General features: G+C 46.7%; 3 protein-coding genes and 1 pseudogene across 8 annotated transcripts in view; 3 read left to right on the forward strand and 1 right to left on the reverse strand.

The window, feature by feature from the left end:
• Positions 1-16934: 16934 nt before the first annotated feature.
• On the forward strand, positions 16935-109354 carry CAMSAP2 (calmodulin regulated spectrin associated protein family member 2). 4 transcript variants are annotated; one of them, XM_060091488.1, is made up of 18 exons: positions 16935-17174; positions 36697-36956; positions 60561-60722; positions 69721-69804; positions 78975-79116; positions 79414-79553; positions 84249-84342; positions 86386-86470; positions 89540-89622; positions 89895-89964; positions 90411-92565; positions 97945-98081; positions 98499-98719; positions 100687-100759; positions 101511-101626; positions 103182-103300; positions 103367-103441; positions 103934-104022. In XM_060091488.1, the coding sequence occupies exons 1-17, from the start codon at positions 17036-17038 to the stop codon at positions 103397-103399; spliced, it is 4113 nt and encodes a 1370-aa protein (XP_059947471.1). In that variant the 5' UTR covers positions 16935-17035; the 3' UTR covers positions 103400-103441; positions 103934-104022. The 4 variants fall into 4 exon arrangements, with proteins under 4 accessions (XP_059947471.1, XP_059947470.1, XP_059947472.1 ...); XM_060091489.1 differs by lacking the exon at positions 103367-103441 and adding an exon at positions 76152-76184 and having other exon boundaries at positions 16936-17174; positions 103934-105012; XM_060091487.1 differs by lacking the exons at positions 103367-103441; positions 103934-104022 and adding an exon at positions 108071-109354.
• LOC132484041 (glycerol-3-phosphate acyltransferase 3-like) lies at positions 56431-57175 on the reverse strand (annotated as a pseudogene).
• Positions 109355-116335: 6981 nt separating the features above from the next.
• Positions 116336-117457, forward strand: GPR25 (G protein-coupled receptor 25). The gene has a single exon (XM_060088683.1). The coding sequence runs from the start codon at positions 116336-116338 to the stop codon at positions 117455-117457; it is 1122 nt and encodes a 373-aa protein (XP_059944666.1).
• A 15568-nt stretch (positions 117458-133025) lies between these two features.
• Positions 133026-142703, forward strand: part of INAVA (innate immunity activator) — a 20921-nt gene continuing 11243 nt past the window's right edge. The window contains exons 1-5 of one of the 3 annotated variants that reach the window (XM_060088686.1): positions 133026-133219; positions 140441-140589; positions 141412-141536; positions 141927-142043; positions 142617-142703. The exon at positions 142617-142703 is cut by the window's right edge and continues 130 nt beyond it. In XM_060088686.1, coding sequence (XP_059944669.1) covers positions 133059-133219; positions 140441-140589; positions 141412-141536; positions 141927-142043; positions 142617-142703 — 639 coding nt within the window. In that variant the 5' untranslated portion in view covers positions 133026-133058. Of the gene's footprint in view, positions 133220-138431; positions 138502-139641; positions 139686-140440; positions 140590-141411; positions 141537-141926; positions 142044-142616 lie in introns of those variants that run through there. The other 2 variants (XM_060088684.1, XM_060088685.1) reach the window with 2 other exon arrangements.

The raw sequence follows: 142703 nt of genomic DNA on the forward strand, positions 1-142703 counted from the left end.
CGGCCCTCAGGGCACCTGGATGCAGTGATTCTTCCTCTTCACAGCACCACCTCATGCACCTGGGTCTCCACCTGCCACGAAGTGGTGCTGGGTGAGGGTGGGGTGCGAGGGCAGTTCAAGGGACACACCCAGGCTGAGAAAAACCCAAAAATGGCAGCAGAGGGACATAGTGAGTTAAACTTTTACACCTGTGTAGTCTTCTTGTATTTTTAAGCCTTCTTTAAAAAGGTTAATTGGGCATGCTTCTTCTGTTTTAGGTATTTAAATTGACAAATGATATAGGGAATTATAAATGGGCAGCTGAGAATAAAAAATGTTGAGAACTGTTACATTAATCCATTCTTACACTATTTTTATGTCTGCTTTTCTGAGAGAACATTCTCTGTAACTCATTCCTTGAAATCCAGTAAAGTATCAAAAAGGAATCTTCTCTAATTAGGCCCTAAAATAAGAGTACAACCTGCAGAGGAGAAGCTGGCCTCTGCACACCTCCAAGATGATTGCAATGATTGCCTTTTTTTAAAAAAGTGACATATCAAATGTAAACAGTAAACTGTGGTTTTTGATGATGGTTTGACGTTGATGGTTAGGAAGTGGTTATGTGCTTTAAGACAGAATGTGAAGTAAAAGGAAAAAAGCAAACAAAAACCAAATTGGGAGCATGATACACTGAGCTTGAAGTGTCTTAGTTTTGCTGAATGGTAAAAGCTCATTATTAGCTAATGAAATAATACATGTGCCAAAGTAATATTTGGTCTATCAGAAGCGCAGTGCGTGGGCAGATGCCAGGCACACTTCAATGTGTTTCTTTCCATGCCTTTGAGTTTTCCAGGCAAACCCCACTAACAGCTCCAGCAGCCTCATGTTTAGCTAGTGACAGACTGGAGCGTGCAGTGGCCTGGAGACTCCTGAATGCTTCTTTGTTCCAGGGGCTCTGCTGACCTGAGGGCTCCATCCTGCCCAGCACTTGCCATTCAGACCTCCCCGTGCGGAGATGTATAACTTGGCTGGAACACTGTATTCATCATACAACTTTGCTTCAAGGGATTGTTGTGGTGGTAGGTTTTTTCTTTTGTTTTGTTTTGGTTTTTTACAAATTCTGAAAACACACACACCAGGTAAAGCAAACCGAACATGTTATGTAGAGCCTGACTTTCTCCCTTCATTAATTATGTTCTCACTTTTTATTGTAAGAAGTTTGGGGAAAGGATGCAATTAGGAAAGTGTGTGTTTCAATAAGACCTTTGATCAAAACCCAATCATGCTCTTGGCAAACATCTTTTACATAATGTAGTTTTAGTTCCATTTGGGATTTAGAAAGAACTAAGATATTTGCCTGGAAAAAGTGGTAATTTGTTTTCTTTTAGAGAATTTCCTCTGCAAAAAAGTACCTGGGGTCCTACTGAATCACTTTAAAAAAACACCTTGTAGTAAAGACCATGTAATGTTGTTCTAAACTACAATAATTAATAGATTTTTTTAAAAAGCGTATGACAAAACCATTTTTATTAACTTTCATGAAACTGTGAGAAGCCACTGAAGTGTCACAGAGCTCAAGGGTTGAACAAGCCCTCTGAGGCCACTCTGTCTTTCCACGAGGCTAGACTGTCCCCTTCATGGTTTTATTCAGCATTGTTCTCTAGTCCCCTTGGAATGTCTATAAAGCAACACAACACGGTCCTTGGAATTACAATTGTTCTTCCAGCATTTCATCCACTGAAGCAGTGCTGAGTGGTTTTCCTAAATTGAATGCGGCTTCTAATCTCCGTTAAGAGATTTAAAATTAAGGCAATGACCCTCTTTTCTTATGTTGGAATTCTGTTTGGGCCTGGATGTTAGGGTGGTATGCAACCTATAGATTAGCACAGTTCAAACATTTACTGTATTTGGTCATTATGTTTCAGAAGAGGTAGTTCTGTGTGGAGTCATACTATAATGTGGTCCTGCTACAACACATCTTTATTTTGAGGTTTTATTGCTTTCCTACATACAGTTATACTGTAAAATGACATACTATCGTTTTGGATGTTTAGTTGGAAGTGTGTGGTGGAAAACAGTTGATTGAAGGAAAGAAGTTACCTCAAGACACAAAACATATGGTAGCTGATGGGCCCCAAAGAATATTTGTCAAGGGACCTATTAAAAAAAGGAAGAGGCAATTAAGGTGCTTCATTTATGTGAGTGACAGGAGTAAACAAATTGAAAATCTGATTATTACGTTAACTACAGAGGCATCTTTTTATAAGCATTGTGGTCTTGGGTCACTTGCTCCAGGCGACTCCTGCTGCCATGTTGTGAGGACACTGAAGCAGCCAACGGAAGAACTGAGGCCAAGAGAGCTCTGCGGGGAATGGACAATTCTGTAAACAATATCACCACACCAAATGCAAATCTTTCGAAAAGCGGTACACATAGGCTTGACTTTTGAGTTTTCAGCTGTTCATCCCATGTCTGTCAGCAAATTTTCTTCTTGGCAAAAGACATATTAGGACTATGGTTCTATTCTCTTCGTTCTGTTCATCAATAAAAACCAAGTATCTAATTTGACTATTTAAGGGCCTTGTGTTTATATCACAGTTAATTATGAACATCCCCTGAGCTATAAAGTATCTATTTCCCCAACAGTTCCTTTGACATCCTGCGCTGCCCAGCCACCGTGGACACAAAGTGATGAACGTCTTAGGAGGACGAAAGGGCGTGTGGAGTACCTCTCCATCCCATGGGAATCTGTACTGTGGAAGTGAATGTTTTGAATGGGGCTACTACATGATCATCAAAGCTGTTTTCTTCCTACCACAAATCCAGAAGGGTTTACACAACCCTTCCCATTGCTGTGTGATTGGGAAGAGACAGGAGGGGGAGAGAGTGAGCAGGGAGGGGAAGACAGGTAAGGACAGGGAGGGAGGGAGGTGAGGCTGAAAGGAGAGGTGGGTTGGAGGGTGGAGCAGCAGTACAGAGACGGGCATCACCAGCTGCAGCGTCCCTGATGGAGAGCAAATCACTGCCCAGGTGCCGCCTCCAGGAAGCCTTTTCTGACCCCTCCTCTCAACTCAGTGTCATCTCCCCTTCACGATGGCTGAGAACAAATTAACCCCAAACTATCTTACATAGTTTCAGAGGGTCAGGGATCCAGGAGCAGTTTGGCTGAGTCCCTGTGGCTCGGCCTCCCAGGAGGCTGCTGGCCTCTTCTGATGGCTTGCTGGGGACCGGGGACCAGAGGATCCACTTCCAAGGTGGTGCCCACACAGGGCTGTTGACCCGTGGCCTCAGTTCTCCACCCAGGGGGCCTCTCCAGAAACCACGTGAGTGTCCTTATGACACAGCAGCAGGATTTCCAGGAGCAAGTGATCGGAGAGCAGGCCGACAGCTGCCACGCCTTTCGGGACCTCGTCTCCAGGGACTGGGTTGATGGATGCTGCCCCCTGTGCTTCTTCCCTGTTCCTTAGAACTGAGTCCCTTTGTTCAGGCCACACTCGAGGGATGGGAATCAGGCTCCAACTTTTGAAGGGCACGTCACCTGAAGAAGAATTTGTGGACATATTTTATTTTATTTTATTTTTATTTTTTTATTTTTTTGCGGTACGTGGGCCTCTCACTGTTGTGGCCTCTCCCGTTGTGGAGCACAGGCTCCGGACGCGCAGTCTCAATGGCCATGGCTCACGGGCCCAGCCGCTCCACGGCATGTGGGATCTTCCCGGACCGGGGCACGAACCCGTGTCCCCTGCATCGGCAGGCAGACTCTCAACCACTGTGCCACCAGGGAAGCCCGTATTTTAAATATTTTATATATATTTTAAATATATACATATTTTAAATCACCGCATCACTTACTGTCCCTGGGCTGGCAAAGGGGTCCCACTTTGTTCTCTCGTGTGCTATAGTGAAACATGGCGTTTACAAACGTTGCCACCCATCAGTCTACTGCCCAACTCATAATGAAAATCACTGAAAGAAATAATCCACACAAAATGAAAAAGACAACAGCCCAGATTACAGACAGTAATAGCAGTAATAAATAAACAGCTGCTTGGAGAATCCCATTTTGTAAACAAACTTAGAGGTATAAAAATGTGACTCAGGAAAGCTGAACTTGTTAAATAAAATTGTAGGCCACAAAAGAAAACTTATAATCGCAGGTTGCTGTTAGAATTTGATATGGCCAAAAAGGTCTTACAAAAAAATAAATAAATCTTGTAAATTTACATGGAAAAGAACTAATCCCAGTAAAAATATAACTTGGGTAAAACAGCGAAAGAAAATGAAAAAAGATGAGAGTGGTTTATCTTCACAGTACAGAAAATTGGTCAAAGATTTAGATTAGCCTAATGGCACTCACTGTGAAAATACTATCTTCATAATCAACATTGTCGGTATACTTCTGACTAAAATGCTTGTGTTACTACATAGAGTAAAAATGTTCTCGAGATCAAAACAGTGCATTCTCAATACCTCTGCAGACAAAATACCTGTGACAATTCATTCATTTGTGTATTTTATTAATTTATATGTGCATTTATATAACCTTTTGGGTGGGGTGGCAGTGGAGGAACAGCTTTTTAAGTTTAACGTCTGAGGTAGAAACTGGAAAAGCAAAGATTGACAGAGTTGACTACAGAAAAACAAATACATCATAAAAATGCCGTAAGTGGTGGGCTTCCCTGGTGGCGCAGTGGTTAAGAATCCGCCTGCCAATGCAGGGGACATGGGTTCGATCCTTGGTCCAAGAAGATCCCACATGCTGTGGAGCACCTAAGCCCGTGCGCCACAACTACTGAGCCTGCGCTCTAGAGCCCATGAGACAAAACTACTGAGCTCCCGTGCCACAGCTACTGAAGCCCGCGCTCCACAACAAGAGAAGCCACCGCAATGAGAAGCCCTCACACCGCAACGAAGACCCAACGCAGCAAAAATAAATTAATTAGTAAATTTTAAAAAATACATTTCTAAAAAAAAAAAAAGCTATAAGTAGGAATTCCCTGGCGGTCCAGTGGTTAGGACTTGGTGCTTTCACTGCCAAGGGCCGGGGTTCAATCTCTGGCCGGGGAACTAAGATCCCAGAAACTGCGTGGTGTGACCAAAAAAACCCAAAAAAAACAAAAAGCTATAAGTAACATTAAAAGATAAGTTATACTACCATGTATAAAATAGACAATGGGAACCTGCTGTATAGCACAGGGAGCTCAGCTCAGTGCTCTGTGAAGACCTAGATGGGTGGGGTGGGGGGGATGGGAGGTCCACGGGGGAGGGGATATAGGTATGCATATAGCTGATTCACTTCGTTGTACAGCAGAAACTAACACAACACTGTAAAGCAATTATTCTCCAATAAAAAGTAAAATAAAACAAATGGTGCACCCATTTGGAATAATTTTTTTAAAAAAGTGATAAATTTGGAAAAATGACTATTTGAGAGACACAGCTAATATATTTAATATATAGTATGCCTCTCACAAATCAATACAAGAAGATGAATACTGTAATAGATAAATGGAAAACTAGTCTTGTAAGAGAAAAAAGGCAAATAAAATTATGAAGAAATGTTTAACATCATTAGTTAGCAATTAAAGAAATATAAATTTTAAAAAACAATGTGTAAGGGCTTCCCTGGTGGCGCAGTGGTTGAGAGTCTGCCTGCTGATGCAGGGGACACGGGTTCGTGCCCCGGTCCAGGAAGATCCCACGTGCCGCGGAGAAAAAAGGCAAATAAAATTATGAAGAAATGTTTAACATCATTAGTTAGCAATTAAAGAAATATAAATTTAAAAAAACAATGTGTACACTTACCTATTGCTGGTATGCATGAAAATTTGTACAACTCTGAAGAACAGTACAGCATATATATCAAAAGACAACAAAAATGAATGGACAATTCACATTTAAGAACTTATCCATATCTAAGAATAATCAGTGAAGTAAGCAGAGATGTATGTTCAAGGGTATTCCTTACAGCTTTATCATAAAAACAAAAATTATCGAAATAACAAAAATATCCTGTAACAGGGGTTTGGTTACAAACAAAAGTAATGCATCCAAACAATGGAATTCTACTATGCATTAAATTGATGTTTTAGATGAATAATTATTAATATCAAGGTATATTAATAATACTATTATGTGAAAGAAGCAAGGTACAAACGGGATATACAATATGATCTCACTTTGGTACAAAATATATGGAAGTATATGCAAAGCATATCTCTGGGTGGTGAAATTACAGGTGTTTCTGTTTTCCATTTGCTTTTCTGTATTTTCTAAATCAAAGAAATAAATGTGGATTGCTTTCACCATGAGAAAAAATTGTGAGTTTTAAGTATAAAAAATACACTCAATTGCAATTAGAAGAACGTATTCTAAATTGTTTTTAGTATTAATGTAGGGTTCCTTAAGTTATCTGTACTGTTTTCCCTTTTCCTAATGAAAAAATACATACTTTAAAAAGTGCTGGCCAAGATTTGGGAACAGGCTGTGGTTCTGACCATTTTTTTCCGATCCTACCCACCACGTCTCTGCTCTCATCTCTCGCTTCCATCCTCACTCCCAAAAGTTAACCAGACTAACTAAGTGGCCTGTGGAAGGTAAACAACAAAACTCACTTCAAATGAAATCAAAAGTTAAATGATGTACAAGTATCCAACCTGCTTGAACCAGCCCTGCTCTGTGAATATTCATGTGGACAAACAAGATCAGTGGTGAGAAAATGGTTTGCTTTTCGCACATGGTGGTTCCGAGCATTTCCGATCCTATTTACCTTCAAATAAAAACCTCCTGATACTCTTTACAAATGGTTGTTGTTATTCTGAGTTGTGTCCACTAATGTAACAAAAAATGTTTTAAAATGCAATAAGAAACAGGTTTAAGCAGATTTAAAATGGATTAGCTAGAGCTCCAGAGTCTTTCTTCTGTTTTCAAGGACACCTCTTTAGTTTGGGAATCCTGGAGGACGATCTCTGCACATTTTTAACCCACTGGGCCATTTGTTGCTTTTCCTGACTTTTCACCTCCAGCTTTGATTTTGAAGACCCTAAGTGTTTCTCAAGTGGCAAAAATAATGTTGAGTTACCCAAGTGCCATAAGCAATATCACTGTGGATGCCACAAGCTTTTGCCTTTTCAAATGCTCAAGCTCAAGCTGTAATTTTCCTCTTCCAGTTTTATCCAGAACCTTTAAATCAACAACAGAAGAAACTAAACAGGAAGCTGCATTTCTCTGATGTAGAAAATGAGGAGGAAGATGGGGACAGATGAGAAAACTAAATCCAGAGAAGGAAGCCACCATATTTTGTTTCTGTTCATCAAAATCATATATTCAGCATCCTCCCAGTAGCCTGGCCCAAAAGATCAAACATCAGAGAGAGGGGGCAGTACATTCTTCTAGCTGTCTATAGGGCATCATGAAAGGAACGACCGTATCCTGTCTTCAGCAACAGTTCGAAATCCATTTAGAAAGAGGTCCACAAAAGTTGAAGCATAACTCCTAACAAGAGGTTTAAAGGAAGAATTGACTTATATTTTTAGTGACTAAAAAAGAAGGAAAATTTAGCCCATATGCCATCACTTGTTCAAATAGGAACATATTTGAAACGACAGTGATAACTGTTTCCATAGCAAATATGATAACACAAAAATAACTCAGTTGTGCTTTGTTTTCCTGAATGCTGTTTGGAGCCAGTTTTGTTTAAGAAGCTAGGCAGGACTAATTCACTTAGTTTGGTCAATTAGAGCAGTGACCTCCAGACTGGGATTTCACAGAGCAGCGATAGTTCCCAAATGAATGAATAAGTAAATAAACTGGAGAGGAGAAAATACAGGGTTGTCCACTTTTCATTTCTCTAGATGAGGATACAGAAAGCTCAACCATCGTCAATGATCATGGTTATTGCCTGAGAGAAAGGACATTTTAACAGAAAAAAATCAGGAAGGGAACAATCTCATAATAAAAAATAGTCCTTCAGAGGAAGAAAATTAGTTTATGGAAAAAATCACTACATTTTCTCACTATAAATTCTAATAAAACATAATAGACTAGTATTTAGGAACCAATGGAAATGACTTAGTATAGTATTAAGGAGATTAACTTTCCACTTTTAATTCCCATATAAGCTAGTTAAGTTATATTGGTCTGTTTCACGGTCTTAGAATGTGTGTTAATGTGTATTTTTTGTTACCTGTTAATTCACTGATTCTTTCTTCTATTCAACAAATACTTGCTGTGGTCTATTATTTATTAGGCACTGATGGAGGTTATGAAGCAGAATAAGATTGTCTCTTCTCTTTTTTTTTAAATTTTATTTTATTTATTTTTTATACAGCAGGTTCTTATTAGTTATCCATTTTATACATATTAGTGTATACATGTCAATCCCAATTTCTCAATTCATCAAACCACTGCCCCACGCCCCCGCCACTTTCCCCCCTTGGTGTCCATACATTTGTTCTCTACATCTGTGTCTCTATTTCTGCCTTGCAAACCGGTTCATCTGTACCAGTTTTCTAGATTCCACATATATGCGTTAATATACGATGTTTGTTTTTCTCTTTCTGACTGACTTCACTCTGTATGACAGTCTCTAGATCCATCCACATCTCTACAAATGACCCAATTTCATTCCTTTTTATGGCTGAGTAATATTCCATTATATGTATGTACCACATCTTCTGTATCCATTCATCTGTCGATGGGCATTTAGGTTGCTTCCATGAGCTGGCTATTGTGAATTGTGCTGCAGTGAACAATGGGGTGCATGTGTCTTTCTGAATTATGGTTTGCTCTGGGTATATGCCCAGTAGTGGGATTGCTGGATCATATGGTAATTCTATTTTTAGTTTTTTGAGGAACCTCCATACTGTTCTCCATAGTGGCTGTATCAGTTTACATTCCCACCAACAGTGCAAGAGGGCTCTCTTCTCTCTACACCCTCTCCAACATTTGTTGTTTGTCGATTTTCTGATGATGCCCATTCTAACCGGTGTGAGGTGACACCTCATTGCAGTTTTGATTTGCATTTCTCTAATAATTACTGATGTTGAGCATCTTTACATGTGTTAGTTGACCATCTGTATGTCTTCTTTGGAGAAATGTCTCTTTAGGTCTTCTGCCCATTTTTGGATTGGGTTGTTTGTTTTTTCAATATTGAGCTGCATGAGAAGATTGTCTCTTCTCTTACGGTGCACAGAAAGAATTATAATTCAAGACAAAACTTACCATAAAAGGGCACAAATCGATCCGGGAAGCCAAGGGTGGGGCAGTAAAGGCTTCACGGAGAAGGTGGCATTTGAGGCACATATTGAAAGATGACAGGATTTCGATAGCTCATGTTGGTCTGGTGGAGGGTGTTATGGAAAGAGGTTAAAAAAAAATCATCCAAACCAATAAGCCTGGGAAAGGATTCAGTATGTTTAAGGTCTTGAGAGCAATTTGGCTCCATATGTACCGGAGAGTCCTGGGGAAATACAAGCACAGAGAAGGCCATTTTGTAGGGATCCTCAGAATCAAGGCAAATGTTTAGACCGCGTCTAGGAAGCCAGGCAGAGCAAGCAAGCAGGTGTGTGCGGGTGGAGAGATTCCTGACCTTGAAATCAGGAGCCGTGACTTTGAGTTGTCCGCTCTGTTCTCCCCATGAAACCTTGAGGAATTCTCTTACTCTCTCTGGGCCTCCATTTTCCAGCTGTAAAATGCGATTAATACCTCGATTACATGCTATCTTATTATTCAATCCAATCAGCTGCAGTATGTGAAAGGCCTAGGACAGTATCTGACACATAGTCTGAAACCATGAAAGTTTGCTGGTTGTGGATATTTGTTGAATCACCAAAATTCAGGTTTAGGAAGATTCTCACATTCACCTGTGGGCTCAGAAAGTGAGAAACAGTGGGAGTGGATGAGAGGGAACGGAAGTGAGAGATATTCGGATTGGTTGGGCGCAGGGCTCAAGGACAATGACACATGTTAGCAGCACGTGCGAGTCAGAAGCTGAGACACGGATTAGGGAACCACCTGGTCCAGTGATGAGAGTTGAAGCCATGAAGACATCCCTGTGATGCCAAGAGCAGGAGTGTAGAGGAAGGAGACCAAGGGCTGAGTTTTGACCATCTCCTCTGCTGGGCTTAGAAGGACAGCAGAGAGAACACGGGTCTCCTGGAGCCCACAGAACCTGAGAGAGAAGATGGCCTCAGGAGCAAAGGGGCAGTTGTAAGCGCCACACGTCACAGGGGCCAAAGAAACAGGAGCACAGGAGTCACAACAGGAGCTCCTGAAGGACTTCTGTGAGCACAGTGTCAGTGGTTCGGTGGGAGCCAAAGCCACATCGCAGGAAAGAGTAAAGAGGTGAGTTTAAAATAGATTAAGTTAATATTTGGAATAAGTAAAGATGCCTATGAATCAAAAGGTACCAAAGAGAAACCTAGGTCTCTCACCTACTCCTCCAATTTCTTGTTCAAACATTCAGGAATATCCATGGAGAGTCAATGAATATGTATTTTTGTTTTTGATTTTTGGTTTTCAGGTTTCTTTAGTACCGAGAATTTTTTTATTGTTATTTTATGATAGCTTCACAGATTGTTGTTTTTTTTTTTTTTGCGGTACGCGGGCCTCTCACTGTTGTGGCCTCTCCCGTTGCGGAGCACAGGCTCCGGACGCGCAGGCTCAGCGGCCGTGGCTCACGGGCCCAGCCGCTCCGTGACATGTGGGATCTTCCCGGACCGGGGCACGAACCCGTGTCCCCTGCATCAGCAGGCGGACTCTGAACCACTGCGCCACCAGGGAAGCCCCTCACACATTTTAATATATACCTGATTCTTCATAATCTGAATTTATAGTAACATATCAGGCACGTTTTCGAAATACCAACTAAAACCTACTACTCTGCACCCCTCTTTCTACTTGACCATATGATGTCTATGAGGTCTCTCTATATGATCCCGATGTACAGCGTAATTTATCTGATCAGTCTTGACACAATGCTCTACTGGTGGATATGTGGGATGTTTCCATCAAGAACTTGATAAAAAGAACAAAATCTTCATGAGTGACTAGGTGACGTTCTAAAACTCTAGACCTTGATGACTCAAGTAGCAGAACTACTGGATTTACCCACAAACAGCTGCATCCATTCCCTCTTGCTAGACTCCTTCCAGGTTTTTTTTTTGGCCAAGTCATGCAGCACGTGGGATCTTCCCCCACCGGGTATTGAACCCGTGCCCCCTTCCCTGCTGCGTTGGGAATGTGGAGTCTTAACCACTGGACCGCCAGGGAAGCCCCCTTCCTGTTGTTATTTGGTCCTTGCCTTCACTGGAGGACCCTGTTTCTTGTCCCGTAACCTCCCCTAGCGTTTTTACATTATCCTATCATAATGCTTTCCGGAAATAAAAAAAAGTAACTTCCGCTCTAGAGATTTAAATCTTGAACGCTAGCCAGCTGACTGATTAAACCTTCAGTTATGATCTGGTAAAGTACAGAGATGTCACCCTCCCATTGTGGACTGTTGGCATTGCGAGTACCTTAGAATTTGCCTAACTGTACCTCCTTTGTTTTACAGAAGTGGAAATCAGAGAGCAGAGAAGTGACATGTGTTCCCTCAAATCACGTGGCCAAACAGTAGTGGACCCCAGGGTCCTCACTCCCTTTTTTTTAAAAATAAATTCATTTATATATTTATTTATGGCTGCATTGGGTCTTTGTTGCTGCGTGCGGGCTTTCTCTAGTTGTGGCAAGCGGGGGCTACTCTTCGTTGCAGTGCGTGGGCTTCTCACTGTGGGCTTCTCACTGCGGTGGCTTCTCTTGTTGCGGAGCACGGGCTCTAGGCGCGTGAGCTTCAGTAGCTGTGGCACAGGCTTAGTTGCTCCGCGGCATGTGGGATCTTCCCCGACCAGCGCTCGAACCCGTGTTTCCTGCATTGGCCGGTGGATTCTTAACCACTGTGCCACCAGGGAAGCCCTCACTCCCTTTTTTGTTTTGTTTGTTTTTTTGTTTTTTGGCCACGCCATGCAGCCTGTGGGATCTTAGTTCCCTGACCAGGGATTGAACCCGGGCCCGGCAGTGAGAGTGCAGGGCCTGAACCACTGGATCACCAGGGAGTTCCCCCTGACTGGTGTTCTTTCTGTTTCCTCCAACATCCTTACCCGTCTTTTTTTTTTTTTTTTTTTTTTTGGTACGCGGGCCTCTCACTGTTGTGGCCTCTCCCGTTGCGGAGCACAGGCTCCGGACGCGCAGGCTCAGCAGCCATGGCTCACGGGCCCAGCTGCTCTGCGGCATGTGGGATCTTCCCGGAGCGGGGCCCGAACCCGTGTCCCCTGCATCGGCAGGCGGACTCTCAACCACTGCGCCACCAGGGAAGCCCCCTTACCCGTCTTCAATGATTCTGAAAGTGGTAGAAGCATTGCCCATTACTGGAGGCTCAGGTGTGAGCAGGGAATAAATAAAGGACCAATGGCGTAGGGATCTGGGAAACGGGAGGGCGGCCCCTGGGAAGCTGAGGGCCAGGCTTCACGGTTGGGTTTAAGTACTGACTCACAGGGCCCTGCTGGGAGGTTTCGGGGATCCCAGTGTTGCAGCTGCTCCAGCTCCACACTTGGCCTCAGACCACACAGGCCTTGCTGGAGTCGTTGTGAAGGTTGATGAGGTAATCCTTGTGAAACTCTGTTAGCTCTGCGGACAAAAACCACAAGCGTGTCTAGAAATGATGGAGTGCCTGCCATTCGGCCCCCACTCTTCTATGCAGCTTGGTTTATCAGATGCGGCTATACTTCAGCCACTTTAACATCTTATTGTCATCGGTTAGCTTAGCATTCTTGTTGTTTTTTTTTTTTTTTTTTTTTTTTTTGTGGTATGCGGGCCACTCACTGTTGTGGCCTCTCCCGTTGCGGAGCACAGGCTCCGGACACGCAGGCTCAGCGGCCATGGCTCACGGGCCTAGCCGCTCCGCAGCATGTGGGATCTTCCTGGACCGGGGCACGAACACGTGTCCCCTGCATCAGCAGGCGGACTCTCAACCACTGCGCCACCAGGGAAGCCCTCTTGTTGTTTTTAAACCTACCCCACCCCTGCCAGTCATTCTTAACCTGGATGATTCAAAGGTGACTTATGCTAGTTCCTTGAGTTCCAAAATAACATAAGGTCTCCACCACTTCCTTAAGTCCTCTGAACCTTGGTTACTCCATTTGCCAAATGAGGAAAATAGGGCTGTGGTGAAGGTTAAATAAGTCAATGCATGTGGAACAGGGCCTGATACACAGAAAGTGCTCAATAAGCATTAGCTCCTGTCAGTGTAACTAATTGAAAATGGATGACAGTATGTGAATACATGCATTCAGTTAAAGGAATAACGGGCATTCTTACTGTAGTGCTTAGTGTAGTGTAGTGTTTAGTGTTTCTCTGTTTCCGAGGGGACGCAATGAAGATTTCTGTGGGTGAAGTAACAAGGCTTTGAGCCTGCAAAGATCTAATCATGACAATGGGAGGAGAGCTGGGCTGCCCAGGCCTGGAGATCTCTGTTTTCCCATTCAAAATTTGCTTTCTCGGCTGTCTTGTTCGACACTGCAGCCCCAGCACCGGGTACTCAATCAATATTGGCTTATGAATGAATGAATAAATTTATGAGTCTATTCAAAGACAGAGAAATGGAGGATGGCCCCAAAGAAGGAAGTCTGGCTGACACTGGATTTTCCAGGAGAAAGGAGATCAGCTTTTAAAACAGAGAGGGGGAGGAATAGACATGTAGGAATAGTGTAACTGTTGCCTGATGGATAGATTCCAAGCCTGGAGATAAAAAATAGAGGGATGGCTGTGCAGTTGGACAAGTTGGCCCAAAGAATCATTGGGTTTTGTTTCTGTTTTTTAATGAAGTCAGATACCTCAAGAAGGCAGCGGAGAACGTTTCTTTTTGACAGCGGTACTCTGCAGAGATTTCCAGTTGTTAAAGGGATCATTCGGAAGGTATCACAAAGAGCACCCTATTAGAGTGTCTGTCTCCCTGAAAGTAAATCCTTCTTCTTTGTACTCAGGGTGTTTCTCTGTTAATAATAGCCTCCTACTATGACCCCAAGTTTCACAGCCTCCCTGAAAGTAAAAGCTGCTCTTTGTGTAGGCATTTTTTTTTCCGTTCCTACACACACTCCTCCCCAGTTGGGGTCATAGTTATGCCATCGCTACGAAATGCATCACCACTAAATCAAAGGACAAGCAGAGCAACTGTCTGTGCCTTCTTCTCTTCCTCATCATGTTTATTTAGGTTGCAATTGTTTTCCGTAAGATTCAACAAGCATTCACCCAGCACCCTCTGTGAGCGAAGCGCTGTGCTAGGTCGCAAACACAGCGTAGAGTTGGTTGGGCGTGGTTTCTGGCCTCGAGAATCTTGCATTGGTTTGCAGATGGTCACGGTGACTGGTGAAATGCTTTGGCGTCTCTCTTCAACCTTTCCAGTATATAGGTTTCTCTTAATTTGACATGTCACTTTAGGATTTCGTTGAAGGTGAACTTGAGTGCATTCGGTTTAACAGAGTCTCTACGAAACCCCCCTGATCCCTCTATCCGGATGTTCCCGCTGCACTTTATGTGCACTTACCTCTTTTACGTCATTGTATTATATTTATTTATGTACATGTCAGCCTCCATAATCCAGGGAGGGAAAAGGCAAAGGGAAAGGAGCCCGGGGAGCGGAGCCAGAAGACCTGTGCTTGTTTTTGAAGCCAGCCCCAGGTATGAATCAACCATGAAACTTGCCCACGCAACTTAAACCCTCAGATCCTCAGTCCTGTATCTAGAATTGGAAGATAGTAATAACATCTATTTCACAGCATGGATGTGAGAATTAAGGCAGTTATCATATGAATGTGCTGTGTCAACTATTATTCATATGCTAGTTTTATTATCCCCTGAATGATCTAGCAAAAGGCCTTGCCCATGAGAAATACTTCATTAATATTCATTCACTTATTGAAAAATGACATCAACCACCCTGTGGTGTATTATTCTTGTCACTCACGTTCTTCTTGTAGCCCATATTGTTAGTAGGTTTATCTGTAATGCCCTACTAGGTTCCCCCGGCGTATCTGTAGGGATCAAAGGGGCCTGCTTGCCAGTGGAGCTGCCCTTTTGGATAGTAGGGTCCAAAGCCCCCTCCCCAACCCCCCGTATTTCGTATGTCCTGCCTCTATCTTAAGGGCAGGGAGTACCAGAGAAGCCCTAGTAGTTAAAGCATGGGCTTTGGAGTAAGACAGTCCTGGGTTCAAATCTTGGGTCAACCAGTTTACTAGTTGTGTGATATGGGGTAATTTTCAAATTTTTCTGAGCTTTCCTTTTTTGTATGTGTGTGAAATGAAGATAACACAGGGTTGGACAATGATTAAAATTCGATAATGTATTGAAAGGAGATAATGTGAGGAATTCTGAGTTAAATAAGCTCAACAAGAGTGAACTACAATGATATCCATCCCGAGTCCTTGTACATTAATTGAGCAAGTACTATGGGTTGGGCCCTACATGGGTGTGGGAGATAGACGCTGTCATCAGTGGGAAGACAGACAAGTCCTAGATGATTGCATGTACAGTATGTGCAAGAGCTGGGACGGAACAAGAACACGGTGCTCTGGGAACAGGAGAGCACCTGCCTGGCAGCCCTGACGGGGAGGATCAAGAGCTGTCAGGGAAGGCTTCCAGGAGGAGGTGATTCCTGTGAGAGCCTTGCGGGCGGAGTAGGAGTGAGCCAAGGGGACAGAGGGAGCACGGTCGAGCCAGGACACTGACATCTGAGAAGATGCCCCTTCGGGAAAACGGAGCGGCTCTGACAAAATGCAGCCACAAGGGTTTGTGGATGCCAGGTCATGCGGTTGGCTTCGTGCAGGAACTGATGCTTTGTTTGGAGGCGCTGATGGATGTGCCCCCTCCCGAGAGAGGACATTTAAGTGGAGAGCATGGAGTAAAGTATCCTGAAGTCATGAAATCAACACCGGTGCGGAGCTTCCCAGATCCTCGATCCTGGTCAAGCCCCACGTGTGACTTAATTACCCTAGTAACCTCTGTACCTTTGTGGTCAACCAGCGATCACACCCACCCCCCTCGGGTTACTTCGAGGACTAGATGAAATTGTTTAGGCACAAGTTGGCAGCAAAGTGTGTGTCACCGAATAAGCATTTTAATAAACATCAGTTCTCTGTGCCTCAGCACTGCGTCGCGAAAACACGAAAGCCACGGCGAGGCCTGTCTCCCCCTCCCTCCCCGCCTCTCCAGCAGGGTCAGCGGCCGCCTCACGCCGGGCCAGGACGCCAGGATGTGCACTCGGCTGACCAGCAGAGCCGCCGCCACCGCGCATGCTCCGCCGGCCGCCTGGACCCCCGCGGGGCGGCGGGCGGGGCGGGCCGCGCGAGGACGCATGCGCAGACCCGCGCCGCCGCTCGGTCCAGTGCGGCAGCTGGAAAACCGCAGCTGCGGCGGCGGAGGCGGCTACCGCGCGGGCGGCCGCAGGGGAAGCGCGGGGCAGGGCTGGCCGGGCGGGGCCCGAGCGCCGGGCTGACGGCGTCCGCAAGGCGGAGGGCGCGGGGCGGCAGCGCGGCGGCGGCGGGGAGCGGGCGCTAGGAGGGACGGCTGCCGGCGCCCGCGCCGCAGGGACTTTGACGTTCTCCGCGGCGGCTCTGGCTGCGCCGGGTGAGGGCCGCCCGAGTACCTCCGCCGCGTCTCCTGCGGGTCCCAGCGGCCCCGCGCTCCGGCCGGCGGGCGCCCCGAGGGCAGGGCCGCGAGCGGAGGGCGGCGCTGCGGGCGGCGCGATGGCGGGACGGCCCCCGCGACGTGACCGCTGAGGACGCCCCCGCCGCGCCCGGGCCCGGCCGCGCCGAGACAAAGGGGAGGCGCCCGCACGCGCGCTCGCGGGAGGCTCGCGGGACGGCCGGACGCGGCGCCGCCTCATCCCGGGCCGGGCGCGCGGGGCCGATGCTCTGAGCGGCCCGGACCCCGGCCCGGCCCCAGACCCCGACCCCCACCCCCCAGCGCCTACCCCGCGGCCGGCAGCACCATGTGAAGGGCGGCCCGGCGCCCCGAGCGCGTGAAGATGGGGGATGCTGTGGACCCCCGGGACGGGAGGAGGACGTTCATTGTTCCAGCCATCAAGCCCTTCGACCACTACGACTTCTCCAGGGCCAAAATCGCCTGCAATCTGGCCTGGCTGGTGGCCAAGGCCTTCGGGACAGGTACGTGGTGCCCGCCCCCCATCCCTCCATCCCTCCGTCCCCTCAGGCTACGCGCGTCCCCGTTTTGTTTCCCATCCTCTGGTCCCCTTCGCGCGTGTCTCCGCGCACAGGCTCGGGGACGCGATGGGAGAAGAAAGGAGGGGGGGGATAACGCAGGTTTGCTCTTCAATCAGGAGCCCTTGATTTGGGCAGGTGGGATGCGGCCAGATTTCTTTTATTGGATAGCAAAAGTGGGTGTTTTTTTTTTCCCCTCCCAGTGACCAATTTTGTCCTGTTTTTACATGGGGTGGTTTTAATTTGTGGTATTTTCCTCATTGTGCTGCATTCATTTCCCCCACAGTCATAGTTGTGATTACACCACCGAGAAATCTGAGTTGGTTTCGTTATTATTGGAAGGAGGTGGATTGGCACACAGGCTACATTGATTTTGACATTTGTAACCATGGCTGCGATTCAGGATCCGTGGGCTGTACCGTGGCCTCTGTCGGAGCGCAGTGTTAATTTTTGTCGTCATTCTTGAAGCCCGTGTCCTCCCGTACACGTTTCAGGCTCTATTAAACCAGTTATTTAAACCCGATATTTAGCTTGCTGAGTGTCACGTCCTGTTTTTACTTCGTGTTCAGACACATTCCTTTTCCCAAACATTTTGGCTTCATAAATTAAGAAAAACAACAACTCCCTACTGTGGGATTTTTTTTTTAATAGAAGAGTTTTTTGAGGGCATGTGCTGTTGACACAAATTGTATAGGACAGTAGGCGTCAGACACTCCCGCCTTTACCCAGTCTTTGCAAAATGACAGGAAAAGGGCCTCCTGTTGTAATTCCTTAGCTGTTGCTTTAGGAGCCCATGTTGTGGAGCTCTGAAAACATTACCTTCTCATGTGGAGATGCTCCTGGAAGGTAATTTAATCTGATAACTTTGAGTGATTTTGTAAGATTTCTGTGGCCTAGTTAATAAATATTGGATGTGTAAAATATTTATTGAGAAGTTTCTTAGTATTTACAGACTTTTCTCTAGATGTTAAATACAGGGTTTTTTTTTTGTTTTGGTTTGGTTTTTTTTGAGGGGAAGAGGATGGCTTATTTCCAATTTTAGGACCGTGAAAATTTGTGCGTAAATGTTTTAATTCATTCTTACTGTTTAAACATACACAGCTGGATACATACACAGGTGACTATCAGGACTGCATATTTAGTTAACTAGCAAATGAATCTCAGTGTTTAGAAAACTATTTGAATTAGTTTTGAGGGAAACTTCACGTTACCGTGATTTTGTGCTTATGACAGCTTTTTTTAAAATTTGAATTATCGTGCTTTGATATTGAAGTAGAAAGATGTTAAAGGTTTTATTTATTTATTTATTTTTGGCTGCGTTGGGTCTTCATTGCTGCGTGCGGGGTTTTCTCTAGTTGTGGCGAGCAGGGGCTGCTCTTCGTTGCGGTGCGTGGGCTTCTCATTGCGGTGGCTTCTCTTTGTTGCATGGAGCATGGGCTCTAGGTGCACGGGCTTCAGTAGTTGTGGCTCGCGGGCTCAGTAGTTGTGGCGCATGGGCTTAGTTGCTCCGCAGCATGTGGGATCTTCCTGGACCAGGGCTCAAACCCGTGTCCCCTGCATTGGCAGGCGGATTCTTAACCACTGTGCCACCAGGGAAGTCCCGATGTTAAAGGTTTTAAAATTAGCATCAGGAGTATATAATAAAAAATTTAATTTGAAATAATTTAGATTTTGAAGATTTCTTTGGAACTAAATGTGTAGAGTAACACCTCGGAGGAAACACAAAGTGTTAGTATATTTTTGTTTTCTGGCACCACTGATATCGGTGGTGAAAATAATTGATGTATTTTGGTTTTAACTTAAGCAGCATACTGAAGCTAATATCCATTTAGAGGAGAAATGAAAGCTATTTAAGGTTTTTTTTTAAGATTTTTTTTTGATGTGGACCATTTTTTAAAGTCTTTATTGAATTTGTTACAATACTGCTTCTGTTTTATGTTTTTGGTTTTTTGGCTGGGCGGCATGTGGGATCTCAGCTCCCTGACCAGGGATTGAACCCGCACCCCCTGCATTGGAAGGTGAAGTCTTAACCAATGGACTGCCAGGGAAGTCCCTATTTAAGTATTTAGAAAAGATGGAAAGACTTAAATTGATATAGTGACCTCTGTGGAAAAGCAGTGTGTACAAGATGGAAGGCAGAGGGAATAGCAAAAATATTTTCTTTCCTTCTGAAACTGAGGGGAAACTTGTAGTACAGATGTCACAGCGTTGCCCTGGATTCACAAGGGTTCCTAACCAGAAAACGGCCTATTCTCTGGACACCTGTCAGGCAAGCTTACTAGATCCTGGACCACTTGAGAAACAAGTGTCGAACACACTTGGCGAAGAAGAGAAGAGGAAGGCACAGACTATCAGTGGAACGTGTGTTGCGCCTGGGCACTGCACTAGATGCTTTGCATTATGTTATATTCGGGACTTACAGCAGCTCTGTGATGTAGGTAGCGTACTCCCCATTTAAAAAAGAGAGGACGCCAGTGCAGAGAGGGGTTAAACAACTTCCCCACGGTCACAGTTTTAGTACGGGCAGACATGAGCTTTGATTTGATTGTCTGACTAAAGGGTGTGGCGTTGGTGAGGGCAGGCATGCCCCTTGTATGCCCAATACCTCAAACACATTGCTTCGTTTATTCCCACAGCATCCCTTTAGAAATATATTGTCCTCGTTTTGCAGGTGAGGGAAGAAGCTCAGATGAATTTGCTCAAGGTTAAACATCTGGCGAGCGGTGGATCCTGCGGGCCAGTGCGGGTCTTTCTGACTCTTAAGTCTGTGTTGCTTACGCTGCTCTGCGGAGTAAGCCTCTTATCTGCCAGTGTGCAGAATGGGCATACAGCACGCGTTAGAAGTCTTATTGATTTATTTTCTTGAAAGGATGGGCAGATCTTAACACACTCTCAGATGGCTTAGATGAACGTTGTTGGTACTTACAGTTGTCTTGGCAACAGTTAGAGTGGATGAAAGTCATATTCAAAATGGAATGAAAATCAAGCTTAGAAGACCTTAAGAGTCACTTAGTAAAAAGAAATTATATTATTAAGAATGTTATCTAGGGCTTCCCTGATGGCGCAGTGGTTGGGAGTCCGCCTGCCGATGCAGGGGACACGGGTTCGTGCCCCGGTCTGGGAAGATCCCACATGCTGCGGAGCGGCTAGGCCCGTGAGCCATGGCCGCTGAGCCTGCGTGTCCGGAGCCTGTGCTCCACAACGGGAGAGGCCACAACAGTGAGAGGCCCCTGTACCGCAAAAATAAAAAAATAAAAAATAAAATAAAATAAAATAAAAGAATGTTATCTGTGTACATTTTGTTTATTCTTTAATCAACAGTCTTTCAACGTATAAATTTAGATGGAGTGAGTTGAAAAAATGTAATGTTTCATTTCTTTTGATGTAAATTTTCTGCATTTGCTGCAGACACTGTTATATAGCAGATGTTAGTAGACAGCATATTTCAGAGGTGTTGCTAGTGGTATTCAGTTAATCATTCAAAACATTAGCCCAAATTTAAGTTATGATTTACTAAAATCACTTCTTTAATGATGACATGTCCGGTCTTCAGGCACCAATTTAGTCTTTTTCCGTGAGAAAGTTTCTAACGTTTGACATATTAAAAAGAAGTCAATTTTAAACTGTATGTTGGAAAATTCATTTAAAATGATAGCTAGAAGTCAATTTTGGGCACAGAATGAAGTTACTGAACTATAAAAAGTAAATAAAGCACTAGCATTTTAATACCTAGAAAGCAGATAGAATATTTACTTAATTTGAAGTCTTCTATCAGAGCTTGGAATCATATTCTTTTTCTTTACACTAAAAATATTCCAAATAACTCAAATCTTCATAGTTTATTGTGTGGAAGAAGGTAGGTGCAGTTTTGATCAAATGAAGAATAAGTTTGTTTGGGTGAATTTTAATCTGTAAACCAAATTGCGGAAGAGGGGGAAGTTGAACTGTGCTGTGTCTACTGTATTTGAGCAGCTTAACCCGTTTAGCAGTGATATTACTGCGTTTGCTTTAAGTGCTTTGGGGAAAATGGTGGGTGCAAACCCTTTTATGACCTTCTTCCTTACTAAATTCTTGCATTTGGAGGCAGCTCTGTGAGGCTTGCAGGATCTCGGTTCCCCAGTCAGGGATTGAACCCAGGCCATGGCAGTGCGAGCGCTGAGTCCTAACCCCTGGACTGCCAGAGAACTCCCAGCATTTGGAGTTCGTAACGTGGAACTTAAGGCCCAATTCCTAGTGTCACTTTATCATTTCAACTTTATCAACTATCATTCTCCCTTTCATACCGTGTAGTTTGATACAAACTACAAAACATATAGCAGAATATAAAATCATCTGCTATTTTAAATACCCCTTATTTCATTTCTTTATATATCCCAACACGTTTTCTCAAAATCCTGTCTCACACCTGACTCTCATGCACGTGTGAAGGATGTGCTGTCAGCGGAGAGAGACTGATTGCAGAGAGGCCTGTCTGGGAAGTTCTTGTAGGAGTCTGGGCAAGAGATGCTGAGAGCTTGAAGCAGCCGTGCAGAGATGCTGCTAATATTTATTGAGTACTTACTGTGTGTCGGTCACTTTCCATGTATCATCTCATTTTAATCCTCATGACGGCCTTGAGAGGTGGAAACTGTCCATCACTCCAGTGTTACTGATGAGGAAATGAGGCCCAGAGGGTTAGGGACCCATCCAAAGCCACCCAGCTTATGGTGCTGTGTTCTGAACCTGATTTCAGGCTGCCCACTTTACCATGTGCTGTCTGGGGAGAAGTCAAATTAATGGAAAAGAGGCAAAAGATAGAAAAAACATTGCAAAGGTATAATCCCTAGTGTTTCTTTTTTTTTTTTTTTAATAAATTTGTTTATTTATTTAGTTTTAGCTGCGTTGGGTCTTCGTTGCTGCACGCAGGCTTTCTCTAGTTGCTGTGAGCTGGGGCTACTCTTCGTTGCAGTGCGCAGGCTTCTCATTGCAGTGGCTTCTCTTTGCTGCGGAGTACGGGCTCTAGGCGCGCGGGCTTCAGTAGTTGTGGCGTGTGGGCTCAGTAATTGTGGCTCGCAGGCTCTAGAGTGCAGGCTCAGTAGTTGTGGCACACGGGCTTAGTTGCTCTGTGCATGTGGGATCTTCCTGGACCAGGGCTCAAACCCGTGTCCTCTGCATTGGCAGGCAGATTCTTAACCACTGCTCCACCAGGGAAGTCCCCGTAGTGTTTCTAAATGACTGAATTCAGGGTGCATGGGGGGAGGATGAGGCCCCCTGAGGTTGCAAGGAGAATGAGGTTACTTGAGCTTTTGAGATCTGGTGACTGGGAGGGTGAGTCCAGTGCCATTGGCAGAGACGGAGAGCAGCAAGTTAAACGGCAAGTCAGCTTTGTTCTGGGGAACCTTGAGCTTGATGTGTTGGCCAGATACCTTATCTGAGAAATCTAGTACCACAGGTAGCTGTAAAGGTGGGTAGGGGGTATGATTGACCAGGTGAAGCTACAAAATAGCAATTTGGGAATCTTCTGCGTATAAAGTGATTGAAATCAGAAGTAGATGACACCATAGAGCGACAGAAAAGATTTGAGACAGAATCTACGGTGGTGAACACTCAGAATAGTTTTGGGAGGAGGCTGAGGAAAAGAAGGTGGAATTAGAGCAGGGAGTTAGGAAGAGAATTAAGGAAGTGTGAAGATACTGAGGCCCTGGAAGGAGAAAGTTTCCAGGAGGGTGGTCTTATTAACAGTGTCAAAGGCTACAGGTATTTAAACCACCCCTGAGTGGCACATACGGGTGGCGGGTGGAGCACGTGGTCTGTGTGCCGGCACAGAGCTGGGAACCCAGTACCGTTAGTGCAACAACATAGACCAGTAGGACTGGAGGAGGTTTATGTGATGAGTAGTGGGAGATGCAGCTTGAAAGGTAAATTGGGATTGTTTGATTTGGTATTTGTTTAGGGAATTTGGTATTTGTTTAGTAGATAAATAAATTATCCTAAGCACATTGGATTTTTGAAAAAGCTACTATGATTTATTGAGCACATACTTCGTGTTAAGTACAGTTTTGAACATTTTATATGCCTTATTTTAATTCTGAGAACGACCCTATTAAGTAGATATTATTTTATTTCTTCGTCTGCCACTCTAAGGTAGGGTTTCCCACTGCAGAACTACTGGCTGGCTTCTTCCTTGTTGAGGGGGCCGTCCTATGCATTGTAGGATTTTAGCAGCATCCTGGCCTCTACCCACTAGGTGACAGTGGTATTCCCCACTCCTACTTCTTCCCCAGTTGTAACACCCAGAAATGTCTCCAGACATTGCCAGTGTCTCCTGGGGCCAATACGACCCCAGCTGAAGAATCACTGCCATGAAGACTGTGAGATACACCTTCAATTTAAAAAGGTTTTTTGGACATTGAAGTACAAATTTGTTACAACATGTCCTGATTTCACAGATATTCAAATGGAAAATAAGATTTTAGGAAATATGATAGTTTACCCTTTTTATAAAAGAGGAAATGGATTTAGAGGGGTTAAATAACTTGCCCTTGATCATCCAGCTTGTAAATGGTGGAACAAAAATTAGAGTCAAAACCTTTGTGATACTAAAGTTTGTATTTTGACCTCTGTGTTATACTCTTCCTAGAGTTCATTACAGTTTTGTAGTATAATACTGGAAGTGAAGGCACAAAGAAAGCGTGAAAACCTTTCAAATGTAAGTCTTAAATTTTTTGTTTTTTTGTGGAATTTAAAAGTATATTAAAAAAAAAGTATATTTAATTTTTCTTCAACAAACCTGTTTGTATTTGATTAGTTAATACAGAACTAGGAAACATATTTAGCATCCGTCTGTCATTTCAGGGTCGTTTCCCCCCCCCACCCCCACAGTGGATCTAGTTTTTTAGGTACTAGTTTATGGGCCTTTTCTATTGGTAAATTACAAGTAATGATCTTTAAATTAATATTACACATTTGTTAGTAGTCACAGTGTGGTGCTTCTGCTGAGATAATAATTGTATTTACTGGTCACATTTAGCACTTTCCTTCCTATGCCTTGCATGGTTTCTCCTTTTCTTTTTCTTTTTATTTATTTATTTATTTATTTTTAATGTTGGGGATAGGAGTTTTTATTTATTTTTGCTGTGTTGGGTCTTCGTTTCTGTGCGAGGGCTTTCTCTAGTTGTGGCAAGCAGGTGCCACTCTTCATTGTGGTGCGCGGGCCTCTCACTGTCGCGGCCTCTCTTGTTGCGGAGCACAGGCTCCAGACGCGCAGGCTCAGTAGTTGTGGCTCACAGGCCTAGTTGCTCTGCGGCATGTGGGATCTTCCCGGACCGGGGCACGAACCCGTGTCCCCTGCATTGGCAGGCAGATTCTCAACCACTGCACCACCAGGGAAGTCCCTCCTTTTCTTTTTAAACACGCATTCTGCATCAACATAACGTTCTGGGTTAAAGGGCGACACCTCAACACTGTAGTGTCTTTCCAGCTCTCCTTCTACCACCTGCTCCCTTTCTGGGGGCCTTTTTCCTAAAGTCTTTGTCTCAGTTCCCCTGCTTGCCAAATAGTCATGATGATAAGCATTTTTTTTGCCTTTTTTAGAAGAAAAAGCATATACATTGAAACATGAATTGATCCATCTCACACTTAGGCTACCTTTGGATATTCTGTTTCCCATTGTGGAATGGGATTGTATTTCTTTAATAATTTCAAAGAATTCTTTTTATTCAAAATACTTTTTTCAGGAATGAAATTGGGTCATTTATAGAGACGTGGATATATCTAGAGACTGTCATACAGAGTGAAGTAAGTCAGAAAGAGAAAAACAAATATCGTATATTAATGCATATATGTGGAACCTAGAAAAATGGTACAGATGAACCGTTTTGTAGGGCAGAAATTGAGACACAGATGTAGAGAACAAACGTATGGACACCAAGGGGGGAAAGCTGCGGCGGGGGCGGGGGTGGTGGTAGTGGGATGAATTGGGTGATTGACATGTATACACTGATGTGTATAAAACCGATGACTAATAAGAACCTGCTGTATACAAAAAAAAAATTAAATTAAATTAAAAAATTAAAAAAAAATAAACTTTTTCAACTATGAACTGGGAAAAATAAAACAGAGGCTGGGAATCCAGCACTAGAGAGAAAACCGAAGTCCCTCTGTAACCCTCACAGTCGCACCCTGAGTGTTAGGCCTAGTCATGTTTATGAAGCACCTGAAAATGTTTTTTTTTTTTTTTTAATTTAATTTAACTTATTTATTTTTGGCTGCATTGGGTCTTTGTTGCTGCGAGCAGGAGCCACTCCCCGTAGCGGTGCGCGGGCCTCTCACTGCAGTGGCTTCTCTTGTTGCGGAGCACAGGCTCCAGGCACACGGGCTTCAGTAGTTGTGGCACGTGGGCTCAGTAGTTGTGGCTCGCAGGCTCTGGAGCACAGGCTCAGTAGCTGTGGCACACGCTCCGCAGCATGTGGGATCCTCCCCGACTGGGGCTCGAACCCGTGTCCCCTGCATTGGCAGGCGGGTTCTCAACCACTGTGCCACCAGGGAAGTCCCAGAAAATGTTTTTTTGAGGTAAAGAAATAGAATTTCAGTTCACTGAAAAAGTTTTCGTCTCCTTACTCCATATTTAACAAATACAGGTTCCTGGGAACGTGTGTGTATGATCTTGAAAAGTTATTTTGAATCTACCCCCGCTCCCACTCCCAGCCCTCTCCTTCAAACCATTTTCTGTCTCTAAATGGGAATTACAAGGAAATTTTAAGTACTTTAGGCTCTTAGAATAAAAAATATTTGAAATGTTTGAAATACTTTAAAAGACATTTGTCCTCAGCAAAGGAAAGTTTCAAAGTAGATGGTTTTCATTTTTTTCTGCTGGCATTTTACTGCTACTTTCAAGATTCTCTTTCAACTGTCTTCTTGTTTTCCTTTTGTTTTTGTGACATTCATATTACGAGGGTGCTGACTTGTAAATTTTTCTCTGATTTACGCGTTTTGTAGAATTTTGTAACAGATTTTGAAACAGCAGAAATAACCTTTTTTCTTTTTTAGCTACCTCCATTTTTTTAAACATAGATTTTAGAGGTCTTGATTATAAGTTCTTGAAATTTTACTTTTGACACTTAATAGTTTTTGAAGAGGTGAGACAGGCAGTGATTCAAAAGTCCAGAGGTATAAAAGGCTAGGTCTAGTGGAAAGTCTCCTTCCCTCCTGGACCCTAAGCCACTCAGTTTGTGTTTTAAACTTGGTAATGTTGTTGGAAGACTGTTTCTCAGAAGATCTCTGGGAGTGCACTTACAAATGGTTGAAATGGTGATTTTAATGTCACGTGTATTTGACCACAACAAGGAAAAAGATCTCTTGGATACAGAGCAGAAAATGCATCGGAGGGAGACGAAGGGTTGTGAAGGGGGAAACAGTTAGGAAGTTGTTATGGTCCAGGTGAGAGGTGGCAGCGGCTTGAAGGTGGATGGATACGGAAGGAAGTGGATGCGCGTCAAAGGTAAGACTTGGTAGTTGGTTGGGCACGGCGAGGGGAAGATGATATTGTGGGGCGTGTGAAGACTGCTTTTCCTTACTGAGGAACAGAACAGTGGGCGAGGGCCGGGTTGTGTGTGCGAAGGAAAGGGCGGGAGAGGGCAGCGCCGAGACGGTGGGCTGTGCGCTGGGCCCTTGGAGAGGCCCGCGTGGGGCTCAGAAGATCTCGGGGATGAGCGGCGAAGTGGTGATGGAGACACACAGGGTGGGTAAGTGCCAGTCACCCCGCGGGAGAGTGTGGGGAGGCCCCCAAGACAGGAGAGCCGCAGAGAGTGACCAGAGGGGAAGTGAGGAAGCGGGACAGGAGGTCCAGCTTGGGGGGTGAAGGCGTGGCCGGAGGCGCCTCGGGATTTCGCAGCTCGGCGGAAGGTGTGGAGGGGAAGCGGGGAGGGGAAGCGGGGAAGCGAAGCGGGCGGGGCGGCCGGGGTGTGTTCACTGCGGCAAGGAAAGCGCACCTGGGACCTGGGTCGGCGGATGGCAGCGGTCGGGGTGGGGTGAGGGGGGCAGGCTCGGGCCTGGCGGGGTGGGGGTGGGCGGAGCCCTCCTCCCGCGCCCCGCCCTCTCTCACGTCCTGTCCCACGGCACCCAGGGCTCCTCAGGGAAACTTCTCTGCCCTTGTCCCGCCTCCTCCTTCCTCTTGAAGCGGACAAATCCGTTTGACGATGGCAAATCCCAAACAGCTACGATGACAGCGAACTCCGTGTACCCCGCGTCTGACCTCCACGGCCAGCGGCTCACCCCCGACCCAGCCGCCGGTTATTTAAAGCAAGTCCCCGACATCGTGTCATTGCGTCTATAAACATACGAGTGTCTCCGGCAGCCAGGGGCTCCCTTTTTATTTTTTTAATTTATTTATTGTTTTTTTAAGATTTTTTTGATGTGGACCATTTTTAAGGTCTTTATTGAGTTTGTTACGGTGTTGCTTCAGTTTGACGTTTGGGTTTTTGTTTTGGCCCGGAGGCATGTGGGATCCTAGCTCCCCAGCCAGGAATCAAACCGCACCCCCTGCCTTGGAAGGTGAAGTCTTAACCACTGGACTGACGGGCAAGTCCCTAGGCGCTCCCTTTTAAAACTTTGCCGTGGTCCTGCCATCATCACACCGCTCCACATCACCAGTCATCTTTTTGTTTTCACTTTTCTGTCTTACAGTTCATTTGTTCCAGTCAGTATCTAAACAGGGGCCAGCCTTTGCAATTTGGTATGTCTCTCTAAGTTTTTTAAATATATAGGCTCCCCCTCCATCTAATTTTGTTTTCCTTACAGTTTACTTACTGGAGAAACCGTAGTATTTGTCCTGTCGTTTCCCACGGCCTGGATCGCCACGGGATTAACAGGTTTCTTTTTGTCCCCTGTATTTCTTATACATTGACAGTTAAATATAGAGAATTGTACAGATTCAAGTTTGATTTTTTTTTTTTTTTTGCTTACTCCATAGGCTTGTGTACTTCCACCAGGAGGCACTTGATGTCTCGTTATTTCTCTTTGTGTCGTGACTTCTTTGTTTGTTAGTGGGAATTCTCTTCCCTGTATTAAATGTCGGGTGCCCTGGGGGAGAAATTTCCACAACGAACTGCCAGGCAGCCACCCTGGAGGTCACGGAGCAGGAAGACTCACACACAAACTCAGAGTGCTTCAATCACATGGATTGTTAAATCAGTTCACAGTGCGAAGCGAGGGGAAAGAAAGGTGGGGTGAATGAACACACCCTCCCCGAATCCTGCAGCACACCACACCTCGTTCTTTGTCCATCTCTTTCTGCTCCATCAGCCTTGCCCACAGATGGTACGGTTGCAACAACCAGCGCTGAGGTTTGAACAAGGAGGCCCACAGCGACACAAGGCTGCACACTTGCTCCATCAGAGACGCAGAGGACATGCATGCCTGTCACAGCTGTGGCTTGTCGGGAAGCCTGATGAATAGCCTTGGGTCTTGTGCGCCTTGGGCAGGCCAGAATGTGTGTCACTGATGGGTGGCCCAGTTGAGCATTCATGAATTTTAAGTGTTCATGTATATTTAGTGTTCATTGCCTATTGTTTGTTTAGCCTCATGTATATTTACTATATCATGAATATGTATTGCCTGCTGTATCTTGTGTATCATGAATAGTTAGCACCTTGGGACCTCATGAATATTAGGTATCTTCTGGTTTTTCCATTCCTTACTATGTTTAACATACATATGCTGCTAACCACTTACCTTTATTTGGTACATTCTTTGAGTTCTGTCCATGATTAACAACTTTTTGCTTACTAGTACTTATCTATACTTCAAATATCTTAAAAGGTTTCACATATATTTTACAAACTTAGGCGTCTTTTATAACAGAATTGGATCGCCTCGGAAGTAAAAGTGCATTTTCTGGTACAGGAAAGGCAGGATAACTGTTCTGTTCTTTTCCTTTATTGGGGGGAAATTGGGCCCAACTGAATGGATCACTGGCCCCCAAGAATCTGGAAGGGAGTAAAGAATAGGGAGAAAGAGCATATAAACAGTGGTGACGAGAAGGTGCAAAGGCTTTGCAGGGGACGGGAGCGTGCATGGTTCCGGGAACTGAATGGGCCGGCAGGGGCAGGGTCCTGTCTTTCTTGTAGGTCAGAGGAAGGCTTTGAGTCCTTAAAGAAGCAGAAGTCATTGAAAACCCTGAGGTTTGGCAAGGTGTGTGACATGCTCAAGTTTGCCTATGGGAAATAAGCAGATTCTGGCTACAGTAGAGAATGGTTTGGAGTGGGGACAGGTGTGAACATTGCAAAGACAAGTTTAGGAGTAATGCAGTAGTGCAGATGCAAAGTTCCAAGAGCCGGGACCAGGAGGTGTGAGTTGAGATGGCGAGAAGGGGAGGGTTGGGCCGGATTTGGTGATGGTTCTGGTCTGGGGCTTGAGGGACGCCTAGATGCCGCTGAACTTCTGTGATGCAGGGAACACCGGGAGTGATGACGCTTGGGGAGAAGATGGATTTGGGGCATTTTGAGGTTTCATGACTCTCTTCAGCGTAATTTCAAATGTATAAGAACAGTACAAGGAATTCCTGCATACCCTCTCCCCAGGGTTACCAGTTGTTAACCTTTTGTCCCATTTTCTCCCTTTCCTTTCCCCCACACAAATCCGTGTGTGTCATACACAGACACACACGTAATGTTTTCTGAGCTGTCTGAGAAAGAATTAGAGACATTGTACCCTCTACCCCTAAATACTTCAGACTCTCTCCTGATGAGAGATGAATGATAAGTCTGAGATAATCTCAGTAAAATTATAAAAATAAGGAAATTTAACTTCGACACTGTATTATCTAATCCACATCCCCTATTCAGATTGGCCATTGTCTCAATGTCCTGTGTTGCTGCTTTTTTTTCCCATTCCAAGATGCAGTCCAGGATTGTGCATCACGTTTAGTAGACTTGTCTCTGTCGGCTCCTTAACCTGGAACGGTGTTTCCGTCTGTCTGTGTCTCCCATGATACTGACACTGTGAAGCCTCAGCACCCCAGCAGCATGCTGAGCTGGGTGGCAGGCCCCTGCCCTGGGCACTGTCTTTGCCCTGTGCCCCTGGCACAAGCAGGCAGTTCCCTGCAGGCTCCAGCTGGGCCACCTCCTGCCTCGGGGTCCTCTGCCCTCTCCGGAGCGCTGGGCCCTCATTCTGCCCCTGGGCTCCATGACTGGGACGACGATGAGATTCTGGCGTGGCTGCGGGCAGTGTCCCAACAAGAAAACCTAGACAGTCTGAAGGCACAGTACACAGACGCCTGCCCCAGACAAGAGGTGATGGAGACCCAGGAACCGGAGACGTTTCCCGACCCCCTCCTCCTCCTGTCCCCTGGTGCCACCCCATCTTCTGTGGCGTTCTTCCTTCTTGTCCTTTGACCACCTACTCTCTACTCTCCCTCCTTCCCTCCCTGCTCGCCTCCAGCTGACCCGCCCTCGCACCCCCTCTCATCCCTGCCACCTCCATCACCTGTCTCTCCAGCAGCAGGTGTGCTTTGTTGCCCACTGCCTGGCAGCATCCCTGTGTTCCTCAGGGGGCTTGGGCAGGGATGTCCAGGAGGCACCAGAGATGAACCACTGGGCAGCCAGGCAACCCCAGAGGAGAAATATCTAGACAGAGCTCAGTTTCCTTACCCTCTGTTCCTCCCAGGATCAGACAGCTTGACATCCTCCCTCATACACCGAGATGCCAGGGAGGTGGGGGCAGGAAGTAGGAAATCCCAGTTCTCAGCACCCCCAAAATGTCTGAGCCTGCAGTGTCGATTTGTTCCCCTTATTAAAATGTATTTTTATCTTATGAAAACTGTAAGCCAGTTATTTTATAGAATGTCCCTCATTTGGATCTGTCTAACGTGTCTTCTTGATGGATTCAAGTTATACAAACCTGGCGGGACGACCACAGAAGAGGTGCTGTGTTTTCAGTGTGGGTTGTGTCAGGGGCACACGATGTCCGTTCAGTTGTTGATGCAGACTTTGATCACTTGCTTCAGGCAGTATCTGCCACTTCTTTCCGCTATAAAGTTATTATTTTCCATCTTTAATTAAGAAGCAATTCATGAGGAGATAATTTGAAATACCCTGTTCATCAAACCCACCAATTTAGCATCCAAAATGATTCTTGCTTGAATCAGTTGTTATCCCATTTATTTTATCCCATTTTTAGTTGGTACTCTACTACAAGGAAGAGTTTTCCCTTCTTTTTCTTTCACATACTTATTCATTTATTTGTTTACATCAGGGTGGACATTCTTGTTTTATTCAGTGGGTTATAATCTTTTATTGTCATTATTTATTTTGATGTTCAGATTGTCTCAGATTTGGTCAATGGGATCTCCTTCCGGCTGAATCCTGTGACCTTTTGACATGGTCCCATCATTTGTTAGCTTTCGCACACACACGCACACACACACACACACACACGCACACACACACACACGTTCTGAGCTGATCTTGCAGTTTTCCTGCTCCAGCCCGGGAGGAAACAGCCATTTCTGGAGGAGTCTTGGTTTGTTTTAATGGGAGGCGTATGAGAAACTGAGATATAGGTGCGAGGCTTATTGCCGCTGGGATTTAGCAGACAGAGCTAGGAAACACGCATGTGCAGATGTGACATGCAGCTACAGCTGCTCCTCTCTCGGTCACAGATACATGCCAACCACAGTGTGTCCACACTGACACTTCCCATCTCAGTCCAGCCCCACAGAGCTCGCTCTGACCCCACCTTTCCATGTTTCTTACTGCCCTTGTCTCTGATAAACCAGGCTCTGGTTTGGGGTTTGGGGTTTCTTTGCGATGTGAAGAGTTGTGAGGACCTGGAGCTCAGGAGAGGTCCCTGTGGCTCTCTGGGCAGGGAGAGGAGTGGAGGAGGTGACTTCAGCAGGTCTTGGGTGTGGGGAGGGAGTGGGGGCACTACCTTAGCTGGTGTCTTCCTTGAAGGCCAGGCTCAGTTTATGTACTTCACCTTGTACATTCTTAAATATCTGAGTGCCTGCTGTGTTCCAGGCACTGTTCTAGGTGCTGTGACAGAGGACAGGAAAGTAGCCCGCCCTCCTCGAGGCTGCGTTGTAGTGGGAGGGGGTCGAAATAGGCTAAGCTAAATATTATGGGATAGTAGTCATTGAAACAGGACGACTGCGTAGGGTCAGGGAAGGTGTATATGGGAGACGACCGCTGACTGAGCTCCCGATGGGAAGGGCCGACCGCAGGAGGAGGGTGAGGGGCCGGGGAGTAGCTGGTGCCCAGGCCCCGAGGGACAGACGTGGCACCCTGGAGTGTCTGCGGTGTGGCGGGCCCAGAGGTGGAGGAACTTGAAGTCAAGGGCAGCCGTGGCGGCACACCTGTGCAGGCTGCGGAGCCTGAACTCGGCACAGACGGTTCCTGCGCGCACGGTCCCGGGTCAAGGAAGACACAGCTTTTAAATCCAAAGCCCCGGTTTTCCCCACTCTGTCGTGCTGCCTCCTGCTGGTAGTGAATGTCGGTGAACTGAAAAAGGGTTGGTTTTGAGAGGGATACTATTGCAGAAGAGTGGCCTAGGGGGGAAAACTGTCAGGTTGTTCAAAGCAGGTACAGGAGTAAATTAGGATTACTAGTACAGAATCTGGGAGTTGAGGGGAAGTTTGAAATCTGGTGGGAGTCCCTTTAGGACAAGACTAATGACTAAAATAAAAAAAAAATAATAATAACATTTTCATTCATCAAGTATTTATTTCGTGCTCGCCATGTATCAGGCATAAGATGCTACGGTTTGTATTATGGGGAGTAATTATGGTCCTTGCCCTCTGGTCATGTAGGAGGTACTCTTGTTTTTTTAGTTAATCTTTATTGGAGTATAGTTGCTTTACAACGTTGTGTTAGTTTCTGCTCTACAGCAAAGTGAATCAGCTCTACGTATACATATATCCCCTCTTTTTTGGATTTCTGTGAGGTACTCATTTTAGTACATCCTTGTCAACAGTGGGTTTAAAAATTATTTGCCATTTTGATAGGCAAAGTCTCATTGTAACTTTCTTTGATTACTGGTACTATGATTTTTTAAAAAAAATGTTAACTGACCACTTTTGTGTCTTTTGGTTAATTTAGAGTTCCGGGTGTAGGGCTTACTTTTACTTGGAGTTTTTGAAACTCACAAATTCTGTCTTAGTAATTGCCTTGGACATAATTTTTAGTTGTGGAAAATAAGGCAGTGTTCCCATGGTTGAGTGGTGATATCTCTGAATTGCGTTCCCCTTGTACCCCCTGACCGTTCACTGTTCTAAGGAAATCTGTGTCATTTGCTGGTGTATGGATGCAACTCATACTAACTCAGCTTTATAGAAAAGTGCCTTGAGCAAGACTGTTTCTGTGCCCTCTGCGTGTGCCCAAGCATTTCAGGTGATTGTTAATTTCAAAGCTTAGCTCTAGTCAGGATTTATAATAACACGAGTAAGGTAGGTTCTTGCTTACGTCCTGGTGCACAAGAAAAACTTGCCTCGTCCTTTGCAATTCTGGGAGTGGAGTTTCAGTTTCTTGAAGTATTAATTTCTTACCTTCTTGTACTCTGGAGATGAGGGGGAGGGTGAAACCTCTTATCTTTGATTTTGCCTGTTAATTTTCTAATATGTGGTTTCAGTTCATTTGTTTTAAAAATGTGACACAACTCCAAACTGTTTTCTAAAAAATGATAGTCTTGTACTGTTGGCAAAATGATAGACATTTTCGAAGTCTTCTTTTAAGCATATTTAGTTCTTGAAGACTTGTTCTTAAAAGTGACCTACTTTACAATACTCAGTATGCAGTTTTGCATTCTTTTGGGGTGGAATAATCTGTTTTTGTCATATTCTTGAAACATTCTTTGACTTGCTGTGGATCCCTTCCCTTTTCCTTGCATTGAGATCTTTTTGAAACATACATTTTCATCACTTAGATTTGTGGGTTCGTCATAATAAAATGAAAATAGCCCCTAAGCCATATGTTTTCCACCTTCCAGCTTGTTGATCCTGGCAAACCATTGTTATTTTTGAATCTGTTTAGCTACAAGGTTTAGAGCTAAGACTCTGCATTTATCAGCTATGTGTCCTTGGGCAAGGTAACCTTTCTTGAGTTCCTTATCTGTAAAATAGGGACAAGAGAGTTGTTAGTGTTGAACGACAGAATGCATGTTTGTGACAGTGCCCGCGCATAAAGGCCCTTACTAAGTATTATACATTCCTAATATTTTTCTGTGTATTGTCTGATTTGACAGTTCCACCAAGTTGTAATAAAGATCATGTGTGAGAATGGATGTAAAAGCCGTAAATAAATGTAAGCGGATGTACAGGTGTGGTGAAGTTTGTAATCCTGATCATGAGCAGTCACTTTTCTTTGCACAGCTGATGTTTAGGTACCAAGTCACCTGCATTAGTCACTTTTTATTGTTATAGGGGAAAAAATCTATTATGTATACATTTTATAATAATTATCTTAAAATCAAATAATTTCCCTTTTAAATTTGCTCTCCGAGTAGCTTCCATTTAGCCCTTGTGATACTAAAATTTAAGTGGGTGCCAGCACCGTGTCCTGTAGATTACAATGGAGCTCGTGGATCACGCTGAGGCAGCTACTGAGGTTAAGGCTGGCTCACTACTGGTTAATGCCGCTATGAAGGAAGGGAAGTGTTTTCAGTTATTAAATGAGGATGATATTTTTAGATGTCTCCAAAATCCCCAATTGGTACATCTACTCTTGACCTCTTTCCGGAGTCCTGTATTCCCAGCTGCTTTTTGGATATTTCCACTTGGATATTTTTGCTGTTGTTATCAAACTCAGCATATGTAAAACTAAGTTTATGATCTTGCTTCTGGAGTTGATGCTTCCTCTGATTTTCTTTTCTCTTTTATTTTTTTAATTTTAAATTTATTTATTTATTTTTGGCTGCGTTGGGTCTTTGTTGCTGCGTGCGGGCTTTCTCTCGTTGCGACGAGCAGGGGCTACTCTTCATTGCGGTGTGCGGGCTTCTCACTGCGGTGGCTTCTCTTGTTGCGGAGCATGGGCTCTAGGCGCGCGGGCTTCAGTAGTTGTGGCACAGAGGCTCAGTAGTTGTGGCTCGCGGGCTCTAGAGCGCAGGCTCAGTAGTTGTGGTGCACAGGCGTAATTGCTCCACGGCATGTGGGATCTTCGCAGACAGGGCTCGAACCCGTGTTCCCTGCATTGGCAGGCGGATTCTTAACCACTGCGCCACCAGGGAAGCCCCTTGATCATTTATTGCTTAGTGTTGTCTCCAGTTTCTGAATTGCTGTCTGTCTGGATTATTTGTAGACTACTGGCTCCTGGAGGGTAAGGATTATTTCTAAATCCTTGAATTCCCCAGAACCAAACTCATATATAAAGGGAACGTGCAATCATTATGATACTATTATTTGTTGAAAATATTTTTCTAAATGATAGGACCTGTCAAAAACTTGAAGGTAAAATTGCTACGTTGTATATTAATATCGCGAGAACACCTTTTGGGAGGCTGACGTTGCCGAGCGCTGTGGCATCGCCGGGCTCACGCTGAAGCTGCCTGTTCAGGAGGCTCCTCGAAGCCCTGTGGGCTGCGGGTGGCCCCGAACCCTCATTCTCCGGAACAGGCGGGCGGGGGCCTGGCTGGTGTCGGGCCAGAGCTGCCAGGTTCTGTGACTGTGGCTCTACGCCAGCTTCCTGCTCAGATGCCCGCCTTTCCTCGTGGGGGACGACGCCCGGCCTTGCCTGGCGTTCTTCCCCGGGGGGATGGCCTGGCCGCCAGAGAGAAACTCAGAGGCCGTCCCGTCGCCCAGCTGCCCTGTCTGTCTCCCTCGAAGGGAGCAGCTGGGTGCCCAGGAAGGCTTTTTGGGGTGGGGGGTGGGGTCGGCGGGAAGGCGGAGGAAACAGGGCTTCCCGGTGTGCGGGACTTGTAAGGGTGGTTCTCCGTGAACCGCAGCTGTAGCTGCCGCTCAGCAGCCTCCGCGGGCCCGCAGGAAGGGAGAGGCCAGCGGCGGGCGGAGGCGGAGGGACGGCTCGCAGTGGGCGGGTTCTAATTGGCAGCCGGCGAGCTGGGCAGCTTTGGGCAAGGGATTTTATACTCCCAGGCGTCGAGGCCTAGCGTTCCCCGGAAATAGCTGTTATCGTGCGTTTCCTGGTTGAGCGCCTGAATGAGCAGATTCACTGGAATGGGCTTTTCGGAGCCTTTTAGCTGGCTCTCTGTGTTGCAGCGTGCACGTGGGGATACTTTCCGCAGACTCCCCGGACTCAGAAGACGTCTCTCCTGGATCGCTTGGTAGTCGCTTTTGAGAACATACTCGGAACCGTATCCTCTGTAAAGGAAAATTCTCTCTTTCTCGTTGCAGATTACCTGCCAAGGTCGAATAAATGATCTTTTCCGTTACAGCGTTATTGTTATTTTTAGAAGGAATCTTAACTTTTAAGACATGAATAATTATTAGATAAACTGTGTTTCTTTTATAAAAATCTTGTAAGAAATCGTTTCCCCTTAATCTTTGTAGAAAATGTGCCAGAGGAGCTTCGCGAGCCGTTTTACACAGATCAGTACGACCAGGAGCACATCAAGCCGCCGGTTGTTAACTTGCTTCTCTCGGCTGAACTGTACTGTCGCGCCGGGAGCCTCATTCTCAAGAGCGACGCCGCCAAACCCCTTCTGGGCCACGATGCTGTCATGCAGGCTTTAGCACAGAAAGGTCTGTATGTCACCGACCAAGAAAAATTGGTAACAGAACGAGATCTCCACAAGAAACCCATACAGATGGTGAGTCTTTATACACCCAGGATTATTTTGTTTCAAGCGCGTACGTTTGTGAATTGTATCCTAATACGGAGGGACGTAGGTTTTACAATTGCATTGTCATCTCTGCCTAGAGTTTAAAAAATACCTTTGTTTCTTACAAGCCTCATTTTCAGATTAAGGAAGATTTTTAAAAATTGAAGTATAGTTGATTTACAGTGTTGTGTTTCAGGTGTATAGCAAAGTGAACAAATTAAGGAAGATTTTAATAAACTATTTTGGAACGTTTGGTGCTATGATAATACCTGGGAGAAACAATTACATAATTTCCAGCTAAAGTAAAGTGATTATTTTTTTTGATTTAAAAACTTTTTTGCATCATAGAGACTAGAAGAGATGTAAAGTGCATCCTTTTATTCTCACTAGGAAAGAGACGGGATTTGTAAGTGTTCATGTACAAGCTTGAATGACCTCTTGGTAAATGTCTGTACATCAGATACTTTAGTTTATTTAACAACTTGAATTCGTTCTTGTGGAAACCACACAACGAAGGGCTCTGCGCTGGCTTGGGACTAGCAGGCAGGCCTCTCTCATGGTAGTCTCTGGAGACACACAGATGCTGAGGTTCATCGTATGCTGCTTCAATCTGCGGTACCGCTTTAGCTCAGGTTTACAAAACCCTGGGCATCGTCGAGAATGGCATTAGAACAGCGGATTCGCACATTTAATTAAATCATGCTCTTGTATGGGACATTCCTTACTTCGGAGGAAGGAGAGAGATATACAAGAAGAATATATGAAATTTTGAAATTGAAGAATTTCAAAGAATGAACGAAAAGTAGTTTACCAAAAATAGTGCTGAAAGAGATGATTGACCCACTTCTGCTTTCTGCCTATTTTCCTTCTTAAAAAAAAAACACGGTTACTTTCAAGAAATGGAGAATAATGTCTCAAGAAAAATTTAATGAATTTAGTAATAGATTTATAATAGAATTATTAAGGAAAACTAAGAGTGTTTATTATCAGATGTGAGATTTTCACCTCTCACTGACGGCTTCAAGTCCACCTTGCGGGTTCCCCTGATCGTTGTGCACCTGTCCCTGTGCACGTCATACACGTGAATGGCGTGCCAGCACCAGGGCTGAGCAGGCTCTACTCAGGTGTCCCCACAGGTGCTCACCGCCACCTCTCTACAGTCGCTGCGCTAGTGGGATGCTCCTGCTCTGATTATTTTTACTTGCATTGTTCAGGCCAAATGGATGGTTACAAAGCACGTCCGCGACGTTGAGTCTGTGTCTGTGTTTGCTCAGTACCCATTCTTTCAAAGGTACCAGAGATACACGTCACGTGACCTGTCCTTCTAGCATCAGAGGAGGTTATCGATTTTAGATCCTCTTTAATAAGAGTGAAACAAACTTCCCACATTTTCTTCATTATTTTTCCTAGTGCAGCTTGTGTGTGTGAAGATACAGGTTTGGCAGACGACTGATCGCATTCCCGTCAGGTTTCTTTCACTCTGTATCGATCCTGCTATTAAATCTGACTCCAGTAGATGAGATTTAAGGAACGTGATGTAAATGATATGACCTCTGGTTCTCTGGGTCTGGCTTCTGTCTGTGGGCCTCAGACACTCATCACCTTCACCCTTGCAGTGTCACACCTACTGATCTGTGTTTTAATTGTATACTTTCAGTTTTTCTTACAGTCTGATTTAAAGTTTTCCAGTTGCTGTGAAATTTTGATTGATGATGCTGTACCATAACTATTTTTCTAAGACCTATGTGAGAAAATTTCTCAGAGTACTAGTAAAAACTTTGTTTCCTGAGAAACTGTTTGGTTTGGTTTTAGAGTAGTAAGAATCAGTTTCCTGCCTTGTCCTGCTTTTTGAGAAGTATAATGAAAACTGGTCTGTTTAACTGTACTGAATATATTGACCCCTACCACACTTCCCACCTCTAAATTATCTTGGTATGTCTGAGATCTTTTATTTCTGTACGCTGCGTCACAGCCTTTTGGGGGAAAGAAGTGTGTGCTGGTAGCAGAAATATCACTCTAAGGCAAGTTTGACTAACCAGATTTTATTAACTTGCGGTGGGTGGGGATTGAAAACAGTGCCTTTTTTTAAAAATGAGAACACCCGTTGGAGAGCATATGCTTTCTATCACAGTGCTTTTAAAGACAGATTTTGAGAGTATAGCCTTTTAAGCGTCTTCTTCTATATTTATATCCATGGGCAAGTATTTTCAGGCATTATGTTTCAAAGCCAGTGAATAGTTATGATGTATTAAAGTTTATTCAGCACCTAATCATTATCTGTCAGATTGCTAGAAGGGGTTGTAGAGTTGTGGTCTGCCTGATGGCTGTCACACATATGTGAGTAAAGGACAGATGTGAACCAGGCACAGTCGCAGGGCTGGAAGCACAGGCTCTGAGAGCTGACACTAACACGTGAGTCAGCGTTCAACGTACGGCGAGTTGTGTGCATTAAAACCACAGGGGAGCACCTTCAACCAGAAGTGTGTTCTGACCCAGATCAGGTTAGCTATCAGATTGTTTGTCAGCACAAGTACTGGTATGTAGGATGGCTTGAAAAGCGAGGGGCTTGTACAGCAAATGGAGCCAGATGTTAAGAATGATACCTTTTGACCCTTCCTGCACAGCAAAGTGAAGTTGCACGTGGATTGTGTTCGGTATCACCAGGTTGGGCTGGGGGATTTGATCCATGTCATAAAATCTTAAATTCATAGAACTTTAGAGCCAAGAAGAGCATTAGAGATCAGAAACCAGTGTGTAGTAGAAAACTTCCCAATCCGGAGGAGCCTGGGGAACACGAGTCCGTGGGAACTTTGAACACAGACCCCCCGGCCCCCAAGGCAGAGCTGCTAGCGTAGAGCCTTTAGAGGAGGGGTCAGGACATGTATTTCCAAACCAGTGTTCAAGGTGATTTGTATGATAAGAATGGGATCTGGGAAATATGATCTAATCCAGAGTCATTTCAAAGATGTAAAACTTAGAATTTAGAGAGGTTAAGTGATTTGCCTAGGGTAGCACTGTTATTTAGTAGCAAAAGTAGAATTATAATCTGAATGAGCTAAAACTGTGACTTTCTAATTTAGAGTGCTGTAATTGGAAGCAGATTTGAGCACTTAAAATATTTGGACTCATACTATCTAAACCGTAGACTGCTTATGAATCAAACTGTTGGTTGTAAATCAGCGTTCCAGCCATGTTTGTATATGTAGGAAATAAGAGTTGATATGTATAAAACGCCACTAAAGTAAGTGTATATCGTATGTGTGATATGAAACAAGGAGATCGATTTTCATATTTGATTTATAAAATAACGTTTATTATTTAATCAGATTTTGTTTTGGAACAATCATCATCATATAACAAAAATTTTATTTTGAAGTGCTTTCTTTTAACGAGTAATAAAAAGATTTAATACTCTGCTTAATTAATGGAAATTAAAGTGGGCTGATAAATCATTTGATAAGTAAGGTATAAAATGTTCTCTCAGTGAACTGTCAGGATTGGTATAAGGGATGTTTTTGGATATTCAGAAAACATAAGCTAAAAAGTTAGTATGTCTCCCTGCTACTGCTTTGTAGTAGTGGCAGGCCAGTGAAGTGTGTTTAGAACACAGAAAGATGATGGAAATATTTGTTTACCCTCAAGGACATTCCTGTAGGTAAAGAAGTGTTACTTTATTTTATTACGTTTTGTGGTGTGTGCATTCACCTGACCACTGACACCTCCACTTGAATGACGTGGAACTTAGAATCCAGTGAGGAAGAAGATTGGAAAAAATGCTAATTAGCATGAAACAAGTGCTCTAACTGTGAGTTTAAGCAATAGGCATTGGGAACGTACAGATGGGTGTGATGGTTTCTGCCGGGGAGGATGAGGAAAGGCTTCAGAGGGTGAATGATTAATGGGGTTTCAGTGCTTGGGAAAAGGGGTGCGTGACAGAAGTGACTGGCCTGAAGGAATTCTTGACCCAAGTTTGAACTGAAAGCATATATGTCACTAATTACAGTGTTGCCTGTGTGGAGGCATAAATGTGAGATGAGGCTAAAAGATGGGGTGGGCGTCCTAGATGGTGAGGAGGCTGTGAGCCGAAGTGGAGGGTCTGTAGCTTTTTTTGTGGTTACAGGATCATGGAATAAGTTTTCATACAGTGTTTCTGGGGTTTTTGTCAGTGGTGGTGGTGGTAGTGGTGGTTTGTTGACTTTTTTTTTCCAACCTGCGTCAAGCAAACAAAACATGGCAAAACACTGTGAAGCACTTTGTGTACTGATTTGCTTCTATCCATCTGTATACACGTTCACGTACCATCCCACCTGGAAGCCCTTTTGGTTTAGCTTACTCTGTGCCACGCAGTGTGCCTCCACGTTTCATCCCCCGTCTCACATAATTTAAATCTTACAACAATCCTTAGAGGAAAGTGTATGGTCCCCGCTGTACGGCTGAGGAAGCTGAGGCTTTGAGAACGCGGCCACCGGCCACGGAGCCAGCGCAGGGAGGGGCGGAGGCGGGATTCAGGCCCGCTCTGCTGCGGCTGGGCTGGCTCTAGTTTCCTCTTTGCCTGGGTCCGGGAAGTCCAGGGGGGTGGGCGGACGGGAGCGGGAGCGGGTGGGAGGAGAGAGGGGCTGTGGGCGGGAGGGAGCAGCGCCGTGTGCCCCTGGAAGCCTGCGCAGCCCTCGGCCCAGGCTTCTGCTCCTGCAGCCTCGCGTGAAGGGCTGCGGACGGAGGGCGGGTGCAGCAGAGCTGTGATCGGGTCTTCCTGGGGGGTGGTTTAAGACTGTGCGTGGTGACCCCCCCGGTTACCCCCGATTCTGCTGGGCACACGGGAAGCGCGGAGCGGACGAGCCGCGCGGGGGGAGCATCGTGCAGTCCTTCTTCCTCCTGTTTCCTTCCCTGCCTGCCTGCCAACTGCCAGCACACTGGTCCGGTCAGCAGCTGTTCTTGGGATTTCCTTGGCACCTCTGTCCCTGGAACTCGGGGTCCTGTACCCATGCAGAAGCTTTAAAAAATCTTCTCCCGTGTAAGAAGGTTAAAAATTGCACTTTAGAGGAAAAGGATTATATAAACGTAACATTATAGTAGTGGTTGAGAAGGTACTTATTTCTAGTCACCCTTGTGTAAAAATGCCTTACAAACTTATGAGCTGAGCTTGTCTGTGAAAAATTATTTTAAATTCTCAACCATTGTTGAGCAGGGTTTTTTCTTCACGCAGAGTGCCGCGTCTTTCTGTTTCCCATGGATCATGTACCTAGTTTGGGCTCCATTAGTATTTCGAGGTAACATATACGCCTCAGTTACAAAGTCACAGTATCTTTTGATATCTTAACAACCCGTGTTTATTGTGTTTGAGTTTATTTGTAACAGTTATTTAGGACTCCATATTACTTTCTCATAGAAATAACTTGACGACTGGTGCTTATTTTACCAGATGATCTCACAGTAACCTTTATATTTATAATAAAACTGAAGTCAGTCAGGCCGTTTATTAACTTATTCAGTTTAGTTACGGAGCTTCTGTTGTGTACTCTGTATTACCTGCTGTGATGAAACAGAGTCCCTGCCCTTCAGTGGCTCACTTTCTACTGGAGATTATGGAAACCTAAGCACACTGTAGTACGCACGTTTCAGTTCAGAGGCACCAAACTCAGTCCTAATCTTGGTCTGAGTCTTGACGGCTCTGAAGGGGTTGCCAGGTGGGCACAGAAGCGCCTGTTGTAGGTGGTGCGTGAGTGCCAAGGGTGTGAGCGCCGTGTGCACCATCACAGCTTTAGCCCAGGGTACGTGTCGGGGCCGATGAGAACCGAGGCCAGACCGTTGGATGGGGACAGGGCACGGATGAGGTTCTGTGTTCCCCAAGTGTCACTTCATCCGGGAAGTGATGGAGCTTTAAACCAGGGAGGAGGGCATCAGACTTGTGTTACAGTCACTCTGCCGTGGGAGAGACACCGCTGGAGGCCGTGGAATTTCAGGAGAAGCGTTTTTGTGGTGGAATTGAGATGATTTTTTAAAAAATCTGTCCCTACCCCCCACCCTTCCCCCCGGTAACCATAAGTTCCTTCTCTAAGTCTATGAGCCTGTTTCTGTTTTGTCAATAAGGTCATTTGTATCATTTTTTTTTTAGATTCCACATGTAAGTGATATCATATGGTATTTGTCTTTCTCTGTCTGACTGACTTCACTTAGTGTGATAATCTTCAGGTCCATCCCTGTTGCTGCAAGTGGCATTATTTCACTTTTTAATGGCTGAGTAATATTCCATTGTATATCTGTACCACATCTTCTTTATCCATTTCTCTGTTGATAGACACTTAGGTTGCTTCCATGTCTTGGCTATTGTAAACAGTGCTGCAGTGAACATTGGGGTGCATGTATCCTTTTGAACCAAGTTTTTCTCCAGATATATGCCCATGAGTGGGATTGCTGGGTCATATGGTAATTCTATTTTTAGTTTTTTAAGGAACCTCCATACTGTTCTCCATAGTGACTATATCAATTTACATTCCCACCAACAGTGCAGGAGGGTTCCCTTTTCTCCACATCCTCTCCAGCATTTATTGTTTGTAGATTTTTTTGATGATGGCCATTCTGACCTGTGTGAAGTGATACCTCACTGTAGTTTAAATATGCATTTCTCTAATAATTAGTAATGTTAAGCATCTTTTCATGTGCCTCTTGGCCATCTGTATGTCTTCTTTGGAGAAACGTCTCTTTAGGTCATCTGCCCATTTTTTGATTGGGTATTTGTTTTTTTTTTGGTATTGAGATGTATGAGTTGTTTGAAATTTTTGAAGACTAATCCCTTATAGGTTGCATTCTTTGCAAATATTTTCTCCCATTCTGTGGGTTGTCTTTTTGCTTTGTTTATGGTTTCCTTTGCTGTGCTAAAGCTTTTGAGTTTAATTGGGTCCCATTTGTTTATATTTACTTCCATTACTCTGGGAGATGGATCGAAAAATATATTGCTGCGATTTATGTCAGAGAGTGTTTGGCCTATGTTTTCCTCTAACAGTTTTATGGTATCAGGTCTTACGTTTAGGTATTTAATCCATTTTGAGTTTATTTTTGTGTGTGGTGTTAAAGAGCATTCTAATTTCATTTTTTGACATGTAGCTCTTCAGTTTTCCCAGCACTGTTTATTGAAGAGACTCTCTTTCCTCCATTTAATAGTCTTGCCTCGTTTGTTGTAGATTAATTGACCGTAAGTGTATGGGTTTACTTCTGTGCTTTCTGTCCTGTTCTTTCTGTCCATTGATCTATATGTTGATTTTTGTGCCAGTACCACACTGTTTTGATGACTGTAGCTTTGTAATATAGTCTGAAGTCAAGTCCTCAGTTGGGAAATGAAGAAGAGAACCTAGGATAAGGACTGGCCAAAAGATTTTAGCCCTTATATCAACTCCAAGTAATTAATTGTTGGCCAACTGCTAGAAGCTGGGAAAACCAGCTCTCTGGTTGCACTTCATTCTGGGAGCCTCAGGGTCTAGATTTTAGCTCCCCATCCTCTGTTGCTTCTGGTGGTTTTGAATACTGATACTTTTACCTAATAGGTTAAAAAAACAAAATAAGTAAAGGGACAGCCTTTTAGTTTAAAAATCTTGAGCTGATGGTCTTATGTCTTATTTTTGGTCAGAAAGATAAAGGTTACTCTAAGTCTCGTCTTAAGCTTCTCTTTTCTTCTTAGCACCTATTAAAAAACATGGGGATGTATGTTAGTGAAAGTGGGTCTTTGTTGTACTAAGGAATGGAGTAAGATTGATAAGCATTTTGTTAGAAATGTCTGGTGTTTTAGTTTGTTATGTTACACTTATGTTTTTAGCAAGAAGGTGGATGGGAATTCACTTCTTTAATGTCCTTACTGAGTTCCCACTATGTACTCTAGGCTAGGCGTTGGTGATGAAGTCTATGGTCTCTGCCCCAAAGAGACCTGGAGACCTGAGGTGAGGAGTCACATGGATTGAAGGATCTGTAATGTGAAAATGGGATAGGACCGAACGTGGAGAGTTGTGGGGATGAAGTCAGGTATGAGGAGAGTTGAACATACTTTACAGATGTTAATTATCCATGCAATATGTGATACAGGTGTTAGTATCACTGTTTTATAGATGAAGAAACTGATACTCCAGAAGGTGAGTTAACTTGCCCAAGGCCAGACAGGTAAGAAACGCTGATGCTCGGGCTTAGCTTGTATCTGCTGACTCCCAAGCCCATGCTCATCCCGTTTATACGTATGGCCTTCCAAAAACCCTAACACACACACACACAAAACCCTAGTGTTTCTGTAGTGCTTAACAGCTTATAAAGCATTTACACTTTTTTTTTTTTTTTGGTAACAACTAGGAAAAGTAAATAGGGCAGTGATTACCATCTCTTTTTATAACAAGTAAGGAAACTTTATGGATGGATGTTGTTAGTACTTGTTCAGTTCCTACTGGAACTGGCGTGCAAAGAGGCAGTGCACAGATGGTGATTGTGTAGCCAGTTGGTGACAGAACAGTGACAGGCTCGGGCCTCCCTGACTCCTGACCCAGTGCTTGTTCTGCACATACACTGTGCTGCCATCCTTGTTCCTGTCCTTGTGGATTTTATTCTGCATGGATTCTGGGGAGACCGGCAGAGAATGTCAGCATGAAGCAGGATGTGCCACAGTGAGAGGCTGTGCAGCAGACACACGGAGTGGTGAGAGGAGTGGGCGAGGAACCCCAAGAGCAGGGCAGGTCGGCGGGAAGGGGAGTTGTTCTGGTCGCCCAAGAGAGGGGCTGTCTTAGTCTCTTCAGGCTGCTGTAACAGAATCCCACAGACTCCGTGGTTTATGAACAAGCGAAATTTATCCCCCCCAGTTCTGGAGGCTGGGAAGGCCAAGGTCAAGGAGTCAGCAAGGTCGGGTTTTGGTGCAGGCCTTTTCTGGGTTGTAGGCTGCCAGTTTCCCGCTGTGACCTCACGTGGGGGAACAGGCAGGGAGCTCTCCGGAGCCTCTCTTACAAGGGCACAAATCCTGTTCACAAGGACCCCACCTCAAGACCTGACCACCTCCCAGAGGCCCCGCCTCCTCGTGCCATCACCTGGGGCTTTAGGGTTCAGCATAGGAGTTTTGGGGGAACACAGACATTGAGATCACAGCAGGTACTCTTCTTACATAGGGACGTCTCATTTATTGACAGCTGACGTATGAAGATACAGACTTTTAAAAATAGAGTGATTCACTTTGCAAAATAATTTTTAAATTCTAAAAATGCTTTACACCAGGATTTATTTTTACAACATTGCTTTGGAGAAATATGACTTTTAATAACCCAAGTTTCTAAGAATACGTGAAATGAAAAATATCGTCCTTATAATGTGCCATGTAATGTTCATTATTTTAAAAGACGGGCTCTTACATACAGTCTCCTTTATCTGTTGAAAACATATTTTATACTTTATCCTTTAGCACAGTCTCCTTTATCTGTTGAAAACATATTTTATATTTCTCATTTTTCCCCAGCTTTATTGATAAAACTTGCATATATTTAAGGTATACAATTTAATGTTTTAATGTACACATACACTATGTATACTGATCATATCGAACCAAATATTATGCCTAGTACATAGTGCTTAAAAATGAAATGTTAATTTCTGGCCATAAAAATCAGATGTTTTAGACAAGTTGGGATGGTGGAGAGTTTGTTTCCGCAGAGACCATGTCTGCACTCCCTCCCTGCTGTTGCTGGTTTATCCAGGGGTTAGGCTGCCTGATGTAGGAGGGCCGATTGCATTGTGCGGTGAGAAACTCACAGCACTGTGGTGGAAGGCGAGGCCGAGCTTGCAGGTGCCCTGCCGAGGCCCCGGAGCCCTTCGGTTTCTGTCCTTCCTGAGGCCACTGGTCCAGCGCTCCCAGAGTCTGTGCACTGCTTCAGTGTCCCCGTCAGTAAGTCCCAGTTGTTGTTTAAATTAGTGTAATTAATTCAACAGACTCCGTTGCCTGCCATTAAAAGAAACATAGCTAAACATTAAATAAAGAAGCCACTCATTTCCCTTTATTTCCAGGTGAGGACAGATTTAACCGTAAAAGTAAAGTTTTAGAGCGAAAAGAGACCATCACAACCATCTGGCCTGGAGTTTTGAAATTCTCTTGACTAAGACTCACAGTTAGAAATACATTCTGCCTCAGGACCCACGCCTGGTCTAGCTAGATAAACGCATGTGACAGTTATCCTTGTAACTTGATATTTTTCCTGTTCTATTTGGGAAAAATGTGGACTGCAATTGACTGAACCTACTTCACGCGTGACCATGAGGGGCATAAACCCACGTTTAAAATTGCTTGTTTAATTAAGTTTTTTTTAATAGGGAAGAATGGTGAAATGAGAGTGTTGGTACTGAAAACTAAATAACCATACTCCTGTTTTTCTTAAAAATGTATTCTAATATACAAGTTACCAACGTGTATCTTTTAATGAAAAGAACTGTGGGAATAGAGTTTGTATGTGGACTTGCCTCCATAAGATTTATGTTACCTAGGGACTTCCCTGGCAGTCCAGGGGTTAGGATGCAGCGTTTTCACTACCGTGGGCCCAGATTCAATCCCTAGTCTGGGAACTAAGATCCCACAAGCCACACAGCAAGGCAAAAAAATATATATCTATATCTGTATCTATCTATCTATCTTATCTAATTTCTTTGGTATACTGCTGCCAGATTAATTTTCCTGAAATAACACTTTGATATCTGTCTTATTTTCCAATTAAAAATTTTTAATCATTTTATTTGACTTGAAATGCAGTATACATTACGGATTCAGATGCGTATTCTTTTAAAAAAATTTGACTTTCAGAGCTAGTGTCTAAAGTGTGGTGTAACAAATTCAAACTTTGTAAAATACAGAATTCACTTGTAAATAATGAAAGTTTTATTCTTTCTTTTTGTAATCTCATCTCCATAACATATTCAAAGTAGCAAAAGCTAAGATACTTAGGAAGTTGTCTGATATTACAGACCTGCCAGCAGTACTTTTTGATGATTATTGAAGGTGAAGTAAATGTATATTAACTAGGACTTTTCATCTTTTAAAAAGAGAAGAAAGATAACTATCTATTCATTGTAGGTTACTAAACTTACGTAGGTAGTACTGTAGAGGATGATTTTTCTTTATATGACATACAGCATTAGTATATTATAATTGGAGAACCAAGATTGAGCTGTTTTAGCAGGTTTGGTGTAGAAATGCGGATTTTTCTAATCTGCACGTTTACAGCCCAGTGCTGTCTAGTGGTGCACGGTCCCAGCAGTGGTTCGCAGCCACCGACACCCCAGTCTGTGTGGAGCAGATTGATCCCCCATCCCCATCTCCATGATACCGACCCATTTTTGTAGCTTGGTAGATTGTAGTAGTTTAGCCAATTGTTTTTAATTAATGTCAGTAAAAAGATTTAAAGAAGGAAAATAGATGATCATTTAAAAACTTTACCAAAAAAAAAAAAACTTTACAGACTGTTCCATTTGAATGCTTGCCTGTGTTTAGACACCTGGATAAATGAGCTTCTGTAATGGGGGAAAAGAAAATCTTTGTAATACTCGGTTTCTTCTGAGCTCACAGTGTCCTGTGGTTGAAAAGAGGGTTTTAATGAGCTGGGTTACAAAGTGAGCTGTGTTACAAAGCTGTCCCTGGGGCCTGTCTTTTCAGGAAGTTCTTATATACTTTCAGGGATCTAAGAATGCTGATTATTGTTCTCCTGAAGCTAAAATATTTAGTTTGTGGTAAACAGTCCAACTAGTAAACAGATTAAAAAGGTAACTTTAGAGAGTGATGAGGACTGTGAAGCAGATAAAAGCGGGATGATGTGACGGAGCGATCGAGGGAATCGTATGCGTGTCCATCCTGGATAGAATGGTTGGGGCAGCCTTGCGTGTGAGGGTGAGCAGAGGTCTCCCTGAGGGTTCAGTTAGGCCGAGATAAGGGGGAGAGCGTCGCTGACAGAGGGAGCCTCAAAATAAATCAGCTTCACGTCTGGATGGTAAAGTTCCTGCTAAGAGTTTCCCGGATGAAACATGTTCAGGAACTTGAAATTTTAGGGCCACATTTATTTGACTTGTAATTTGTACAGTATGAACTACTTGATTCATTCAGTAATCCTGGTTGAGAATTACTGTGGGCCTAGACGATAGGAGACAGTGATGAGAAGACAGACCAAGCCTTGCTTTCACAGAGCTAATATTTTAGTAGCAAAGATGAGCAATGAAAAGCCAAACAAATTGTAATAACTGCAGATAGTAGTAAATGCTCTGAAGAAAATGAATCAAAAAGAAAGAGGTAGAGGGAGTGAAGAATGCTCTTTTCATAGGAGGTGGTCAGGGAAGGCTTGTCTAGAGAGTTGACATTTGAACTGAGACCTAAATACAGAAAGAAGCAGCATGTGTGACATCTGGGAAAAGAACAATCCAGGGAAAAGGGACAGCAAGCTAAAGGCCTGGATGTGTGTTTCAGGAACTGAAAGAAGGCCACTGAGGTTGGTCATGAGCAAGATGATGAGTGATGTTGAGCATCTTTTCATGATGCCTCTTGGCCATCTCCATATGTCTTCTTTGGAAAAATGTCTATTCAGGTCCTCTGCCCATTTTTAAATTTTTTTTTTTTTTGGTTGCTTTTTTTTGGTCTTTTTTTTTTTTTTTTGGCTTTGTTTTGTTTTTGATTTGAGTTGTATGAGTTCTTTGTATATTTTGGGTATTAGCCCCTTATCATTTGCAGATACCTTTTCCCATTCAGTAGGTGGCCTTTTTGTTTTGTTGACGGTTTCCTTCACTGTGCAAAAGCTTTTAAGTTTGATGAGGTCCCATTGGTTTATTTTTCCTTTTCTTTCCCTTGCCTGAGAAGACAGATCCAGAAAAAGATCACTAAGACCAGGGTCAAAGAGTTTTCTGCCTGTATTTTCTTCTAGGAGTTCAGGTCTTACATTTTAGGTCTTTAAATGATTTTGAGGTTTATTTTTGTGTATGATGTGAGAAAATGTTGTTCTAATTTTATTCTTTTACACGTAGCTGTCCAGTTTTCCCAGCACCACTCATTGAAGAGACTGTCTTTCCTCCACTGTATTTCTTGCCTCCTTTGTTGTAGATTAATTGACCGTAGGTGTGTGGGTTTATTTCTGGGCTCTCTGTTCTGTTCCATTGATCTATATGTCTGTTTTTGTGTCAGTACCGTACTGTTTTGATGACAGTATAGTATAGTCTGAAGTCAAGGATCGTGACACCTCCAGTTTTGTTCTTTTTTCTCACAATTGCTTTGGCTGGAGTCCATTTCTTATCAGTATTTCTCTTTCCTGGGTATGGACTAAAGGGAAGGATGTGAGGGCTTAGAAGAGAGAGTGTATTTCCTTTTCCTTAAGCCAATTTTATGATTAAAACGGTTTAGATTTTTTTTTTTTTTTTTGGTCTGGATGATAAAGCTACTTCAGAAAAACACTTAAAACTAATTGGAAAAGCAGCAGCAGAAAATCTTGGATAATACTCTGGAAGGAAATAGAATATTGTATTTATCTCCTTTTTTTTTTTTTTTTTTTTTTTTTTTGTGGTACGCGGGCCTCTCACTGTTGTGGCCTCTCCCGTTGCGGAGCACAGGCTGTGGACGCACAGGCTCAGCAAACATGGCTCACGGGCCCAGCCGCTCCGCGGCATGTGGGATCTTCCCAGACCGGGGCATGAACCCGTGTCCCCTGCATCGGCAGGCGGACTCTCAACCACTGCGCCACCAGGGAAGCCTGTATCTCCATTTTTTTCTTTCAGTGTTTTATTTTTATTGAGTTACAACTGACATAGAACATTGTATTAGTTTTAGGTGTACAGCATAATGATATGTGTTTATATTGCAGTAGGTTCAGTTTTATCCCTACTGTGAAGCTTTTTGTTGTCTCTGTTTGGGAGATGACGATGGAGAGAGAGTACTGGTCCTCCACACAACAAACGGCTTTATCTGCTAACGCTTTTTTCTTTTTCTTTCTTTTTTTTTTTTTAACTCTATAAGAAGTCATTTTTTTAGAAAGAGTGAATCACAGAGTTCAGCTTATTTTTGTATGCTGGAGCCAAAATGAAATTCCTCAGATAAAGTTCTAAATAGGGAAAAGCCGTTTACTACTTCGCAGTTCTCCGTCCAGCCGACAGAGTGCGCTTTTTGTGCAGAATCAGCTCCACAAACTCAGGGCTGTGTTGATCATGTTGTGTTCCCAGCTCCTGGCCCAGAGAAGATGCTGCCGCAGTGAAGGAAGAAGAGATGTTAGTGCATATTTAAACTAAGAATTAAATCTAGTTTGAAAGAGAAGTCATTCAGAATTACAACTGAGAGAGTGGTAGAGATGCGGTTTTTGTTTTTGTTTGCCTACAGATTTGAATAGCGTGAGCTGTGATTATTCATGACACGACACGCATGTTTACTGAGCTTCCAGATGAGGTCTTCTGGGGGAGGGAGGCCCTGAGAATCTAATTAAGTGATGAGATTGTTGGCTTTCTGCTTCACCATTTTAATATAGTAAGTGCCTGTCTGCTTTCAGATGATTAGCTGATGGTCATGTGTTGACTTCCCTCTCCACCTCTGTTTTCTGTATCCAGCTGTGCTGTTTAAAACTTCACAATTCATATTTCAAATCACCAGGATGTACATTTTAAATGTCTTAACAATTTTATGTCAGCAATACCTCAGTAAAGCTGAAATGTTAAAAAATTCACATTAATTAATTCTGTTTATAACACAGAATTAATTAATGCATTTTTACCAGTTTGTTTTCATGAAATGAAGTATGCTTGAGATATAATTAGGTCTATTAATACCAAGGATATATTTTAGAAACTAAATCCAGTTACAGTAGATTTTAGGTTGTTGCTCAGATTCTTTCATTATATAGTTACGTGGTATTTCTCTAGAAATATTTTAATTATAAAGTAACTTCAGAGTTTTATTGCATTTGGCCAGAGCCATTTTTTGGTAAGAGCAGATTAAATCCAAGGAGTCGTTGACCCCTAGCTTCTGCCTGGTTGCTTAGCCCAAGATGGTAAATGAAGCCAATGAGAGTCTCTGCTTCAGAAATCTGAACAAACCATGGAAGGAATTTGCTTGTTAGCAGATTGAGAAACTAAGCAGAGAGTCCTGAGGAGGGAGAGTTAAGGCTGGGAAGGCATGGCAGACGGTGGAGTTAGGGGCAGGGAGAGCGCCTGGAAAGGGTCATAACCATCTTTCCACATTGATGAATATAGACCCATGCCATCATTTTTCAAGACTGTACAATACTCTGTGGTGTGAAAAGACCATAATTTATTTGCCCAGTTCCTTGATGGATGTTTAGACCCTCCCTGCACTGAAAGGTTTGTAAGTATAACAATGACATGATCAGAGTTCCATGCTTAAAACATAGAAATAAGAGACTGTGTAACTAAGACCGAGCAGGCTGAGTGCATATTGTAGTGACCTTTACTGAGATAGGGAAAAGGGGAGAGGAGGAATTGCAGTGCGGGAAATCGCCATGCTACAGTGGACAGAGGCTTCACTTTGGGATGGGTTAGGTTTAAGATACCTTCAGGACATCCAGGAAGAGATGCCTGTTGAGGTGTGTGCTGAAAATAGAGATTTGGGAATCACCTGAGTAGTCCTGGATAGTTGAAGCCATGGGATTGAGATGACCAGGGAGGGCATGTTTTAGAGGAAAGAGAGAAGGTTAGGAATGGAATTGTTAGAAGCAACAAATATTTGAGTAATGCACAGAAGATACTGTGGAGAACAGACAAAGGTGTAGGATGAAAAACTGAACATTTCTTGATAGTATCAAGAGTCTTCTTGTTCTGATGACATCTGTTTTTCTTAATGATTTTTATCCTCATTTTGCTCGGTAATTATTTTTTGGTCTTATATCCCAGACTGGGAAAATATTTTAACCTGTCTGTTTAATATGTAGAACATCATGATATATTAAGAATGATCTCATAGATTTTTCTAAAGTAGTTTTGAAAAAAAACCCTTAAAAGTTTCCTTTAAAAAAATGATGAGGCATATAGGTTCAGAAATGCTTTGGGTGTTTTGACATTTTATTAATTGCAGTATGGTGCACTGGTACCACTCGTTTATATTCAGCTTTTCCTTCCCATCTTTGGCAGAATTGATGCCACACCACTAGTTTCCATATAGCTATAAGAACGTTACTGAAGAAAGCCTGAAAATATAAGGAAAACTGATTTTTTTTCTATCTTTCTTTCATTAAACAGCATTGTTATTGATAAATAATAGCATTATTTCTTGAATTTTTTAATGATCTAAATTAGAATTTAGATTTGGATAATGTCAGTACTTAATGGGTCATTAAAAATTAATGTTTTCAAGGAGTTACGTTTGTTACGGTCTACCAAAATTATAGTGGTGGCATTTTATGTGGACAGTAAGGTATTGTATTACCAGCTCAGAGGGTTAACAGAAAAACTTGATCGTCTTTTGATCTCTTTACACATTTCTTCACCTTAGAATGAACATAGGGGAGATTTGACAGTTTTATTGTAGGTAGGAGCATTTCTTGAGAGTCACCAGGTTAGTTTGGGGGTCTCGTGACTGCCAGCATCTGTTCTAAGTGCACTGGCTCCTATACATATTTAAATGCCTTTCACGTAAGCTTTCCTGCCAGTTACCTAGTGAGGTACCTCCCAGATCTACAGCTCTTTCCCTCTGGCCAGTATCTATGTGTAGAGGCCGTGATGCCGGCCTCGGTGAAGTTTGGTGTCTTAGTTCTGCCGCTGTGGCATGTTGGTCTCGGCACTGCTTGCCAACAGGCCTTCATCTGGAAGGAAATGGTGACCTCTACTTGGTGGGTTGGAGGAAAGGTGTTCCTACTTCTTACTTTGCTGTTTGAGTTTCTGCCATAGCTGTGTTCAAATCTTGTGAAATTTTGCCCACTGTTATTCAACTTTAACTTGTCTTTGTAGTTTCTAAAAACCTGGGTGGTCACCTTCCACGTCACCAGGGAGAGACATCATGACCTTCCTTTTTCTCTTCCCCATAGACAGTGCTTGGCAGATGAATCCTGACTGCATGGTGGGCACATCAGGGAACAGCTGTGATTGTGTCAGAACTTCGTGTGGTTCACTTTCTTTTTTTTTCTGGTAAAGCTAGTACTGTCAGGTGCATTTTTCCTACGTTCCCAGCTGAAAGAAATGTGCTGACAAACTTAACATTCGGGTAATTTTTTGAGTGTTAACTGGAGCTTTTACTGATGGTTATTTTTTTATGATGAAGCATATTTCAGTGTATTTTATGCAACTTGTTTTAGATTTTGAGATTTGAAGCACAATTTTTGGCTCAGCATCCAGTATGCCTGGAAAACTTTCCAATCTGGAAAGCTATAAAACGCAAACATACTTTGAAGTATACCATATGTGACTGGTTCAGCTATACTAGGAATGTCGTATTGGTTAGCAAATGAAAGGACATAGCTGTCATTGTACGTTGTTGGCATGAGGTGGTAGCCATTATGTTGAGTGGTGGTGGACGAGCCTGAGCTCATCAGGCTCTAAATGGTCAAAAAATAAAACTTGCCCAGGTCACTATGGTTAGGACGTTTGAAAAACACAGACGTTCTGTACTGAAATCTTGACGTGTTGGATATAATCGTCTACTTTCGTGGGTTTTCTGTAAAGCAGCGCACGCTTTGTTGTCCCCGTGGTGGTTGTCTTTTCCTGCTTCCGCTGTCTTTGGTGGCTCATTGCAGCCCCACTCTTAGTGGGCCAGGCACACTCCTGATTTCATTCCTTAAAGTAGCGATCCATGTAGCATTTGTTTGGGGAAACATAAAAATAAATGATTACGATGACGTTTGAAGATTATCTTTAGGTAATAAATTATTCTGCAGGCTCATCCCACAGTCATACACTGACTGTCTAATGCCTGAAGTAATAAAACACTACAAATCATTGTGTCGCATAACAGCTTCTAGAGTACTTTGATGTACTTTGGTCTCATCTGATGCCTTGTGGGGTGAGAAATTAAGTATTACCCACGTTTAACAGATGAAGAAGAGGACGCTCAGTGAAGTCTGAGTGACTTTCAGGTCATCTTTCTTTTTAAATAAATGAAGTGTACCTATTTAAAGTAAATTGTCTGAGTTTTGACAAATGTATACACTCATGTAAATACTACTCCAGTTAAACTATAAAATGGTTTTATTGGCTCCCAGAATCCCTTGGTGCCTCTTTGCTGTCAGCTCCCCATCCGCATCCCATGCTAGATCTCCATCAATCTCCTTTCTGTCCCTGTAGGTGAGTTTTGCTTGTTCTAGAATTTCATATAGACGAAAGCGTAATGTATGAACTTTTATTTTTTTAATTTATTTTTTTTTAGAAATGTAGAATTTATTTTTATTCACCGTAAAATGGTGTCACATTTTGTACATGGTTACCAGAAGAGAACTAACACTTGGATGACACTATATTGCTGTCAACATTGCTTGTGCTGCAGAGTCGGGAAACACTTACTTTCCCCTTTAAAAAAATTAAAAGCTCAGTTTCCAAAAGGTAGTTTTACCACTTACTTTCCTGTTTAAGAAACTGGGAAAATTCTGAAATAAGGGACGAAGGGGTGAAAGGGGAGGAACAGTGCTTCCTTCACTTCCGCCCCCGCTGAAGATGCTCAGTGGGATTTACAGTTGTTGTCAACGGCTCCTGTTTGAAATGTGTTGGTTCCAAGATCAAGCAAATCAGTAGATGGGAGAGGCCTTAAGTATAGATCTTCAGCGCACAAACAAGGAAGACTCGAAACTATCACCTATTGCTGGCTAACTTATTCGCAAGTTGCCTACATATAAATGTGCACACACAGTAACATGGACTCATTTTCTTGGGTAAAGCTCACCAAATAGAAAGTCTCTTCTAACACGCTCGTAAAAAATATTTAATTTCCTTTCCACTTTCAGATCAAGTGGCCACAAATCTGTCCTTTCTCCTAAATACTGTCCTCCATTTTTCTTTTCAACCTTGTAGTAGAACAAAACCATAACAGTAACTCGAGTGATGTGAAATCCATGTTTAAGTGATAGAAGGGAAGGGAGGCGAGGGCGTGAGAAAGCTTATCATGAACACAGTTCGGGGTATTTTCTTGAGAATTACGGTATCAACGAGTTCGAAACACAACTGAGTTCCACAGATGTTTTAGAAGTACTTTTTCCGGTACAAATATGTCATTCAATTCACAATGACACAGTCGTTTTACAAAAGGCAGAATATGTTGAAACTCAGTAAACTACTTAACAGCTCATGAGGCTAATGCTGTAGCAACAACAAAAGCCAAAAGGGCACCGTGGATTCTACCTCTGGCATAAAGAGGTAGAGACAGTCATCCTGTAGAAAAGATTAACAATGAAAAAACAAAAACGGTAAAACAAAACAGTGCACACACACACCCCCCAAAAAAAGCAAAAAATAACCCCACCACATTCCATTTCCAAGGGCTAGTTCTGGGAAGCCTGGGTGGCGTTCAGTCTGCTTCCGTGTTGAGATACCCACGGCCCACAGTCATCTTGCTGTACTTCCTCTGTTGCTCTTCCTTAGAGACATCCTTCACCTAGGCTCTCCTCAGCCCTCCATCCCATGGAAGCTCAGTCAGCCCTCCTTGTTCAGCAATAGCAGGCTTAACCCTAGTAGCAAACTGGACTGCATCTTCTCCTTTCTCTCTGGTCATGGGGGGCGTGTACCACACAGCACAGACAGTGGCCCAGCTGGTCATCACTCAAAGCAGGCAGCTCACCGTGTTGTATTTACTGCTGTTCCACAATGCATCAGCAAACTAAGGATCATACTTAATTGCAGCTGGATGTGTGGTTCCTCCAGTTTTAAAGCTTCCCTTTTAAACATCATGACTGCAGTATCGCCGATGCGAGGTCCTTCAGGACAGATGAGCACACGGGTACTTTTTTCTTATCAGCAATATGTCCTTTTAGTCTGTTGGTAACCAGGTATCAGTCCTTCATTTCTGAGCGTTCGGACCAGACATGTGGACAGGCCTTGACGATAGCTCTGAATAACTCCCATCCACCATGCATGCACCTGGCCAACCGTGGCGTAGCACCCATCCATTGTCAAGATAAAACATCTACAGGGAGGTATGGTTGCAACACAAATGCCTCCCTTCTGGGGTCTGTACTGCGTGTTATGATAGTGAGTAGTACAGAGACGGCATGAACACAGATCCAGCAGTGGACCAGTTCACTCAGCCGGTATTTTTTTTTTTTTTTTTTTGCGGTACGCGGGCCTCTCACTGTTGTGGCCTCTCCCGTTGCGGAGCACAGGCTCCGGACGCGCAGACTCAGCGGCCATGGCTCACCGGCCCAGCCGCTCCGCGGCATGTGGGATCTTCCCGGACCGGGGCACGAACCCGTGTCCCCTGCATCGGCAGGTGGACTCTCAACCACTGCGCCACCAGGGGAGCCCCCTGAACATTGATTTTTGTATGTTGCAACCTTGCATTTGTTCCCGGTAGGTTTTTTGTGGAGTAGTCAGAATTCCCTACATGCACAATCCTGTTGTTCATGAATAAACAGACTTACTTCTTCCTGTCCAGTATGTTTGCCTTCTTTTTCCTTCTCTTATTGAACTTCCTGAGATTTCCAGACAATGTTAAATAAAAGTGGTGAGACCAGACATCCTTGCCTTATTCCTGGTCTTAAGGAGAGTGTATTTGGTTCTCATTGTTAAGCATGATGTTATCTGTAGGAATTTTGGATATCTGTAGGATGTTCTTTATCAAGTTTAGGAGGTTCTCTTCTATTCCTGGTTTGCTAAGAATTCTGTGTATGTGTGTGTTTTACATCATGAATAGGTGCTCTATTTTGTCAACTGCCTTTTTTGCCTCTGTTGATATGATCATATGGCTTCCTCATTTATTCTGTTAACATGTGAATTACATTGATTGATTCTCAAATATTATACCAGTCTTGAATTCCTGGAGTTAAATTCATTTGGTCATGATGTATTATCTCTTTTATATATTGGTGGATTTCATTTGTTAATATTTTCTCAAGGATATTTGCAGCCATTTTTATGAAAGATATTTTTCTTCTAATTTCTTTGTCTGGTTTCAGAGTCAGAGTAATACTGACCTTACATGTTGAGTTGCAAAATGTAACTCTTCTGTTTTCTGAAAGACTTTGTCTAGGATTGGCATTGTTTCTTCCTTAAATGTTTGATAGAATTCACCAGTGAACCATCAGGGCTTGATGTTTTCTTTGTGGGAAAGTTTTAAAATTACAACTTCATTAAAAAAAATAGGTTTAAGTGGGTGGTGAATGCTATAAATGCTGTAAATTATATTTACAGCTATAAATTTTTTTTGTTTCTTATGTCAATTTTGGTTATTTTGTGTCTTTTCAAGGACTTTGTTCATTTCAGCTAAATTTGTCAAATTTACTATCACTAGGTTGTTCATAATATTCCCTTATTATCCTTTTAATATCTGTAGAACCTGTAGTGATGCCCCCTTTTTCTTTTCTGATATTATTAATTTGTGTAGAGGTTTATCAAGTCTATTAATCTTTTCCAAGAACCAGCTTTCATTTCATTATTTTTTTTGCTTTTTTACTGTTTCATTAATTTCTGCTCTTAGTTTTATTATTTCCTTTCTTCTCCTTATTTTGATTTAATTTGCTCCTCTTTTTCTAGCTTTTTAAGGATGGAATCATAGGTAATTGATTTAAAAGTATTCTTTTCTGTTATAAACACTGAAAGCCATAAGTTGCCCTCTAAGCTCTGGTTTAGCTGCAACCTGCAAATTTTGACATGGAGTCAAAAACCAATGAATGTTGTTCATTACCATTCAGTTCAAAATATTTTCTGAATTCCCTGGTGATTTCTTCTTTGCCTCATAGAAATTCAGATGATTTAATTTCCAAGTACCTAGATGTTTTCCAGATACCTTTTTTTTATTATTGATTTCTAATTTACATCTGTTGTGGTTAGAGAACATACTTTGTATGATTTCAGTCCTTTTAAATATGTTGAGACTGTTTTATGGCTCAGCATTTGAATCTGTCTTGGTGAGTGTTTATGTGTACTTGAAAAGAACTGTTCTTTGGTATCGTGTTCTGTAAACATCAGGTCATTTTGCTTGATGCTTTTCAAGTCTTCCATACCCCTTCTGATTTTCTGTTCAGTTATTCTACTCGTTTTTTAAAAAGAAGCATTAAAAACTTCAACTAATTGTGGATTTCTCTTTTTAATTCTGTTTTTCTTTATATATTAATATTTTGGCTTCTTTCAAGATTTCCCCTTTTTTCAGAAGTTTGACTATGAGATGCCTATGTGCGTTTTTCTTTATATATATTCTGCAGAGGGCTCACTTAAATTTTTGGTTCTATGGGTTGAAATCTTTCATTAATAATGGAAACATCTTGGGGTTTTTTTGGTTGTATGACCAGTTTATTTATCTATTTATCTGTTTGTCATAAAATATATAAAACATAGAACTTACCATTTTAAAGAGTACAGTTCAGTGGCATTAAGTACACTGTTGTGCAGTCATCGCCATTACTTAGCTCCAGAACTTTCCACCACACACCTGAAAGCCTATGCCCATCAACAGTTACTCCCGACCCTCCCCACTGCATTGCCACAGCCCACAGCAACCATCAGTCTCCTTTCTGTCTCTGTAGATTTGTTCATTCTTGACATTTTATATAAATGGACTCATACAATATGTGGCCTTCTTTTGATTGGCTCCTTTACTTTGCATAATACTTTCAAGGTTCTTCTATGCACATAGCCATACTTCATTCCTTTTTATTGCCAACAAGCATTCTATTGTAGGGATAGAACACACTCTACTTATCCATTCATAAATTGATGGACATTTAGGTGGTTCCTACTTTTTGGTTACTATGAACAATACTGCTGTGGCTATTCATTTGCAAGTTTTTGTTGGAATTCCTGTTTTCAGTTCTCTAGGGTGTGTCCTGAGGGGACTGGTTCTTCCAGTCAGTGTTACACTGTGTGTTTCTTGCACGCTCATTCATTCGGCAGGCACTTCTCTGTCGATCACCTAATGTGTATTAATACAGAGCTACACGATGGGAACACTTAGAGTCCAGCAGGAGGGACAGACAAGGAAGAGGCAACTGCTTCATGGTACCTGCTGCTGCTAGGTGCTGGGGAGCCTCCCAGAGAGGCACCTAAGCCTAATCCAGTCAGAGGTGGGGGAGTAGTGATCAGGGAAAACTTTCTGGGTGATGCCATGTTAGTCCAAGACCTAAAGAAATGAGTAGAAATTAGCTTAGTTTTTTTTTTTTTTTTTCGGTACATGGGCCTCTCACTGTTGTGGCCTCTCCCGTTGCGGAGCACAGGCTCCGGACACGCAGGCTCAGCGGCCACGGCTCATGGGCCCAGCCGCTCTGCGGCACGTGGGATCTTCCCGGACCGGGGCACGAACCCGTGTCCCCTGCATCGGCAGGCGGACTCTCAACCACTGCGCCACCAGGGAAGCCCCATTTATGCTTTCTTATCAAGGCTTGTCTTCCATAGCCTTTAGTTCTGCTCCTGTTTGTTAGGAAATATTATTAATACGTAAACATATATAAGCAGCAATTTCTAACAGTTGTTCTCGGTTTCTGTTTCCAGAGTGCTCACCTGGCCATGATGGACACCCTCATGATGGCTTACACCGTGGAGATGGTCAGTGTGGAGAAGGTGGCCGCGTGTGCTCAGCAGTACTCGGCTTTCTTCCAAGCCACAGATCTGCCCTATGACATTGAGGATGCCGTCATGTACTGGATAAATAAGGTAGGGATATGCTCCCTCGGGTAAAAAGAGTCTCAGAACCAGAAAACATCATATCCCCACTCTGCTGCACACTGAATGTTTGTGTCCCCCCTGCCCCCCAATTCATATGTTGAAGTCATAAGCCCCAATGTGGTGGTGTTAGGAGGTGGTTAGGTCTTGAGGGCCTGGCCCTCATGTGTGAGACCTGTGCCACTGTCTTTATAAAGAGACCCCAGAGAACTCCCTCGCCCCTTCTGCCGTGTGACAAAGCAGGCTCACCAGACACAGTCTGCTGGCGCCTTGATCTCGGACTTCCCAGCCTCCAGAACTCTGAGAAATACATTTCTGTTGCTTACAGACCACCCAGTCTGTGGTATTTTTGTTGTAGCAGCCTGAACGGACTAAGACAGATTCCATTACTCTTCTTGTTTTAAATCAAAGTGAAAACTAAAGTTGTGCGATCTTACTTGAAATTTCCCATTACCTTTAGACTTAAAAATATATATATACTGTTAAAATGATGGAAATCGATTTTAGGTATTCCACAATATCTGTAGTTACATTTAATGATTAATCTAGTTCATATTAGATTATTACAAAATTCAGAGCACTCCAAGCAGGGAACTAACTATATGCTGCGGGTGCTCGGTAAGTATTCTTTGCATCCAGGAATGAAATAAGTTTCTCATTTCCAACTAGATGATTTTTAGGTTTGCTTGACTGACTTGCATAAGACTATACAGATTGTAGATTCCTCCTCTTGGAAATTTTTATAGAACTGTGATTCGTTATTTGTGCTCTGATGATGCCTAAATTGTCAATTTATCGCTCCCTTTACCAATTTGAATAGTTAATTCCTCTTGATTCTCTTTCGTTTACAACTGTAACCCCAGAGAAAATTAAACCTTATCTGTGAGCAAGACCTGAAGGGATTTAAAAGAAGTTACATCTTCAGGTGCCCTCCCTTGAATGCTTGCGTGGAGCTTGTAACAAGAAGCTAAGTGTGAAGACGCCTGCGTCTGCCGTCGTGGTCCGTAACATCAGCATCCGTGCCAAAGGCCCATGTGGCGCTCTGCCCTCCCTCGTAAGCTGTAGGGATCCCGGTCCTATCCTGGACCCACTCATCGTCAGCAACCACGTGGCCTTCACGACCCGCCGCAGACCCCCCGTTCTTGATTAGTTCTTTTCCCTCCCTCCCACACCCCCACTATTAAAAATGCTCGCCTTTATCGTGGGTCCCAAACCACCGAGCCCTTTAATTCTCCCGGTCTCACCTGACTTCACATTTCTCCTCTCTGAACTTAGATTCTTGCCTGGGCGGTCAGTTCTGCATCCTTCTCCTTCCCTTGTGCTCATCTGATAAAACGCCAGCTGAGCCCAGCTACCACCTTACCCCATAGATGTACCTGTGAGGTTAACACTGCTGGAGGAATTCACACGGGGAGGCTAGTGGACATTCCTGAGCACCAGCTTCAGGCGGACACACAGCGCTCACTGCCAGCCCGACAGGCGTGTCCCTGAGCAGGTCCCTTTCCCGCACTTCAGCGTGACCGCCTGTGCTCCTGGGACCTTCCCCAGCCCTTCCCCCATCGCCGTCAGCCCAGGACATCACGAGTGCTTGTCTCGTAGCGTAGAGACAGGAAGGCATCCGGTGGGAAGCCCCTGTTCTTGCTGCCGAATCTGTAGACCTTTCCTCATCAGCATCATTGTCTTTCTTTTGCGGCTCTGTCAGTGGAGAGTGTCCCCTTCCTGTCAAAGGCCAGTCCCCTCTACTTATTGCTCTAGAACTCCTCCTCTCTCTTGCCTTCTTCACGGCCCACTGGTCCTCAGCTTCAGTTTTTCTTTAATACACTTTAATGTGTATAAGAATCTCCTGGGATGGGCTTCCCTGGTGGTGCAGTGGTTGGGATGCAGGGGACACGGGTTCGTGCCCCGGTCCGGGAGGATCCCACATGCCGCGGAGCGGCTGGGCCCGTGAGCCATGGCCGCTGAGCCTGCGCGTCCGGAGCCTGTGCTCTGCAACAGGAGAGGCCACAACAGTGAGAGGCCCGCGTACAGAAAAAAAAAAACAAACCCACAAAACAATAAATAAATAAAGTAGGCACCTGTCAAGTCTTATTTTCCACTGTGATACTCTGTTTCCTTTATAGCACTTTTCAGAGTTTAATCATTTAAACAAGCTAGAATAATCGATATGAGGACAAGTACTGTGCCCATCTTTCTTTTTTTTAGTGCTAGTGCCTGGGCTAGTGCAGTGTTTGGCAAAGCGATGGTGTTTAATACATCGAAGAGGGAGTTGAAGCCACAGAATCAGGCTCGGCACTGTAGAACCTTGGGAGTCTACGGAAAGATAAGGAGATCACCTAATTAGGAGCGTCCAACACCTTTAGGCAGCTGTGTCCACCCTCTTCAGTTTTCAGATCATGATTGGAACCAGTTGATTGAACCTGCACCTCAGAGTAGCTCAGAGTAGCTTCTTCTCGCTTGTTCCACCAGCCCCGGCATCGGCGTCTATTCTCTGGTTGTGACATCACCCTCCGCTCTCCAGTGGAGTCTGTACTGCTGCTTCTGGCTCTTATTTTGGCTCATCCTGACCTAGTTGCCTTTTCTTCTGGATAATACAAGTATTTAAAAAAAAAAAAATAAGCTACCATAGAAAAATGGGAATTACGTGGCTAGAATAGTTATCAGCATTGTGGGCTGTAAATGAGTTTAAACTTAAGAAAAGCGAGATCACGGAGGACAGGATTGTAATGGCCAAGTCAGGCGGGGTGCCCCGGAGTTATGAATACAGGAACCTTATATCACTTGGCCCGGCCTCTCTCTGTAGTTCCATCTGTAGCTGCCCTTGGGGTCACCAGGCTCCAGCCATACTGTCTTTCACTCCCCCGAACACACCAGGTTTCCCCACCACAGGGCCTTTGCTTGTGTTTCATCCTCCTCTCTGTGTCGTGGCTGTGGCCTCAGAGGCCGCCTCTGGGACAGCGTCCCTGCCAACATAGGTCTCCCCACTCCCGTGATTTTCTACTCCCCTCTTTATTGATTTGTACCACTCCTCACAGATTGCTTTCGTGGGGGGGAGTTTTTTACCATTTTTTCCTTTTTTGTTGCGTCTCCCTTATTCCGTGAGGACAAGGGACTAGACTGTATTTATGCACCGTTGCGTCCCTAGCCTCTTAATATAATGTCCGGAGTTCAGTAAATAGCTGTTGACTGTGTGGATGAGTAAGTGAAGGAATAGTGGTTCAGAGTGTTCACGTGTGACCAGTTTGCTTTTTGGAGAGAATCAGTTAAGGACTTTTTAAAAAATCATGAAGATATTTCGAAACTGACAGATCAGTTACAACTACCTGATACTGAATTCAAAAGTGTTTCTTTTTTAACTTAAAAAAAGAAGAGAAAAGAAAATGCTAAGAAAAAGAACCAAACCAAAAACCCAGAAAAAGTTATAAACTTTCCCAGGTTTGGGCCCTGTCAACCCCTACCCCCCATAATTGGTAAATCCGTCAAAATGCTTCAAGATGCATGGACGTTATGACGCCTTGTAACACGTGTTGCCAGAACAGAACATTTTAGTTATTTTGGCAGCGTGTCAGGTTCAGCGGTAGCCCTTCCTGTTACAGACTCCTGGACATGTTTGATAAAATGCAGTTGGAAAGGTTTATGCTACAGAGCTGAGCATCAGAGACAGAAGAGGAAACTGTCGGGTGCCAGAAACAAAGCGGGGCTGCAGGCTTTGGTGGCCTCTCAGGGGCCGTTGAGCCTCTGCCGGGGCTTGAGAGTCGCTAGATGCCAGATGAGGCCGTGGGTTTTGCCGGTTACGGGAAGTTGGAACCGTGACCTCTACGTAGACCCACCAAGAGCTCGCGCCCTCGGTGGAAACAGCACACCAGCCGCGATGTCTTTGCTCTTAAGTGCCACCTGGAGGTGGGCCGTGTCGGTGTTAGTGTCATCAGGAATGCAGGGGTTCCAGCTTTGCCACGAGGCTACTTCCATGCATGGTTTTACGATGGCTGCGGTGATTCCAGAGGTCGTACACGTGCAGTCATAACGGTGTCTGGCAAAGATGAGAGTAGGGTCTTCTGGGCGCTGCTATTAGCGAAGGAACCTTCCCCAGAAGGTCTCCCCCAGGAGAGTGGTTCTCAGGCCCACACCTAAACCACCCCCTGGCGAGAAGACCCGGCCTGTCGGGTCATCGTGGGCTGACTTTGCGTCTCCCTCCAGGTCTGGGGAGGAGGCCTCCTGGACTGAGCGTGGGGTGGGGGGCAAGAGATGACCAGAAAGCCCAGTGCCAGGCCAGTGGTATCTTCCTGGCACCTGGCAGACCAGCAGAGGTAAAGTTACTCTGAAGGTCACTTCTACACCCAAACTGTGAGAGTCCCCAGTAGTGGGGGAGGGATACTCTTCTCGCAGATGCAAAAGTACCAACAACCAGCGTTTAGGAAATGATGAAGATGCCGTCACGTACACGGGAGAGTCAGCAAACCTGACAAACAAGGCCCACATGCCGAGAGCTGCAGAGAGCAGAACAGTCTGAAAAGACAAAAATAAATGCTTGAGTGGCTGAAAATAAAACACGGAATAAAGGCCATAGGAGAGAATAAGGCAGCATGGAGGGTATATTGGAAAAAGAATAAAATATAACTTTAGAAATGGAAAATTTTAGTCATTGAAATAAAAAGATTAAACAGAAGATTAGACGTAGTTGAAGAGGGGAGTTAATTAATGAGAAGAAATTACCCAGAATCAGCCCAGAGAGATGAGATGGGATATATGACATTGAGGTTAACAGACTTGCCTAGAGGCCTGATTGGAATTCCAAAAGGAGTTAACAGGGAGTGGGTAGGCTGGGGAGAGAATAATTGAAGAGACAATGGATAAAAATGTTTTACGGGGCTTCCCTGGTGGCACAGTGGTTGAGAATCTGCCTGCTAATGCAGGGGACACGGGTTCGAGCCCTGGTCTGGGAGGATCCCACATGCCGCGGAGCAAGTGGGCCCATGGGCCACAACTACTGAGCCTGCACGTCTGGAGCCTGTGCTCTGCAACGAGAGAGGCCGTGATGGTGAAAGGCCCGCGCACCGCGATGAAGAGTGGCCCCCACTTGCCGCAACTAGAGAAAGCCCTCGCACAGAAACGAAGACCTAACACAGCAGAAATAAATAAATAAATTACTAAACTCCTACCCGCAACATCTTCTTTAAAAAAAAGAAAAAAAAGAAAAGAAAATGTTTTACAATAGATGAAAAGTATAGACATTGAAATTCAGGAACCATCGTGAATTTGAAGCAGGATAAGTTAAAATAAATCCACGCCTACATATATAGCAATGAAACGGCAGGATCCAAAGATAAAAGACAGTCTCTCTCAAAGGAACGCGATAGTAGACATCTCAGCAGTAATAGCTGAGCCAGAAGACAGTGCAGCAAAATCATCAAAATGCCGAAGAAAAATAATGATGAACCTAGAGTTCTGTACTTTCGCCCAGGACTAAAGTTGTAATCGAGATTTGTTCAGACAGAGGTGGTTTATCACTCAGACCTTTGCAGAAAGAAGTACTGAAAGGTTGTACTTCAGGAAGAAAGAAGTGGAACCTAGAGGAAAAGGTGGGGTGTAGGAAGCAATGATAAAAAGGGGAGTTGGTGTGCACATGGGTAAAGCTAAGCAAGTGTTATTAAAAAATCATCATCATGCCTAGTTCTGAGGCCCTTGAAAAGGAAGAACTATGTTGCTAGGTTAAAGTAACATGAGGGGTGAGAGGAGGTGATCTGAAGTAGAGCCTTTCTAAGGTTTTTGTATTCTTCAGGAGGAAGGAAAAAATATTGACTGACTTTAGACTTACCTCAGGGCAAGGATACACGTGACTATTTTGTATTTTTACATGAAAAACACTAAATAAAAGCTAGTGTACATTTTTACATTAATGGATATGTAAAAATAATTCATGTGGCAGCACCAGCTGTTTGTTGTATGTTCTCTAGTTCACTGGTCCTCAGTGCTGGTTCCAGTGGTGAACTGCCTCCAAGTCATGGCGGGCTCTCTGGTACACACACATCTTTAACTTTTATCCGTGAGTTGTGCAAAGAATGTCATGACTCAACTTTAGTGCTAGAACTTTCTGACCAGCATCTGGGAACTGGCTTAAGAATTACTAAGCTAACTATCTCCTTTGTCTGTCTTGTGTACCCAGGTAGGTTAAATAACTTGAAGTGACCATGTCTTGTACTTTTTGTGTCGTTTCCCTGTTATGAAAGTTAATGAATTATCAACAGGTAAAATTTTCTTATAATCATGAGTTTGGTATTTTGGATGATTTATGCCATTACATCAACTTAAAGTGTTTTGAGTAGGATTTGTTAAAGCCCTTACAGACATTTAACTATCGGGAATTACATTGGGGGTATATTGTTTCTAAGTAATGGCAGTAGTTTCTATTTATGGGGTCTGTGCTCTGTATTATGCAGTTTACTTGGTACATTTTATACATTATCTCTTTTATTCTCTGTATTAGTTGTTTTGCCATAATAATTACCACAAACTTAACTGCTTAAAACTTCTGTTAGCTCAGTTATTTACTTATTATAATCATCTCAGTGTTACCAGTTTCTTTGGGTCGGGGATCCAGACCTTGCTTACCTGCATGCTCCATCTTCAGGGTCTGTCACAAGGTTGGGTCAAGGTGTTGCCCAGGCCTGGGGTCTTACTGGAAAGTTTGGGTGTGGAGGGTCCACTCCAAGCCCACGTGGTTGTTGGCAGGGCTTAGGTCCAGCAGTTGGACGGAGAGCCTCGCTTCCTTACTGGCTGCTGGCCGGAGGCTGCCCCCAGCTCCTTACCATGCAGGCCTCTCCGTAGGGCAGCTCGAGGGATGGCTGTGTGCTTCCTCAAAGCCAGCAGGAGAGAGTGGGGCTTAGTGTGCGAGACGTAAGTGCCACAGTGGTATCCCATCCCCTTAGCTGTATTCTGGGGACCGTCTTAGAGCCATAGTCTCCAAACCTTGTGAAGTAGGTTTTATTCCAGCTGGCAACGAAGGCTCAGGTATCAGGAAATTATTCAGGTCATGGCTTGGGAGTGGGGGTTTTGAGTCAGAGCCGGGTCGCTTCTGCTTCTGCTGTCTCTTCGGAAGAGTGTTTTACACCGCCGAGTCGGTGCCCTAAGATCTTAGAGCACGGCAGCCTACTTGGCAGTACCAACCAAGATGAATCTGTGTGTTGGTTAAATTCCTTCTAACGCCTCGGAGCGTGTCGTAACTGTTAGTTAAATTTCTCATAAATTCAAATTCTTCAGTCTTTTTTTCTTAGGCACTGAACTGAATTTTAAGCAACAGAAGAGGTTAGAAAATTATTGATTTCGTTTAGAGTTACAGTGGTTGATAATACCATTCAGATTTTCCAGAATGCCATTATTAATTAACTTGAACATTTGCTTATTATTACTAGACGGACCTTAAAGTCAGTAACTCAGAATCCAAAATTGTCTCAACTATTCTGAAGAAATACTTTTGCACTAGACAGATTGTTTCTTTTTTTTTAAAATAGTTTATTCAAACTTTATATGTATCTTTATTTATTTATATTTATTTTTGGCTGTGTTGGGTCTTCGTTTCTGTGTGAGGGCTTTCTCTAGTTGCGGCGAGCAGGGGCCACTCTTCATCGCGGTGCGTGGGCCTCTCACTGTCGCGGCTCTCTTGTTGCGGAGCACAGGCTCCAGACGCGCAGGCTCTGTAGTTGTGGCTCACGGGCCTAGTTGCTCCGCGGCATGTGGGATCTTCCCAGACCAGGGCTCGAACTCGTGTCCCCTGCATTGGCAGGCAGATTCTCAACCACTGCGCCACCAGGGAAGCCCAACAGATTGTTTCTTAATCATCTTGAATTATGGGCTGTTTGAACAATCTGATAGATAAATCAGACCTCCCTAAGAAGTTCCCATATGCAAAAATTTTTTATGTATTTTAACTGGCCTTATGACCACACTAAAACCCACTCATGATCCAGGGACAGACCTAAGAATTTGATTTAGTGCTTCCCTGGTGGCGCAGTGGTTAAGAATCCGCCTGTCAATGCAGGGGACACGGGTTCGAGCCCTGGTCCGGCTCAGAGATCCCACATGCCGCGGAGCCACTGAGCCTACGTGCCACAGCTACTGAGCCTGCACTCTAGAGCCCCCAAGCCACGACTACTGAGCCCACATGCCACAACTACTGAAGCCTGGGCACTTAGAGCCCGTGCTCTGCAACAAGAGAAGCCATTGCAATGAGAAGCCTGCTCACCACAATGAAGAGTAGCCCCTGCTCACTGCAACTAGAGAAAGCCCACGTACAGCAACGAAGACCCAATGCAGCCAAAAATAAATAAATAAATAAATTTATTTTAAAGAAAAGAATAAAAGACATGGAAGACATTTTAAAAAAAGAATTTGATTCAGAATGGTTTTGAGGAAAATAATTTTCACTTAGTAGTACTTTTTTTTTTTTTTTTTTTTTTTGCAGTACGCGGACCTCTCACTGTTGTGGCCGCTCCCGTTGCGGAGCACAGGCTCCGGACGCGCAGGCTCGGCGGCCATGGCTCACGGGCCCAGCCGCTCCGCGGCATGTGGGATCTTCCCGGACCGGGGCACGAACCCACGTCCCCTGCATTGGCAGGCGGACTCTCAACCACTGCGCCACCAGGGAAGCCCCACTTAGTAGTCCTAAAAGAGACTGTAAACTTTTTACTGAAAATAGTTTTATTGTTTCCCAAGCATTATAACGGAAGTTATCAAGTACCTTTTTTTCCCCCTAGCACTCCAACTAGTACCTGACATGTACTAGGTACTCAACAAGTATTTGGTAAAGTCATGAATTTTAGAATTTCAAACAAAACACCTGTAAAGTACTTTTTTTCTGGTTGCGATAATGGAATTCTGTTCATTTGCGTGGTACTGGTATTTGACATCAGAGACCTGAACACAGGCGTTTTAAGGTACGTGTTATTTTACTGTTATATTTGACTATAAATTCAAATTAATGTTTTTATATTTTAAGGTAAATGAACATTTGAAAGACATAATGGAACAAGAACAGAAATTGAAAGACCACCACACAGTGGAAGCTTCAGGAGGTCAAAAGGTACATGTTCTTAAGAAAAAAAGGTGCCTTTGTGAGACCCTGTGTTCATATGTGTGTGCTGTTTGGGGAAGCGTTAATAGTGTGTTCATCAAATTATTTTTTGGTGATCTTAACTGTACCCTAGAAAGCCTTTCCATAAATACCAAGTAAGTAGCAGTGCAAAATGAAGGTTAATTGGATGACGGTGTTTAGGAAAAATTGTTAATGACTAGAGCTCAGCTTCTGACATTCTTTTGGCAAAAAATAATGTGTTTGCCTTTGTTTGGTAAAATATATGAAACGGGAAAACAGTTTTCAATGTATCAGCCTTATAATGACTTGTAGTAAGACCAGCCTCTAAAATTACATTCCAGGAATTATAAGTTGTACATATGGTTATTTTGTGAAGGAAGAAGAAACATGAACACGGATTAATTCTTTAAACTTCTTGAACAGGCTTTTAGAGTTTTTTTTCTCCAAACACTTGTGTGTTTGTGTTTGTTATATACTACAACCTAAAGTATATTTCCTACATCTTTTAAAATATAACGAGAGCCCTTTAAGCATGTTGTCTAGCATTTGAATTGAGGTATAAGAAATTACCTTATGCAGAGACTTTATTTTCCATCTGGGTTATTTTTATTCCATCTGGGTTATTTTTATTTCCATCTGGGTTATTTAAGTATCTTCATTATTACACAGCACTTCTGTTCCTTTTGGGCCAATGCTGCTAGTCACTGATACTCTGTAAGAGAGGAGACCAGAGGAGGGAAAGGGGAGAAGCTGGTTTGTGCGTCACCAGCTTCACCAGGCAAGTTGTGCGGAGACCACCTGCACTTCTGTCTGGATCTGGTGCTTGGGGTGACAGTGGTTTCCCTGGGCTTGGTTCTTGTCTCTGTTGACCCCCTTCCCCAGTGGATATCTGCCCCCGCTTCCCTGCTTCCCCCACCTCTGCCCCCGCCTTGTCCCTCGAGTCCCCCAGCCCTTTCCTTCCAGTTTCCCCCCTTGCTCTTTCCCTCCCTGTAGTAGTAGAAACCCTTGCCTTGGAGATGGATTTAATCCTGCCCCCCCCCACCCCCCATTTTGCTCCTGGCTCTAATCAGGAATAAGATTCAGCATCAGCCTAAGTTACAGGATTTCCATGGAAACCTCGTTTATTATATATATGGTGTAATTCTGTAGTTTTGCATACACATTATGAACTAAATGGGGGTTTTATATGCTGACATAGGATCCAGTAAACCTTGTTTCTATGGAAAAAAGTGCTATATGTGTTCCAAACGACTGCAGATTAAGTGACCTTTAAGAAAAACAAACTGTATGGTATCCAGACACTACTGGATCATGTCACTCTGACTTTTTCACGGCACTTGGCCCATGGAATTGTACATACTAACCTCACAACCAGGATTTGCTGAGTGAGTGATTGAGGAAACGAATGAATGCGTGTGCTTCACTTACATATTTGGGTTAGTGCACGTTTTTATTTTAGCACAGACATAGCATTTATACCTTCATTTTCTTTTTTTCCTCTTTTATTATTTTTTTCATTTACTTTTTTATTGAAGTATAGTTGATTTATAAAATGTTGTGTTAATTTCTGCTGTACAGCAGAGTGACTCAGTTATACACATATATACATTCTTATTCATACTCTTTTCCATACGGCTTATCCCAGGATATTGAATAGAGTTCCCTGTGCTGTACAGTACGACCTTGCGGTTTATCCATCCTGTATGCAATAGTTTGCATCTGCTAATGGCAAACTCCCAGTCTGTCCCTCCCCCATCTCCCCCCCAACTTGGCAACCACAAGTCTGTTCTCTAAGTCTGTGAGTCTCTTTCTGTTTCATAGATAAGTTCATCTGTGCCATGTTTGAGATTCAATACCTTCATTTTCAAATGAATTTTATCCTTTTTCTCATTGTTAAAATCTTTGTGAAAGTAAGTGTTCATTTCACATAGTCTGTAAAGTACAGGGGTCCTCATGAAGAACACACTGCCAAGCACAGAGTAGGTTATGGAGTCTTGCTCTGTTACCCAACCGTGGGATTTTTGGCATTTGAACTATTTGGTTTGGCTAGAAATATAATCATTTTATTCTTGATTTACATTCTTTTTTTTTTTTTTTTTTTTTTTTCTTTTTGCGGTATGTGGGCCTCTCACTGTTGTGGCCTCTCCCGTTGCGGAGCACAGGCTCCGGATGCGCAGGCCCAGCGGCCATGGCTCACGGGCCCAGCCGCTCCGCGGCATATGGGATCCTCCCAGACCGGGGCACGAACCCGCATCCCCTGCATCGGCAGGCGGACTCTTAACCACTTGCGCCACCAGGGAGGCCCTACATTCTTGTAAAAACAAAATTCTTCATTATAAACTTTCACATTTATGTATATATTTAAACATTTTTTAAATTCAGAGATGGTACCAAAACTTTTTTTTCTCGAAGCAATATTTTTTTTTTTTTTTTTTTTTGCTGTACGCGGGCCTCTCACTGTTGTGGCCTCCCCCATCGCGGAGCACAGGCTCCGGACGCACAGGCCCAGCGGCCACGGCTCACGGGCCCAGCCGCTCCGCGGCACGTGGGATCCTCCCAGACCGGGGCACGAACCCGTATCCCCTGCATCGGCAGGCGGACTCTCAACCACTGCGCCACCAGGGAAGCCCGAAGCAATATTTTATAAAGATGATTTGGTCTGAAGAAACATATATTAGTTAGATATCCTAGTACCGTGATTTTAATCTTTGCCTGAGAGTACTATAAACATTAGATTTCTTCAGCAGCTTCATAGATCAATAGTCTTGTGCATTTGGATACAAGACCCTACAAAGATTTGGATTGGTATGGATTTAATATAACTTGTTAAGAACATTTATTTTGAAATACTTCGAATTTAACAAAAAGTTGCAAGGATAGTTCAAAGAACCCTTATATGTTCTTTACCCAGATTCATCAGTGTAACATTTTGTGTGCTCTGTGCATTACATGTTGCACATACAGACGTATATATGTGTAAATTTTTCTGAAACATTTGAAAGAAGGTTGCATGTATCATACCCCTTCACCCCTTAATATTTCAATGTATATTTCCTAGGAAGAAAGCTATTCATTTACACGACCACACGATAGGTAACTTAATGTCAATAAAGTGCTTTGATCAGACTTACAGCCTATGTTCCAGTTTTGTCAGTCATCCCAACTGAACTTTATATATTTTTCTAGTCCAGGATCTAGTCCAGGGTCATGTAAGGTATTTAGTTGTTGTGTCTCTCATCTTCTTTAAACTGGAACAGTCCTCAGCTTTTCTTTTTCATTGGTGACCTTGACATTTTTTAAGAATACAGGTCATTTTCATAGAATATCCCTCAATTTCAGTTCTTCTGATATTTCCTCATAGTTAGATTAAGTTGTGCTTTTTTTAGCTTAGAATGCTATGTAAAGTGTGTCCTTTTCACAGTATTGTATCCAGAGGCATGTGATATCCATTTGCCCCTACTAGGTGATACTAATTTTGATCAGTTGGTTAAGATATTGTTTGGGTTTTTTGACTGCATGATTATTATTTTTCCTTTCGTTATAAGTAATTTGAGAGGAGGCTACTTTGAGACTGTAAACATCCTGTTCCTCTTCAGTGTTTCCCCACCTCCTAGATTTAGCATTTATTGATGATACCTACTTCAGTTGCTTTTTACTATGGTGGTTACAAAATGGCAATTCTCTAACTTTATCATTTCTTCTACGTTTATTAGTTAGGATTCTGTTATAAGCAAATCTGACCTCATCTATTTATCAGTCTACCTATCATCTCTTTATTATCTGTATGAACTGATGGATTCTTATTTTATTTAGTGGGTTATAATCTGTTTCTCTCCATCATTATTCATTTGTTCATTGATTCGTTCATTCCCAGTTTTATTGAGATCTAATTGACATACAGCCCTGTGTAAATTTAGGGTGTGCGCCATAATGATTTGACTTACATACATGATGAAATGATGACCACAATAGGTTTAGTGAACATTCATCATCTTGTATAGATACAGCATTAAAGAAATAGAAAAGCATATTTGTTCCTTGTGATGAGAACCCTTGGGATTTACCCCCTTAGCAGCTTTCCTATATAACATGCAGCAGTGTTGACAGCACGCTGCACATCACATCCCTAGTGCTTATTATCTTGTAACTGGAGGTTTGTGCCTTTTGACCACCTTCACCTAATTTCGTGTGTATTTATTTTTGAAATCAACTGTATTGTGGAATAATTTTAGATTTACAGAGAAGCTCCAAAGATAGTACAGCTTCATCCAGTTTCCCCCAATGTTAACATCTTACGTAATCGTGGCCCATTTGGCAACACCAAGAAAATAACACTGGTGCATTATCATTGACAAAACTACAGACTTTATTTAGATTACACCAGTTTGTGTACTGACCAGGTGTTGTACAGTGTCCCTGAATTGGGGTTTGTCTCCTGTGTCCTGTGATGAGATTGGGCCTGTGGGCCTTTTGAGAAGAACATCACAGAGGTGGCTTCACGTCTCATCACATTACATCAGGGAGCACGTGACGTGAACACGATTTGTCACTGATGGTGTCCACCTTGATCACTTGGTTGAAGTGGTCTCCTTCATTGTAAAGTTTCTCTTTCCCTCTCTGATGCTCTTTTCTTCGGAAGTGGGTCACTAAACCCACCCCACGTTCAAGGAGAGGGAAGCTAAGCTCCCTCCCCGAAGGGAAGCGTATATATACCATCTGGAATTCTTCTGTAAGTGAGATTTGTACTTTCTCCATTTATTTATATCCTTCAGCCGCTTATTTGTATCAACATGGATGGGTGTGTATGTGCTCTGTACTCGGGGTTACAGTGCAGTCTGTGTTAACTTGTATTGATATGGACTCCTGTGTATGTACTGTATAGTTTGGGTTACAATCCAGTCTGTGGTATTGACTTGTTGCTCAGTTTTTCCAGCTGCAGCCATTGGGAGCTCTTCCAGAGTTGTCTGAATTAGTAAAAAGTTCAAGTATGGAATATTTTGCAAGAAATGCAGACTGATTTGAACCACGAGAGGCTCCTTTGCTCATCTCCTGTTTTGTATAATCCATAGCAATTTCTTATTATCATCAGTTGCTGTGTTATGGATTCTTCTGGTCTCAAAACAAGAAAACTCCTGTTTTTGAAATTTCTGTTATTCATTGGGAGCCCTGGCGCATTCACAGGGGCTTCCTGCTCTTCGGTGCTGCTTTTGCACTTTTCATGGCTATTGTAACTGCAGCTGCCAAAAACTTTTGGTTAAACGAGAGATTCAAATACATGCAAAAAAATTATTAGGGTTATTCTTCCTGATGCAGTAAGAAAAACTTATTGGAAATATTATCTTTTTGTGGGAAGCTGGTATTTTTCTGATTCTTGAGATGACATTTTTCTGATTTTTGAAGTTCTTGAAAAATACCTCATTTATATTATTTTTCCAAATAATGTTATTTTTACTATTAATTTCTATAGGAAAAACTTTCTACATAGATGTTGAATATGAGTTTTAACTCAGACCCCATTTAGTTTGGTTCACTTCAACAAATATTTATTTAGGGCTGCCAAAAAACTGTGCTAGAAAATACAAAGATAAACAGTTACAAATTATTCTCATATTATCTGAAATTATGGGCTTATTGTATATTCATCTTCTTAAAGACATAAAATTATATTCTTTGGAACACCCCTAGATAGTAAAATTAATAACATTTATATTCTCTTTGTGTTAGTGGCTACTTGCCTTAGAGACTCTATAAAAATACTTACTGGTGAGAATTTTCAACTGGTTTTTTATCCCCCATTAATTGAAAGAAATTCTGTATGTCATTAAAAGGAATGATCATTGTGTTCAATTCTACATTGTTATTTGCTTTTATTCATGCACTTATGAAACAGTCTTCTTTTCCTTCTGGGAAGAAGACTACCTTATCAGACTTGGCCTCCTAATGTCTGAGAATTTTAATGATTGCAAGTCCAGCCCTAGAATCTTTCTACTCCCTCTTGTGATATAAATTTAGTTTCTAATGTGATGTGTGATCCCAGAACTGGGAGGTAAAATTCTTTGCTGCCGAAGTGCACAGCATGTCCTGGGTACCCTAAAAACGCACATCCATGTTGGGAGAGGAGTGAGGGGAGGAGGGAAGGTGGTGGTCTTTATCGTTAGGAACCTCTATAGTTTAAGCTAAATTGTCAAGTATTAACATTTAAAAAATGTTCTGAGAACTATAAACTTGGAACTCCACTAACAGAAGCTTTACTATACCTTGTTAATTTTAAAAACTTCTGATGAATTTTCCCTTTACCTTTTGCTTCCCCTTTTTTCCTGCTGCTTCCTCCGAAGTCTCCTTCCAAATGGTTTTGGAAATTGGTTCCAGTAAGTTTGCACAGCTTCTTCAACTTGCTCTCCAGAAGTGTAATTGTAGAACGGTATCGTTTATGTCTTGCCGATATGGTCATTACATATAATTCTATTAGTCACAAGTAGAGATTGGATTTTAAGGTGTTTTTGATCATAATGTAAAACAGAAAGATTTTTAAAATATAGCCAAAATTTGGATTCGAAGCTTTAAAAATAATTTTAAGCTAGTCTGTCAGTACTCCGAGACCATCAGTAACTAGGAAACAAAAAAAGTATGGACATAGATTTGCATTAGTTTTAATAATGTTAATAAAAGTGAATATGAATTGCACATGTAAATTATTTGTCTTGTAAAGTCATCTTTTTGAAAGGATCATTTCCTTTTGGCCTGAACTGTGGAGGATACTTTTTTGTATAATAAAGAAGTGACGGATTCTGTGTCGCTCCCAGTATTGGACCTGAGCTAGATTCAATTCTGGTTTGACTGGAAGAGTTGATCTTTCGTGGTGACATCTGGGGGTTAGACCACTTAAGTATTTTACACCCTCAGAAACAGAAATGTAACTTAGAAGTGCACCATAATGTTGAAAGATAGAAAGTATGTCCCTTTTAAATGCCAGATTTCTCCATTTGTAGAAAGAGCAGTAAGTTTGTAAAGCATAGAGCACGTTCAAGTATAAAAGACTCTGTAACCTTTGTGAACTGCAGATGAACTTTCGGGGAGTCCCACATGACTTCAAGATTAAAAGTTGGTTTACCTGAGGCCTCTTCTAGGATAAAATCTTCAGGAAGATGTTTCGGCATGCCACGTATAAATCTCTGATTGGTCTAAGCCGTGGGCCTCTGTGGCTGCAGCCTTATGAAGCTCCTTGTGTATGTGTCTGTGTGTACCTTGTGCAGCAGTGCTCCTTGGCAGGGTGCAGTACAACACAGCACACAATTCAGTTCTTTGTTCCATGACTCTGGGCACTCAGCTCAGCCCAGTTCAGACCGTGGGCTGAAAACAAGGGTAGACCTGGAGATCTGGGAAGTTTGGCCCTGAGCCCAGCCCATGTAGGGGATTCCCAAGAGGTGGCTATTTTGTTTCTAGCTGGCCCTAGAAAGGAGGGGGAGGACCTGGAAGTGTGAGGGGCAGTGTAAGGCCAGAAGAGGCCACTGGCTGAGTTCTTTCTCTCTCTCCCTTCCTCCCCTCCTCTCTCCTCTTTTCTCATGGCTGATTTTTAAACTGTCTGCCAGCAGCAAAATGAGGAAGTTTTCTAAGGATTATGTAAAAGTCAGTAATCAATTAAAGAATTTATGTAGTGTATCTATGTGACTTTTTTCCTGAATATAGGTAGTCTATGAGTTTGGAACATACCATTAAACACAGATGTCCAGTCCCCACTGATTCATAAGAACAAGCTCCTCTGAAAATCTTCAGAGGAAAAGATGTTCCATGAATCTTGTTCTTGAGTAGCCAGTGACAGGGAAATAGGGATAAATGTCTCCTTGAATGTGTGCGCTCTTCTGAGGGGCATCATTTAGAGGAAATGTGACATCACCACCACATAGTAAATTTTCTCTTTCAGTAAATCATAATATTTTTCTCTTATTCTCACGAAACTATTATATTTCATAATTGTATTTTAATTATGAAATATAATCAGTTTAGATGGAATTAGAAGAAAAATTAGTTTTGATTACTTTAAAAAAAACCTGTATTTAAATATCAGTAACCACCATAACTGTAAATTTTGCTAATAAAGTACTTCAGTGTGCATCTTCATTAAGCCTTCAGCATTATTTTTCTTGGCCTGAGGAGAGCTGATGGTAGCTGACCTCTGGCGGTTACCCGCTCTGTGCCCGTGCGTGCATCGCACTTTATGTCCATCATCTTCTGTAACCCTCCGTGCTGCTGTGAAGTAGGTACTGTGATTATCCCCATTTCACAGATGGGGAAACCGAGAAATGAGCACTGAAGTACCTTGTCCAAGATCACAGAGCTGAGAAGTGGCAGAACCAGGATTTGAGCCTAGGTGATCTGACTTAAGAGCTTGTTCTCGTAACCTCTGGGTTTTACAGCATGTCTCATTTCTAGAGAACCACCTTACAAGTTTGTATCCACTCACACCAGCCAATGTTTCAAAAACAAGAATTTCATCTGTTTTTCTGAGAGGGAGCAGAAACCCTCATACTTGCTCTGTTACTGGTTAGTGAAACCTCAGCCAGGAGGGTTTTTTTCAGTTTCAAAGTCATTACACTTTATTTGCATTGTCTCAGCATTCAGCTGAGAAGCCAGAATATCTTCATGGTATTGAATATTATTCCAGTTCCTCAGAGTGATGTTTCTTATCGCCACATTTCCTTTAAGGACAGTTTCACATTCCTCTGCCTGTTCCCAGCTCTGATGCCTCTCCTCATACTTTCAGCTCGAGTCTCACTGTTTCCATATAAGAACGTGTGGTCTAAGCGAAGTCTAACCTTAAAGTGAACGAATTTCATCATCTGCAAAAGAGCAGAACTAATGATTTGGATAACAAATGTTCAGAATCCATTTTGGGATGCTTTCACATGTAAATTCGTAGGCTAAGTGCATTTCACATAAATGCGCGCTGTAATATTATGTTAAGTACTTAGCTTCAGAACCAAAGTGCTGTTGGTTAAGTGAGGTCTAGTGGTAACGTTTAGAAAAGGAGGATGTTGGTGAGTAGTTCTCATTTCTCGTGACTTATATTTTGTTACTGATACACTGGAATCTACAGGACTGTTTTTTTCCTGTATGTTGCTTAGTACTTATTCATTTTTACCTCTTTTTTTTTAATGTAGGCTCGTTACAGGAAAGAGCAGACGTTGCTTAAGCAACTGCCTTGCATTCCGCTGGTCGAAAATCTGTTGAAAGACGGCTCGGATGGCTGTGCGTTAGCTGCCCTTATTCATTTTTACTGTCCTGGCGTCGTCAGATTAGAAGGTAAGTGTTCCATTGACATGTTTCTCAACTGTGGATAGCTGGTAAGAAATGGTTAAGACAGTCAATTTAATAAGTAATGACGGCTTTGTTTCAGAAGAACATTTATGTATAATTCTAGGAAGGAGCTGAGTAAAGGAGGGCTTGGTCTCTAAGCCCCCCTGTGTAGTGATCACTGCCATTATACGTGTGGGTCAGACAGATTCTACGTAGTTGTGTATCTGTATTAAGGTAGTAATTACAAACTGAATATGAAATGTACATTATCAGAATTAACCCTTGCTCTTTTCCTGTTTGAAGATATTTGCTTGAAAGAAACCATGTCTTTGGCGGATAGCCTCTATAATCTGCAGCTGATTCAAGAATTTTGCCAAGAATATTTGAATCGGTGTTGCCATTTCACCCTGGAAGACATGCTCTACGCCGCTTCCTCCATAAAGGTATTTCGATCACCCTTTTCCCCTTTGTTCAAGTTTGTTGACAAAACATATAACTAGGTACAGAAACAGTATAGCTGCTTTAAGCTCACAAAAGTGACTGTACTTTCAGACAAAAGAACTCTTGAAAAAATAGTTTTTGTTTGATTTTTCTGCTGATTTTATTTTATTTTTTAAAAACCTACACTGTTAGCTACAGGTTCCTTGTATAGTACAAAGCTAAAGTTAATGTCGTAGTACAGAACTAAACCGTTGTTCTCACGTGGTTAGCAAAACAGAGGATAAGCCAGTAAGCGTTTCTGGGTCCAGGAGGGCTGCTGCCGCTTGTGGGGAGCGTGCAGGAGGTGTGGCCGCTGTGGACACTCAGCAGGACTGTGGACTCCGGGAAGAAGGGCCCCTCAGGTCCCAGAACTCGAGGCAAAAAGCCTTGCGAAGGGAAGAGGGAAGGAAACATTACGTTCATCTGGAAATGAACCTTTTAGGAAGGAATCGCATTTATTAGCCATACACTTGTCCCTTGCTTCAGGACGTCACACGACCTCTTAGCTTCGGGCCGTTGCTTAGTGCCTTTCTTTCAAGAAATGTTTATCGAGTGCCTCACAGTGTTGTAGGTGGTTGGGATAAATCAGCAGACAACACAAAGACACCCCCCCCCCCAGTCCTTTTAGGGCGTTCTTTCTAGTGGTGAAGACAGATGCGTGTCTCAGGCGTGATGGCTTCTGAGCTGCGGGTTCCAGAACTTCATGGTGGGAACGCTGCCTTGTTGTTACCGGCAGCTGCAGCTGCAGAATTCCTTCACGGCTCTCGTACACCTGCCTGAAGTTAACACTTCGGTCTGAAGGCTTTAGGAATACATGATCTTACAGTCGATTTGTTTGAAGTCTGAGAGGAACAGCTTTATGTCAGTCCTAATTGTCTTTGCGATGCCCACCTTCATAGAAGCTGCTAAAGGACCCCTCCCAGCGTAATGCTAGTGCCTTGTGATGCTTGAAATTCTTGTTCTCTGGTCTCTCTCTTTCTCCTGTACCCGTTTCTCGTTTACCGCAAGGCAGATTGACGGAGCCAGGGGTAACGGCGTTTCCAAAATAAGCCACTGCCCCTGTTGACCAGAATAGTGCCCATTCCCCACTGTCCAGCACATCAGAAGAAAAACCTTGACTGATTTTGAATGTTTACACTTTGCCATTTTTACCAAAATGGAAGTTAGGAGATATTTTCATATTTATCTTAATACTTTTTCTGGCGCTTCCTATTAACAATTTTAAATACTTTTACTGAGATCTCAAAGAAAAAAAATGACCTCATTAAATGCATTGAGTTGTAAGGTTACATTTGCTTAAGTTGTATACCTTGGACTTCCAATAAATAACATATATCCCTGATGTTTAGATTAGCTTAGTCTGGGCATGATCCAGATACAAAGACGTTTTCTTAAATCAGGCACTTTAAAAATAGATAATTATCTGCAGAGAAGACTTTGGTCACTTTCTGGGCTCTCTGCTAAATTATTAGAACCACAGTTTTGACCTCAAGTGAGTGTTTTAAGATTCCAGGCCCGCCAGAGGTTGCTCGGTCCACGGTGCTGGCCACCTTGTCATTTGTTAACTTGAGTAACAACTGTTTGTGGGGAATAGGGAGTGAGCCCTCTTTTCCCCTCGTGGTGGACTTGTACACTGGTGTGCTCTTTTTAGAGGGCAGATGGGCATTCTCTAACCACATTTAAAGCGCACAGAAGGACGTATAAGGATTGCTCGTGGTGGTGAAGAGTTGGCGGCAGTTCACCTCGGGAGGGCTGCACTTGAAATGTCTTGTAAAGTAGCTGTTTGAAGGAGGCAGGGGTATCTTATTGATGCGGAAAGCTCGCTAGGAGTTACTAAGGGAAGCGCGCGGGGAGCACACGTTATATACGGCCTGATGCAATTTACATATATTTTAAAAATCCTTTTTCTGTTTGTATGCACATCTACACACATACAGATGCATGGGAAGAGGTCTGTAGAGAGATAAGCACAGAACTGTTAACAGTGGTTTCTTCTGAGTGCAGTATTAGGATGTGAGGGAGAGGAGTTAAAGTATACTTTTACTTTTTATTCTATGTTCTGTGTATTTGTATTCTTTGATATCGTTTACAGTGTTTAAGAACGTTAATGTATAGCTGCATGACTGTCTTAACTGAAAGAAGGAAAGAAGAAATTAATCTGGTACCATTCCAGGAATATGGTGACAGATTTATTGCTGTTTAATCATCGTAAATTCAGAAAGAAATTCTCTTCATAAACTAGTTCCTGGGGAAATTATTTCTTACTATGCTGACATCTAGTGGCCAAACACAGTACAATTATGTTATTAGGACAGTTATCTTACCAAGGTGCTTAAACTAAATTTTTTCCAGCTTTATTGAGATATAATTGACATATAACATTGTATAAGTTTAAGGTGTACAGTGTGTTGATTTGATTCACTTACATACAGCAGAATGATTATCACCGTAGTGTCAGTCAACACCCTCATCACGTCACATAATGACCATTTTTGTTGTGAACATTTAAGATCTACTCTTTCAGCAATGTTCACGTATATAATACAGTTATCATGAACTATAATTAGTTGATCCCCAGAACGTATTCATTTTATAATTGGGAGTTTGCACCCTTGACCAGTACTCCCGCATCTCCCCTACCCCAGTCCCTGGGAACCACCGCTCTGTTCTCTGTTTCTGTGGGTCTGGCTTTTTCAGATTCCACATACAACTGTGTTTCTCCGTCTGACTTAATTTCACTTCACACAGTGCCTTCAAGATCCGCCTGTGTGGTTGCAAATGGCAGACTTCCCTTGTTTCTCATGGCTGCACGTACACCGCATCTTTATCCATTCATCTGCTGGTGGACACTCGGGTCATTTCCATGTCTTGGCTGCAGTGAACATGGAAGTGCAGATATCTCTTCAAGAGATCTGTTTTCATTTTCCTTGCTTAGGTACCCAGATAGGATTGCTGGATCATATGGTGGTTCTATTTTTAATTTTTTGAGGAATCTGCATACTGTTTTCCATAGCGGCTGCACCATTTTACATCCCCACCAACCATGCACAAGGGTTCCCTTTTCTCCACACCCTCATCAGCGCTTGTTATCGCTTATCTTTTTGACGATGGCCATTCTGACAGGTGTGAGGTGGTCTCTCCTTGTGGTTTTGATTTGCGTTTCCCTGATGATGAGTGATGTTGAGCTCCGGGGTCCTTGAGATAGTCATTAATTTCCTATCAACAGACAATTAGGGGGTACTTAAACACTGTTTTTCCAAAAGATATACATAGCTTTCAGGGAACTGTACTAGTAGAGCTGGAACCGAGCACCAATGCTTTAAATACAATTTTATACTTTGGTTTTAGAAAGTGTACTGTGAGATAAGTATAAAGAAAAACTATAAATCACAATCATCTTACTGCCCAGAGATATTCCGTATCAACATTTCGACGCTTTGCCAGTGACTGGCCTTTCCTATGATATGTTTATTCATTCATTTATATGTTCGTTCAATAAATATTTATTGGACATCTCTTATGTACCAGGCACTGTCTTAAACACTGAAGATGCAGTGGTGAGCACAGCTTTGTCCTTTTGACCATATAGTCTGATGGGTAAGATGAGGAACCCTGGGGAATATGGTATTAGATGAAGCTGGAGAAATTGAAAAGGGACCCAATCAGGTACCCGCTTGTAAGCTACAGTCAGTCTCCCAAGGGCAGGGGCAAGCGGGGGAAGGGGTGTTGCATTTTGAAAAGTTTGGCTTCATAAGCCGAAGAAGAAATGACCGTGTGCTAACCAAGAGGTGGAAACAGTTTGAGTGAGGGTAGTTAGGATGCAGGTGGAGAGAAGTGGGTGGATTCCAGGGCTGCTGAGGCGCAGAACCTGCAGGCCTCGGCGGCAAATCAGGTGTGAGGGGAGAAAGAGGCTGGTGTCGCGGTGACTCCCAGGTTTGCTTTGTGCACTGGGAAGGTGGCTGCCGTTCAGGGAAGTAAGGATGGGGTCTGATCAGACTTGCGGGGAAGACGCCTGGCACAGAGAAATAGAAAGTGCATGTGCAAGTGCAGTCGTGCCTTTGGGGGCCGTTTGATAGCTGGTGGGTGTGGGCGGCGGTGTTCAGACATCAGGAGTATTGAATGCTGCTGAGGGCTTGGGGGCGATGAAGACGAAAAAATCTGTTTCATTTAGTGACACAGACATTGGTGACTTAAGCAAATGCTGGCTTAGAGCGAGGGCGCCTGAGTGCCAGACCGGAGTGGATTAGGGAGAGGAGGGCCGAGAGCAGGTTGCTGGGAGAGGCCGGTGTTACAGAAGTCTGAAGCGACGAGCAGGCCGGGTGGACGGAAGCCGGAGGATGAAGGATCGCGTGCCGGTTTCGGCTGCGTTCAGTGGCAGAGGTTTGAGCACGTGTACAAGCCAAGCACGAAGGACTCAGCTGAGGAGAAGAATAAACGTATAGGAGAAAGAAATATAACTGAGAATGGAAAGCTTCTGAGAAGGAACCCACAGTACAGCCTTAGGGATTATAAGCTTTATCATTTCTTTAAAAAAAAAACACCACAGATTTTGATGGGTGAATGCTATATCGAGCTGTGTTTTAATAGGTAACTCTCTGTCATTGCTTTCTGGTCGGGCGTTACCTGCTTTCTCTCCTAACTTCTTGCCTCTCGCACAGAGTAACTACCTGGTGTTCATGGCGGAGCTCTTCTGGTGGTTTGAGGTCGTGAAGCCCTCCTTCGTCCAGCCCCGCGATGCTCGTCCGCAAGGAGGTGATCAGTGTTCCCGTAAACAAGCAGGATGGAGCGTTCAGATAGCCTCACCTGGTTATTCTTTTACAGGAAAGCCTGTTGCTGTTTCCTAGTCTAGCCTTGATAAATTCTCTCTCAACGTTTAAAGCCACTAAATTCTCCGTGACAGACGTGGTGTAGGGGAGGAAAAGGAGGTGGCGAGAACAGCCCTGCATCCCGCGGCTTATGCTATGGACCTTTTAGCTTTGACTGTTTGCCCACTCTCCTCTCTCTGCATCTTTTACCCCCATCCCTAGGTTTTGTTCCCTGTTAGAGTCTGAGTTTTTTAACATTGTTGCCCAGAAGCCACTCAAATTATGGCTTGGCTTTAATCTGTCATTTGAACTTGCCCTTAAACCATAAAGGGGCTTGTTATCTTTCTTTTTAAACCTAGTAGGTTTTGTGATTGTTACAGTACCACGATCTATTGATTGCTCATAATAAGGACACTGATAAGAAATACAGGGGTATGTTACTATAAAGATCTCTGGAAATGAAGAACAAAAAAAATCTTTCTCTATTTTCTCTAAAGCAGAACAAATTTTCCACCGGCTTCCATTATAAAACCAGAGTTTCATTTCTGTAGGGAAAATCAATCCCACATGCTAAGTGAGGGCCCACTAGAGAACCTGCCTCCATCACAACTCTGGGCTCTGCCTGCTGCCAGCGCCCTGCCCAGCACGAAGTGGGATCACTGTGCCTCCCAGCTCGCCAGCTGCTTTCCTTGGTGCCACGTTTTTGTATTTTCCCTCATTTCTCCCCATCCCCACCCCTTCCCTCAAAATATATGAGAGAAGAGAAAGAGATCAAGAAGGAGGGAAAACTGCGTACTGAGGCGGCAGTGGGTAAGGGATGTGGGAGGGCGGTACCACTCTGGTGAGTAGAATGAGCTGCCTTCCGTCAGCTGGCCCACTGCGTCCCAGGCCAGATACCGTAAAACATGCGGGAAATGAGTGTGTAACCTGTTGTGTCTCTGAGCTGCTTAGGGCAGAGCTGTCATGTAACGAGGCAGACCTAGAGAGCAGCTGAGGCCTTTCCTGAAGGCCACCGCCTAAAGCCACGTGTCTTCAGTAGTTACCACAAACGATACTGTACAGCTTTGCACCGTTAACCTAGAGTTTTCATGTACGTTGCCTTGTATGATCTCATCTGTGAAGCCCACTGTTCAAAATATTCAACAGCTGTTATATTAGGTCTCCAAAGCAAAAAATAAATGAGCGTTATTTACACAAATGTAAACTATACCAGTGGTTTTAATTGCCAACCAATGAAATTCTGTCTCTAATTGATTACCAAAATACCAACTATTTCATAGACGTAAAAGTGACCGTGTGTAACTGAAGTTCTGTGAAAGCTTTTAGCAAAATTAGACACTCGTTTATTTTTATTTTAAATACGTGTGTTCATCTTATATTATGCCTTTTTTTCTCCCAATTAGCCTTAAATCAAGTGGATTTTTTTTTAATTCATTTATTTATTTTTGGCTGCGTTGGGTCTTGGTTGCTGCACGCGGGCTTTCTCTAGCTGTGGCGAGCGGGGGCTACTCTTTGTTGCGGTGCGCGGGCTTCTCATTGCGGTGGCTTCTCTTGCTTCAGAGCACAGGCTCTAGGGCACGTGGGCTTCAGTAGTTGTGGCATGTGGGCTCAGTAGTTGTGGCTTGCGGGCTCTAGAGCACAGGCTCAGTAGTTGTGGTGCACGGGCTTACTTGCTCCGTGGTGTGTGGGATCTTCCCAGACCAGGGCTGAAACCTGTGTCCCCTGCATTGGCAGGCGGATTCTTAACCGCCGTGCCACCAGGGAAGCCCCAATCACGTGGATTTTTTTAGCCAGAACACTTCCAAGAACAGTTTAAAGAAAATTTGTCCTTTTGAAAATTATTTAAGGAGAAAACTGAATATGCTAAGATTTCTCTATAATAAGGAAAATTGCGGTTAAACTTAAACATTTATTTGTGGCTCATAATTCTTGAAGCAGTGTTGGAAACATGCTAACTATGTAATTCTGAGGTTTTTTTCCTTTCCTGTAGCTGAACCTGTGGACGATCTGCCCTCAGTTCCTGTCTTAACTGCTGACCAGAGAAACGCCTTGGACAGCTCTGACTTCACCCCAAGGTAGAGTCCAGAACATCGATTCCATTCACTAAGGAAATCAAAATTTTATTACATTAGAGTTTTTAAAGTTTCAGTTGGACTTTGAACTAAATAAATTTCAATTAACTTACCCTATTAAAGCCTGTTTTAACATCAGCGTAATTGAAATTTACACGGAAATGAATGTTTCATAAATAGGCTTTTATGAATCACACTAAAAGTGGGGGAATATTATCCAAAGGTCCAAATAATCAGCCTAAAACTAAACTTTTGCTGGATAACTTGTTTATAATTGAGATTATATGATAGTTAAATGATAGGTAACTCTTAGGCCAGGGGGAAATTTTTAATTTTTCAATTTTTTAATAATTTTTTAATCTTTGAGGCAGTTTTCCCTACTGTTTTGTTGGCCGGTTACTGTAGCTATGCATAGAGCTCAATGGAATATTTATTGTACTGTTGAATCTTTATCTAATGCTTTAGTTCTTAGTATTGGGAACTGAATTGGAAGCAAAGTAAACATTTAATAGCAAGATAATCCTGACTTCTGACCCAAGTATGTGAAAGAGACATTAATTTGTTTAAAAATGTCTTTCAGCAGATCCTATAAGCACTTTTTTTTTTTTTTTTTTTTTTGCGGTACGCGGGCCTCTCACTGTTGTGGCCTCTCCCGCTGCGGAGCACAGGCTCCGGACGCGCAGGCTCAGCGGCCATGGCTCATGGGCCCAGCCGCTCTGCGGCATGTGGGGTCTTCCCGGACCAGGGCACAAACCCGCGTCCCCTGCATCGGCAGGCGGACTCTCAACCACTGCGCCACCAGGGAAGCCCATATAAGCATTTCTAATGCCTATTTTTTAGAACCTAAAATGTGTATTGACTCTGGGCTCCCTAACTTACCTGATTTTTATTTTAAGTTTAAAACGGATGTATTGGGGGATTATTTTTTTTTAGAAATTCAAGCAGATCTATTAAAAATACATTTTAAAAATTATGAGTAAGAAATTGAAAGTTCTTTCTGCATGAAGTATGAGCTTGTACTGAAGTTGTCACCCCCTCCTCACATCTAAGAAGTTTCTCTCTCTACTGTGTGCTAATGAGCATAGACAGAACCCTTACAGTACTCTTACTGCGTCTGTAACAGGGCTTCTCAGCGCCGTGAACTTCTGATCTCGCTAAGTGTTTCCTTCAGATTAAGAACGCATTTTCCTTCCCTTACCCTCTGATTTACTCCTATAAATTTTCCTACTTCCACTAAGTTTTCTATTTCGTAACCACCCCTGAGATGTACCACAAAGAGATTAGGTTAGACTGTGGCTGATCTAGGAGCGTCTCTGTTTTATCCCGTCGGAAACTTCTTTGTACACGCTATTTCCTCAGTGCTTTCCTGGGTTGGTCAGTTAGCGGCATTTCCTTCCCTGAAAATTTCTAGAAAACACTCAATATTCTAGGTCGTAACTCTCGTACTGTTAAATCTTTAAAACCTCTGAAACTTTCCAGTTAAAGACTAGGTTATTCCATGATTATTATTTCTAGGAACTTGAGTGGACGATCTTCCACCTTTCTGACACTGGGAAATGTCTTAAGATCCTCTGGAAGACTCATCTCTTCTCTGTCTCTCAGATATCTGAGTGGCTACCTTTTTCCTTTCTCCCAGCAGAAGAACTTCCTATAACCAGATGGATGTCTGAATCCTTTTCCTTGAAGAGTCATTGTGTAATCCTTTCATTTCTATGAGTTTCCATATGGTCCATTTGTAGTTCTCCCATTGTAGAACTTTTGGGGAAGGATTCAAGGATTTCTACTCCTCCTGAGAATAATGCAGCCACATCTACAAATGTTATCGCACCTGAATGGTGACCTTATGAGGAAAAAAAGCCAAAGGAAGAAGACAGTAAAGCAAGACATTTGTAGCAGCTACTGCACATGCTTGGCTACTAACCTGTACAGGAATCACCCCACATCAAAATCCTCTATGCAGGCATGAAGTAAGGCAACTGTAGGAAGGTACAACAGTTTAGCCATTACTTGGGGAAGAAGAAAAGAGTGAACCTATTTTAATAACTGAACTTGCATCTCTTCAGGATTACACTCCTGTTGTAGATGTAGGAAGGGTAGAGGCTGTGGAAAGGCTACTGGAGGAGGGATGAGAGAGACGGACGTGACAGGGAGCAGCGTGGGGTCCTCTCCCTCGGGTTTCCCAGGAAACGACCGGGGACGCGAGTGAGAGGACACTGATGTGCCGTGCAGGGGCGGGGGCTGTGGGAGCTAAGCGACAAGCAAAGGTATACACGTGCTCCGGGTGTTGTTGCTTTTGGAAAGCTCGTGAATTAAGCTTTCATTAAATCATAAGAATGCAGCATTGTGGTTTACCTTTGTATCCTTTAGTTGCTTGTTCATCTTCGCAGTTTGCATTAGCCGAGAGCTAGTGTGGTCGCAGAGAGCTGCAGAGGTCACTGCATCCTGCTCCCAGCTTATTCTCAGCCCTTTGGGGTCAGGATGCTTAGTTTCGCCTGCTACAAGGTAGGCCGTGGTGGACTGAAAACGTAGAAAAAGAAAAACTAAATTGTGGCCAAATGTCATCAGAAACCGAGAAGTAGACTGTGTAATCCGCTGCATTAATTGGAACAGGGTGGAGTTAAATCAGAAAAAATATAAGTGTTAAAGATGTACAGAGTGCCCACGAGCAGGAGGTGCCAGGCTCTTCCACAAGGATTCATCATTCCTGTACTTTTAGAGATTGAGATTCGACCAGAATATTGCAAGTTGACAACTTTACTTTCTTTAATTCTCAGTTTCTATTTGTAAAATGAAAATAATGTGCCATATCTTATCTCACAAGGACATTGAGCTGTATATGAAAGTAGTGTTTCAAGCTCTTGGGCTAAAGGACATAAAATACATAGAGATACATATAATCACTGCCATTCTTTGGTTTAAACACTATATTATGTTTCCTTATTCTTTTTTTTCACTTAGGATGGAGAGTCGGAAGTGACAGTGTTGTTTCCGACTTCAGCTGTTGTATCTAAAATTTATATGCAAGAGCTAGACATTTTATGACATTTGATTGACCAGTATTTTACGTTGCAGTGGGGAAGGAGCTGCGCTTACACACTCTCGTCCTCATTTGCCTTCTAGACACTCACGTCCCCAAGCTCATCCTTCAGCCTCAGGTAATGTATTTGAAAAAGCCTAGGAAAATGCCATTTAAGTGGTTAACTAGAAAATGATTGAGAATAAATGTAAATAAAAGTATCCAGTTCTTTTTTCTAAAAAGTGTTACATATGACACACTAAAAGGGCTCTGTTTCTCTCTGCTTGCTCTTCTTAACAAAATGATCTTTATTTCTCCACATGTACTTACCTTATGTGAAATCTGTTAAATTGTTGTAAGTTAAATTTTTTTGACATGATTTCAATGACTTCTACTTTTATGCATTTGAAGGAGGAATAAGAAGGTCTTCATCTATGTCCTATGTTGACGGCTTCATAGGGACATGGCCCAAGGAGAAAAGGTACACAGAGACTTATTTTTCGTGTACTCACGTTCTCAAGAACTGCCCATCCTCCGCCCCCCACCCTTGTTAGCCAGATTGCAATTTAATTAGTACCTGCATTTGAAAAGGGCAACGTGGGCTGTTGATAGAGTGACCAAAGGGGCCAAATGTGACGGGTGGCCCGACAGCCTTACCCTCGCCTTGAGGACAATGTGACTATGAGAAATGGGAAAGAAAGGAAGCATAATTTCAAATAACTGTTGTTCAGTGATATCAGATTGTTTCCTTTCTGAAAACGTCGACAAAGAAATTATTTAAAGATTATTATTATTTAAAGATTTTCTCTTTAATTTTTTGAAAGAGAAATTTTAATTTTATATTATTTAAAGATTTTCTCTTTAATTTTTTAAAGAGAAATTTTAATTTTATATTATTTAAAGATTTTCTCTTTAATTTTTTTTTAGATCATCAGTGCATGGCGTTTCATTTGACATTTCTTTTGATAAAGAAAGTAGTTTACAGAGATCCGCTCCAAACCAAGGAATCACTCGGTCCATTAGTAATGAAGGACTCACTCTGAACAACAGCCGTGTATCCAAGAACATCAGGAAAAATCTGTCCTTCAAGCCAGTAAATGGGGAGGAGGGAGCAGGAAGCATTGAAGAGGAACTTCACGTGGGCTCTCAGGGCCACCTGACGGCCTACGTGCCCCTGAACACAAACGAACTAGGATCTAAGCAGAACGTGCATCCCAGGCTTCCGAATGGAGCTCTGCAGAACAGAGTGCTCTTTGATGAGTTCGGCAGTCAGGTCGGGACCCCCAGCATCGAAGAAGCCTTACAGATAATCCACGACACCGAGAAGCCTGCCCACACCCCTCGGCCGGACCAGCTTGCCAACGGCTTCTTCCTCCACAGCCAGGAGATGGGCGTCCTGAACTCCAGCCTCCCGCGCAGCCAGTCCAGTCCCGAGAGCATGGTGGACACGAAAGGTGGCTCGAGCCCCGTCACTGACAACACGGAGGTGGACACGGGGATCCACGTCCCTTCAGAGGACATTCCGGAAACTCTGGATGAAGACTCTTCCCTGAGAGACTACACCGTGAGTCTGGACTCTGACGTGGACGACACGTCCAAATTCCTCCAGGACTACAACCCCAGAGATGCCTTGAGTCCCTGTCCCAGCACCGTCAGCACCAAGTCCCAGCCCGGTAGCAGCGCCTCCTCCAGTTCCGGCGTGAAGATGACCAGCTTTGCCGAACAGAAATTCAGGAAGCTGAATCACACCGACGGAAAAAGCAGCGGCAGCAGTTCTCAGAAGACCACGCCAGAGGGCTCGGAGCTCAACATCCCTCACGTGGTGGCCTGGGCACAGACCCCAGAGGACACGGGCCTTCCGCACGGCCGGGACACCACGCAGCTGCTGGCCTCCGAGGTGGTACATCTCAGGATGAAGCTGGAGGAGAAACGGCGGGCCATCGAGGCCCAGAAGAAGAAGATGGAGGCCGCGTTCACCAAGCAGAGGCAGAAGATGGGACGGACGGCCTTTCTCACCGTGGTGAAAAGGAAAGGGGACGGCCCCTCCCCGGCCCGGGAAGAGGCGGCCGGCGCGGAGGACGGGAAAGTGTACACGGAGCGGCCGCCGGAGAAGGAGGCGCACAAGGTGAACGGGCCGAGGAGCGGGTCCCCGGTGGACCCCAAGGAGGGCGCGGAGAGCCCCGTGGGCAGGTGGCCGCCGTCCCCGAGCGCGCCCGGCGACCCCGAGGGGCCGTGGAGCCCGGCCGGCCCCGCGGAGGAGCCGCCGCAGGACGGCGAGCTGCTGGAGCACACGCGCTCCATCGAGAGGCTCAACGCCTCCCTGCTCGTCCTGCAGCGGGAGATGCAGCGCCTGGCGCTGCAGCAGGAGCTGCTGATGCACATGCGCGAGCAGCAGGCCTGGGTCATCTCCCCGCCCCCGCCCTCTCCCCACCGGCAGGCCCGCACAGGGAAGCCCCACCGGCCGCCGGCCGAAGCCCCCCGCCCCGCCCACCCGTCTCCGCAGCCCGCTGCCAGGAAGAGCACCTCCTTCTCCGTGAAAACTCAGAGGACTCCCAGGCCAAATGAATTAAAACTCACGCCCTTGCACCGAACGCTGACGCCCCCTCGGTCTGTGGACAGCCTCCCTCGGCTCAGGAGGTTCTCCCCGAGTCAGGTCCCCATTCAGACCAGGTCCTTCGTGTGCTTGGGGGGCGGCGGAGAGCCGGAAGCGAAGGAGTCCGGACGCGAGGAGGGGGAGGAGGAGGGGGAGGGGTCCACGGGCCCTCGGGAGCAGCGTGGACACATCCCGGAGGACGAGGAGGCGCGGGCCCTGCCCCCTGTGGCTCCCGAGGGCCTGGCGCAGCCCGCCACGGAGACCGCGTGGCCCACCCGGAGTGAGGACTGCGTGAGTCAACCTGCAGAGCCTCCTTGCAGACCTGCTTTCCCACCTGCTGCTCCTAAAAGTGCCAATCTGATTGAAGTCTCCCTCTCAGATTTGAAAGCCCCTGAAAAGGCTGATGTATCTGTTGAAAAATATGACGGAGAAAGTGATAAAGAACAAGTTGATGATGACCAGAAAGTATGCTGTGGATTCTTCTTTAAGGTAAAGCTAACCCGCGTGGTCCTAGGCCTCTTCGCTGGTGGGTGTTTTCTGTCGGCGCGCTTGCTTCTTTGGCAGCAGCCCTTCTCGTTACTGGTCTGCCTTTAATCCTAAAATGTATTCTGGCCCGCCCCTTGTGGACTGCAGTTCTGTTCAGGCACACTGGTTTCTAGAACAGCCCTCCTTTCATCACATCGTGGTACATGTTTAGATGTGCTGTTTTTGTCCCTCTATAACTCTCTCTCACTTTCACCAAAGCCCTTTGAAAACCAAGTGATTCACACTCTTCCAAAAGGTGTTCAGTGGCCACTTTGTAAAAAGCTCCTAACTTGGCATTGCATGTAAGTCTGTTTTAGTTTATTTTCTTAATATTGACCATCTTCCCTTATATGTATTGTTTTTTTAAAAATCTTTTGAAAACTGACCAGACAGACTCTTGCAAGGTGAAACATTTAAAAGTACATAATTGGAGCAGTTGTCCTTGAAATAGCTTCTCTAGAAGCATTGGTGAAGGTGTAGCATATGACCCCTAATCTCAGGATCGGTGTTGGATATGACATGTGTTTAAACAATACTACAGCCAACTAACACGGATACTGAACAGTATCACCTCGTGATGGTAAGATCTTGAAATTTATCATAGATATTAGAACCAGAGAGCCTAATATTATTTAAAAATGTTTCTCCTGTCATCCCTTTTTTCATCTTTATATTTTTCCAAATTCCCTATAGGGAATAATATGGTTTTTTATAATCAGAAACATGTATATGTGTGCTACTCATGTTTATTTTTTTAGTTAAGAGACTAAAGTAGATAGTTTGTGATCCTGAATAGCTCCACAATTAAGAATATAGATAGAAAGACAGCACTCAGTGGCAACAGTTTATAATTTCGGGGTTTTATTTATTTATTTATTTATTTTATTTTACAAATTTAATCAGTTATACATATACATATGTTCCCATATCCCCTCCCTTTTGCGTCTCCCTCCCACCCTCCCTATCCCACCCCTCCAGGCAGTCACAAAGAACCGAGCTGATCTCCCTGTGCTATGCGGCTGCTTCCCACTAGCTATCTACCTTATGTTTGGTAGTGTATATATGTCCATGCCGCTCTTTCACTTTGTCACAGCTTACCCTTCCCCCTCCCCATATCCTCAAGTCCATGCTCTAGTAGGTCTGTGTCTTTATTCCTGTCTTACTCCTAGGTTCTTGATGACATTTTTTTTTCTTAAATTCCATATATATGTGTCAGCATACAGTATTTGTCTTTCTCTTTCTGACTTACTTCACTCTGTATGACAGACTCTAGGTCCATCCACCTCATTACAAATAGCTCAATTTCATTTCTTTTTATGGCTGAGTAATATTCCATTGTATATATGTGCCACATCTTCTTTACCCATTCATCCGATGATGGACACTTAGGTTGTTTCCATTTCCGGGCTATTGTAAATAGGGCTGCTATGAACATTTTGGTACATGTCTCTTTTTGAATTATGGTTTTCTCAGGGTATATGCCCAGTAGTGGGATTGCTGGGTCATATGGTAGTTCTATTTGTAGTTTTTTAAGGAACCTCCATACTGTTCTCCATAGTGGCTGTACCAATTCACATTCCCACCAGCAGTGCAAGAGTGTTCCCTTTTTTCCACACCCTCTCCAGCATTTATTGTTTCTAGATTTTTTGATGATGGCCATTCTGACTGGTGTGAGATGATATCTCATTGTAGTTTTGATTTGCATTTCTCTAATGAGTAAAGATGTTGAGCATCCTTTCATGTGTTTGTTGGCTGTCTGTATATCTTCTGTGGAGAAATGTCTATTTAGGTCTTCTGCCCATTTTTGGATTGGGTTGTTTGTTTTTTTGCTATTGAGCTGCATGAGCTGCTTATAAATTTTGGAGATTAATCCTTTGTCAGTTGCTTCATTTGCAAATATTTTCTCCCATTCTGAGGGTTGTCTTTTGGTCTTGTTTATGGTTTCCTTTGCTGTGCAAAAGCTTTGAAGTTTCATTAGGTCCCATGTGTTTATTTTTGTCTTTATTTCCATTTCTCTAGGAGGTGGGTCCAAAAGGATCTTGCTGTGATTTATGTCATAGAGTGTTCTGCCTATGTTTTCCTCTAGGAGTTTGATAGTGTCTGGCCTTACATTTAGGTCTTTAATCCATTTTGAGCTTATTTTTGTGTATGGTGTTAGGGAGTGATCTAATCTCATATTTTTACATATCCCTGTCCAGTTTTCCCAGCACCACTTATTGAAGAGACTGTCCTTTCTCCACTGTACATTCCTGCCTCCTTTATCAAAGATAAGGTGACCATATGTCCGTGGGTTTATCTCTGGGCTTTCTATCCTGTTCCATTGATCTATCTTTCTGTTTTTGTGCCAGTACCATACTGTCTTGATTACTGTAGCTTTGTAGTATAGTCTGAAGTCAGGGAGCCTGATTCCTCCAGCTCCATTTTTCGTTCTCAAGATTGCTTTGGCTATTCGGGGTCTTTTGTGTTTCCATACAAATTGTGAAATTTTTTGTTCTAGCTCTGTGAAAAATGCCATTGGTAGTTTGATAGGGATTGCATTGAATCTGTAGATTGCTTTGGGTAGTAGAGTCATTTTCACAATGTTGATTCTTCCAATCCAAGAACATGGTACATCTCTCCATCTATTTGTATCATCTTTAATTTCTTTCATCAGTGTCTTATAATTTTCTGCATACAGGTCTTTTGTCTCCTTAGGTAGGTTTATTCCTAGATATTTTATTCTTTTTGTTGCAATGGTAAATGGGAGTGTTTCCTTGATTTCACTTTCAGATTTTTCATCATTAGTATATAGGAATGCCAGAGATTTCTGTGCATTAATTTTGTATCCTGCAACTTTACCAAATTCATTGATTAGCTCTAGTAGTTTTCTGGTAGCATCTTTAGGATTCTCTATGTATAGTATCATGTCATCTGCAAACAGTGACAGCTTTACTTCTTCTTTTCCCATTTGGATTCCTTTTATTTCCTTTTCTTCTCTGATTGCTGTGGCTAAAACTTCCAAAACTATGTTGAATAAGAGTGGTGAGAGTGGGCAACCTTGTCTTGTTCCTGATCTTAGTGGAAATGGTTTCAGTTTTTCACCATTGAGGACGATGCTGGCTGTGGGTTTGTCATATATGGCCTTTATTATGTTGAGGAAAGTTCCCTCTATGCCTACTTTCTGCAGGGTTTTTATCATAAATGGGTGTTGAATTTTGTCAAAAGCTTTCTCTGCATCTATTGAGATGATCATATGGTTTTTCTCCTTCAGTTTGTTAATATGGTGTATCACGTTGATTGATTTGCGTATATTGAAGAATCCTTGCATTCCTGGAATAAACCCCACTTGATCATGGTGTATGATCCTTTTAATGTGCTGTTGGATTCTGTTTGCTAGTATTTTGTTGAGGATTTTTGCATCTATGTTCATCAGTGATATTGGCCTGTAGTTTTCTTTCTTTGTGACATCCTTGTCTGGTTTTGGTATCAAGGTGATGGTGGCCTCGTAGAATGAGTTTGGGAGTGTTCCTCCCTCTGCTATATTTTGGAAGAGTTTGAGAATAATTTCGGGTTTTAAATGAAACGTACAGCAGTCCTATTGGGGTTAAAACCCGCGAATACTGAAGTGGTTACAATCGCTAGTTTTACTTAGGATCATTAAATATTGGAACCTGGTAACTTACTTTGAAGTTGGTCATAGAGAGATGGCCCTCTCGGCCCTTTTTAATGTTTAAAAATTTGAATGTGGGTTGTGTTTTGTCTCTTAACCATGTAAAAGTACTATTTTTTTTTTAAATAGGCTGCTAGTGTAGACAGTAATAGATGTGTTTAATTTTAGAGACCTTGCTACTTCTGCTCCTGCAGAGAAAGGAGAACAGAGGGGCATCCTTGGGTGTAAAACGTACCGTCCATCTCTACCCTCGTTTCCTCACTTCAGTTTTCACTGCCCAGTACTCCCCCCTTGGACCGTGGTCATAGCTCATTCACGGGGCTCCCTGCCTCTGTCATGGTCCCATTCGTCACACTGCCACTTGGTAGCATAACTTGACGGAGTCTCTTAAAGTTGCCTGTTGGATAAACTTAAACCCCTCAGCATGTATTCAAGGGCCTTTCACAGACTGATCCAAGCCTGTTGGTTCACCCTCTCTCCCCATAACTCTGTTTGGGATGTTTTGTAAGACTAACTTCAGGCCTCATCTGTTTGCTGCAGCCTTTCATGATTCCTTGGGTAGATGTGAATATGTTCTCTGTGTCTCTTGTATCCTAAACATCCTCATAGTAATGCTGCTGACCCAGAATTTCCAATTACCTTGTGATTTGCTTCTGTTACAATTTCTCTTGGACTGTGAACTCCTAGAGACACTGCATCTCCTTATCCCCAGAACATAGTAAAGTCCCTGGCAAATTGCAGTGTGTGTATTTTGTTTGACACAGACGTGTGAATGTTTGGACTGACTGTTTGAATGGTATCTTCTGACTTTCTCCATTCAGAGTTCATCTCTCTCTGGGTTTCTGTGCAAAGCACCTTGTTTGTACCTCTTCCCCGTGGGATCTAGAAGTTCCTTAACCTAAGGTGCCCTATCTTTTTCATATCTTAGTATCTGTAATGTCTGACACTATGTTGTGAGTGTATTAGACACTCAGGAAACACTTGTTGAATTAATAAGCAAGGCATCGTTACGACAGGGAACCACTTCTGCAGCTGGTTACTTTCCTGACTTTTGAGCTCCCTGAGCGTTCAGGTAGAAGCTGGGGCAGGCTCAGGACACCTACAGGTCATGAACTAGCTCTGGGGTTAGGAGTATAAGTATGCCCGTCTTCTCTTCAAAGGAAAAACCTGTGGTATAGTTCAGAACCCAGCAAGCAAACTGTCAGAACCTCAACTTTTTAAAAAAAATCATGCAGCAATAGCTTCACTTATGTGATACAGCTTTGGGTAGCTAATTTTTTTTGATGCTTTTACTTGAGTTTTCTGTATTAAGCATGTATTTAAATACAATTTAAATGCAGTTTTAAAAATTGTGGGGAAACTCTCCACTCTATCAGTTATTTATAAGGGCCCAAAAAAACTTTGTCTTTTTTTTCCCCTTTTTATGTTGTTTTTTGCTAACTTCCTAAGTTTTGAAAACATGTAATCAAAGAAGTTTGTGTCCTTTGTTACTAGATAAAAGTATTACCACTTTAATTCATTTCTTCCCTCATAATTTTGGAACATGTCCATCTATGGTGCGGTTGGAGTGAGCTTCACTAGACAGTTTGGATTTTCAGTTATTAAGAGTGACCCCTCCAAGTGGCCACAAGCATTGAACATGAGGATATTGGTGCCTCAGATGTTTCCTCTTTCTCAATGACATTCACTCTTAGGATGATCAAAAAGCAGAAAATGATATGGCAATGAAACGGGCAGCTTTGTTGGAGAAACGATTAAGAAGGGAGAAAGAGACCCAGCTGCGGAAGCAACAGCTGGAAGCTGAGATGGAGCACAAGAAAGAGGAGACCAGGTGGGGGCCGCTGCGCGGGGTCCGTGGGAGGTGGCGTCCCCCTGACTCTTGTTAACGGTGTTTAGGGACCTTTTCAGAATATAGAGACAATGCTGATTTGGGGTGCTTTTTAGAAGTTATTTTCCAAAGTGTTACTTGATTGCATGTTTTTATCTTGAGTTTGAGGCATCTTAAAGTTCTCCAGAAACATTAATTGAAAGTAATTTCCCTGGGTTTTACACACACACACACACACACATACACACACACACACATTTTTTAAGTAGTTACTTATTAATGGTATATTTAAGTGACCTAAATTATCTCAAGTACATTTTAAATGAACCAGTTTCCCAGGGGCTGAATCATTCTTCCTTCTCACGTAAGCGCACACCTGACAGTGTTGTGCACAAAGAAATGTACCCGCTTGTTTCCTAGGCGTAAAACCGAGGAAGAACGTCAGAAGAAGGAAGATGAGCGAGCCCGCCGGGAGTTCATCCGGCAGGAGTACCTGAGGCGCAAGCAGCTGAAGCTGATGGAAGACATGGACACAGTCATCAAGCCTCGGCCTCAGGGAGCAAAGCAGAAAAAGCAGCGGCCGAAGTCTATCCACAGAGACCACATTGAATCCCCCAAAACACCTATAAAAGGTCCTCCAGGTAACACGTGCATTGTGAGGAGTCTGTTCATAGCCACAGCAGCCTGGGCAGTCACACTGGCTGGGGGTGCTCGGAGCTGAAGTGCACAATCCCTGTGTGCAGAACCAGAACGAGCAGAGGATGCTTCTGGTGACTTGAGTGTATTATGAGTGCATGCATATGGCCAACAGAGCAAACACGGGGGCTGAACATCCAACTTAAACACTAACCTGGCAGGGAGCTCACCCTCAGACGTCAGCTCCCTGGATCATTAACTGCCCTTTCTGTACTGGTAAATTTAAGGATAAGCGTTGTGTGCCTGGAATGTGTATAGAACATGTCAGTATAACCAGGAATATAAGATCAGGAGTTCATGAGTCTCTCCTTTAAGATATAAATGGTCAAAAATCCAAATTTATAATTTCTGGAGTTGAGATAATATTTTTTTTCTAAATTCAACATGCATACTCTTATTTTTTTAATGTTTACTTTATTAAAACTAAATGCCATGGAAAATTTTAGAGAATTCCTAGAGTAATTTTAAAACTGAAGGAAAATAACATAACATTGACTGTTTTTTAAAGAGACCTCTAATGCTCACAGACATAGAAAGCAAACTTATGGTTACTGAAGGGGAAAAGGGGCGGGGTGGGTGAGATAAATTAGGAGTTTGGGATTAACAGGTACACACTACTATATATAAAATAGAGAACCAACAAGGACCTACTGTACAGCACAGGGAACTATATTCAGTATCTTGTAATAGACTTATAATGGAAAAGAATCTGAAAAAGAATGTGTATAAATATATACATATTATATATAACTGAATCACTTTGCTATACACCAGAAACTAACACAACATTGTAAATTAACTATACTTCAATTCAAAAAATAGAGAACTCTACCTTTTCTAGTCAGTGAAAATTTTTGATACCCAGTATTGGCTGAAATTAATAAATTAATTTTCTACTGGGTAATTAGATATTCCTAAATATATTTTATTCTTCTTAATTTCTTTGTTAATTTTTCTTATTGTTAACTTTTTTCTTATAATCACTGTATTATATCTTGTATTACCACGTTGTTTCTGGACTAAATCCTCACAGCAATTAATTTCGTCATTATTTCTTTTTTTCCTTCCAGCTTTATTGAGATATAATTAGCATACAACACTGTATAAGTTTAAGATGTACAGTGTAATGGTCTGACTCACATACATCATGAAATGATGACCACAATACATTTACTGAACATCCATCATCTCATCTCGTATAGATAACATCATTAAAGGAAAAGAAAACCATATTTGTTCCTTGTGATGAGAACTCCTAGGATTGACTCTTAGCAGTTTTTGTGTCATATACCACACAGTAGTGTCAGATCAATTATAAACTGTAATCGTCTTGCTGTACATCACATCCCCAGGACTATTTGTCTTATAACTGGAAGTTGTACCTCTCCACCACCTTCTTCCAGTTCTCCCTCCCTCCCCCCACCTCTGGTAACCGCAAATCTGATCTCTTTTTCTATGAGTTGGTTTGTTGAAGTATAATTGACCTACAACACTGTGTTAGTTCCTGTTACACAACATAGTGATTCATTTGATGTTTCCATACGTTTCAACATGATCACCGGGGTTAGTCTAGTTACCACCTGTCACCGTACAGGGATATTACACAGTTACTGACTATGTTCCCCACCCTGTACATTTCATCCCCGTGACTCATTTGTCTTCTAACTGGAAGTTTGTACCTCTTAATTCCTCACTTATTTCATTATTTCTCAAAAGTAGTTCCTTGCTAATTTTGAATAAATTATGCATATATGCATGCAAACATGTTATGCATCTAAAAAGGAAAAGAAACTACGTGAGCTCCATTCTCACATGCTGGCGTTGCCTAATGAGCAGACTCTTTTCTAGTTGTTCCTTTTGAATTTCTAATCTTGTTTTTATTCAGGATCACGAATTTATCGTGTCTTTTCAGTCTCTAGCCTTTCTTTGGCGTCACTGAACACAGGCGACAGCGAGAGTGTGCATTCAGGCAGGAGGACCCCGAGGTAAGTTGTAGCATAAGCGTTTTCATAGAAGACGTTATTTTATATTTCCCAGTGAATGAACCATAGTCACAAATGTTTATAAGTGTTGCTCACTAGGACAGTTTGGGTTTCTGTTAAAAGAAATTTATATGTAAGGAGGTCTATTCATCTTTCCGTTTTTTATCTTTTAGCATTTTAGAATTATGACACCAATAAGACATTAACCGTAATTGTACATCAGTCGTTGCCACTACGGTTGTGATACAATCATGGTAAAAACAGAAAGCACCTCATCTGTATAGTGCCGGCCTCTAGTTTTCTTCCCCATTAGAATAATTCCAAAGTAAGGAATTACTGCTCGTGACTTAGGAAAGATCTCTTTTGTACGCTGTCTCTCTCTTTCTCTAGGATATGTGTACCTTACAAGCTAAAAGTCAGTATTTCATTATTTTATACTATAATACCCATATAAAGAAAAGAACGTTTCTAGTGACAGTCATCAGCTCCGAGCTCCAATCTTTGCATTACCACCCTACTGCATTCATTGCCGATTGTCATGTGGACAAACCATTCATTCTGTCATTCGGCAGACGCTTATGGAGTGCCTGCTGAGTTCTCAGGACTTGGATGTATAGCTGTGAGTGAGACAAAGTTATCACCGTCTTCTTGTTTTAAAGCCTCTAGGTTGAGTTTGGTTGGTGCTCACATATACCCTTCTGAGCCCCCAATGTTTTTCTCTATCTGAGGCATTAAAATGTTATTTATTATTTAGATCAGAGTCTGTAGAAGGCTTCTTATCTCCAAGCCGCTGTGGCAGTAGAAATGGCGAAAAGGACTGGGAGAACGCTTCGACCACTTCTTCTGTGGCTTCTGGAACAGAGTACACAGGTCAGTGCCTGTGCGTTTTTAGGGAAACAGTTTAACACGGGGCCGAGACTAGCTGCAGGCTGTGCTAAGAAAGGTTCACTGACTTGCCTCTCGTTCTAAACACGGAAGACTGATCTGAAACAGTGAACGCAGGTGGTCACTTTCAGGTAAGTGGGTTTCAGTGATATGGTTTGTCCCCGAAGAATTAAGGTAAGTTTCTAAAAAGCAGTAGTACCACTTACACCTCATTCCTCTACTTCTCCCTTAAAAATGCAGGCCGTTTCTGTGTTGTAGTTTGGGTTGAAGAAGTGTTAGAGCGGGTCCCTCAGCAGTGCATTGGTCCTGAGTACTGGGAGCAGCTAGAGTCCACCGAGCCCCTCCTCTAACGTTGGGATTTCAGTATCTGGAACAGTGCGTCTTGAAAAAGTGTCGAGAGGCTCTAAAAGACATGGGAATGCATTGGGTCTAGGAGGGCACCCGGCCTTGCACGTCCCCATCAGGCCCTCCTCCAGCCTCTGTTTGCAGAGGTGTTATTGAAGGAAAAGCTCATAGAATGGAAAGTAGGTAAGAACTAAAGAAAAGAAGCAGGAGAGGAAATGTGAGCGCCGTGGAGAGGTAGGTGGGAGGACAGCAGAAGAACAGTGGGGAGGATCAGGGACCGCCCGCCTCCCGCCCGCGTCCCGCCCGCGTCCGTTTGGCCCTGGAAGTGGCCCCCAAAGGCCCAAGGAGGCAGACCTTGCTGACTTGGTGTGAGCTTTTCCTTCCTGTTCTGTGGCTTCTAAGACAGCCTCCTTCAGCAGCGTGTCAGCCTCTAAGGCCAGCTTCAGGGCCGTGTTGCGGCACCGCTGGGAGCCCAGAGCTGCAGGGCTGCGGCGCGCACCTAACCAGCTCAGACCAGCTCACGGGCTGACTGTTAAAATTCCAGGAATTATGCGGCTGCAGAATTGCTGGCCCTGAGTCAGCCATGGTAGGAGTAGTTTACTCTAGAAATAGGTAAAAATCAGGGCTCGTGATTTTTCTTTCCCAAAGAACCAGTTTCTCGGCACACTACCGAGGGCCTTTCGGGCAGAGCTGAGTTAGTGGGAGGGGGAGGGAGCCTGCCAGCACACGGCCCTTCACGAGCGCGAATGTCCCAGCAAAGTGGCAAAAAGGGCTTCTGTGCTTTACAGACAGCGTTGTGAAAAAAAATGCTAAGAAAAAACCCCAGAGGTGTGGAAGAAGAAAAAGATGAAGCTTTTTCTTGTCTTCTAAAAGCTAAAATTACTCGCGTCCCCGTTATGCATTAAGCTCACCAGGAACCTTACCAAACCCGAGAAAGAGGAGAAACAGGCGGTGTGAGAGCAAGGCCTGAGAGCCGCCTGGCCTGGGGAGGCCAGCGAAGGCCCCCAGGGGCGTCCCTGCGGGTGCGACAGCGCTCTGACCGCTGCAGAGCAGCCGGAGGCCCTCAGGCACAGAATGTGGTTTTCTGTGACAGAGTTTGATCAGTGTAGGGGCGGTCGCATCGTTTAAACACAGTCGTATTTCTGACTGAGGAATGCTGTTTTTGTTTTATTACTGTTATTAAATTCTGCCATAGGACCAAAGCTCTTCAAAGAACCCAGTGCAAAATCCAATAAGCACATAATACAAAATGCTTTAGCTCATTGCTGTTTGGCTGGAAAAGTAAATGAAGGTCAGAAGAAAAAAATACTGGAGGTAAGCATGTTTGCATGAAAATTAGATTGGGCAACATTGTGAAACTGTAGGAGTTTTCTCTTTCAGTTCAGGAGGAAATACTCTTCAGGGGACTCCTAGAATTTCAACAGCGTATGAAAGATCTGTAACTGTGTTCTCATGGTGAGACTGAGTTTACTTTCAAACGGGATTCTGGAAGACCGCAGATTTTATTAAAGACTAGGCATAGACTTAAGATGATAATATAAAATTATAAATTATTTTCTTGCCCAGGGTCACTCGTGCACGTTTCATAAATGTAGATTACATGGTCTGCCTTTTTTAAAATGGAGCTCTGTTGCGAAGGAGATCGCCAGTGCCTGGTTGTTAGTGGTAGAGACAATTTGACTGAGACCGAGAGTTAGCAGACCCTGCAGCCCTTTAAGTCCCTCGGGGATTACAATTCCGGCACAGCCAACAGGACCTCAGCGGTAAGGTCTCTGCACACATCTCAATCCCCGTGTGCTGGACGTGGATCGCATGCCTCATTTTGGCTACTAAGAATTTATATTTTAAATTCCATGTCATAAAACTGGCCAAGAAATGTAACACAGTTATATAAATTATATTCAGCAAAATGTTTAAGGGCTTTTATTTTTGTTTCTTATCCTAAAGGAAATGGAGAAGTCAGATGCCAACAACTTCCTAATCTTGTTCCGGGATTCAGGCTGCCAGTTCAGGTCTTTGTATACTTACTGCCCAGAGACTGAAGAGATTAATAAGCTGACTGGGATAGGCCCTAAATCTATCACTAAAAAGATGATCGAGGGCCTTTACAAATATAATTCTGACAGGAAACAGTTCAGCCACATCCCCGCTAAAACTTTATCTGCCAGTGTTGATGCAATTACCATTCACAGCCATTTATGGCAGACCAAGAGACCAGTGACGCCCAAGAAACTTTTACCCACTAAAGCATAGGAACCGGGAAATATTTGCTTCAGAACATTCATGCTAAATTTGCACTTCATCTTTCCTGCCTATAGAAAACCTTTCTAATTGCCAACAGACTTTTATTAATTGAAACTGGACATCCAGCTCTGTTGTCATGACAACTGGAATGTAGACCGCAGTGTTTGGAGTGCAGGAGATTCACCTGGGTGATAGGCCAGGCGGTGGTGACGCGCTGTCCGGCTTACGGGTGGAGGTGCGCCTGCTTGGTATTCGATACACCGAAGCACTGAGTTCTCATGGACACTAGTTGAAATACGGCTAAGATTACGAATTGTGTGTTTTGTTTGTTGCTTTTTTAAAAAAACTTTTTAACGTACATGCCTGTCTTCAGATGGTTTATTTTGCTGTTCTTCTCTCCTGGGGGTTTGTTCCAAGATACCTTTGTATTTTGTTTCATGTGGAGATCATGCGAGTAGGAAATAGGCCTTCAGAGGTAACTTGCATCTTTCTTACGATGCTGAGAGAAACACTAGTGTTTAGTTTTACAGTAACCCTCATGTTTTAATGGTGTTAGAGCATTTGCAAGAATTATTCTGCTAAGTATTTACAATTCCATATTTATTATTCACTCAAGTATTAATGTTTCTCTATTAAATAAGAGGAGAAGTTGTGAAGAGCTGCTATAGGTTCACTTAAACCACATGAGCTTAACCAAGAAGATGTTATAAGAAGTTGCTGATTAAATCAGTGCTGTTTTTACACCACTTCTGGCCAACTCAGAATAATTTGGATTGTTCTTTTAACAAAAAGGCTTTCTATCTCTTTTAAAGTATGTCACTTTATAAGCTGGCAGAAGTGAAGGACACTTGGAGAATAGTCTCGGAATCTGAGGATGTAAGACTTCCTGCCGTGAGTTCTCAAGAGGTCTTTACATTATATTTATAACTGATATAAAAAATTATATTTAGAATTTTTAAACATGTACAAAGGGCTACACTTTAATTTTAAAAGAGCTTCACATTCTTTTGCTTATGTTGAGTTTTTCTTCTTCTTTATCCTTTTCCGGTGGTTCAGCTTAGATTAAGTACACACTTGAAATCTTCTCTATGTGGTCTTTGCTCCTTTAACAGTGTATACCAGAGGGTTAGTTGGGGAAAAACTTCATTCTCAGGAAAAGACTTGAATGATTCTGTGACCCTGTTATGTTTCAGTGTTGTGACAACCGTGTAAACTTAGAGGGAAAGACAGTATTGTAGCATATATGAGATGTGTAGTCTGTTTTCTTTCACGGGAAGTAGAGACTAAAATATATACATTTCTCTAATTGAGTTGCTTAGAGAAATAACTAATATCTCATATGATGTATTTACTTATTTTTTAAAAAGAGTAGGAATGAGATGTCCCTGAACTGTACTTTTCTATTATTATAAGGCCTTTAGGCATCAGTGCATCTGGATTATCAACATTTTCTCAAATGCTGTCAATATTTTACTGTAATTTATGTTCTTATATTTATGTATATTTGTTAAAACTGTAAAAAAATATTTCACAGATTTTTTCCAGTACCTGTGCAAGATATATGTGTAGCTCAGAACTATTTGTGATCTACTGTTTGCATGTAAGAGACCAGGATATATGTAACTCTTATATTTTAAGTGTATACATATCGTGTATATAATATATGGAGATTTAAACTGGGGGACTGCACATTTTACCTTTCAGACAACCGTTTCTATCACAATGAGAAGGAAATGATTGTCAAATACATGCTTAGATTGACTAGTTTAAAAAAAAAAAAGTAAGTGAATCTAATCAAAATGTGGTAAATAATAGAGTCAAAAGGAGAATTAATAAGTGTTCTACATTACTAAATTTCTTCTTTTCAATCAATTAAATTTCCTTTATCAAAGCAATCTTCTTGGTGATATTACTTGGCCATTAAATTTTTTTAAATTGGCTGCCAGACATTGGAGGAACTAACTATGTAAAACCAGACAGGACCACCCTTTATTCTCAAATGTGTGTGTGTCCAACAATGTCCACAATGTCTAAAGGTAGAATGTGAATATTGCCACAGAAGTTCCTTGCTCTCAGTATGATGTTTTACTTTCTTCATGCAGAAAGAATATGGATATATTTAAGTCTGCAGATTTTTTTTAAATTATGTTTTTAAAATTATACAAATGAAAATTATGCTATTTCATAAAGTCTGGAGATATTCATCAACCTTACTGAAACACACTGGTGCTTCTCATCATTGGAGGGTCACATTGTTAGGATAATTATTCAATTAAGTTTGCCAAACAAACTTGTCATGGTTACCAGTGCGGCCTGTCAAATTCTGCCATGTGACACAGCTTTGGAAAGCTTTTCATTCCTCTCAGCTTTTCAGTTTTGTTTTAGAATGACTGTTACAGTTTTTATTTGGCTGTTTTTAAAGCCAAATTCAGCTTTTTAATTGTGGTTTCATGGACACTTTGGGTGGTGTACAGTGTCTGGTGTGCTTACTCTCCACTCTGGAGCATTGCTTACAGGTTTTTTTACGATGCTGTGCTGTAAAATACTGTCATATTTGCTACTTCCTGGTACAGTGTAGTTTTTCCCCTTTCATTTGAATAAAAGCATGGCACCAAATGACCTTTTCTGTTTCTTGAATAAAATATGAGTTTTTTGGTCATATTTGAACGTGGGCAAACTCATCATATCGTTTTTCCTATCTCTTAACCTCTGTTTAAATTGAACAGTTTAGGTATTCATAAGAGGTAACTAATACTAGATATCGTTTGAACCCTGACTTAGGCAATGCTAAAAGTCTGTTGCCTCCTGTGCTTGGCTCAGGCGGTCTATGTGGTGGTGTGTAAATGTTTGTGCTCATCCTGCTCTAATTTTGTCCGTGTTGCTTCACTTTCTTCTGGTGAGTTAGTCATTCAGTTGTGTCAGAACTAACCGTCTGTACCTTTGGAATTGAACGGCTGCCGAGGCGACCCCCTCACCCCCTACCCCGCCGTCTCTGGCAGCAGTGGGAAAGCAGGTCTTGGTCATTGTTCTGTAAGTTTCACTTTGATTTTGCTGATTCTCCTCATTCAGAGCACAGCACTTAACAAAAAGAAAAATCTAACAACCGGTTAACAGCAACAGAAATCCTTCCTGCACAATTCCACACCTGAAGAAGTGTCTGCAGTTGCCAAGCCCGAGTGTGTTCTCCGCCTTTGGTCCTTTGACAGGACACTCAGGCCTCAGCACAGAGTGGCACTTCCATTTTCAAAACTGAAAGTATTTAACCATGAGACTCAGGCGACACTAGAGAAGCATGCGCAAACTGTGGCGCCCGGGAGTGTGCCCCCTGGCCTGGCTCATTGGGAGTCCTTACTTAGGGCAGAGGAAGGTAGCCTGGTGGATAGGAACAGGCGCCTTTATTTCGTAACCTGTCCACACGGAGAGAGAACAGCAGAGGGAACACAGCTGTGAGGCTCTGACCTAGGAATCGGGCGTGAGTTTGAAATTCTGCCCTCCCTCAGAAGCTACGGGAGCTTAAAAAGTAGACCTGCATCTCCTTAAAATGGAAGTTTGGCTTTTCAGAGAGACAAATGAGAAATTAACTATTTGTGTCATTCGGGGGGTACGTCAGCTGCTCTTCACATCGGGGCTCTAGAAACTCGTCTCGGTGGCCCGCCCTGTGCACCCCCGGGTTCCCTACCCCATGCCCCGACAAGAGTGAGTTCCTATTTATGTCGGAAAGAAAGAAAAGAAGGATTTTTTTTACTTTCCATTGAAGAGGGTAAAGGCAATTGAGTTAACAAAAAAATATTTTAAGGCCCACTAAGGGTTTTTTTTTTTTTTTTTTTTTACCATATTAAGCAAAGCCACTGTGGAACCTCAGCTCCTGGTGTATTTTATTCTGCTTCGCCCCAGTCTGTGACTTGAGGTGGCTGAATCCTCGCCTTCCTTCAGGAGCACCTGCTGGGGTGCAAAGCATCGCAGGCTGAAGACGCACAGGATGGCGTGTGTTGTTGACAGTTACACTCGGCTGCAGTGGTTCGTTCTTCGGGGTGTGCACGTCGATGTGAGAAAGGAAACGTGGCTCTCAGCCCCGACCAAACAGAAATCGTCCCCTTTCACATCGCCTGAGGACTTAAAAGGTTCTCTGATTCGCTCTCTGTGGAGACGCGGGCATTGACATCTCCATTTTACAGACGAGGGTGATGAGGCCTTGGAAGGTTAGTGACTGTCAGGGACACAAAGCTAAGAAGTGACAGTGTCCCAGCAGGCGTGTCAGCCTGCGGATTTCAGATCCCCTCCCCGCCCGGGCCACGCGGGGCAGCATTTCCCGTGGCCGTAGGTGCTGTGGCATGAAAAGACACGGAGTCTGACAGTTGCAAAAGGCGGTCACGCATTCACCAGCGGTGGGAAACAGCCCTTAGGATTGGGGTGGGCTTCCCTCTGGTGCCCAGTTCTCTAAACAACATCCACACAGCAGCAGCAGCTAAAACCAGGCTGGTGTGTTCCCGTGGCCTTGAACACCTAGATCCACAAGGATGGGAAGATGGAGAGCTTGCGAGTGTACTGGAGATCAACGAAGCCTGCCAACAGGTGGACTACACGTATCGAGGAGAGTCGTCGGATGCGAGGGTCACCACGGTAGGGTCCCTTCCATCAGGGAACTCGACTGCCTTCAGGCAGACGCACTCAGGCCTTGAAAACAGCTGGTGGAGTCTCTGCTGTGATGGGGGCAAGTGAGTCCTTTTCTCCTTAACGGGCAACAAGTTCAGTCTCATGAAAGCCGGTTTTGTAAGAAACATAAGACGGTCCTACAGTATCAGCTGGTAGGACGCACGTGCAACGTGGACTCAGACCTGAATTTTGAGTCGCCGTAAGGGCCTACTTTTACGACCACAGCACTTTAGCAAGGTAGCGGCTTGTAAACTGCACCCTCTTGCCTTGGGGCCAGAGGCAGCCACTGTGTTGTCCGTCCCACGTCCCACAGGGTGTGAAGGCGGCGGAGCGCGGGGTCCCGGGGGAGCGCACAGCTGTGTCTGCGGATATTGGAAGTCTGTGCTTGCATCCCTGACCCTGCGATCCGTGTGTAAACATAACAGTGCTGAGTCAGTATTCACCAGATGAGTCAGTGGAGGCCCAGAATTGAAAATCAGACACAGACTTAGTCTGGTCTCTGCTGGGCCACCCCTGCTTTCCTACTAAAGATATTTCTGCCCTCAAAATAAGAACCCCGTGTTGGCTTTCCTGCTGTGACCCCTCCGGTTCACACACCATTCCCTGGGACCCAGGGGCAGCTCGAAATTCCAAACTGCTGGGTCATCACGACGGTGACCTTCTGACCTTCTCTCTGGGCCCCCATCTCCCCCCGCGAGTTATGGGCCTGTCTCGGAGCTCCGCTCTCCCCGACGCCCACCCCAGGCCCTGCTCACCCCCTGCCCTCTCAGGGTCCCGGCCCCCCGCGCCGCGACCGCCACCACCATGCACCTGACCTGTCCCCTGGAAGTTCACGGCCGTCCCCAGCTCAACCTGCTCAGGAACCAAACAGCAACCTCCCAGTGGAACCAACTCCCTCCTGGCAGCCTCCAGCCACCAAGGCCGAAACCTTCAAGAGTGTCCTTTCCTCCTTCCCCCGTGCAGCACAGAAGGCACCCAGGCCCGGACCCCCATCACGTGTCCCCTCCTCACCTCCCTCCGCCCCCAGTCTCATGTTGGGTGGCTCTCGGAGGTGAGCCTCGGGTCCCGATGCATCTCGAGCGTCGTCCCCCCACAACCCCGGGGCCGCCTCGCCTGGGCCCGGACCTCGCCTCGGGAGCCCTCCCCAGCCGGCACGGTCAGGTCACCGTCACAGCAACCGGCAGGGTGATCCTCAGTAGACACCGCAAAAATAACACAGTCTGACATTCCGAGGTAAGTCGTCAAGGTAGTCGTAGAAAAGGTCAAACTGTTAAGGACGGGCTTGGGCTTATCTTAATGGCTCCTCTTGTGTCTGTCGAGCTGCGGGGAGGATGGTGCTCGGGTGACTGTGACCCCTCGGCGCTGAGGCCACTCAGGACATCACCCCACTTATCACGTTGCCCCCCGACACAGTCCTCTTCTCTGCGAGGCCGCCCCGCTGCCCGCACCCGGGACAGGATGCCACGGTGCCTCAGGTCATGCTGGTTCGTGTGGTAGAATTCATCCTCTCCAGTAACGTGAGGGCGGTTCTCAAGGAAGCAGTGCGTCATTTTCTTCTTGTCTTTTGTTACCTGACAGGTGGGGCATCCACCCCGTGGTAGGAGGGGCAGGACGGGGTGGGAAGGGCAGGGTCGAGGGCAGGAGGGGGTGGGAAGGGCAGGGTCAAGGGCAGGACGGGGTGGGAAGGGCAGGGTCAAGGGCAGGACGGGGTGGGAAGGGCAGGGTCAAGGGCAGGACGGGGTGGGAAGGGCAGGGTCAAGGGCAGGATGGGGTGGGAAGGGCAGGGTCAAGGGCAGGGTCAAGGGCAGGACGGGGTGGGAAGGGCAGGGTCAAGGGCAGGGTCAAGGGCAGGACGGGTGGGAAGGGCAGGGTCACAGCACCAGGAGAGCCGCACCCCCACCCCCACCCCGCTCCAGTTCCTACTGAAATGACTAGAAATGTGCACCCACTTTCCCACCCCAGCTTTCAGTGAAATCACTGGAAAGTAATGGCGGGTCCTAGCGAGCAGCCTGCGTGGGCTGAGTAATCGCTACCAAGAGCTGTGACTTCCTTTCCAAACACGTTCTGGGGTCCTGGTCCTGCCGAGGGACTTCCCTGCCGCCCACTGTCAGGTTCCTGCCGCCTTGTGTGCGCCCCGGCCGTGGAGGGGATGGAGTCTCCCTTTCCTTGAAAGCCACCCTCTGCCCCCGACCCCCCCACCCCCACCCCCAGGCCGGCAGTAAGGTCGCAGCCCTGAGGCGCTTTCACTCTGAGTCACCTCGGCGCACCTGGGGTACACTGATGCCCCTTCCCAGCCACCCAGGTTTAGTTCCCGAGAGTGTCTGAAACAGTCAAGCATGTGACACACTGCTCGCCCTGGCAGCCAGGGTGGGGCCCCGCCCCTCGGCTGGGCAGGCTGCAGGGCAGGGGCAGGACCGCCGCCTTCCTTCCCTGGACACCCCTCCCTGCCCTGCACACGCACACAGGCACACATGCTCGGATGCACACACGCCCACGCACAATGCATACACAGGTACACACACGGGCCGTTAACCCGTCGACCGCACAACTGGCAAAATGCCACCTGTCTGTGCCTCAGCCCTGTCAGCATCTGCAGCAGAAGCCCCCTCACCCCGTGGAGTTCACCACCCATGAGCCCAGGCCCAGGGACCTGTGGTGGTCGGGTCTAGAAGCCCCCAGATGGGGATGATCCCTTGGTAGGTTCCCAGAGCAATTCCAAATCATTACCCACCACCCACTGTGTGCACAGAAAGCAAAGAGGGGCTGGGGCTGGGGGGGGGAGCTGAGCCTGGCAGCTCCGGGTGGGGGGGAGCCCTTGACCCCCCTGCTCAGACCCTGCTGGAGCGGGGGCCTTCCCCAGGGCTCTCTAATGTAATCCTCACCCGCTCAGGGAGACCCTCTCCCACCCGCTCTAAGACACGGGAACTGGAGCCCAGCTGCACACAGCTGTCAAGTTATAAAACTGACGTGGGAGCCAAACTCAGGTCAGTAACAGCCTGACCTGTTTGTTCACTGGCCAGAAGCAGACACTCGGACACAGCATGTGAGGCGTGTACATAATGAACTTGACATCACAACACAGCAGGGTTTTAAAAAATATTTTTAATTTAATGGTGTTGGGAAAGTTCAACAGAAATCTAAAAAGAATGATTACACTCTAGGTGGATTTAAAAAGGTACAAAATTTTAACAAGAATAGAATTGAATGTTTTTAGATCATCAGAGAGAAAATAACATCCTAAACTCTGAAACTGCTAAAAGCAACACATGACTATGGAAATGTAAAACAAAAAATTTAAAATCGCTAAGAAAAAGGTCTGGAAAAATATTTGAACCAAATGGGACAATGGTTTATCCTAAATAAATAGTTCATACACATTAATAAGAAATACAAAAGATTATAATACATGTCTGAAAGACGTAATTAGGCAGTTCACATAAGAGAAATTACATCTAGAAAGATGTTCAGTCTTGTTGTTTTCAAAGAAATGTAGATTAAAATGAGGTACCATTTGACCTCATTACCTATTAAAGTGGAAAAATATATTTTACTGATGAATATCTCTAACAAGATTGCACTGAACCCGTACCCTCCTACAATGCCAGATAATGACTGATCACTGCAAGCATTTGTATCAAGCCAAGAAAATGCTCATAGCCTTTGACCTTCACGAGGGCATTTATACCCTGAAAACAGTGTGAAAGGAGAACAAAGCCCTAAGTGCAGTTATTCATTACAAATCTCTATAACAGCAAAAATGACTGCAAACAACCTAAATGTCCAAAATTAAGGGATTAGAAAATTCAGCAACATAGAAAAATGTGAATTTGCATGAATTGAGAAAAGCAGACTACAGAACAGGGCACATTGTGATTACATACATGCCTCTGAAACAGTTGTGTAAAATATATGTACGTGGAGAGGGGAGCATCTGAAATGGAAGGTTGACAAAATAGAAAACCCAAGAACAATGGGATTACAGACGAATTCTCCACTTCTGAAAATGTCTTTCACTGGTAGGAAAGAAATGCACCACCACGTCACGCTTCACGGGGGCTGGGACGCCTTTTCTTATTCCACGTTCTGCGACGTGACTGTCGCCTTTTATGATGAAAAAGGCGAGATAACTTTCAAAATTTTTCTGAAAGAGTTAAGATGATTATTTGTACAGAAAATTTAACATTGAGGGGGAAAGTGGTAAGAGCTTAAATATACAGCCCATAAAGGGCCAGAAATAAAATAAAAATACTCCTGGAAGCCATCTAGTTCAAAGCATTGGATATTTTACTTATTAAGTATCTCCTCTGATCTCAGGCTTGTACCAGTCGCGGTGATGGCGAGCCTCCCTCACCCCGGGAGCTGATAATCCCACGGGCAGGGTGAGGCTGACCCAGGTGACCAGGCCACCCGGGCTCCAGCCGTGCAGAGGGAGGAGGGCCCGTTGGAGTAGGAAGGCCCCCGGGTGGGATGGAGAGAGGGAGGACCATTCCCTCTCTGCTGTGTTGACACCCATCAGCAGTGGCCTGGATTCTCAGCTGACCGTGATGAGTTTCCATTAATGGACTGTTTCTAACCCTGCGGGGGGTCCCCTGCGTGGGGGAGGAGAGACCAGTGTCATGGAGTTGGCCTTAGTCACTGAAGCCAGGCTGGACACGTGGCAGGCCAGGCCCAGGGCGGCGCACCCAGCTCTGGCCTGAGCTGCTTCCTGCCACCAAGAGACGTGCGGAAAGGCCCAACGCCCAGGCCCTGGCAGAGAAAATACGCCATGTGCTCGGGACCACAAGGCCACAGCCCAGGAAACAAGAATCTCTGTGTTTTTAATAAACAACCCACTGTGCCTCCCCTCCACCCCCTGCCTCCATGCCCCTCTTGGTCCCCTTGCCCTATTCTCTTTCACCTGGAGGTTTCCGGCCGTTCATCTCGAGCTTTCAGAATCATGCCCCATCTATGCCCCAGGCTGAGAGGCGCCCGGGCAGCTCTGGGCCTGTCCCTGACTGTCCCGGGCTCCTGCAAGGCAGCACCACCTCTGCTGGCCTTCTGGGGAAGGAGGCTGTGGCCCCCAGCCACCCCAGGACGAGAGCGTCCCTCGCCAGCAACCACATGAAAAAACATCAGAAAAACCGCTCCGCATCTCCCGTGGCCCCTCAGGTGTCCACGCTGTATGTGGGTCTTCAGGAAAAACCCAGGCTTGGGGGCTGGGATGCCGTGGAGGGCTGGGCCAGAGCCATCCATTCCCCGGCCTCTTCCCTTGCTTGCCTTTCCCGTCTTGTAACTGGCCCAGGAGAGAAATTCCTGACCGGAACGGCGTGGACACGCACGCCCACCCCTCCTTAGGCTTTGCCGCCCCAGGGATCTCCATGGACCAGAGGGGCCACAGCTAGGGTGACCTCGTGTCCCCGTTTGCGCAGAACGGGCCAGGTTGATGGCCCAGGTTGATCGTGATAATGCTTCTTTCACTCTCACAAGTGCCTGTTGTGGATCAAGAATTATTCCATCACCCCACCTCAAATCAACATGAAACGGAATGCACACACAAGCCTCTCCGTGGCCCCGACCTCAGTGGACAGGCAGCGCCCGTGGCGCTCCCCACTGGCCGTCCAGGCCCAGCCGGCTCCTCTGCGCTGAGGTCCTCGATGCCACAGCTTTCTTGAACGGATCCTCTCCTTTCTGTCCCTCCTCCAGTTCCCTATGTCCGACCCTCCCTCTCCCCAACACAATGACAACAGCCCACGGTGGGGTCCCCCGGCTGGAGCTTCTCCCCGTCCAGTCCACCGTTCTGCACTGACCTGTGCAAAGCAGATGGGGGGACTGCCCTCCTCAACATGTCCGGTGGCTCCTACGGGTGACATCCAAGTCCCCTGCTGCGTCTCCTGCGTCCCCTCCTGCCACCCCCCTCCCACCTGGGCTCTGCTGCTCGAAGAATTCACCTTTCAGCTCCTTTCTGGAACTGACCTCACTCACTCTTCCCATCAGAGGCCGCCGCTCCCTCCCTCGTCTGGGCTCCAGGGGGACTTTAACATTCCCTCCAGGCCATCTGACCTCTAGCACGCTGGCCACTGCACGTCCTGCACATGGATCTGTCTCCCTTGCCTCCTAATCAGTGACCCTCCAAGGTCAAGAACGGCATCTCTGCGATGCCCAAACAGGGCCTTGCACACGGAGGAGCTCGCTGTAACGGGACGGCAGGCTATAAGATGCATAAATAATCCACCTCAAAGTTTTAACGCCACATGGCCCAACGGTTCATTCATTCCTGGTGACGATGGGGCGGGAGCTCTGGGGGGACACACACACTGTCACATCAGCTGCTACACAGCAGCTCATGGGAGGAAGTCTGCTAAGAAGAGTTGGGGCCTAACGAGTCGTCCAGCATCCCCGCGCACCCTTCCCCATCCCCTCCCTGGCCCCACCACCTCCTTCAAGGCCAGGCTTCACGCCCACCCTTCTCCGTGTATCCTTCCCCACCTCTCTCAGTCCACGAGGGATCTCGCCCTCCTTCTAAGCTCCTGACTCCTGATTTAGGACAACTAATCTGCTGCTGAGTCAGGTACCGTCTCGTGTCGTCATCTTTTGTACTGAACTCACATCTGTGTCTGGCTTAACAGGTAGGTTTTGCCGATGCAGGAAGGGTGGGGGAGAGCTGGGATTTGGATTCCAGGCTCTGCTGCTTTCATCTGGACAGTCTGACCCTCCCTCTCCAGGGTCAAACCCTCCCTTGTGGCTCCCTGGGAGCCTGAGTTGGTCAGAAAAGCCACTCTTTGGGCTAAGGCACGTGGCCCAGCACCTCGGGGAGCTAACACCATTTGAGGGCCTGGTGGCCAGTCCCTGATAGTAGGTAGGCCCCCCCAAGGGCAGGCTCCCCGCAACATGCCCGCTGTGCGCAGATGGCAGAACCCCTCTTTCCTAGAAGGCAGGGGAACCGCGGCGGGAGACTCCTCCCCAGATAAAATCCTCACCCCTGGTCCTGTCTCCTCACAGAGACAGGCAGCAGCGGGGAGCGGGGGCCAAGCGGGGATGAGGACCGCCTGGGGCTCTGAGCGCCTCTTCACCCGGCCGCCAGACCCCTGAGACGGTTGCCGGTCTTGGCTCATGAACAAAGAAACCGAGCGACTTATGGAGAGGGGCAGGCTAGGCTCCCAAGGGAGGCAGGGCGGTGTCCCAGCCCTGGGGACTTTTCCTCCAAGGACCCAGCTGGGAAGCCCCCCGCCCCCGCCCCCAATCGTCGGCCACCGTCTCCTCCCCAGGAGCCTGCCTCTCGCCCCTCCCCTCCCCGTCCCCCCTCCTCCCCCCCCTCCCCTCCCCTCTTCCTCCCCCTCCTCCCCCCTCCTCCCCCACCCCTTCCTGCCCACCCAGTCGCCTCGGCCCGGGGGTGAGAGGAAGGGAGGTGCTGGGCACCGGCCGTGAAGAGCCACCCTCCCTCTCGACGCCGCGTCCGCCTGGGCCTCGCTGGCCATGCGCCCCACCGAGCCCTGGAGCCCCAGCCCGGAGACGGCGTCCTGGGACTACTCAGGGTCGGGCGCCCCGGAGGAGCTGGCGCTGGAGGAGGAGCTGTGCGCGGCCCGGGACCTGCCCTACGGCTACGCCTACATCCCCGCGCTTTACCTGGCGGCCTTCGCCGTGGGCCTGCCGGGCAACGCCTTCGTGCTGTGGCTGCTGGTCGGGCGGCGCGGCCCGCGGCGGCTCGTGGACACCTTCGTGCAGCACCTGGCGGTCGCCGACCTGGGCTTCGTGCTCACGCTGCCGCTGTGGGCCGCGGCGGCGGCGCGGGATGGCCTCTGGCCCTTCGGCGAGGGCCTGTGCAAGCTCAGCAGCTTCGCCATAGCCGGCACGCGCTGCGCGGGAGCCCTGCTGCTCGCCGGCCTCAGCGTGGACCGCTACCTGGCCGTGGGCCGCCCGCTGGCCGCGCGCGCCCGCTGCACCCGGCGCTGCGCGCTGGCCGTGTGCGCGGGTGTGTGGGCCACGGCGCTGGCGGCCGGCCTGCCCTCGCTGGCCTTCCGCCGCCTGCGGCCGCTCCCCGGGGGCCGCGGCAGCCAGTGCGCCGAGGAGCCGTCCGACGCCTTCCAGGTCCTGAGCCTGCTGTCGCTGCTGCTGACCCTGGCGCTGCCCCTGGCCGTCACCGTCGTCTGCTACTGCCGCGTGTCGCGCCGCCTGCGCGGGCCGGCGCACCTGGGCCGCGCCCGGAGCCGCTCGCTGCGCATCATCTTCGCCGTCGAGGGCGCCTTCGTGGGCTCCTGGCTGCCCTTCTGCGCGCTGCGCGCCGTCTTCCACCTGGCGAGCCTGCGCGCGCTGCCGCTGCCCTGCCGCCTGCTGCTGGCGCTGCGCTGGGGCCTCTCCGTCGCCACCTGCCTGGCCTTCGTCAACAGCTGCGCCAACCCGCTCATCTACCTGCTGCTCGACCGCTCGTTCCGCGCGCAGCTGCGGCGGCGCGGGGCCTGCTGGCGCGCGGAGCGCGCGGCGCGCGGGGGCAGCTCGGCGTCCTCGCTCTCCCAGGACTACGGCTCCCCGTTCCGGAGCCCGGCCCGCGGTGCGGGCCGAGCCCAGACGACGAACGCCTCCTCGGCCGTGGGCCCATAGCTGGCCAGCCCGGAGGAGCGCGCGGAGAGGGGCAGGAGGCATAGCGAGGTGGGCCGCCCCCAACACCCTACCTGCCTTCCCCGGACCTGCCTTCCCGAGCGAGCGCGGAGAGCGGCTCCGCCGGCACCGCCTAGGCCCCCCGGGTCTCCTTCACCAGCTTTTCCAGAACCTCAGCGTTTCGAACTCCCCCCACGCCAGGCCTCTGAGACCAACTCTTCTCCCGCTCGGCCCCGTGGGCACCTGGGCTCTTTGTCTCCAGCCCAAGAAAAGTCCTGAGAGCTGGAGCCGACGGCAGCCCGGACACCGCAGGGTCCGCCAAGTAGGGGGAAGGGAAGTGGGCCTCCCTTCTCTGCCCCGTGGGTGGGAGCACTGGCCAGAGCCCCCCAAAAGCCATTCTTGTCTTGGGCTCTGTTACCTTTGGTCCCTGCAATCGCCATTGCCTTCTGAGAAATACCTCCTCCAAGCCAGACCCTCTCGCCCCTCACTTTCCAAAAAATCCTACAGACTGTGAAACCGACAGCCCTTTATACTCAGCGGTCTTGGTGGCAGAGTTTGCTGAATCATTAGTCACCATCAGTTCAGATCTTCATTTTCAAAGCTCGCCAAAGCGTGGGAGCCAGCCCTGCTGTCGGCTCCAGCCATTCCTCCTGAGTTTCCCCAGGAGCCCGGGCCTGCCCCGGTTCTGTATCTTCTCCCCACTCCCAGCAAGCAGCAGGACTCACCCTGGAAGTTATCCTGGACCTTCCCTCTGGACACAGGGTTCCGGCATCTCTCGTCAGGTGTTTGGATTCTCTCTCCCCCAGCCCGGACACCAGGCCCTTCAGTGTGAGTTCCCCTTTCTCAATAAACGTTCTCGCTGGCCTCGCCTGACAGCTGTGTCTGTCTTTACTTGAGCAGAGGCGAACGGAACACTGGGTCAGACAAAACTCAACCCAGGAGTTGAGGTTGACCTCAAAGTGATCGGGATTTGGAGTGAAGTCAGGGACCGAGAGAGTTGATCTCACTGTGGGCACAGCAGTCCCCCAGGAGGGCGGCATCTCTTTTTATTCTCATTATTTTAAAGGATGCTTCACAGTTTGAAGGTTTCAGAGAGAGAAGAGAAAAAATAAAAAATAAAAGATTTAAGGTCATCTGCCAGCCAGGTGGCACTTCAAAGAGGAAATGTGTCATTGTGATTCTCAGATCAGCACAGGGCTTTTTTTCCTACCCCTTTTGAGACCATCCAGTACAAATGTTGAGGGTGTCCATGTTCTGACTCTGTGACATCGTTTGAGGTTTCTGGAGGGGTTGAAATTTCAGTGTTTCTACTTTTAAGAGGATTTGGCCTGAAGAAGTGTCAGTCGTTGCGGAAAGGAGCTCAGAACTTCTCTCTGAGGGCCCCCCTCTCTGCCAGACCCCCGGGCAGGCGTGGAGTCCAGTCTTTGGGGCTGATGGGTTAGAGCAGTTCAAACCCGCCTGTCAGCGGCCCTGGGAGGCCAAGCTGGGAAGAAGCTCACCTGGGCACGTCCTCCCCATGCACCCGAGGGAGTCAGGCCTTGCAGCCTGTGGGGTCGCCGGGCTGGCGGGACCGAGTCCAGACACTTTAACCTTGAAGCCCTCGGTACATCGGGGCTCCCCCCATCCTCACCCCGTCGCCCTCCGAGGCAAGAGACGACCGTTTCATATGATGAGACCTCAGCTTACAGCAGAAGCACTTTTCTGGGCTGTTCTGACGGAGCCCCTACCTGGACCCCTGTCACCCTGCTTCTCCCGACTTGCTGATGAACTGAGTTCCCTGAAGACAGACAGACAGACAGACAGAAAACTTCTCCATCTCCCCCCAGCACAGCAGTTATCAAAACTCAGCATTTCCCTCCCGCTGCTGGGAGATTGGAAAATGCTGATAAGTGAAAAGAAAAAAGGGGTAACAGAGTTGCTTGTGTTAAATAAACACCCACACACTTCAAGGCTGGAGGATATAAAATAATTGTTAGCCTTGGGGTTGTTGAAGGAAAACATTAGGAACCACAGAGTTCTTTGGGTAAAAACTACCTTCTGTGCTTTTCTTTCTCTAGCCCCAGTTAAACGCCACAGGCGTCTCTTCTCAACTAACGGGAAGCCGTCCGGTTTCTCTCTGTTTGTGTTCTCTCTTCCTTGAGAATGCGAGCTCCATAAGCCAAGGGAGTATGTCTGTTTGGTTTGAGGCTGTGTCCCCAGTGCCTGGTGGGGAAGGGGACACGCATGAACCCCCTGTGGAGGGAATGATCATCGGGACCCCATCGTCATCCGAAATAAGAAATAACGTGAAGGGTAAAAGCGGGGTCTGTTGCATGGTATTATGATCTACAAAAAGGGCACACAGGAAAGGGCTGTAGGAGTGAGGGAGTGGTAGCCCCTTCCCCTCCATTTCTGTGTCATGAAATTTTCTGTGAGCTTCTTTTAAGGTCAGTGAACAAAGAGTAGTCACAGTGCCCAGTGCTGGAGGTGAAGACGGAGCCGGTCCTGACCTGGCTCAGTCCCGGCGGGGCCTTCCTTGGGTATCTCTGCCAGCTCCCTCCAGCCTCTGGTTCTTCATCTGAAGGATGGAGGTGGTTCTATCTGTTTTGCTCAGGCACCTCACAGATCAAGGGAAATCACATTCTTTTCTTTAAACTATTTTGTATTGGAGGATAGCCGATTAACGACGTGATAGTTTCAGGTGCACAGCGAAGGGACTCAGCCATACAAGAGAAATCACGGGAGACCCACCCTCAGGATTAGCTGGGTCCAGGCCTGGCTCCCCTCGCCCCTCCCCTTCCGAGGCTGCCCCCTCCCCTTGCCCGAGTCAGTGGCCTGAAGAGGAGGACGGGGTGGAGCTGCTCTGGGTTGTTTAAAGGTCAACATCTGGGCAAAGGCTGGGCACATCGGCCTGTGTGATTCTGATTTGAACTTGTGACTAATTCTGGGCTTTCTTGGGCCCTTTCTCAGGGCACCGTGTTGTCACCCAGGCCCCTGGGTGAGTGATCTGGGGAGTTCATGGGAATGGCAGAGCGGGTGAAGCCATGCTTATCGTGAGATGACTCAGCCTCACTGTCACTGTGGACATGGTGAGGACATCTCGTTTGTCAGAGCTCATGGGGTCTAAATGGTGCCCTGCCTTGGCTGGGTGGCCTGCAGGAAGCTACTCACCACCCCCGCCCCCATCAAGACCCCCGCTCAGTCCAGTGGGGCAAAGGATGGAAAGACCCGGGAGCCAAAGGGCAGGGACGCTGGGCTCGCGGGAGGGAAGGAGGAAGCGAGGAGGTGAAACCACTCTCCTCCTGTTGTCACCAGAGTGTTAGCTGAGTGTGCCATTGCATCTCTCACGAGAGTGGGCGCCGTGTGAGACCCCTATGTACGTCCATCACAGGCCTGCAGAGCTGGAGGCCCGTTTTGCTCATTCCAAGAGGAGGACAGGGAGGACCAGACCCAGGAAGTCACCTGCTTAAGGTAACAGCGACCGCTTGCATCTCTGCAGCACAGCACACGTTTGTAAAAGGCACATAGACATGCTTTCCTTGGTCCTCATGACCCTGGGGCAGGCAGGAATGATCCGTTCATTTTATTGATGATGGGGCTGGGCTTGGAAGCAGCCTGGTCAGGGTCGCAGACCAGCAACAGTGCAGCTTAAGCCTCTGTCTCTCCCCTCCCGACTTCTCTGGACCCTGTCACCCACTCCCGTGTGACACCCAGCTCACGCCCAGGGATGCCGAGGCCCAGGCTCTCTCTTACAAATTGTAAGTTTCCCCCCCTGATTGTTTAAGTAATGCAGGTTCTTTGTTTTTTTTTTTTTTTTTAAAGGAAATTACAGGAAAATATAAAGGAAAAATATGGAAAACATCAGTTATTCCACCGTGAAGATACCTTCTTTTTCTGTGTATATAATAATACACACGTACATTGTTTCCCAGCTAAATTGGGGTCTTCCCTGGTGGTCCAGGGTTAAGACTCTGCGCTTCCACTGCAGGGGGCATGGGTTCAACCCCTGGTCAGGGAACTAAGATCCTGCCTGCCACGTGGCCAAAAATAAATGAGTAAGTAAATAAAGTAAATCAAATTAAAATAAATAAACAAGTAAATTGGGGTCAATCTGTATGAGACCAAAAACTGAGTCTATTGTGTCCCAAGTGTGTACCCAGTGCCTGGCACAAACTTGGCATTCAGTAACAGTTTGTTGAATATATGTTATATACGTTATTTTGTGGCCTGCTTCCTTCCCTTGCAAAATGCCATATTTTATCAGGTCGTTAAATATTATTCTAAACATCTTTTTAAGGTTACATTACATCATTATATGAAATGTAACCGCATTTATTTAACTAAGCCCCTAAACTTTTTTTCAAGTTTTCATTCTTTTACGTAATTCTGTGATGAACATCCTTGGACAAAAATCTTTATATTCGCTTCTGATTCTTTGTTCAGGACAAATTCCTAGAAGTGAAATTATTCTTCAGAGATTATGAACAATTTAAGACTTTGGTACACTGTGCCAAAAATGTTGAAAAATTTACATTCTCTCTGGAGGTATGTGGGTGCCCGTTCACCACACACTGAAAAAACACCAGGCGTTATTATCGTAAAAAAATATTTGCCAATTTGGTATCTGCCCAAGTTTAAAAGAATACAATATTACCATCTTATTATGTTATTTCAAATACCTTTTTTATACAACATATTATTACAATATCGCTCTGAAGTAGGTGTTAAAATAATGGCTAATATTTATTGAGCGCATACTATATGAGAGGTGCTGACCTAAGGGTTTTATATCTACTATCTTATTAATCCTCACAACAACTTTATGGCATGTATATTATTCTCCCTGTTCACCAGATGAAAAACTTGAGCCTTGAGAGTTCATGTAACTTGCCTTAAAGACTTGTGTTATTACCCCCACTTGATAGATGGGAACTCAAACACCAAGGTCTGTTGACTTGCCGAGGTCACGCACAGGGCAGGACTCCAAAAAAGCCCATATCCTGGTCCACAGCTCAAGCCATCCTCCACCTCCTCTAGTTTGCTAGTGCCTGGCTTACCCTGTTTCTCACCAATTAGCCCTAAACCAAAGGGCGCCCTGGGGTGAAGGCCACCATCACTGGCCCTGCTTCTGTTCTCAAAAGATCAGGGCGATGCTTAACTTCATGTGTCAGCTTGACTGGGCCACCAGGCGCCTGGGTGCTCGGTCAAATATTATTCTGGGTGTTTTGGGATGAGATTAACATTTGAATCAGACACTGAGCAAAGCAGACGGCCCTCCGTCACAGAGGTAGCCTCGTGCTTCCACTCAAGGCCTCACTAGAGCACAAAGGCAGAGTCAGGGAGAACCCACTCTCCACCGACCAGCTGAGCGGGGACGTCAGGCTTCTCCTCCCTTCGGACTCAGACTGGCACTGGGACCCCTAACATCGGATCTCCAGGGCCTCCAGCTTGCCTAGTGCAGATCCGGGACCTCTCAACCTCCATAACCACGGGGGCCAGTTTCTTTGTTTTGTTGTGTTTTGGCGGGGGTTGGGGGGCGCGGTGGTGTGATGAGCATGTGGGATCTTAGTTCCCTGACCAGGGGTCAAACCCGTGGCCCCTGCATTGGGAGCACAGAGTCTTAACAACCGGACTGCCAAGGAAGGCTAGGCCAATTTCTTATAATAAACGTCTTTATATATATTCTGTTTCTCTGAAGAACCCAAACTAATACAACCAGGGTCCCCTCAGGAGATGAAGTTCGGGCATCCGGTTAAGAGGGGGAAGGGGGCTCTTCCCAGGCGTGCTGGGCTCGGGGCCAGGATGGGGAGAAGCAGTGCTAAAGCCCACCCCCAGGGCTGCCTGGGTAACCCCACAGGCGGGTGGAAGGTGCTGGGCTCTGCTGGGCAGAAGCCTCAGGCACTGGCCCGCGAAGCAACTGAAGCAGCTGCAGTGTCTGGGAAGCTGTGGTTGGCCCAGGAAGAGGTGCCAGACGAGGGGTGATTCATCTAGCTCGCCCTGCTCTGAAAATGACTGTCTTCGGGTGTGCATCCTCCCCGTTTCCCCTGCCACACAGATACCCTAAAACAAGCAGCTCACGCCCGGGCTGTCCCTACACCAGATCCCGTGCCCGCAAAGTCACAGCCCGGGTAGGGTCGCAAGTTCGCCAAATTCTTTCTATCTTTTCAAACAAAGTTTCGGTTTTCATGTAAGCCACTGCCTCGGACCTTCTCAGGTCTCATTTTCTAAAACTGTGATCACTATAAAGAGAGACAAGGCCCCATTCAGAGTACAACAGCTCCGGATCCTGCAGCCTAACTGCACTCATTTTCCTTTTCTGACCTTCTCTCCCCAGCCCTTCTCCTGTCATGGTCCCATGTCACGTTACTGCAATCACAAGGTACTCTGCTTTTTTTCCCCGGAAGGTATTAGAAGTATTTTTCTTGGCCACCACGTAGGTGTCACAGTGGTCCTTTTGAAGGCTCCGTCCGGGGCCAGGCTGTGTGTAACTAGCGGGGCTCCGCTGTCAAGACAGTTCAGGTGCCAGCACCCCCGCTCTGGTCAGTGTGTGCGGTGATCACCTCCTCCTCCTGGTACAGGGCTGGTTTGAACGTGGGTCCCAAACCCCCTGCCAGCCGGCCCTCCTCGGGGCTCCCCGCCCTCGGGGACCCATGGCCTCTGGGGACTGCCTCACCTCCTCAGGGAGCATCAGCTTCGGGGACAAAGCACTTTGAAAAGTAGCACAACAACTATGTAACCAGGTTTTTGACAGAATTACCATGATTATTTTAGACCCTAGGCGCTGATTGTGAAACACGCCAACAGCTCTCAGCTGCTTTCTCCCCGTCTTTGTCCTGTTATTCACCTCAAAATCCTCATCCTAAAATGGGAATCATGCTTCTTATCACAAAGGGAATGTGAAAGAGTGAGATGTGGTAATATGTGAAGTGCTCGGGACTATCTGACACATATTAAAAAAGCAGTGTATGTTTGCTGTAATTATTGGGAGTAAAAAACCCAAGAAAGACATTCGTTAAATGGAATTGAGTCATACCATCGTTTTGGATTTCTCTTCTCAAAATCACTGATTCAACTCATTTTCATTTTGAGTTTGCTGTGTGCCAGTCAGTGTGCAAGGCCACAGGACTACAGAAATGAAAAAGACTACCAGCTTGCCTCCATCCGCGACATAAAAAGCAGCCGCATAGCACAGGGAGATCAGCTGGGTGCTGTGTGACCACCTAGAGGGGTGGGATAGGGAGGGTGGGAGGGAGGGAGACGCAAGAGGGAGGAGATATGGGAACAGATGTATATGTATAACTGATTCACTTTGTTATAAAGCAGAAACTAACACACCGTTGTAAAGCAATTATACTCCAATAAAGATGTAAAAAAAAAAAAAAAGATGGGGATGCTAGCCTCACTGACATCAAAGAAGGAAATAAAGCCATGTGGACCTTTAATTTCAGTAAAGCTTTATTTTTCTTTTCCTAGTTCTATTTTCTTGAAACTGAAAATCACACACAGCGTTCTGTCTTGTGACTGAGCCGCTTTTGCACATCACTGATTTCCAGGGTGTCAGTTAATCCCAGGGACCCTTCAGTGAAAGCCTATGAGTAGACCCAGGACATTTGGTCCCTCCAGCCGGGGAATGTCCTGCAGAGGCCAGAGCATTCCCTGCAGTGGGAGGGGCTGAGAGCCTCACCCACGGTCACCACTCTGCTGAGGCGCTGTATCCAGTGCTGGACAGTCGGGCAGCTGCAGGCAAGACCCCAGCACTGGGTGGGCTTGGGAGACGGGGCCTCTCTGGCCCCTGTCAGTCCAAAGAGTCCACAACCCCATGATTGGGGGCCCAGCCTGTTCTCCAGAGACTAATCTAGTTTATTGCTTTTAAACAATATTTAAAATATCTTATAAAATGCACCCATCAAAGGCTAGAAGCATGTATCCATCAATTAAAAATTAAAGTCAAGGCAAAACCATCCACATACACACAAACTCAACCATGCCATCCGTTGCTATACGAACAAACCCATCAACAGGAGGCCAAAGAAAGACAAACGACTGACATCAAATCTGCAAGTAAAATTCATTTGTCAGCCACTTCATAAATGCTTTTTGTAAGAGCCTGTTTCTCTGGGTCCTACATGGAGAGAGCCACATATACTCTGTGCTCTCCGACGTTCTACCAGGAAAGACACGTGAGCAGAGCCTGCCGAGGGCTCCGCAGCATGTGGTACAAATAGGGAGGTTATTGTAAAATCTAATAAACCAGTGTGGACGTCTTCTGGGGGTTTTCTTGTGTCACAATCTGAGTTGGGAAAATGGATCACTAAGAAGGAAATTGCTCACATCATATGAAATGTATTGCTTTTTAAGAGAAAAAAATATTTTAATTAGACATAGAAAATCTCCTTTTGCAGCCTCAGTACAATAACTGACTCAGGCCACAGTGATGGGCGTTTGTTAGATAAAAAGATACTAAAACCACTGGAATGGGAGCTGATGGGGGCTGGACATGTCACCTCACAGATTATCTCCTAGTGCCAAGGGGAAAACAGTCTGATGGTGGAGGATCGCTGTCACCCGGAATCCCATGTCAGCTCCATATCATTGCTGTAAGAGTGGCAACCAGAGGTTACCTGCCTCTGGGAGAGGAGGGGGATGGAGCATCCGACACCATCTGTGAGGTGTTCTCACCCAAAACAGAAGCCAGAATCCCAATCAAGGCTTTGCCGATAACTTCCAGGTTGCAGGAAATGTGGGGTTAGGAGCAAGTTAAACGCAGCAGATGAAACACAGAATGTAGGCCATTTCACGAGGCAACTAACCCGATTTCAAAAAGTCACTGACGTGATTAAAAAAAAAATCAGGGTGGGGAGGGGACCCACACAAGATTAAAAGAGCAGAATGCAACGTGTAGGCCTTACTGGATCCAGATACAAACAGACTGACTTTAAAAGACAGTGTTGGGACAACGGGAGGACTCTGAAGGGACTTGGTATTAGGCAATATTAAGGAATTATTGTGATAACGGCCACATGTTTATATAAGAAAAAGGTGCAGTTTTTTTTGTTTTTCTGAGATGCATTCTGAAACATTTAGAAGTGATAGGTTACCAGGCCTGGGATTTTTCTTTAAAATATTTCACTAAAGAAAAAATAAACTATGGAAATACAGGGAAATGTTGATAATTACTAAGTCTAGGTGATGGATAAAATGGGAGTTCACTATACTAGACTCTGCTTTTACTAATGTTGGAAAGTCTTCATATTAAGTTTTACACTATTTTAGTGACAGAAATTGCACATACACAGGGAATGCATTTTCACAACGAAAAGCTCACACAGAAGTGGTAAAGCTTACGTCCCTCTGTTCTCTCACCGTCCCCCCCGCCCTGTTCCCCTGTGGGTGCATATTAATGGCTTCTCAATTTCTTACCTACTCCTGCTGGAAATCCCAGCTCTTAACAGTGGGCAACATGGAAATCACCCACTTTCCAGCCTCCAAGACAACAGTGAAGTTTTGACGTTCCTTGAACAAACCAGGTGGCATCTCCCCCCGATTCCAGCCTGGGACCTTCTGCCCGTCCCGTCACAAGGGCCCAGCCAGCCTGAGCTCCCCCGGGGCCTCTCGGCCGCTCCACGGAACCCACCCACCCCTTACAGAGTGCTCAGAGCACCTAGAACACTTTGGTGAGTGCATTTATGAACAAATCAGTGGAAATGCATTGACCTAAGTCGCCAGGTCACAGAGGGTGGGGGCAGGAGTGGCTGGAACCAGAGCTCTGAGGCAGGTGCCGAAAGGTCACGCGCAGCGGCGTTTATGGACCATTTTGGCAGCGTCTGACCTCAATTTAAACCAACTTCCCTTCAAAACACTCCCTTCCCTTCCATGCTCATCACTGAGGAGTTTAAGAGACGCCAAAGATGTGAAGCACTAGTTTGTTTTCAGTTAACCAGTGCCCAGGCCGCAGGCCCGGCGGCCTGGTCACAGGAGGAGGTTTGCTTTCTGAAGCCTGAAGCTGCTGAACCACAGGAAGTGGAACTTGGTCACCGGTAACAGGTTTGGAACATGAAAGATGCAATTATCGTGCAGAAATATTATTATTTTTTCCTGAGAATTGAGTGTGAGAAAGAAGAAAAACTTTTTTTTTTTTTTTAAGACGAGGAATGTCGAAAAACATCTTTTAACAAATCACCGCCTTCCTGAGAGCTCACTCTGTGCAGAGGACATTCTACCTGCGCGGTTTCATTAGCCTCATCACGGCCACACGCGTGATCCCATCACCACCATTTTACAGACGAAGAAACCGAGGCTGTTTGACTCCAAAACACATGTGTTTTAACATCTCTCCTAAATGATGAACCTGAGCCACTCTGCACGCTCGCACCTGCCAGGTAAAGGGATGCAAGGGCCCCGGGGGCCTCCAGCGCTATTTCAGAGGCACCTCCAGCCCAGGCCTTTGAAAAGGGCAGGGGTTACTGGAGTACTGGTGATAAGCCAGCCCTGGGCAGGGCACACCACCCCCAGCTGCCCAGTTCTCAGCCTTTTCCGGGGGCAGCACCATGGGGTCCTGCGGGTGGGTCTGCTCCCGGGGCCTGGGATTCTCCACCACAGCTGCCCACCCAGGGGCCACATGGGTGGGGGCCGGGTGGACAGTGACCACTACTTGCCATCTGACAAGCAGACATGCTTTCCGGGTGGGGAGCTTGGGGCAGAGCCGCCCTCTGGACCCACCCTCAGGACCCGGGTGTCTTCTGGTCTGGATGCTGGTCTCTGCCACGGTGGAAAGCTCCCAAAATGCCTGTCTCCCCTTGTCCTGGTATTTAGCTTTATCTCTGCAGTTGTATTATGTTTAACACCATTCACTACCTTTTCTTAAGTTCCCAGTTCTCTTTGCGTCTCCAGAAAGGAAAGGGGGTCCGGCCAGAGAGGCCAGGGCGGTGGGGCAGGCTGGACACGTGGTCCCACGGCGGACGCAGGGGAAGCGGGGCCAGGGGCCTCGCGGGCGGGAGGCGAGGCAGAGACCCTGATGGATTAGAGCCCCAGGCCCCGGCTGGCTCTCCATCCCTGTCCCCCAGCCGGCGCACGGAGACCGGAGGCTCCGCCGGGAACTGTCGCCCCCTGGTGGTCGCGGCGGGGGGGAGCAGGGCCGGGGATCCTGGTCCAGGCAGCGCGCAGGCCAGGATGGAGGGGCTGGAGATGAAGCAGAGAAGGAAGAGAGAAGGCACGGGAAAAATGAAAGAGGAGAGAGAGGGCAGGCGGGGAGGGTGCGGGGCGGGACCCTAAACTCTGGAGAGAAACCAGCGAGAGCCGCCGGCCTGGAGGATGCCGGCCTCTTGGGCGGTGGGTCCTTTCCCCGCCCTGAGCCTGAGCCCCAGGCAGCAGAGCTGCCCTGCACTGCAAGCAGCTGTGACTCCTGTCTGTCCCCAGTGTCGGGGTTCCCTTCCCTTGAGAAGAAGTGGAATGAAGTCCCCTGGCTTGGCCCCAAAGTCAGTTGTCTGCGTTTCGCAGAGCTACTCACCAGTCTGCGGTCGTCCGGACCGTTCTAGCTTCTGGCAACCAAGACAGAGGCCCGGGGCAGTGCCTCCCCTGCACCTGCCCCCGCTGCGAGCTGCAGGATGCGGTCAGGAGAGGAAGCAGGGCCTCAGCTCCGAGTCATCCTGGAGTCTCCAAAGTGCTTCTGGCCGAGGGCGCCGACAGGGCACCGTCTGGGCCACAGAGGAGGGGGAAGGGTGGGCAAGGGGAGCCGCATCCTTTCTGCCGGGCCTGAGGCCCCAGGGGACGAGTCAGCGGGACCAGGGCAGCTCCCACTGGGCAGGGAGAGGTCTGGGTGAGCCCCCTCCACTGGGGCAGGGGTGTGAGTGGGTGGGTTCGGGGTGCAGACAGGCCGCTGCCCAGCCACCAAAAGCCCCTCTGATGGCTGATGGAGGCGCGCCCTTGCCCCCTTCAGCCAAAGTGCGCAGGAGGGAAGGCTGATCCGGGCTTGGTGGTCTCTCCCAAACTGCACCCACCCCTCCCTCCACGGTCTGAGCCAGTCAGTCCCCAGTGAGGGCCCGGCTTCTGTTTCCAAGCCCAGCAACTTCCAGTGCCCCGGGCCTCCTGTCCAAACCAGTTTCCGACTCGGGCTCTTAGAGGTGGCGGGTCCTGGAGCAGCACCTTGCACTACAGCCCAACGCACGTAGACACGGTTTGCTTGACCCCTCTGAATTTTTTTTTTAACTATATCTTTTTTAAAAAATTTATATTAAATTCATTTATTTTTGGCTACGTTGGGTCTTCGTTGCTGCATGCGGGCTTTCTCTAGTTGCAGCGAGCGGGGGCTACTCTTTGTTGCAGTGCAGAGGCTTCTCACTGCGGTGGCTTCTCTTGTTGCGAGCACAGGCTCTAGGCGTGAAGGCTTCAGTAGTTGTGGCACGCGGGCTCAGTAGTTGTGGCTCGCGAGCTCTAGAGTGCAGGCTCCGTAGTTGTGGCACAGGCTTAGTTGCTCCGTGGCATGTGGGATCTTCCCGGACCAGGGATCAAACCCGTGTCCCCTGCATTGGCAGGCAGATTCTTAACCACTGCGCCACCAGGGAAGCCCAGGCGCTTCTGAATTTTTAACAAGAAAATCGAAGGTGTACCAATCTGATTTCGCATAGAAAATGTGGATTTCCAGCTTTGTCTTTGACACAGACGCCTTTTTCTTATGACCACATTTGCAGTGATGGCCCCTTGAGACAGAGCCTGAGTGTGTGAACTTTGCCTCCATCAAGCCCTCCACAGCTGCCCCACCCCTGCCATACACAGCAAGGCCGGGTGGGAGCTGCAGTGACTAGAACTCTTGTCCCTGACATGCTTCATCCCTTCACCGTGTCCGTCTGGTCCCTTTACGTGTCTGCAGTTTTTCAGCCACAGGTTAGGGCTATGGAATCAGAAAGGTCTACCTCGCAAAAGCACATCAGTCCCTTACTGGTTGTGTGCCTTTAACCCAGCTTGAGCTTCTCTGGGCCTCAGTTTCCTTACCTGTAAATGAAGGTAACAGTGTTGCTGCAAATCTCAACCTACAAGCTCAGGCTTGCAAGACACATATATTACTTAATTTATTTTAAATCAGTTTGATTCTGTCCTGGGCCTGCTGGGATGGCAAAAAATTGCATTTTCTCATGCAGTATCCTTGAAGGCTTAAAGGAGGCCGGAAGGCAGCCATCCTAGTTGCTCTGGCCCCCGGGGGTCTCTTGTCGCCAGGGCTCCTGCCCCCTGGACGCATGCAGTGAAAGAATCTGTCAAGGCCAGAAATCTGGGGCCCCGCATCCCAACCCCCATCCCTACTGAGGTCTCATCACCTCCCGAGTCACCTCGGGTCGTCTTCTTTCCCGTTCCCAGTCTATCTCCCCTCTGTGTCCGGGCCCTCAAAGCCACATCCCTACCCTTGCTCCTCAGGCCCCCCGGCATTGTCTCAGTGGGCCCAGGGCTGAGGACTTCAGGAAGCCTGCCTCCCATCCAGAGAAAAGGCAGGGGTGACTGGGAGGGGGAGGGGCTACAAATCAACATTTCAACAAATTATTCCATCGCATGAGTAATAATAATAATGCTTACCTTTGGAGGTACTTTACGACCTGTCCACCCCTTAAGTGCTCCCAGAATTTCCTCTCCCCGCCCCCATCCTTTCTCATCCTGCACACCCTTCCCGGATCTCACCCGGTCCCGGAGCTGCGGCCCTGCCGCGGCTCCCGAGCCCTCTCTGCAGCCTGGCTGTTCTCAGGACATTATAATCCATGCCCTAAAATGAACACACGTTACCCTGAACTCAAGCAGACCCGGGAACCCCGGGTCCTCCCCTTCCTCTCTGCCAAGCCTTTAGTCAATCACTTACAGAGTCGGACTAGGCCTTGCTCCCAAATAGCTCTTGACTCCCCCCATCCCCCCAATGCCACAGCGTGAATTCACCCCTTGTCTGGATGCCGTCTCTCCACGGTTCCCCTGTTTTGCAACTCTCCCCACGCCAATGGCTCACACACCAGTGACGGGAACGTGAGTCTGCCCAGCTTGTCCTCGGATGGACGGTCTTCGGTAGTGTGATGGCTAAGTGTATGTGTCAACTTGGCTAGGCCACGGTACCCAGCTATTTGGTCAAACATTATTCCAGATGTTTCTGCGAAAGTATTTTTTTTTAGATGAGATGAACATTGAAATAAACAGTAGACTCTGAGTGAAGCAGATGGCCTGCCATAATGGCGGTGGGCCGCACCCACTCAGGTGAAGGCCTGGATAGCAAAAAGACTGACTTTAATAGGAGCTGGGCAAGCAGACGGCCTCTGGGCTCGGACTGCAACTCCGCCGGGTCTCCAGACTGCCAGCCCCACCCTGCAGGTTGCGGACCTGTCAGCCTTTGGAATAGGAATAACGTGGACCAATTCCCCTCTCTTTGTGTGTACACACACACACACACACACACACACACACACACACACGGGGGATCCCCTATTGGTTCTGTTTCCTGGGAGCTCTTCCTCAATTTCAAGATAAAAATCTGAAATCCTTAGTCAGCCCACATGACTCTTCAGCCAACTTAGCTCACCTAGCGCCTCAGTACAAATTGGAAAAAGCCACCGCCTCTGGGCAGATGCGGCTCTGGCCAAGGCCCACGGCTTGGTGGGTGGAGCCTGGGTGAGCTTTCCCTCTTAGTTTGGTGCACAACCTGGACAACCACACGGGGCGGCCTTGCTTCCTGCCGGCCCCCTGCCTGCGGCTCCAGTCTTCTAGTCCCTTGCCCCTCCTCGCCCCACACCCCAAGTCCCCTCAAGCGCCTAGACCCTCCTGAGCTCCTTTGCCATTTTGCTTTTGCGCAACCCGTCGCTGCTGCCTTGGGCTCCTCCTCGCGCCCCGACCCCCAGTTTCCCCGGCATGGCCTCCTCGGGCAGGCTGTGCGGTCCTCAGCTCGGTCAGGCCCCCCCACCCCGCCCCCGCCTGGGTGCTGTCGGCCTTCTCTCTCTGACCCTCTTGCCAAGTGGTTGCTCTGCTATCTTGGGGATCCCCGAGGCCCTTTAACTTTGATCCGCCGGAACGGGCACAGTAGGTGCTCAGTGTGTTCCCTGAACCAGCGGGTGAGTGAATGAATGACGGGCGGGGCGCCGGCTCGCGGTTCGCTGCAGGAGGCGCCCCCTCGGAGCGCGCGCCTCCCTCTCCCGCCGCGGCCGCCAGCGGCGGGAGGGGGCCCGGTCGGGGCCGCAGGGGGGCCGGGAGGCGGCGGGGCCTCGGCAAGGTGGGGGTGGGGGTGCGGGGAGCGCCCTTGGGGGTGGGCGCGGCACCCCCTCCGCTCAGTCCGGGTCTCCAGGCGCGGAAGCCGCCGGGCCGGCCGGAGCGCGCGGAGGGAAGGCGGCCCGGGTCCGGGAGGAGCCTCCCCCGCCGGGCCGCGGGAACTGGCGGCGCGGGGGGGGTCCCGCCGCGCGCGCGTCCGGAAGCGGGAAGAGGGGGCCGGCCTCGCCCCGCGCCCGGGTCCCCGCGGGACGCCCACCCCCGCGGGCACCTCCCCGCCCCGACGCGCGGCCCCGCCCCGGCTCCCGGATCGGACTCCCGGGTCCCTTCCTGCGTCTTTCCCCTCTTTCCTCTGGGCCTTGGTACGCCCCAGGGGACAGATGTCTTGGGATCTTTAACATTTGGGATGCTGCAAATGCCGAAGTTAAATGAAATACCTCCGGGGAGGGGAGGCCGGGAGGAGTCGCGGGGGGAGGAGAGCTGGCCTGGACGAGCAGGTCCCGAGGCTGCGAGGCGCGCGCTGGGGGCGCGGGGGCAGGCGGGCGGCGAGGGATCTCCATGGGACAGGTAAGGGGGAGCGCCGGGGCGCGACGCGGGAGCCGGGGCGATCGAGCCCCTAACCCACGGTCTTCCGCCTTAGAGGAGGGGGCCCCTGCGGGGAATGGGGGGAATTTGCCGGGGGGTGGGAATTCCGAGTTCCTACCGAAAATGCATGTTTCCGTCTCCTCGACCTTTCTCCTCCGACCTTCCCCACGCCTGTGGATCCCCTGGCAGGTTCCGGGAAGGCAGACAAAAGGAGCCGAGTCTCGGGCCGCCTGGACGCGGAGGGCGCGGTGGGGGAGGGGAGCAGGGTGGACCGGACAAAGGGGCTTTTTGAGGAGAGCCTAGAGGTCTGATTCCAGGGCGCATTCCAGGCCGTCGCGGAGTCCCCTGTCCCAGCCCGCTCCACCATCGCTCGCTGGAGGCGAGCACCTTTCCCACTGGGAAGGGAGGAGAGGGGAAAGAAAACAGTTTAAGGAACCATCTCCCGCCCCCCTCGCCTGGAGGGTCCCGGGGTATTTCCCTCCTTTCTCTTTTCACTGTTTTGGCTCGAGCAGCCGACCATTGGCTCCTTAATTGTTTAAGTGAAATTGTAGGAGCGCCTGAGACTCTTCTTTGCTGGGTGCTGGTTGGGGCGTCAGGTCGGGCCCTTGCTTTGACTTCCGATCTCATGTATCACAGGAAACTTAAAGGAGGAACTTAAAAAAAAAAATAATGGAGAGTGGATGGATGCAGGAGGTGCAAGAGTTCTCTGATTCAGGACTTTTCCTTAGGAGATGAAAACCCTAAAGAGATGCAATGTTTTTCCTTCTTTCAAAGGTCGGATCCAAGTGTGTGGGGAAACCCCACTTCCTCACCAACTGGTGGTCTTGGTGATGATGCTGTGGAGTTGGGGTTTGGGGCACTGGCTGGGAGCAGGGGGCGGAACCCCACCTTCTCAGCAGGCCTCTGGAATGCCCGCTCTGGATAGTTTGAATTGAAGGGCATGGCGGCCAGGGAGATCCATGGCCTTGGGGTTCTTGGGAGAGTTGGTTGGCTGGTCCCACTCCAAGCCTCAGATTCTGCTGGGCTGGGAAAAGCTGCGTGTGAAATTGAGGGAGCAAGGGGTCTTTCAGGATCCCAGAGGATCAACGCGGAGACTGGTCGGTCCTCCGTCCTTCTCTCCCTGAGCTCAGAGATGGGGGTGGTTACCTGAGGGCGGGAGTCTTAACGGGGTCCATGGGCACCCAAGCATCTGTGGATAGCATTCAGAGGGTCGTGTACTCGGATGGGAAGGGTTTATTTTTCACTAACCTTTACTGAAATTTAGCATTGCCTTGAAACCATTGGTAGTACCTGTGATTTGCCATTAATAGACACCACAGAGGGCTTCATATCACAGTGCAGTTGTGATAGCTGTCTTGAAACCTGGTTTACCGTCGGTCATGAAACATCGTTTACCATCGTCATTGCTACGGAATTGCCCACTACTAGATCCTGTTTAATGTTAATTAAGATACATATATAGATTACTATGTTTTACTGTTTTTAGAACTGTATTTAATATAATCCCTTATCTTAGTGATTCTCTTCATCTTATTTTATGCATTAAAACATATGCTATGAGTTGATTCTAGAAACTTCCATCACTCCCCCACCCCCGGAGCTGGGGGATGGGCAAGGTGGAGGCTGGGTGCCAGCTTCAGCGTCAACTCCTCTGTTTGTTGTGGGAAGACTGGGACAAACCTGTAGGGGGGAAGGGAAGGGCTGCGGGCTCTTTGGGAGACCCAGAGTAGGCCCTCCAGCACAGGGGGGCTGTCTCCTGTTGGGGCCCCTCAGCCTCAGCCTAGGGAAAGAAGGGGGTGGTCAGCCTGGAGGGCTCAGGGCTCACATTGTTTGGACAGAGGGTGTGCACAGGAATGTGAGGGGAGATGGGTGTGTGTGCAGGGGGAGTGAGGAGACTGCCTGTCTTGGTGACACAGCTCCACAGAAGGTGGTTGAGGGGGGTGACTTCCTCTGTCATCCCTGCCCTGGGGGCTGGGGCTGGGGAGGTGGTCTTTGGGGCTGGGGAGGTGGTCTAGGGGCTGGGGAGGTGGTCTTTGGGACAAGGAAGTTGATCTAGGGGCTGAGGAGGTGATCTAGGGGCTGGGAAGGTGGTCTTTGGGGCTGGGGAAGTGGTCTTTGGGGCTGGGGAGGTGATCCAGGGGCTGGGGACGTGGACTAGGGGCTGGGAAGGTGGTCTACGGGCTGGGGAGGTGGTCTAGGGGCTTGGGAGGTGGATTAGGGGCTGGGGAAGTGGTCTTTGGGGCTGGGGATGTGTTCCAGGGGCTGGGGAAGTGGTCTTTGGGGCTGGGGACGTGGACTAGGGGCTGGGGAGGTGGTCTTTGGGGCTGGGGAGGTGGTCTTGGGGCTGGGGAGGTGGTCTTTGGGGCTGGGGAGGTGGTCTTGGGGCTGGGGAGGTGGTCTTATTGATGGAGAGGTGGTCTTTGGGGCTGGGGATGTGGTCTAGGGGCTGGGGAGGTGGTCTTTGGGGCTGGGGAGGTGGTCTTGGGGCTGGGGAGGTGGTCTTGGGGCTGGGGAGGTTGTCTTTTTGCTGGGGAGGTGGTCTTTGGGGCTGGGGAGGTGGTCTTTGGGGTTGGGAAGTGGTCTAGGGGCTGGGGAGGTTGTCTTTTTGCTGGGGGGTGGTCTAGGGTCTGGGGAAGTGGTCTTGGGGCTCGGGATGTGGTCTAGTGGCTGGGGAGGTGGGCCTGGGGCTGAGGGGTGGTCTAGGGGCTGGGGAGGTGGTCTAGGGGCTGGGGAGTTGGTCTTGGGGCTGGGGAGGTGATCTAGGGGCTCAGGATGTGATCTAGGGGCTGGGGAGGTGGGCCTGGGGCTGGGGGTGGTCTAGGGGCTGGGGAGGTGGTCTAGGGGCTGGGGAGTTGGTCTTGGGGCTGGGGAGGTGGTCTAGGGGCTGCGGATGTGGATTAGGGGCTGAGGAGGTGGTCCTGTGGCTGGGGAGGTTGTCTAGGGGCTGGGGAGTTGGTCTAGGGGCTGGGGTGGTGGTCTAGGGACTGGGGAGGTGGTCTAGAGGCTGGGGAGGTGGTCTTTGGGGCTGGGGAAGTGGTCTTGGGGCTGGTGAGGTGGTCTTGGTGCTGGGGAGGTGGACTAGGGGCTGCGGAGGTGGTCTTGCAGCTCGGGATGTGGTCTAGGGGCTGCGGAGGTGGTCTTGGGGCTCGGGATGTGGTCTAGGGGCAGGGGAGGTGGTCTTTGGACCTGTGGAGGTCGTCTTTGGGGCTGGGGATGTTGTCTAGTTGCTGGGGAGGGGGTCTTTGGGGATGGGGTGGTGGACTAGGAGCTGGGGAGGTGGTCTAGGGGCTGCGGAGGTGGTCTTGCGTCTGGGGAGGTGGTGTTTGGGGATGGGGTGGTGGTCTTGGGGCTGGGGAGGTAGTCTTTTGGGCTGTGGAGGTGATCTTTGGGGCTGGGGAGGTGGTCTATGGGCTCAGGAGGTGGTCTTGGGGCTGGGGAGGTGGTCTTGGGGATGGGCAGGTGGTCTAGGGGCTGGCGAGGTCATCTTGGGCTTGGGGGAGGGGAGCAATTGGAGACTCGTGAATGCTGGAATCCCAAGGTGAGGGGCGTGGTGAGAAAAGGAGGTGGCAAGTTAAGCCTTGAGTGGTCTCCTTTGTGTGCAGCACTGTCTGTTTTCTTGCATCCTGGTGATGGGTACCAGTGTCTTTGGCCCTTGCTTCCCCCAGTGAAACAGGCTGAATTGCAAACTGTTGGTTTTGCTTGGAGGTCAGTGGCGCGGAGACCCAGAGGCTCATTTCTTGTAGGGAACAAGTTCCAATTTGGTCTCTGGCCCCTGGTGGTTGGCGAGTGAGCTTAGACCCCGGGGTCCCAGTGGCCCTCCTGCGGACTAGGTCAATGCGCCCTGGGCCCTGTGGAGGGATGGTTGTAAATGATAAACAGGGAGGTGGCAGCCATGATGGTCCAGGAGGGAAATGTGTGTGATCACAACAGCCTGGCCTGTTCTGGGCCCCCAGAGCCGCCCCGTGTGGAGCTCTGGGGTCACAGCCCGGCCCGGGAGTTTCTAATCTGATCTGGCCTTGGCCCCGCTTCAGGGTCTGGGGAGCAGGGACCCTCTTGTCAGCGTCTAGGTTTCTCACTGGACCCTCCTTGTCAGCATGTAGGTTTCTCGCTGGTGCTCCCCACGCGCCGGAAACTTCGCCCGCTCTGGGCGCTGCGTGGAGCCGGAATCTGGGGCGTTGGGCGGCTCAGCACAGGGCACGGGGGCCCTTGAGGCCGTGAAGCCCTGATCCTCGCTGCCTTCTTCTGGGGTTCCTACAAGGGGAGCCCCTTTCTCCCGCCCCCTGCGGCCCCCGGAAGTGCAGAGGCCCGGGCTGCCTGTGGGGCAGGATTTGTTCTGGGAAGGGCTTGCTCACCCGCTCCGCCCTCTGACTCAAGTCGGAACAAGTAACCTGGCTCCCCTGGCCGGGCAGCCTGGGAGGGACACAGGCGGGACCAGGGGAGGGACAGCCACCGGCCCTCGGCGTGAGGGGCGGAACCGGGTCAGAGAGCACAGGGTGGCCTGGGATACCCTGAGGAGACATGCCAGGCCCCTCGGTCCCCTGACTTGGGACCAGGGGGCGTTTCCCGGACTCCTGGACTAAGAGCTGGAAGCAGGTGAGGGCGGGGCAGCTGGAGCGGGTCTTTGGGTCGAGGGCAAGCCGGCCTAGGGGTGGGGGGCCCGGCAGTGGCCGTCAGCCACAGGGCACAGGGGTGATGGGGGGTGATGGTGGGCTCGGATGAGGACCCGACGCTGTAGTTCCGAGGCTGCAGTTTCCACGGGCGTGGGGAAGGCTGGGACGAGAGAGTCCCAGGGCCTCTCTTTGGGGCCACACTTGTGACGGGACAGGGTCCCCGTGGCTCAGCCGGAGGGAAAGTGCACGGCGCTCTCCTTCCTCCCCTCCTGTCCTCCTCTGCCTTTTCCTGGGGACGTCGTTGCATTCGTTTGCTTGTTCTCTGTTCTCTGGGGTGGACGGACGGGGCTTGCCACCTGGGGCTGCGGGTCTGGAGGGCACGGAGGGGTTCCCATGCGGAGGGGCGGGGATGTTCCCGGAACTGCCTTTATCTGAAAGCCATGCCTTCAACACCCACGGGAGCCTGGGGCCCCTGGGACAGGGTCCCCGACGCCGGAGGGCCGCCTCCGGAGGGGCAGATGCGCGGGCTGCACACGTGTGGGTCCTTCCTGCTCAGCCTGGCGCTCTCCAGATTCAGTATGGGGACTGGCCGGGGCCCCAGATACCGTCCGGTTTTCACCGTGCCTGTGAGGACGGGAGGCCCAGCCAGCTGAGGTGAGGTGAGCTCCCCTAAGATCATACAGGTGACGGCAGGATCCAGGCTGGGATCTGGGGCCTCCAACCTCCGGTCCGCGCCCTCTGCCCTACTTGGAGCAGGCCTGCCCCCGAGCCTGGCCAGAGGGAGGAAGGAGCTGAGGGGGCCGTTCTGCCGGGCCACCGCTCGGTCCCCGCAGTTCCTGCTCACTCTGCAACAGGCATGAGAGCAGGGCTGAGTTGTCAGAGCTTTTCCCAAGGCAACTCCTTAATGGTTAATAATTAATTAGTAAGTGTGAGTAATTGATGGCTCCCCTCCCACGTCACCCCCTCCCTCGTCCAAGCAGACGTGCTAGGACGGCCTTGCTTCCTGGCTCTGGCGGGGCCCTGCCCCTGGCTGCTGGGGGGGCCCACAGGCTGCCCAGGGCTCTGCAGCAGGCGGCGGGGGAGCTGCCTGCCCTCTGTCCGGCTCCATCCCCGGGAGGGATGAGGGTTTGGGAGGGTGGACCAGGCAGGGCTAACTCACACCAAGTACCCTGGTCTCGGTTCCCAGAACATGTGGCCAGGCTCTCTCCTTGGCATCTTTGCAAAGGCCCCATATAAACTGTAAAAAAAAAAAAAAAAAAAAAAAAAAAAAAAAAAAAAATCCTATCCTCCACTCTCTAGACTTCCTTGGAGAACTGAAACTCCAAAGTGCAGGTACCTATTGTTTTCAGGGTGAGGTTTTTAACTGAGGCCCAAGGTGCTCTGATAGGCTGTGCTGTTTATGGAGGTCTGTAAAGCTGTCCATGGGCAGAGAGGTGCTCCTGGGGCCTGGCCGTCAGCGGTCCCTCCTCCAGGGGCCTGGCTGCGGGCTCAGCTTCTCTCCCACTGGCTGAGGAGCCCACCTCCCCCACCCAGCAGTGGTGCCCTGAGGAGAAGCAGGATAAGCTCCAGACAGAGACTCCGAAGGACTTTTGGCTGACTCAGGGAGGAGGTGGCTGGGCTTTCCCTCCAGGCCTCCTGCCTGGGCCCCGCCCGCGCTCCCCACTCTGGTTCTAGCCAGCCGCCGCCAGGCCCCGGCCAGTTGGGACCCTGAGCAGGGGTGCAGACTTGGCGAGGAGAGAGGGGGCGCCAGCGGGTGCGGCCGGGGTGACTGCTGCCGGCAGACGCACACCTGGAACTCTACCTGAGCTGCACACGTGCGCCCAGCCCGGGCAAGCAGGGTGCGGTGGTCTCCTTCCCCTCTTCGGGAAGCTTCGGCTCTGGTCGCCCCTCCAGGCCCGGCAGCACGCGCCCAACACACACGCACGTGCGCGCCGCCTCGCTCCCGGCTGTGGGGTGTGGGGTCCGGGCCCCCTCCCCTTCGAGGGGCCTCCCAGGCATAGCTGGTGGCCCGGGAGTTGGCTCACGGCTTTGGGCACCTGCGCTCGGGTGGACCGCCTGGTGCAGACAGACAGCAGGCAGCCTGGGCTGTGGGCCTCGGGACAGGGCCTGGCTGAGTGCCCAGTGCCCTCACCCACGGGGGGCGGCGGGATGGGTCTCGGGCTGAGGACCGTCAGCCGCGCCTCCCTCCTGGCACAGACGTTTCCCCTCCCTCCTCTCCTTCCCTTCCTCCTTGACTTGTCCTCCCACCTTTTTCTTGTCCCCTCCTTTCCATCCTCTCTTTGCTCCTGTCCTCATGGTCTTTCTCCCCAGTGTCGTGGTCCCTGTGGCCACCACTGCTGTCCACCCCTGGGCTTGGAGGCCTCTCTGGGAAGGAGGCGGCAGGGGGCCAGGCTGGGCCCAGGGCAGGTGTGCTGGAGAGGCCCACAGAGCCTTCTGTCCACAGCGCCCCTAGCACTGACACCCCCATCCCGGACTCACTCCCTCGGAAGCACGGGCCTCACGCCACATCTCCCGCCCTCACCCTCCTGACTCAACAGCTCTGTTTGGAGGCAAGGGGATTTACATGTATCATTTTCTGTTGTTCTTTTAACAGCTGGGGAAACTCCAGGCCACCTGCACATCCTGGCCCAGGCTGGGAGGGGTGTCGGCCCCTCCTCCTCTGTGCCCCCTCCTCCCAGAAGTCCACCATGGACAGCAAGGATGAGGTCAGCGACACCGACAGCGGCGTCATCCTGCAGTCTGGTGAGGGCTTCGGGCCCCCTGACCCCACCAACTCCTCGAGCCCCAGGCTCCAGGCCCGGCCAGGCTGAGGGGCCCAAGGGGGGCGCGGCAGGGAGGCCACTGTGCGGGGAAGGGGGGTGCAGACCCTGGAAGGGCTGAGAGTTTTCCTCCCGGGGTGGGGGTCTGGCCTGGAGTGTCGATCCTATCTGAACAGCCACCTGCCACGTTCAGGTCTGGCCCCATGATTCCTAAGAAGCTGAAAACTCTTACCTGGTTCCCGTAAAGGGGCTGTGGCTCAGGTTGGTCCGAGCCGGTGGGCCCAGTCGGGTCTGGTTCGGACAGAGAGAGAAGAGGCACGTGCAGTGTGTGTGTGTGTGTATGTGTGCATGTGTGTGTATATGTGTGTGTGAGAGAGTGTATGTGTGAGTGTGAGTGTATGTGTGTGTATGTTTATGTATGTGTGTATGTGTGTGTGTGTGTGTGTGTGTGTGTGAGAGAGAGAGAGAGAGAGAGAAGGAGGAAGAGGAGGAGCAGACAAGGAAGAAGGCACCTGCCGCGGGTGGCAGCTGGGAAGGGACGGGCGGGGAGGACGGGGCTCTGACCGCAGCCTGGCCCCCACCGCACACGGCCGAGGGGCAGCCCGTCCCTCCGAGCCGTAACGGTGCCGTCGGGCCGCCGGGGGACATGCCGTCTTTCGGGTGTGACACGGCCTGCTGTGGCAGCCGGCCTGCAGCCTGAGCGGGCGTGAGGCCGTCTGAGCGCGCGTGTGCACCATCAGCTCAGGGAGCGTCCTGCGGCGCCCGGGACAGGCTCCCCTGAGCGCGCGTCCCTGCCCTGCCGCAGGCCCCGACAGCCCGGTGGCCCCCGCGAAGGAGCTGACCCACGCTGTGCGCAAGCAGCAGAGGGCCCTGGAGGAGCGGCTGGAGGCCTGCCTGGAGGAGCTGAGGAGGATCTGCCTGCGGGAAGCGGTGAGGCTGGGCCCCCGCTGCACACAAGCGCGGGCTTAACCCCAGGGGCTGGAGCCGCGTGCTGGGCTGTGGGTGCCGAGGAATGGGAGCCCCAGTCCTGAGAGACTTCCGGGGGTCAGACGGGGCACCGGGTGGCACAGCAAGGGGACAGCTCTCCCTGGCAGGGCCCAGGCATATGGCCGGGCAGAGGAGGGGCTGCAGGGAGGTGCCAGGCCAGGGCAGATCCCCGGACGAGGGACAGCCCTGGACGCTGGGACGCGTGGAGGTGGTCAGGGGCCTCTGGGGAAGGGCGGACACAGGTCACCCAGGGCCCGCCGGACGGGCTGTTCCTGCTCGGCCAAGGGCTGGGTACGTGGAGAGCGGCTTGGCACGAACTCACCTCCCCCACAGGAGCTGACGGGCATCTTGCCCGCAGAGTACCCCTTCAGGCCGGGGGAGAAGGCCCCCAAGGTCCGCCGCAGGATCGGAGCCGCTTACAAACTGGACGAGTGGGCCTTGCACAGAGAGGTGAGGCGCTGCAGGGCGCCGTCCCTGCTCCCCGAGGCTGGCGGCCGCGGTCCCCAGGCCTTGCTTCTCCTCTGCAGGGGTCTCTGCTCTAGCATCACACAGCTCGGGCCGCTTGGCCCCGCGTGGACGAGGGGCACCCGCCAACGTGTAGCCCACTTGGCCTCAGGGAAGCCGTGCCAGCGCCGGAACCGGGAGGGCTGGGCCCTCAAGGGAGGCCATGGGGCTCAGTCCCCTGTGGGCAGAAGGCCAGCCGAGAGCGCGGCCGGCCCGGAGAGGCAGTGGCCTGTGCGGACGGGTCGCTCCGGCTCCTGGGGCCGTCCTCCCCTTTCTCAGCACGGGAGGGGGGCCGTGGGGTGGCTTGGGCCCTTGGGTCCCTCCCCGTGGTGTGACGGGTGGCTCGTCTGCCCGGTCCCCCCGGTGGGGGGGAAGTGTCCACCTCAGTCCCTTCCCACCTGGCTCGGGGTCAGGCTGCTGCGTGGGTCCCGGGCCAGCAGCTCGGGGGCCTGGGCCCTGGATGCCGCCGTCTGCTGGGGGTCTGGGCCGTTCCGTGTCGCTCACTGCATCCTCCCCCAGGACCCACTGAGCAGCCTGGAGAGGGAGCTGGCCCTGCAGCTGCAGATTGCGGAGGCCGCGCGGCGCCTGTGCCGGGAGGGGAACCTG

This window comes from Mesoplodon densirostris, chromosome 2 (genome assembly GCF_025265405.1).
Source record: "Mesoplodon densirostris isolate mMesDen1 chromosome 2, mMesDen1 primary haplotype, whole genome shotgun sequence".
Taxonomy (NCBI): domain Eukaryota; kingdom Metazoa; phylum Chordata; class Mammalia; order Artiodactyla; family Ziphiidae; genus Mesoplodon; species Mesoplodon densirostris.

Excerpts from the sequence above, each read along its gene's own strand:
- CAMSAP2 (XM_060091489.1), top strand. The coding sequence starts at position 17,036 with ATGGGGGATGCTGTGGACCCCCGGGACGGGAGGAGGACGTTCATTGTT. Across the intron at positions 76,185-78,974 it reads GGTTTTGGAAATTGGTTCCA|GCTCGTTACAGGAAAGAGCA; the intron begins GTAAGTTTGCAC and ends TTTTTAATGTAG. Across the intron at positions 92,566-97,944 it reads GCTGTGGATTCTTCTTTAAG|GATGATCAAAAAGCAGAAAA; the intron begins GTAAAGCTAACC and ends ATTCACTCTTAG.
- GPR25 (XM_060088683.1), top strand. The coding sequence starts at position 116,336 with ATGCGCCCCACCGAGCCCTGGAGCCCCAGCCCGGAGACGGCGTCCTGG.